This window comes from Leuciscus leuciscus (genome assembly GCF_965113295.1).
Source record: "Leuciscus leuciscus genome assembly, chromosome: 2".
In the NCBI taxonomy this organism is placed as follows: domain Eukaryota; kingdom Metazoa; phylum Chordata; class Actinopteri; order Cypriniformes; family Leuciscidae; genus Leuciscus; species Leuciscus leuciscus.
The window spans coordinates 16484301-16628479 of record NC_138726.1 but is presented as its reverse complement, the minus strand read 5'-3'; the positions used below and the strand labels follow the sequence as shown (position 1 = coordinate 16628479).

The 144179-nt window shown below is 40.7% G+C and overlaps 1 protein-coding gene and 4 long non-coding RNA genes across 7 annotated transcripts; 2 read left to right on the top strand and 3 right to left on the bottom strand.

Annotated features, from left to right (window-relative positions):
• Positions 1 to 3631: 3631 nt before the first annotated feature.
• Positions 3632 to 5367, bottom strand: LOC309486325. The gene is made up of 4 exons (XR_014201474.1): positions 5312 to 5367; positions 4992 to 5073; positions 4426 to 4536; positions 3632 to 3844 (listed from the first exon to the last, which is right to left on the bottom strand). It is a non-coding gene; the product is annotated as an uncharacterized lncRNA (long non-coding RNA).
• A 34824-nt stretch (positions 5368 to 40191) lies between these two features.
• LOC309486275 lies at positions 40192 to 68440 on the bottom strand. 2 transcript variants are annotated; one of them, XR_014201438.1, is made up of 4 exons: positions 68282 to 68440; positions 67564 to 67623; positions 40859 to 40975; positions 40192 to 40667 (listed from the first exon to the last, which is right to left on the bottom strand). It is a non-coding gene; the product is annotated as an uncharacterized lncRNA (long non-coding RNA). The 2 variants fall into 2 exon arrangements; XR_014201439.1 differs by lacking the exon at positions 40192 to 40667 and having other exon boundaries at positions 40695 to 40975.
• A 62-nt stretch (positions 68441 to 68502) lies between these two features.
• On the top strand, positions 68503 to 131648 carry LOC309486610. Its single transcript, XR_014201616.1, has 3 exons — positions 68503 to 68793; positions 69846 to 69928; positions 131495 to 131648. It is a non-coding gene; the product is annotated as an uncharacterized lncRNA (long non-coding RNA).
• Positions 103245 to 111043, bottom strand: LOC309485991 (uncharacterized protein). 2 transcript variants are annotated; one of them, XM_082153040.1, is made up of 5 exons: positions 110624 to 111043; positions 107866 to 108053; positions 107494 to 107605; positions 106498 to 106616; positions 103245 to 103537 (listed from the first exon to the last, which is right to left on the bottom strand). In XM_082153040.1, exons 2-5 carry the CDS (start codon positions 108050 to 108052, stop codon positions 103389 to 103391), a joined length of 567 nt encoding a protein of 188 aa, XP_082009166.1. In that variant the 5' UTR covers position 108053; positions 110624 to 111043; the 3' UTR covers positions 103245 to 103388. The 2 variants fall into 2 exon arrangements, with proteins under 2 accessions (XP_082009166.1, XP_082009165.1); XM_082153039.1 differs by lacking the exons at positions 106498 to 106616; positions 107494 to 107605; positions 107866 to 108053; positions 110624 to 111043 and adding exons at positions 104680 to 104839; positions 104984 to 105207; positions 105563 to 105727.
• On the top strand, positions 104723 to 110276 carry LOC309486582. The gene is made up of 3 exons (XR_014201606.1): positions 104723 to 104845; positions 107519 to 107597; positions 108470 to 110276. It is a non-coding gene; the product is annotated as an uncharacterized lncRNA (long non-coding RNA).
• Positions 131649 to 144179: the final 12531 nt, after the last annotated feature.

Genomic DNA, 144179 nt, shown 5'->3' with positions numbered 1-144179 from the left:
TGAAATCTGTATTAAAAGAGAGCGATTCCAGTCGAGCTCATCTCAGCTCATTACGTTTTAATCGGCCCCGCCCGCGCGTTATTCAAACGCAAATGACTGAGACGATCCCATACAAACTGTGAACGCCCCCATATCAGCTCGAGAAAACACATCAAGTTTATTCAGATAAGTGTACTTGTCTACACTGTCTCGCAGCGCTGTGAGGAATAATAATAATGGAAAACGTACCTCAGAAGTGCTGGTATTTCGAGGAGCAACGGATGGAATACTGTAGTAAGTTTTTTTTCATTCTCAAGTAAATCGCGTTTCTGTGTGAATGAATGAACGGCATGAGATGCGCTGTTTACCACAACTCGCAAAAAGACGGTTTAAATTTGAATTGTGTTTCTGTGTGTAAATGAATGATCTGCTTTTAGCAAACTATTTTGCTATACTGAGTAAAAATCGATTGAAATGTGTTGAAAATAAAATGTATTTGTATAAGCATCGTATTAAACTGCAAATTAACATTTATATTCCTTATAATAAAAACGAAAAACCTATGTTACAGACAAATGAAAGACAACATTTCGTTGATTAGTTTTGGATAGAGACAACATTTCGTTGATTAGTTTTGGATAGATTACACATTTTTACTGTAAAATATCTGCCACCTCAAATAAGCTTTTGTTTGCCAATTTTTGCTAATATGTTAAATATAGTATGTTTTTGTCATATTCGAAGTAATGAATCCTTAACTTTGAAATATGTATGATAAAATAGTTTTTACAAAGAAAGATTACACTTCAATTGTTGTTGTAATTGTAACCTTTTTAATAAAAATATATATTTACAAGGTAGATGTAAACAAATTTTTAAATAATTTTTATTGTGTTTTATTATTGACAAATTTGGGGAGAGGATACATATTCCAAAACTGAAAATACAGTATGAGAATTAACTGCACAATTACTAGACATGTTTTCCTTGGATATTATACAATTTGCAAGCAAAATTTGTGAAAAAATAAATAAATAAAAATTGACATGCTTCCAACTGTGAACCAATTTGGTAGAATATATATATATATATATATATATATATATATATATATATACACATATTGCTCTTGCATATTGCTCTTGCATTCTTTCTTGTGGCTATGACACACCTGAATGAATGGCTCATTAAGTATGCGGGCCCCATTGTCTCCTCAGGTGTGAATCACTACATATGCATGATGCTGTTGAATTGTTGACGCCCCTTGCGCATATTGTCTTTACAAACAAAAAGTGTTTTACAAGATTTAAATCAATGTATTGTGTTATGTGAATGATAAGGGCAGGATGATTTTCACATCATTTTGAAGAAAAAACTCTAGGCAACGACATCCATAAGTCAAAAGTCTTATTGTCACATATTTAGTATGTGTTTTGTGGCCTTATTTCAGAAACTTTAGTTTTTAGTTTTTTCAATAACCATGCATAAACATTATTCTCTCAAAAATACAAACATGTACATGCATGTTGCTCACATAGGGCTGGGTATCGTTCAAAAAAATTCGATACCAATACCGATACCGATACCTTGATTTCGATACCGGTTCCTGAACGATACTTTTTTCTATACCAATTTTATGAAATCCATATTAACAATATTACATAACACATTACCTCAGAAAAATTTTGGTTTTATTTTTTCAGTTTGACTCATGCTCCTTAGCCAGTGCACAAAGGAAGACATTTTTTTATAAAGAGCTAATGCTCATCAAAGCTGAATTTGTTTGATCAAAATTACAGTAGAACTTGTAACATTGTGAAATAGTATTACAATTTAAAATCTTATTTGAATATATTTCAGAATGTAATTTATTCCTGTGACGTCAAAGCTGAATTTTCAAAATCATTACTTCAGTGTCACATGATCCTTCAGAAATATGAAAACAGTTTGCTGCTTAATATTTTGGAAACGCGAATAAATGTTTTCATGATTCTTTGATGAATACAAATTTCAAAAGAACAGCATTTATTTGAAACATAAATCTTTTGTAACATTACACGTTTTAAGGTCATTTTTGATCACTTTAATGCATCCTTACTGCAAAAAAATTCTGACTAACCAACAAATTTTTTGAACGGTAGTGTACAGGTTATTATTGCAATATAAACACAGTCAGAGTGATCAACAAGGTATCTCTTCATTTACCAGTCGAAGACGCAGCAACTTTCTGCTATTATGTTTACTCCGTGCACTGTCAAGGGCTTCATCATATTTGTCATGGTACCGGTCTTTGCAGCAATTATTTTACCGCAAATACTGCATCGCGCGCTGTTGGCATCGAGCCTGGAGAAATGTAGCCACACTTTTGATCGACTTTTCCACATCTTTAGGGTATTGTGTGTGTGCTCGCGTCTCATATGAGTGTGCGCGGAGAGTTTGTGTGTGTGTGCTCGCGTCTCATTGAGTATGTGCGCGAGTTTGTGTGTGTGTGTGTGTGTGTGTGCTCGCGTCTCATATGAGTATCCCAGCTAACAATTTTACGTTCTGGGAACGTTAGTTTTTGGTTCCCAGAACGTTCCCGGAATGTTCCCAAGAACGTTCCCTATTGGTTAGCCAGGAAAGTTTTCTTTACGTTAATAGAACGTTCCCTATAGGTTAGGGGAACGTTCCCGGAACGTTGCCGAAAGGTTCCCGGAAGGTTCTCCTAACGTCTACACATCCTGATATGCCTGTACACAAATTATAGGTCTACAAACAACATATTCTACATTGTTTATTGTTCAAACACTTAAGAATCCTATTAATATATTATTATTACAATAAATTGAATTTACAGAAACTATCATTAATAAGTAAATCAATCAGTTTGTATTAAATAAATAAATCAGCACACAATCCATGTTTTTGTTGATTCATTGTTTAATTATCAACCTAAAATAAGTCATCAAAAACAGCGTTAGCAAAATGTATTCAGGAACAGTAAACATGAAAATATTTCAATAAATAAAACTGCACAAACATTTTAATTAAAACTATCTTTTTGCAAACTGTAGCCTATAACTTACAACAAAATTGAAAAAGTCTTCATTTATATACAATATACATGAATGTGCCAATCTTCACTCCGCTCAAAACATTTAAACTCCCAACACCATCTGCAAATGTAACAAGAAAATAAAAAGACAACGCGTTACATGTACACACAATCCCATGCCAAAATTCAAGCCCTGTAATGGCATTAATATTCATCCTGAGCAAATGAAAAGAGTGAGGTGGGATTGTGCGTCACAAGCTGTAGGAGATATGAGAGCACGAGCGCTGCTGGTATCGTGTAATTATTCAGATATTTCAGCATCAATGTGTATAGAAAAATGTATATATTTGAAAACACTACATTGCATTCATTTATATTGCACTATTTATTATTTCAGACTACAAATCAAAAAAGGAATGTTTTATATAGGGGTAAGGATACCCATTAAGCCTATGTACCCTTTAAGCCCACTTTCGACTCTGAAGTCAAATAAAAAACAGAGAAAATAATATTCAAGTCTAGTGAACTCTGACCTGCGAATTCGCTCTACATATAACGTATAAGTCTCACCTCCAATGAAGAATTTGAAAACCTGTAACTGCTGTGTTTATGAGAGAGAAAGAGCAAAAAAGTTTGAAACTACTATCAATTTTTTTTTTTTTATCTCTGTGACTTTACACCTACAAATTCCACTGTCACAGGTGCTCAGTTTTGCTATAATGATGCCCTCACAGAACATGGTAATAATCAGCCATCCATGCAAAAGCAAAGGTCGGTGTAGTTTACAGGTACATCTGTCCAGGCCAACATCTGATGCCTTGATGCCTTCCGCTGGGATCCCAGAAAACCCAAAAAAAAAAAAAAAAAAAAAAAAAATACAGTTTAAAATCTATCATACATACGTCTCATCTGGTATCACAAATTATCATTCCAAGTTCACTTTAAGATATGCTCAATATTAGGGCTGCACAATATTGAAAAATTTAGAGTTTATTTAGAGATATCAGCCGTATGGTTTAGTGCATGCGCGGCTCCAGGTTTGTATCTCGTAAATTACCCCACTAATAATGCCCAGAATGGTACCAAACTTCTACAGTAGTACAAATAGGTTCTGTACTCATTAAACGAGACATTGGAAAGTTTGTAAGTACATCAGGAGTTTATTTAAATAACATTTGCCTGATGGCGAATGCTACTGCTACTGAATGTTGATGTCACTTTATGAGTACAGAACCTATTTGTACTTCTGTACTACTCATTTTCCCCGACATAGAGCAGATCGGCACACAACAAAAACTGCTGTTCGGATGTTCCCTTTTCTGATATTTTAGCATTCGTGACATTTTAATTAAAACAGAAATAAGAATTTTAGTGTAATAAGCGAAAATTAACAGTAAACCGAGATCACCTACCGCTGCAGATGTGTACGGAAGTGAAAAGCGGAAATGCTTAGACCTCTTTCCGGTTTGACCGCTGGGCGCTCCGCATAACCCCTATTGGGGGGATTTTGTAGAGGAGTGAACCTGCATAGAAAATTACAATAGATAACAAGCATAGATAAATACAATAGAAGAAAAATACAGTTGAAATAAGCAGTGCATTATGTTTTTCAGTTAAATCTGAAAACATCAGGTACAGAAATTGAATTATCAAAATGTAAAATAAGTCTTCACTGTAAAAATAAAATAACTATAAATTAATTAAATGTATCTTTGCTAAAGCTACAAGTCATTTTCTCTTTTGCTGTTTGATCACCATTGGCGACACAAACAGCTGCGGGTACGTTAGGCTACTGTCCCTTTAAGACGAATGCGCAGACCTAATATAAATGACACGCATCCGTTTTCTTTCTGTTTAAAACACACAAGACTGTTTACGAGGAAACTCGCCAAGATGGGCATTTTGACTTCATTTTGCGTGCACGTGTCCGTTTAAGCTCAAAAGAAAGGGAAAGAGAACTGAATTCGGCTAAACTCACCTTCTTCATCTACTGACTATGGATGGCATCAAGGTCTTGTCCTGAAGAATCACAGGGCCAAACAATAGGGATTATATCTCATCTGGTAACAAGAGTAAAGACATAACTTTAAGAACTCTGATATATTTACCCCCTGATATTGCATTGGGGATATCAATTCAAACATTTTTAAAGGCTAAGAGTATGAGCCACAGCTGCCCAAGATATCTGTGAAAAATAACTGCCTGAAGTTGTCGACCCCCTGAACCACATTCAGCATTTAAAAGTACAAAGAATTTCAGTATTGATCAATAAAAAAAAACATACAAATACATAAATACCTTTGAGTTGGACAGTATGGTGTCAGTCTCATTGGCCAACATAATTCAAAACAGACCAAAAGAAATAAAATAAAATATACTAATGATCAGGATATCATGTTATCTTAATAGTTAAATGAATTATTATTATAACTATGACCATTATAATATTGTATTAGTCGCCTATTATTTAGCTGATTATTTAGCCTACAGGCTTCTCAAGGACAATCTCACTGAAAAAACCTGGGGTTAATGATTTTAAAATGTGAGACTTATTTCAAAAGCATAAATCTTACAGACCCCAAACCTTTGAACAGTAGTGCACTGTATGTTTGAGGTGGTTTTGCTTACTAGTCATATGGTTCATAGCCATGGAGATTGTCTTGGACAGGGGGTGCAGCAGGCCATCACAGCATGATGATCTAGGAACATAACATGCTATTTTTCACAGAGCCAACAATATTACATGGGATTGGTTTAATACAAGGAACCAAGCTAGAACAGAGGTGAAATGCAGAAAAGATAAATATATACAAATCTTAAGACAATATATTGTGAAATAAATGCATTATGGAATTATTATCATGATTAAACAATAACTCACCCCTTGTTGTAGAGGTTTTTTTTTTCTCTCGCTATTCTGAAATCACATTTTAGCAATATTGGTAAGTGACGTCACTGATTAAGTTAACAATACAGTGCATTCTTTTAGGTTGGGGGGGCGCGCAAGATGGCGACCGTGGAGGTTATAAATCTGTGAGGTCGGAAGGTTTCGTCTCCAAATTCCACGCCTTTGTGGTAATTATTTTAATTTGACCGAGTAGCAATTCAATAAACTTGTTTACTCCACATTTGAACTGTATTTGGTGCAAAATATATCTCATTAGTAAGTGTAAATAGCTGTTAACGTGCAAGCTGATTGACGTCACTGCAAACTATGGCTGGAAAACGCAAAGAGAGACAAAGTTCCAAGAAAGACACCCAAGAGTTGTGGATAGATGCTGAACAGGAAATTGTGGAGGTGCATAATTATGCACAAATCCAACAGCAACGTGAAGCTTTGCTTTCTAAAGGTTTGACCGAACTTGATTCGGCTCCGCATACCCCCGATTCAAAGAAATCAAAGAACGAGCCATCTCTCCTCGACCTGCAAAACAACATTGTCAGAATGCTGACAGAAAAAATAAATGAAAGAGCTGACGGTTTGGAGAAAATTATTAAAAAGAACTCTGATGGGATCGAAGCTCTCCAGAAATCCACTGAATTCTTGTCTCGTGAGATTAACGACATTAAAGCAGATCTGACTGGACTGAAAACATTGAGTAGTACTCAGGACATGAAAATACTGGATCTGGAAGCTAAAGTGAACGAAATGGAAAGATATAGAAGGCGCTGGAATCTTAGGCTTTATGGTCTTGACGAACGTGAAGGCGAAGATATTAAACAGAAGGTCGTGGACATCTGCGCTGTAGTGCTCCCAGATGAAAAGGGAAAGTTCGTTACTGAGATTGACGTGGTTCATCGCGTGGGAAGGAGGCTTGATGTGATCCAGAAACCAAGAGCTGTGATTCTCCTGTTCAGATCCAGGCATATTAGAGACTTACTGTGGAAAAGTGCAAAGAAAAGCAGCTTTTTGAAGGAAAAGAAGTTGAGGTTTGCTGAAGATCTAACGGCAGTTGATAAAGAAATCAGGAGTCAGCTGTGGCCGAGTGTTGAAGCTGCACGAAAAGAAGGCAAGAGGGCTTATTTTGTTGGGATCAGAGCGTTTGTGGACGGGAAGGAGGTATTTGTGAAGTAGGCAATGATTTTTTTTTTTTTTTTTTCTGACATTTGAATTCAAAAGCCTACAGTATGCTACCAGATAAGCATTAATGCTATGCAGGGGGGTTTGGAGATGTAAACTTTTGTTCTGAAGTTCTTCTGTGAGTATGGGTTCACTCGCTGTTTTTTCTCTTAATGTTAGAGGTATGAGAAACTTAGTTAAAAGAAAAGCAATCTTTTTGTTTTGTAGAAAATATTTTTGTGATTTTTATTTCATCCAAGAGACACATGCATCTGAATCAGACTTTCAGTTTTGGAAGAGCCAGTGGGGAAACGATATGTGGATGTCATATGGTAGCAATCATTCTGCAGGTGTTGCAATTTTGAAAGGTAAATTTAGAGGAAAAATTGTTAAAAGTTTTTCACATTCCTTGGGAAGATGGGTCATTTTGATTGTCGAATTCAACCAGCAATATTTTGTGTTAGGGAATATATATGCAACAAACAGTGTTGTAAAGAATAAAAGTTTACTACAAGACTTTGAAGAAAAAATTAGAAATATCTTGGATAGTTTTCCTGATGCTAAACTAATTCTTGGAGGGGATTATAATTCTATCTGGGATAATAACCTGGACTGTATTCCTCCTCGTGGAAATAGTTTAAATAATTTCAGTGAATTACATAATTTGTGTTTGGGATTAGATTTAATTGATATTTGGAGGATTCGAAACCCTACCAAACAAGAATTTACATGGTGTTCTGGTGACAGGAGTAAACAGTCTAGGATAGACTTTTGGCTCATATCCAGTATACTAGAAAATCAAGTAAGCCATGTTACTGTGGAAACGTCTGTCCTTACTGACCATAAAGTCATCTATCTAGTTATTGACTTATCTGGAAATGCTGATAATAATGTAAGAACACGAACACACTGGAAATTAAATAAGGCAATATTGGAAGATGACTTGTTTAAAAAGGAAGTGCAAAATATTATTTTGAGTTGCTGGAACAATGCAAAGAGTTCAAATAAATATGGTAGCAATTGGGAGTACATGAAGTATCTTATAAGAAAACAAGCCATTGTTAGAGGGAAAATAATAGCACAGGCTAAAAGGACTAGAGAGGAACAAGTAATAAAAGAGATAGTTAATTTGACAAGTAATAATGTAACGAATTAACAGGACAAACTCAGGTTATTTGAATTACAGTTACAGTTAGACGAGATGTATGAATATAAAGCCAAAGGGGCATTTGTAAGGTCTAGAGGGAAATGGCTTGAAGAAGGGGAGAAAAACTCCAGATATTTTTTTAACTTAGAAAAGAGAAACACTGAGCTGAATTCTCTATTAAAACTAAATATAAATGGGGAGGTGTCTGAAGATCCTGTTAAAATTTCTAATTATATATCAACCTTTTATCAGACGTTATATAGCAAAGAGGTTGATGGCAACACAAGACAATTTCTAGATAGCATTAAAGCAAATGCCAAATGTATAGATCAGGATTGTATGATGTTGTGCGACAAAGATATTTCTATAGATGAAGTTAGATCTGGGATCAGTAAACTGAAAGATAATAAATCTCCTGGTAACGACGGTTTGATTAGCGAATTTTACAAGGAATTTCAAGAACAGTTATCTAAATTTTTATTATGTGTGTTTAATGAAGCTATAGAACGTGGCGAGTTACCTCCATCATTACGCCAAGGACTGATTAGTTTGATACCAAAAGCTAATAAGGACACTACCCTTATCGAAAACTGGAGACCGATTACATTACTTAATAACGACATTAAGGTATTTGCTATTATTTTTGCAGAAAGATTGAAAAAATGCTTAGAACAAATTATAGATGATTGCCAATCAGGATTCATGAAGGGCAGACATATAAGTAATAACATTCGTTTGGTCCTAGATTTAATTGATTATAATGAGTATATTGATAGTGAAAGTTTTATATTTTTTGTAGATTTTTATAAAGCATTCGACACTGTTAACCACAATTTTATGTTTGAGACTTTAGATTTTTTTGGCTTTGGTAATTTCTTTAAAAGGGCCATTTGTACGTTATATAATGGGTGTAATAGCTCAGTAAAACTTGCAAATGGCACTACCCCCAGATTTCTTTTAGAAAGAGGCATAAGGCAGGGATGCCCAATATCACCTTTTTTGTTTTTACTTGTAACTCAGACAATGACTCTTTATATTAAAAATTTTAATTTTAATGGCATCAGGATTTTAGAAAGAGAAATAAAATGCTGTCAATTAGCAGATGATACAACAATATTTGTTCGAGATTCATTAGAAATTAAAAGTGTGATTGATTGTTTAAATAACTTTTCATTAGTCTCAGGGTTAAAATTAAACTTAAACAAATGTGAGTTGTTCCCTCTGAAAAATAGTGATGATCTTGATATTAATGGCATCCCAGTAAAGAATGTTATTACCTATTTAGGAATCAAAATATGTAAAGATGAAAAGGAAAGGGGTCAGCTTAATTTTCAATCTGTAGTTCAAAAAGTTAAAAATAGATTTAATTTATGGTTAATGCGAGACTTGTCAATTAATGGTAGAATTCTTTTATCAAAAACTGAATGTTTATCTCGTCTGCTCTATCCTGCTATTTCACTAGAAGTCCCGAATAACATCATTAAAGAAGTCGATAAAAATCTTTTCAATTTCATTTGGAGAAATAGATCTCATTACATTAAAAAAGGTACCTTAACTAATTCGGTTGGTAATGGAGGTTTAAATGTGCTTGACTTCAGCACTTCAAATTCAATTTTAAAAAACAGATGGCTCAAGCACTACTTTCAATACAAAAATAAAATTTGGTATTTAATTCCTAATCTACTTTTTGAAAAGATGGGTGGGGTTGCTTTTCTGTTGCAATGCAACTTTGAAATCAGTAAGATTCCTGTTAGACTAAGTAATTTTCACAGGCAGGTGCTTCTCTCATGGATGCTTATCTACAAACATAATTTTTCTCCAAACAAATGTATAATTTGGAATAACCGGTATATAACGTTTAAGCATAAAACTTTGTTTTTTCAAAAATGGGTTGATAATGGCATCATATTTGTTAAACAGTTATTTAATGAAAATGGGCACCTGTATACATATGTAGAATTTCTTCAAAAGTATAATATTCCAATAATACCAAAAGAATATTGTATAGTGTTCGATGCTATACCATCCGGTTTAAAATGTCTTGTTTAAAGGAAATGTGAATAAGGAGACTGTGAGTTTCAGATCTGATGTTGCAATTAAAGGAGTTAATATTGCTGATAAAAGATGGAATAATTACTTTATTAGGAAGTTACTTACTGAATATAGCCCAATACCTTCTAAAACATACTGGCTTTCTAAAGTTGAGTGCATTGACTGGAAATATGCATGGTTGCTGCCAAAAAAATATTGCATAACAAATAAGGTGAGAGAAGTACATTTTAAGATACTTCATATGGTGTACCCAGTTAAAACTCTTTTTCTTCGGTTTCGTGCTGATGTAGATGTTGAATGTGATTTCTGTGGCACTGAGGAGGAAAGTATTGTCCATTTATTTTTTAGTTGCATTTACAGCAAAATGTTTTGGGTAGATTTGGAATGTTTTCTTTGTAAATGTTTAGGGATGAAAATTAGTTTTTCTGAAAAATGTTTTTATTTTATTTTAATGGACAAAGACTGTCACCAGATGTGGCATTCATTATTAATCTCTGTTTGATAATGGGAAAATACCATATTCATAAGCAAAAATGGGCTAAAGAAAAACCCAATTTTTTGTTGTTTCGGATAGAAATGAAGAGTTATATTGAGTTACTACTTGGGTTGAAAAACAGTAAAGCAAAACGTACTAGGTCTTTATGTGAAGCTTTTATAATTAGTAATAATTAGTTACATTTATATAGCGCTTTTTCTGAGACCTCAAAGCGCTTTACATAGAAGGGGGGAATCTCCTCAACTATTAACCGTAATCAACCGTAACTTTTAGGTTATTTATTTGATGATCTCATACTCTTTTTCTTTTCCTTTTATATTATTTTCTTTTTCTTTTACTTGTGTAATTCATTTTAATTTTGCACTATTTTTTATTTTATTTTGTTGTAATGTTGAATTTTGAATATTGTCAGTTTTTTTTGTTAAAATCTATTATCTGTATGTGGCTGGCATTTAATAAAAAATAAAAAAATAAATAAAAAAAGCATTCTTTTAGGTTAAATAAATTTGCTTACTTTCAATCACCCATTGACAAATTACCAGCAAAACTATTTAAAAAAAACTGTTATCTACACTAATATGTGTTTAAAAACCCAAACTTTCATAAATAAGACCTTAACTTAACGTAACTTAGGCCTAACGTTCTCTTCTGAAAACGGTTAGCAGCTAAGTTAGCGTAGCGGACTTTTTCAAAGACACAAAACCATTTCTTTAAAGTAAATATTCAACAGAAGCGTGTCAATTACTCGTAAGAAATGTGTCAGGGACGTTTGTGTGTATTATTTGTGAGATTTTGTTGACTAAACTTACCTGAAAGCAGTGAAACCAACAGCGAGAGATGGGAGTTTTGTTGTTTGTCAGTTGTTGATGACGTTTCCGGTTTCCATCTGCTCTCGCGCAGCGCACGTGCGCGCTCCATAGGGCGTGCTCCAGTGTTTGATCACGCGCATGCGCATTAAAACACTTCAAAGTCATGCAGCATTTAAATAAACATATAGAATTAAAATATATAACATAATTTAAAATATCATTAATAAAAAGTTATTGCGAATAGATCTGAACGTTGTTGGTTATCTTATAACCTTAGGGGACCGTACTACTGACGACGTTGTCAGTTGGTAATCTGCCTGTTAATAGTAAGTGATATTAAAATAAGAACCTGCAGAGAACGTTCCCAGAATGTTCTCTTTAGGTTATAAAAATAAAACCTAAAAATAACCTGCAGGAAAAAGTTCTGGGAAGGTTCTCTTTAGATTATAAAAAAAACTAAAAATAACCTGCAGGGAACGTTCTGGGAAGGTTCTCTTTAGGTTATTAAATAACAACCTGCAGGGAACCTTCCCAGAACGTTCTCTTTAGGTTATAAAAATTAAACCTAAAAATAACCTGCAGGAAACGTTCTGGGAAGGTTCTCTTTAGGTTATTAAATAACAACCTGCAGGGAACCTTCCCAGAACGTTCTCTTTAGGTTATAAAAATTAAACCTAAAAATAACCTGCAGGGAACGTTCTGGGAAGGTTCTCTTTAGGTTATAAAAATAAAACCTAAAATAACCTGCAGGAAACGTTCTGGGAAGGTTCTCTTTAGGTTATAAAAATAAAACCTAAAAATAACCTGCAGGGAACGTTCTGTGAAGGTTCTCTTTAGGTTATTAAATAACAACCTGCAGGGAACGTTCCCAGAACGTTCTCTTTAGGTTATAAAAATTAAACCTAAAAATAACCTACAGAGAACGTTCCTAGAACGTTCTTATTTGGTTCCCAAAAAAATAACCAAATGGGAACCATATGGGAACGTTAGGGGAACGTTCTGTGTTTGCTGGGATGTGCGTGGACAGTTTGTGCGCGCACGCGTCTCATATGAGTATGTGCGCGGAGAGTTCCGCGCGTCTCGTGTGTGTAGAGTTTGCGTGTATGTGCGTGAGCGACTTGTGTCGTTGTGCATTTCATATGTATTTGTTTGAGCACTGACGTTGACGAAATAACCCCTTAGGTATCGAAATCTGGTACCGAAAAACAAGTCATTTTTCGATACTCGATAGTATCGAGGCAATTCGGTCGGTACCTAAAAAGTATCGAACTCGGTACCCAGCCCTACATATTATGATAGCCCTGTTTGTGCTAAATAGAGTGTAATTATACCTTTGCCATTAATATGTTTATAAGCAACTGAAAAAAGCACAAATGTCAGGGCATGTCAGAACATCTCAAGGACCCCAAAAACCACTCAGACCCCAGAGGGTTAACGTAGACGCCATTCTTCTTATGATGTAACGAGTACATCAGGATTTATGGGAAGTGTTCCCGGTTCCGGCTGACCTAAACTATGCAGCCTAATATTTGTTGCCTTTGGCTTGCTCAGTTGGGGATATTTTGGGGATATTTAATTTAATTTTATCAATCAATAAATTTCTCTTGAAACAAACTTTGTTGTATTATTTTAATTGAATACTGTGAAGCTGCTTTGATACAATCTGTATTGTGAAAAGCGCTATACAAATAAACTTGACTTGACTTGACTTAATATTGAATTATAGAAGTCTTTAATGTGTTATGTTTATGCTAGGTCAAAGAGATGTGTTTTTAGTCTAGCTTTGAACTGACAGAGTGTGTCTGTTTCCCGGACAATGTTAGGAAGACTGTTCCAAAGTTTTGGTGCTAAATAGGAAAAGGATCTACTGCCAGCAGTCGATTTTGATATTCTAGGTATTATCAACTGGCCGGAATTTTGAGATCGCAATAGATGTGAAGGACTATAATGCGTTAAGACCTCACTCAAGTACTGCGGAGCTAAACCATTTAGTGCTTTGTAAGTAATCAGCAATATTTAAAAATGTATTCGATGTTTAATAGGGAGCCAATGCAGTGTTGACAGAACCGGGCTAATATGGTCATACTTCCTGGTTCTGGTAAGAACTCGAGCTGCTGCGTTTTGGACCAGCTGTAATTTGTTTATTAAGCGTGCAGGGCAACCACCCATAATAGCATTACAATAATCTAGCCTTGATGTCATGAACGCATGAACTAATTGTTCCGCATTTGTCAATGAGAGCATATGACATATTTTAGATATATTTTTAAGATAGAAAAATGCGGTTTTACAGATACTATCCACTTGACTTTCAAATGAAAGATTGGTATCAAAGAGCACAGCCAGGTTCCTAACCGACGACGAGGACTTGACAGAGCAGCCATCAAGTGTTAGACAGTATTCTAGGTTATTACGTGAGGAAGTTTTTTGTCCAATAATTAGAATCTCTGTTTTTTCAGAATTAAGTAGTAGGAAATTACTAGTCATCTCGTTTTTTATATCAGCTATGCATTCCGGTAATTTTGTGAATTGGTAATTTTCATCAGGGCGTGAAGAAATATAGAGCTGAGTATCATCAGCATAACAGTGAAAACTAATACCATGCTTCCTAATGATATCTCCCAAGAGTAGCATGTACAGAGTGAAAAGCAACGGTCCTAGTACTGAGCCTTGTGGTACGCCATACTGAACTTGTGATCGATGAGACATCTCTTCATTTACTGCTACAAACTGATAATGGTCAGATAAGTATGATTTAAACCATGCTAATGCAGTTCCACTAATGCCAAAATAATTTTTGAGTCTATTTAAAATAATGTTGTGGTCAATAGTATCAAATTGTCACGGACACACACGGGAAACAGTAGATCCAATAGCAGTAAGTTTTATTTAAAGTGTAATCCAAAATCGTAGTCATCCAGGCAGGGGTCAAAGTTCATATAATCAATCCAAACACAAATAAACAGGAAACAAAACAAGAACAGACTAGCAACAGACCTCAGAAGTGTGGGTGACAATATACAACGACTCCGTGACAAACACTAACCAGACAGGGTATATATACACAGACACTAACAATATGATAGGGAACAGCTGAATGCAATGAACAGTGATGAGTCCAGACAGGGATTGTGGGAAATGCAGTTTCAGAATGAATGGTGACAGTAAGGGAGAGAGACCTTTAGTGGACACCCGGGGAAACACAAACCAGACACTGTGACATAACCCCCCCTCTACGGAGCGGCTACCAGACGCTCCACGACACGAAAGAAAACCCAACAAAAGTCCAGGAGGGAGGTGGAACGGTGGAGGATCAGGGGGAGGGATGGAGGGCCAGGACCATGGAGGGGAACAGAGACAGGGGGTGCTGGCTTAGCCGGCGGCCAGGGCGAAGTAGACAGTTCATCGGGTGGCCAGGGCGGAGACTTTCCCTCAGGCGGCCAGGACGGAGACGACAGTTTATCAAGCAGCCAGGGCGGAGCAGATAGTCCATCGGGCGTCCAGGGCGGAGACGACCCTTCAGGTGGCCAGGGCGGAGCAGACAGTCCATCTGGTGGCCAGGGCGGAGACTTTCCCTCAGGCGGCCAGGGCGGAGACGACAGTTTATCAAGCAGCCAGGGCGGAGCAGATAGTCCATCGGGCGGCCAGGGTGGAAACGACCCTTCAGGTGGCCAGGGCGGAGCAGGCAGTCCATCTGGCGGCCAGGGCAGAGACGACCCCTCGGGCGGCCAGGGCGGAGACGACCCCTCGGGCGGCCACGGCGGAGACGACCACGGAACGGACACCGGCTCAGGAACAGGAACGGACACCGGCTCAGGAACAGGAACGGACACCGGCTCAGGAACAGACACTGACTCAGGAACAGGAACGGACACCTGCCCGGGAACAGACACCGGCTCGGCAGACGTGACCTGAACGGTCTCTGGATCGGCAGACGTGACCTGAACGGTCTCTGGATCGGCAGACGTGACCTGAACGGTCTCTGGATCGGCAGACGTGACCTGAACGGTCCTTGGATCGGCAGACCTGCTGTGTCTCCTCCAAGCACGCAGTACAGCTACTGCATAAAAGAGGAAGACAGCCTTCCTTGCCGTGGCAGGACTGATGGTGGGTATCTCTGGGACGATCTCTGGGATGACAGCGGGCTGCACGGGGACGACCTCCGGGACGACAGCGTGCTGCACGAGGACGACCTCCGGGATGACAGCGGGCTGCACGGGGACGACCTCCGAGATGACAGCGGGCTGCACGAGGACGACCTCCGGGATGACAGCGGGCTGCACGAGGACGATCTCCGGGACGACAGCAGGCTGCACGGGGACGATATCCGGGATGTTAGGGAGACAGGAAGTCTTTCTTCTCCTCCTCCTCTTACGATGGCCGGATGGTGATATCAAACCCATCGTCTCAGGAGTCGTTATCACCTCCGGAACTGGCATGGCGACCATCTTGTCCCGAGACACCGGTGCAGGGTCAGCTATGAGACGCAGGTATGACTGATATGTCCCACTGGCTCCGAGTCTGAATGTATCGGGTAAATTCCCAAAAATCCAGGATCTCCAGCCCCTTTATCTCCCACTCAGGTAGTGGGTCATCTAGACAGCCATTGAAGAATTCTTTCAATGCCATGTCGTTGTACCCCAGCCCTCTAGAGAGGGTCCAAAACATTTGGGCCAGGCCACTCACCGAGTCGCCCTGCTGGCGTAAATTCAATATATTTTGGACCCGTCCCCTCCTCTCTTTCTCCGTCTTGGGTGGAAGGATACGGAACCCCAAACTGCTGGATCTATACATTGACGGAGTCGTTCTGTCACGGACACACACGGGAAACAGTAGATCCAATAGCAGTAAGTTTTATTTAAAGTGTAATCCAAAATCGTAGTCATCCAGGCAGGGGTCAAAGTTCATATAATCAATCCAAACACAAATAAACAAGAAACAAGAAACAAGAACAGACTAGCAACAGACCTCAGAAGTGTGGGTGACAATATACAACGACTCCGTGACAAACACTAACCAGACAGGGTATATATACACAGACACTAACAATGTGATAGGGAACAGCTGAGTGCAATGAACAGTGATGAGTCCAGACAGGGATTGTGGGAAATGCAGTTTCAGAATGAATGGTGACAGTAAGGGAGAGAGACCTTTAGTGGACACCCGGGGAAACACAAACCAGACACTGTGACACAAATGCAGCACTAAGATTGAGTAACACTAATAGCGAGATGCAACCACGATCGGATGATAATAGCAAATAATTTGTGACTCTGATGAGAGCTGTCTCAGTACTATGGTACAGTCTAAATCCTGACTGGAAATCCTCGCAGATATCATTTCTTTCTAAAAAGGAACATAGTTGTGAGGATACCGCCTTTTCTAGTATCTTTGACAGAAAAGGTAGATTCGAGATCGGCCTGTAATTGACTAATTCTGTACGATCAAGTTGCATTTTTTTAACAAGCGGTTTAATCATAGCAAGCTTAAAAGTTTTTGGTACATATCCTAATGACAAAGATTAATTAATGATATTAAGAAGAGGATCTATGACCTCTGGAAGCATCTCTTTCAGTAGCTTAGTCGGTATAGGGTTTAACATACATGTTGTCGATTTAGATGATTTAAGGAGTTTAGCGAATTCTTCCTCTTCTATAGCAATGAATGAATCTAATTTTTCCTTAGGGAGACTGTAATGCACTGCCTGATGCGATACTGTAGTAGACTGTTGCATGGTTATAATTTTCTCCCTGATATTATCAATCTTATAAGTGAAGAAGTTCATAAAGTCATTACTGCTGTGATGCTTGGAAACTTCTGGGCTTGAAACTTTATTTTTCGTTAGTTTAGCCACTGTTTCAAATAAATACCTAGGGTTTTGTTTATTTTCTTCTAATAGGGTTGAAAAATAAGCAGATCTAGCAGCTTTTAAGGCCCCTCTGTATGCAATCAAGCTCTCTTTCCATGAAATGCGAAATACCTCTAGTTTTGTTTTCTTCCAGTTGCGCTCCATTTTTCTGGCTGCTCTCTTAAGGGCCCGAGTGTGCTCATTGTACCACGGCGTTGGACTATTTTCTTTAATCTTCTTTAAGCGCAACGGAGCAACTGTGTCTAAAGTGCTGGAAAAGAGAGAGTTAAAAGTTTCTGTCACAATATCGAGTTCTTCTAAGCTATCTGGGATGCTGAGATGATGAAACTGATCAGGAAGATTATTAATAAAGCAATCTTTAGTGGCAGAAGTAGTAGGTCTAACATATTTGTAACACGGAGTCGGCTTTGCAGCCTTGATAATGATCTGAGATGTCTTCGCTCTGCTGCAGAATTTCAACAGCATCAACATTGATTCCGTGTAATAATATTAGATCTAGAGTATGATTACGATGTCAAGTAGGTCTTGACATGTGTTGTCTAACTCCAGTAGAATTAAGAATGTCTTTAAATGCCAATCCCAATGCATATTTTTCGTTATCCACATGTATATTAAAATCACCAACAATAAGGACTTTATCTGCAGCCAGTACTAACTCTGACAGCAAAGTGAGCAAATTCAACTCACAGGGAGTCCGGGAAGAGGGAGGGGCGAAGCCGCACTCTTCCACATATGGCAGCGTCGCTGAGACGCGAATTTCATACAGACAGGGCGGGGTACGGCCTGAACTGATGGGGGAATGTGGGTCTTACACAGTCTGCCCAGGCACATCTCGTGCTGCTACTTTTTACTGTCGAACATTGAGCTGTGCTCAGTAGACGCTGCATTCTGAGCTGATAGCATCAGGTCAGATAATACTGGTAAACTTAGACCGACAGCAGCCTGGCCTGCAGGGCGGGAACCTCTAGGTTATAAAACCTTATAAATGTAGACGGGGAGGCCCAGCCTGCCGCCATACAAATATCTTGCAAGGCAATCCCACTTGACCAGGCCCACGAAGAGGCCATGCCTCTCGTGGAGTGCGCTCTGACACCCAACGGGCACTGCATGCCCTTGGAGGCGTATGCCAGCGCTATAGCATCAACTATCCATCTGGATAGGCTCTGTTTCGACGCGGCTAGTCCCTTAGAACGCCCGCTAAATGAAACAAAGAGCTGCTCCGTCTGTCTGAAAACAGACGAGCGAGACACATAAGCTCGTAATGCCCTGACTGGGCAAAGGAGGCTCGCGTCTCTTTCCTCATCAGGGACCGGTAGGGCTGACAGGGAGATAACCTGCGCCCTAAACGGTGTGTTGAGGGATTTTGGAACATAACCGTGCTTAGGTTTGAGTATAACTTTTGAGTCATTAGGCCCAAACTCCATGCACGCCGCGCTCACAGAGAGCGCGTGTAGATCCCCTATGCGCTTCACTGAAGCGAGAGCCAGCAAAAACACCGTCTTGAAAGACAGGTGTTTCAAATCAATTGACTGTAAAGGCTCAAATGGCGCACCTTTCATGGCTTCCAGAACCGTAGAAAGGTCCCATACGGGGACTGAGGGAGGTCTGGGAGGATTCAGTCTCTTAGCCCCTCTAAGGAAGCGGATGACTAAATCGTTCCTTCCTATTGACTGACCAAGCGTTGTTCCTGAGAACGCTGCTATAGCCGCCACATAAACTTTGAGCGTGGAGGGGGCCCTGCCCTCATCCAACAGCTCTTGTAGGAAGGAAAACACCTCCGTCACACCACAGTCTGTGGGTGACACACCACGGGCTGTGCACCAGCCCGAAAACACTGACCATTTCGAGGAGTAGAGCCGTCTCGTAGACGGAGCTCTAGCCTGCGTGATCGTGTTTAATACTCCTTTAGGGAGTCCAAAATGTACCCGTTGATGGCCCAGACATGAAGGGACCATAGTTCCGGGTGAGGATGCCAGACCGAGCCGTGGGCCTGTGAGAGGAGGTCTCTCCTCACTGGTACTGGCCACGGGGCAGTACTTGCTAACTACATCACGACTGGGAACCAAGGTTGGTTTTTCCAGAACGGTGCCACCAGCAATACTGAGCATCCTTCTTCCCTGATCCGTTCTATCACCTGAGGCAGGAGAGAGACGGGGGGAAAAGCATAGAGCGGGCGGCGGGGCCACACATGGGCCAGCGCGTTCCTGCTCTTGGAGAAAAATTCCGGACAGTGAGCGTTTTCTTGAGACGCAAACAGGTCTACTTCCGCTCTGCCGAATTTCTTCCACAGCAGTTGGACTGTCTGTGGGTCATTTCGAGGCAGTTTATGTGCAGGAGCTTTTCCCGTTCCGACCACTGGCCGAAGAACGGTCTGCCCTCGAGCAGCGCTCCCCATCCCGAGGTGGACGCGTCCGTGGACACCACTTTCACCCTCGAGGAAGTCCCCAGGCTTACACCTGATTGGTACCAGTCGTTCGCTCTCCAAGGTTTCAGAGCTGTGACGCACTTCTGATTGACCCTGAGGCGAAGCGAACCGGATGCCCACGCTCTGCGTGGGACTCGCGCTTTCAGCCAAAACTGCAGCGGGCACATGCGGAGCAGGCCCAGCTGGAGCACTGAAGATGCTGAGGCCATGAGACCTAGCATCTTCTGAAATTTCTTGAGCGGGACAGACGCGCCGCAGCGAAACGAGTTCGCTGTGCGTTGAATGTCTACCGCGCGCTGTGGTGATAGTCGCGCTATCATGGACAGCGAGTCCAATTCTGTGCCCAGGAAAGATATCTTCTGACTGGGTGACAGAGAGCTCTTCGCCCATTTGACACTGAGACCCAAATCCTCGAGGTGATCGAGTAAAATGGTCGTGTGTTCTATGAGCACTGCGCGAGATTGCGCTAGAATCAGCCAATCGTCCAAATAGTTCAGTACTCGCATGCCTCTCATTCTGAGGGGTGCGAGCGCCGCATCCATGCACTTCGTAAATGTACGGGGTGCCAGGGACAAACCGAACGGCAGGACTGTGTACTGATATGCCTGGCCCTCGAAGGCGAATCTCAAATATCGCCTGTGACGTGACGCTATCTGTATTTGAAAAATACGCGTCTTTCAGATCTATTGACACAAACCAATCTCCTTGGCGAATCTGCACAAGGATTTGTCTGGTCGTGAGCATCCTGAACTGTCGCTTCACAAGCACTTTGTTCAGTTGCCTTAGATCTAGTATGGGTCTGAGACCCCCGTCTTTTTTCGGTACCAGGAAGTATCTGCTGTATAGCCCTCCTTCGCTCTGAACTTGAGAGAGAGGCTCTATGGCCCCTTTGCTCAATAGTTTCGCCACTTCGGCTCGAAGTAAATGTGCTACTTCTGTTTTTACCGTGGTCTCGACGCGCGCCACATAGCGGCGAGGGCGTCGGCGAAACTGTAGCGAATAGCCTCCTTTTATAATGTTCAGCACCCACTTCGAAACCCCGGGCAGCTTTGCCCATGAGTCCGCATGAATAGCTAGGGGTTGAATACGAAGCGCGCTCCGCTCGCTCAGCGATGGAGAGGCTTCGGAGTGCTGTAACACAAGCGTCGCGCTCGTGACATTTGAGGCATGGGGCGCGCTGATAACAGCGGGCAGATTGCCCGCGCTCGACTCCTCTGCGGTGGTCAACCGCGAGGGGGAGGGCTGGGCGGTTCCCCTAGGAACTGTCATGTCTATGTGTGGATGTGGGCGCGGGACAGCGGGCACATTTACCACACTGAAAGCATCGTTCGCTTGAGTGAAGCGAATGCACGTTGGTTTCGTTTTTACAGAAACCGTGAGACATGCATAACGTGGTGTTAGTGGGCACATTCACCATGTTTGAAGCGCAATCGATCTGAGTCGATTCATGTGCGCGAGCCCTGTGTGACGGGCTGTGCTTGTGTGTAGAGATGGGCACTGGGCAGTGGGCATTCTTTCTACACATAAAGCACCATCGGCCGTGGCCGGGACACCAGAAAAATTCACACTTATGGGATTTATCTGGGTAGCCGTAAAAACGGCGTTTGTGTGCAGGCAAGCGGGTGACAGAACCGACTTGTTTACTGCAGGATACACTGGAACAGTCACATTTACTGGAACTGAACGAGCGAGAAGTTGCCATAGAAACAGAGAGCGTCAACATGCTGGCGTTTATTGCAGGCCTGCGTGCATTACAACAGGCTTGTTCACTGCAATATTGACATTTCCAGTCGCCTGAATTCCAGAGGGGAATGGGAAATGTATAGGAAAAAGGAGGTTGGTCCGTCCGCAGCGGGACCAGAAAAAAACTCCCTTTTTTTTCCTTACGCCAGTGACGCACGGAACACCATAGAAACGGTGTTTGGGTGCAGGCGAGCGGGTTGTACAACGCGCTCGTTGGCTGCAAAATACACATCTGCAGTCGCCTTTTCAGGGAACTGACAGAGCGAGCATTGACGGCATAATTTTATCTGCCGGTAGACCCGGGGATCGAATGCGGGTCTCTCGCGTGCAAAAACATGAGAGTCTGCCACTGGGCCACAGGGGGAGACACATTGTAACTCAGTTAGCGCGAGTATTATAAGAGAGCGTCAACGTGCTGGCGTTTGTTTGCAGGCATGCGTGTATTACAACAGGCTTGCTCACTGCAATACTGACATTTCCAGTCGCCCGAACTTCAGAGGGGAATGAGAAATGTACGAGAAAGAGGAGGTCGGTCCGTCCGCGGGGGGACCAGAAACGCTCTTTTCTCCTTTCGCCAGTGACGCACGGAAACCATAGAAACGGTGTTTGGGTGCAGGCGAGCGGGTTGTGCAACGCGCTCGTTGGCTGCAAAATGCACATCTGCAGTCGCTTTTCAGGGAACTGACAGAGCGAAGCATTGGCGGCATAATTTTAACTGCCGCTAGACCGGGATTCGAACTCCGGTCTCTCGTGAGGAAAACCAATGATTCCGCCACTGAGCCACAGGGGGGAACACAAAGGTTTTCGGATGCACGAGCATATAAGAGCGTCACATGCTTTCTTCGGCGTATGCTTGCAGGCGCGCTTGTATTAAAACAGGCTCGCCTGCTGCAATATTGATATTTCCAGTCGCATGATCAGGGAACTGGGAAATGTATGAGAAATTGAAGGTCAGTCCATCCTCGGAGGGACTAAAAACACACCTTTCTCCTTTCGCCGGTGAGTGACGCATGAATGGGGCGCAGAAGGCAGGGTAGCTTTCTTATAACGTAAAGAAAAACTAACCCCGACCGTCCGCTTCCAGCCTCCCTTGTGAGCGGCGCAGTTTGCGCGGCTTGAACAGAGGGAGAGAGAAAGCTAGCCCCGTGACCGCCCGCTCCTGACATCCTCTGTGAGCGGCGCGGTGTGCGCGGCTCGAACAGAGGGAGAACAGGTATCGTCCCCCAAGCAGGCAAGGCAAGCAGGCGAACCGGCAAGCTTTGCGGGTTGGGGGGGGGGGGGGGGGGAGCAGTCTCGGAGAAGGATGCCAGGTGAGTCCTCAGAGTCACCATAGGCAGTAACTAACTCGCAGTGAGGGCAGTCGCCGTCAGCGAGTGCGAGAGCTGCGTGATCAGGAAAAGGGGCGTCTTGAAAAAGACGCCCAGCTCTTTTAGTGCAATGGGAGTGTGTGTCGCGGCGGCGAGCACACACACATACATAAACACAGTAGCAGAGAAAGGATATAACGCCGGATAGCGCAGCAGGAAGACAAGGAAGGCGGCGCGGCCAGCGACTTCAGTGACTCGTCCCGCTGAAGGTGCTCTCTTTCAGACGGCGCGGCTTCTTATCCAGCTCCAGCGATGCGTGTGCTTCGCTTGAAGGATGAAAAATCAGATAATAGCTGCCTGCGAGCGGTATTTATAGGCCTAGACCACGCCCATTTCGGCGGGACGTGACGCAGCGGGCGCGAAGTGCCCTGATTGGGTCTGGCGTCACGCCAGGCCTCGCTCGATAGGCTGCTGCAGTTGCCGCAGAGCAGCCAATAGGCGCGCGAGCTGCCTCGCCTATGTCTGCATGCTGCCGCAACGCGTTTTGCATTATTACAAAATTAAGGATAATTTTTGGCTTCAATATCTCGCGGAAAAAGGATTTTCCCCTAGCGTAAGATATCTTACGCAGTACGAGAGACCTCTCGTAAGAGAACACCAAGCTTCCTATTCCTGATGCATCTCATTGACGGAGTGAGCGAGACAAAGTGCCAGAGACAAAAAGAGAGATGGAGGGTAGTAAGTAGAATGTGTTGGTCATATGTTCCTGAAATTCAAAGTCAATATGAATAAATAAAATCCCAAAACAGTCTTACTGGAAACACACACACAGCCACTAATAACTCCTCTGGTGTGGCATGACTCACTGACTGATAAAGAGCCAAAATAGGACAACTGTTTGGTTTCTATGGAAACCCCTTGAAAATTTCACCATTGCAAAACTTCACCCGCACTCTCCCTGTAGTCACAGGATTTTGATCCCTTAAACAAAACCACACTGAACAGTGATGTGTTGACCACTTTAGTTAAGCTTCAAAATACTAAAATCATTGAAGTCAAATCGGTTAATATATTCCTTCCAACAGACCAATAAACCTGCAGTGATGGCCCCAACCTTGACCTGGGAACAGTTCAGGCAATTCTGTCACCAATTCAGTGATCATTTACTCACCTTGCTGTCGCTCCAAACCTGTTAGACTAAAGAAAACAAAAACAGATGTTTAGAAGAATGTTCACGCTGCTCTTTGCCACACAATAAAATTCAAAATGTATATGATTGTACTACAAATACACTATATGCCAAGTCTTTTGACATCAGTGTGAAGAACAGACTTTAAGTTGCACATATCAGACTTAGTGTATGCAACTGGTTACGTGACACATGAGCATCAAAGGCATTTAGTAATATACAGTAGTGGCCAAAAGTGATGTCTGGAGGGGATATTTGTTTTTAACGACCTACAAGTACCATCAAAATATGATATATATAACCATATTATTTTAAATATGAGGGAGGAACAAAACACTAAACTTGGTTAAGGTATTTATCTGACAAAATTATTTGGCAAAAAAAAAGCTATACAGGTTTTGTTTTACTATGGCAAAAAAATTAAATAAAAAATTAAATGCATAGAAAAACAAAAAGCTTTTCGTATGAACAAATGTGAATGAGATTTGTTTGCTATGGCAGAAGACAGAAAAAAGATTCTATGATGTTTCTTGTGATTGCTCTAATCTGCTTTCATTAGAAAAAAAAATCTGCATGAACTTTCTGCTAATCGAAGTTTGCGCATCATTTTGGAATGACATGAAGATGGGTAAATGTTGACTCTTTATTGTTTAGGATGAAGCATTTGTGTAATAAAAGATTGCCTGCTTTGCCTGATTCCATTGGATTGGATGGCACTGATCACAGCAGGCTTAAAACCTCTTCCACTTTTCCAAAAGGAGGTGCTGCGACTTTGGGGCGGTTGTGCTTCTCCTCTCCCCACCAGCCGCCAGACCAATAATGTTATTGTCATATGATTGTTGTATATGTCAAGCAGTGTTCTTTGTAGGGATGACATGCCCTTTTCTTTTGTGAGATAACATTCACTCTGTTATGATAGTGTAGTTAAATCCGTGTATCATTCGTTCAGTCGTTTTTTGAATTAATACTGAAAGTAGAAAAATTTGAAAACGGTTCCTTTTTCTTTTTTCCAAAAAACGAAAAACAAGAATTCAGCTGGATTTTTCGTTTTTCGTTCTCAGTTAGAAAAATTAATAAACAGCTTGAATATTTGATTTCTACACGTGGGCGGGAATTAAACGCCCATTTCCTCTGATTTGTCAGCCGAAGATCAAACTGTTCTGTCATCAGTATTGCACAGCAGAATAAGAGTCCTCCGTTGTGCGGATTCTTAACGTATTTGCAACTACATTTAATCTTTTTCTCATCAAACCACCAGACTAACGAATGTCTCGACACAACCTGTACCGGGGAATAGACTAGATAGGGCTTTATTCTGTGTAGACCAGGAGTTCTCAAGTGCCAGAGGGTCCGTGAAATAATTAGCTATAGGATTGTAAAGTCAAGTCACGGGGTTTTTTTTTTAACATGAAGCACGCTGTGATTAATCTTAATGTTGACCTTCAAAAATATATAGGCGCGGCAAGAAGGCTATTGGCTGTAGGCTATTTTGGTTAATTTTTGGTGTGCGCCAGAAAGAATATAATAATCATTTATAATTATTATTATTCTTATATAATAATTTCAAAGGCATGATATGTTGTAGTCATTTTAAAAGTACACAAATAGACATATAAATGTTACTGTTTCGAATGAGAGTATTAAACGACAGTAATCCCCTGTTGAGCAACACATCCAAGTGATGTCGGGACTGTCGCAGCCTGTTCGTTATTAAAATAAAACACAGTCATCCAAACATATAAAACGTTATATTCTGCTTAATTGGTCTGTTGACATTCCAAATTAATTTCCCTTGCTGTGAAGATGCTGATTTACGTGTATATTGGGACTCGAATGAAGTACGAAGCCTTCTTTACATTATTAATTAGCATCCAAATGTTACATTGCAAATATGATAGGCTACTGGACGAATGAGAGATGCCCGAAACCAACGTCTGCTCTGTACAGTTTCAGTTTCTCGTTAAAATACGCATATTATGTTATTAATAGTGTTTATAATGTTAATGTTGTATTTTATTTACCGGTCTTTTACACTATTTATGAATATGCTTTTTTTTACAACGATGTGACGCACGCGTTTCCCTCTCAACATGACCCGGCGCGCCACGCACAAGCGCGCATCCTAGAGATATAAATTATAATACATTTTAATAAAACACAAGGCCTACATCATAAAACTTCTCCAGTTGTTAGATAGGCTAGTCAGTCTGAATGACAGTTTATACGTTTACGTTAATATAGGCCAATTATATAGTCAATGCATTATTCTTTTCTTTTTGTATTAGTGTTAAAAATATTTAATTTACAACTAATTATATTGATTTATATCTTAATTTATATATATATATTTTTTTAATTACTGGGCGAGGGCGAAAATGATAGGCTAACAGCCGTCATTTACCCTGCCCATATAGCCAGCTGATGCTAAGCGTAGGTGAATTTATATTTACACAGAAGAATTCGCCCTATCTTGTCTATTCCCCGGTACGGGTTGTGTCGAGACATTCGTTAGTCTGGTGGTTTGATGAGACTAAGATTAAATGTAGTTGCAATAAATACGTTAAGAATCCGCACAACGGAGGACTCTTATTCTGCTGTGCAGAACTGATGACGGAGCAGTTTGATCTTCGGCTGACAAATCAGAGGAAAGGGGAGTTTAATTCCCGCCCACGTGTAGAAATCGAATATTCAAGCTGTTTATTAATTTTTCTAAATGAGAACGAAAAACGAGAAATCCAGCTGAATTCTTGTTTTCGTTTTTTTGGAAAAAATGAAAAAACGAAAAAGGAACCGTTTTCTCATTTTTCTATATTCAATATTAATTCAAAAAACGACTGAACGAATGATACACGGATTTAGTTAGGTCAATTAACTGTACTATTTAATTTATTTGATGTTTGAGGAAAGGGTTTTTTATTTTCTTTTTCTTTTTCTGTTTTGAAATTGTCTCCTTATGATGTTTTATTAACAAAGTTTGGGAGGAGCACGTTCAGATAATTAACACAAGTGGAGAGCACTCAGCAATCAACGATAAGAGATGTACAGTATATATATATATATATATATATATATATATATATATATATATATATATATATATATTCAACAGTCTCACCTCAATTCATTGACAGTTTAGCAGCATTTGGCCCTGCAGTAGGCTACCTTATGGCGCTTTTCCACTGCATGGTACGGTACGGCTCGGTTCGGCACTGCACGCTTTGGCGCTTTTCCACTGCACGGTACGGTTCGGTACGGCACGCTTTGGCGCTTTTCCACTGCATGGTACGGTACGGCTCGGTTCGGTACGGCTCACTTATGGCGCATTTCCACTGCATGGTACGGTACGGTACGGCTCGCTTCGGCTCGCTTTAAATGGTTCCACCTCTGTTGAGGTTCCAAGCGTACCGTACCGATACTAAAATGTGACGTGAAAACACTGCAGATCACTGACTGGTCAGACAGAATCATCAATACCAGCGTCATTGTATTTACGACACGAGACACTAAACCCGCTAGATTTAAATAGCCAGTAAACAACAGCCAACGCTGTAGCACCTGTTTTAAAAGTATTTGCTTAAAAAAAAAAAGAAAAAAAAAAAGAGTATAAACTTCAAAAAAAAAAGAAAAAGAAGCTGAATCGTGGTCAGTGGACGAGGTGCAGACGTTCTTCTCGTTGGTTGCCGAGGAGTGGATGGGGAAAAACGGAATGGAAAATTCGCATTTAATATGATGATGTAATGGCAGTAGAGACGGTAACTATAACGATCAGTCCCACCCACTTTGAAGCGGTAACGTTACTAACTGCAGTGGAAAAGCAACCGAGCTAAAGCGAACCGAACCGCGCCGTACCGAGCCGTGTCGGACCACGCAGTGGAAAAGCGAAGCGAGCCGAACCGTTCCGCGCCGAGTCGAACCGTACCGAGCCGAACCGATCCGTACCATGCAGTGGAAAAGCGCCATTACTAACATGTCCGAATCAATCTCTTCCCGTTCGACGAAGAATATTTCGTCCTTCAGAATCAGGAATCTTTGCCGCAATCCTCTGGTGTTATCTCGCGGGCGCCAGGCCAAACAAACGGGTCCTCGCCGCGGGGAAAATTTCCGCAGTCTCCTTTCGCATATTTCTCTAAACCGTACCATTCAATAATTGAGAAATTGACAATAAGGCAATGCCACCCTCTACAAAAATCGCTTAGAAACTTAAAGTTATAGCATAAATGTATTTTTATTTTTGAAGTAATTTAAACCCACAGCTTCATTATTGGTTTTTCTGATTAAGAACGTACAAAATCAGCAGAGAATGTGACCCATAGCCATAGAAATGATGAAAATAAACTGTAATGTTGAGGGTTCCTGCGCAGCTTAGAAAGTAATTTTGCTAGAGAAATTTCCAGGTTGGGATAAGTATAAAAAAATATACAAGCAGTGTGTTTCACGCCAACATTTTAGTGATCCTTTAAGTGATTGTCGAACACAATTAAATAAATTCAAGGTGGACAAATTTATGCACAAAGCTTTGTTTTTTACCATGAGTTGTCTCTTTTCAACTTCACTAAATGAATACGCGTGTGCGACTCAAACCAGCAACGGATAAATGAACAAACAATCATCTAAATCAGACTGTACTTTGCTTTTTGATGATCAAACCAATGTGTCAGAGGTGAATATACGCAGGTTCTAAAACGTTTTAGTCTTCTGATCATGTAAGAGCATGTTATCACTTCGAGAAACCAATAAAAAAACTGAGAAAATAAGAACATTTTCAAATGTTTAATAATCAATCTCTCAGCCCCGCACAGTTTCTGCTGAGCTGGGAATTCCAATTGCACAGGTTAAAACCATGGGTTTAGCCTCGTCCATTGAATTCTGGGCATTAACCAGGCCTCACTGCACAAGAAAAAAATCAATAGGATCTGATCTCTTCCACCTTCCCAGACAGTCGAAATTGTTCTAAACGCGAACTGTTATCTTTGCTCGGCCACTTAAACTTCAGATGTGCATAATCTTGCAAGGATTCATCTCTCACCTCCTCTTCCTCGCGTCTTTGATTAACGTGCAGTAAGACGAGCATCGGCCCGGCAGGCCCCACTCTCCTCCTCTCTTCGCTCAGCCACACACCGCAGGAGCTCAGTTTCTCCAGGTAAGTTTCTCCACTGCCGCAGCAGTGATGTCTCAACTCCCGCAGGAGCTAATTTTTTCTGGCTAATTTTTCTCCAGTGTCGCAACAGTGATGTCTCCTCCGCTCCCGCAGGAGCTCTGTTTTTCTGGCTAATTTTCTCCACTGCCGTAGCAGTGACGTCTCCTCCGCACCCGCAGGAGCTCTGTTTTTCTGGCTATTTTCTCCACTGCCGCAGCAGTGATGTCTCCTCTGCTCCCGCAGGAGCTCTGTTTCTCTGGCTAATCTTCTCCACTGCCACAGCAGTGATGTCTCCTCTGCTCCCGCAGGAGCTCTGTTTCTCTGGCTAATCTTCTCCACTGCCACAGCAGTGATGTCTCCTCTGCTCCCGCAGGAGCTCTGTTTCTCTGGCTAATCTTCTCCACTGCCACAGCAGTGATGTCTCCTCTGCTCCCGCAGGAGTTCTGTTTCTCTGGCTAATTTCCTCTACTGCCGCAGCAGTGATGTCTCCTCTGCTCCCGCAGGAGTTCTGTTTCTCTGGCTAATTTCCTCTACTGCCGCAGCAGTGATGTCTCCTCTGCTCCCGCAGGAGTTCTGTTTCTCTGGCTAATTTCCTCTACTGCCGCAGCAGTGATGTCTCCTCTCCAGTACCTCACTATTCAGAATTAATATTCCCGTAACTCACCCGTTAAAACCCCTACTCTTTAGTCCTGCGGCTGTCCTCTGCTCTTTAGCCTTTTGGGGGGAGTACTCTGGGTTCGGGCCGAACTCCGAGCTCGGAGCCCTCCTCAGGACAGCACGCCAAATACGCTTTACTCCCTCTAATTGTATGTAAGTGTGAACTCGTGAAATTATGTTTTATTAACAAAGTTCGGGAGGAGCACGTTCAGATAATTAACACGAGTGGAAAGCACTCAGCAATCAATGACAAGAGGTATATATAGATTCAGCAGTCTCACCTCAATTCATTGACAGTTTAGCAGAATCCCTCCACCACCCCTTCTCCACACTTCTATACGGGAGGGAGTACTCTGGGTTCGGGCCAAGCTCAGAGCCCTCCCCCAGACAGCACGCCAAATACGCATTAAACTTTACTCCCTCTAATTGTATGTAAGTGTGAACTCATGAATTGTTTGCTAATTTGGGCCCTGGGTCACCCTGAAATCTACACACCTACCAATTTTTTTTTTTTACTCTGAAGCTCTAAACTTTATATCTTTAATATCACAATATGTTTATCAAAGCTATTTTTGTTTAATGTGGATTTTTATTTCTTGGTCTGACAGCTGTGCTTTTTATTGTTGCAACTTAACCTAATCCTGACAGTCGCAATACCGTATTTCAGTGATATAATGCCGAGATATGTTCTTCAAAATCTGCCTTTCCCCCCAAAATGTACCGATTACCAACACAATAGTACAAGTGGCACAGCCTGTTGATAAGACGTGGTCAATACTTGTATATAGATGGTGCACAGGGTCATACATACAAAGACAAAACAGCATCAGGGTAACACACAAAATTATATGTAATCATGTGATTTGTAACAGAGTTATTTTATTGTTGTTGTTTTTTTTTACTGTAAATTATGTCATTTCATAGTTTTTACAATTTGACAGTATTTTACTCTAAATTAAATACAATATTTATATTTTACAGGTATTTTCCATACAATGACCGTTCATAATAAATGATGAGCTCCATAAGTAATCTATACAACTTGTTCTATATGTTTAATTTATTGTTTCTACTTATATTTGATTTATGGTTCTCAATTCATATGCTAATGTTGTTTGAGAAAACAGACCCAAATTTAAGTCATTATTCATTGATTCATTGATAACCATCTCCTCAATTCATACCAGCTCAAACCAAGAATGGCATTGGTTCTTGTATTTGTAACTGAATTTGACATATCATTTTTTTGCATTCTGGACACATAATTCATGACTATGAACTGTTTCTCTATAGAAAAGTGTTGCCTTAATATTCTTCAAAGATTTAGCTTTCTTTGGAATGACACAAAAGTGAGAAAATAATGACAGAATTTTCTGTTACTTTCAATGCGAATGCTGAGGAAAAAACTTTTTCCGTGTTCTATTGCGTTGAGGGGTAGAAATGCTGTCTAGGACATCATCCCGCTAGATTTTGATTACTGAGGATAATTCTGATCCAAACTAATAAAATAAGCTGAATAAAGAAAGTGTTCTGAGACCAGCAGCAGCTGATAAGACGATCAAACCCTCATCATCTCCAGTCTCATAAAAATCATCTTTGATTCCAAAGTCAGCAATAAAACATAGACAAAATAAGATCACAGCAGACAAAAAATTATCTTGCATTTCCTTCTCGTTCTCATTTCTCACATCAAAAAAGTAATCTCTGAAATTAAACGCCTTATCTCCGACACAAAAAGAGACATTCTCGTAAGAAGATAAAGACGCGAACGGGCTGACAACACAAGTGATGGTATCTGTCTGAGTTTGGAAGTGTGGAAAAATGTACTAATTAAACAAATTTTTATATTTCCATTCAAGTTGTCATGCTTTAGCTGGAACCCATTAAAAAACGCAAGAAATTTCTCATTTCTGTCAAACTCATCACCGAAAGAGAGAGACTTTCTGGGTCGAGTGGGATTTTCATGGCGCTCATGTGGTCTTCAACCGTGTACAGGAAACATGTGTTGGACGGCTGAAAACTGACATCATACACATATTTCAAGATTTAAAGCAGCCATTAATCTGACGCACAAACCCACACAGCATAATAGATCAACTTTATGAGCTCTTTCTTTTATCATTGTTTGATTTTCATGCCTACAAAGAAATTGACACAGTTTGCATGTTTAAATGCTTAACAGGCCTGTAAAGGGACTCAGTTTGTTTAATGAATGACGATTAAATTTGAAATGCGTTAATTGCAGTTTTAATGCCGTGAGGTCGTTGATTTGCTCTCTTTTCGACCACATTTCCAACATCTCGAATACAACTCGAATAAAACTACTCCTTCTAGGAATTTTTTATAGTTTGCCAAATAATTAAAATTCTTACTTTACTTAGGCTACTCAACGTCTTGTCTTTTCAAACTGTATCACTCTTTAAAAAAAAAAAGAAAAAAGTTTAATGGGGTTCTATATGGAACCCTATGGTTCTTGACTAAATCTTTAAAGCTATGCCAAAATGGTTCTATATAAAGAGATAAATGTTTTTCTAGTGATGAAGTAGGTTTACGAGCTGCTTAATTCATAAAAAATTATTCAAAACTAAATCTATAAAATGATCCTATGATGGAACCCCTAAAAAGTTCTTTGTAGAAAGCGCCGGAAGGAACCATTTATGCTTCTATATAGAACCTTTTATTGAACGAGTGTGTTATAATGAACACAAAATGAGATGCTTAGAAAAATGCTAACGTTGCCTTTCCAAGAATGCCACACACTCTTGTTTCTCACTTGTCGTAATTGAGCTTGTTGAATTGCACTAATTAAAAATAAAAAAAAGCAATTCCATTAACCGTGCTTGCATTTTAATGCATTGTATTTTTAGGGCTTGCATTTGTATGGGCTGAAGTTCAACATGGTTGAATATTTAAGCTATGAATATTTCAATTCAAAACATTTCACACATATTTTCATTATTAAAAATTCTATAATTCATATCTTTATCAATAAAATGTTCAATAATTAATGTCTTTATCAGCTTATCCATATATAGCTACTACTGGCTCTGATAAACATCACACATGCTGACCGCTTGCTCCATTTCGGTAAATCCGTTTACATGAATGAATGACTCTCTCACCTGTTGCTCTGGTCTTCGCCAACAGCCGCTTGCACCTCCTGCTGGTGAGATCAACTAACAGCTATGGAGATTATTAATCAGTAATCTACTGCTTTTCCTGCTGTTCCCAGATGTCAAATGTCGAATTTGCTGTCGAATTTGAACCACTGAAATAAATTGACTGAAAATTGCCTGTCGAATATTATAGGTTGTATTTTAAACAGAATGAACATTTTGGAAGTGAAATCTGAAAGGTGAATATGGATTTTAGAATTTTTTTTAATGAAAATGTGTGTCAAATGTTTTGAACTGAAATATTCACAACTTAAATATTCAACCATGTTGAATTTCAGCCCATAAAAATGCAAGCTCTAATGCATTAAAATGCAAGCACGGTTAATGCAATGCCTATTTTTTTCAATTGACCTTTCTCAGGAGTTTGATTGACAGGCAATCTGACCAATCATAATCCGCCATCCGCGTCCGACAAATCAGTCAGGAGAGTTAGTAGATTAACGTTGGACTTTCCATGGTTAAATCAACATTCCTTCTTATGTTCATACATATATTTTTTTTTTGATGCTATAAATTAACTAGAAGGAAGAGATGATCAGTTCACGAGAAGCTTTAACTGAGGCGCCACAGTGATCTGTCATGACGCATTAAAGAGCCACAAAAAATTATTTTAAAAAAAATTACCAAATTTGAAAGTTGAGACTTTGTTTCATATCAAAAGTAATCCAAAAGTAGTGTCAGTGTCCTCTTTGCTCCACAATGTATTTTTCACTGCGTGAGAACATGGTGTGGCGTGAGAGCGGCATTGTTTGTCGGACATAGCAACAATAACTAAAGGGGGCGGGTCTTTGCGAACGGTCAATTAGTGCAATTCAACATGTTTTTTTTGTTTCAAAAACATTTGTCATTATTTTACTTCCATACGCGCAATATTGTAAAATACACTAGCCTTCCAAGTAAAAGAGCCAATCGCTGATTGGTAAAGTCATTGCATCACTGCCGTTAGAAGACTCGTGCTCAGGACTGCACATGCTGGTCTAGCCTGAAAAATAAGCTTTTTTAAATACTATTTGAGCATAAGAAACAACATTTACTGGATAGTTCATATCAGATTTTGTTGCTGATTTTATTCCCCTATTCAAATAGATAGGACTTGGTCTTGGATGCCCGAAATAGCTGACCAGTGGCGTCGCAAATATGACCGCCGAGTGAACAGACTTTCCTTGAAAGGGGCTTCGTCTTCACTCTAAGAAAAAAAAAAAAAAAAAACTTTATTTTAAGACCTGTTCCATTAAAGGTTATTTGGGGAACCAAAAAATGGTTCTTCTATTGCATCACTGAAAAACCCCCACTTTTGCAACCTTTATGTTTCAGTAATAATTCATATAGAGAAAAGTGAACATTCAGAACAGTATGCGTGTTTCGCACTTTAAAGGATAATATTAGTGAATAAGAACTCAACACCATTGCTTTGCTGTTAATGAAGCACATTGCGATAACTCCGTCTACTCGAACGTGCAAACTGTGACGATACACACTTGTACACGTTCAAAATAAACTTAAGTCTCATTTAAGGCAACATGCAGAAACATATATCTACAAATAATAACATAAAATGGTTCTCAAAATTGATCAGTTAAAACAAACACAACCCTGGAGATCAAGAAAACTGTAATATAGGCCAAGTTATCCAGCATACAAAAAAAGCTTCATAGCCTACATTGGTTGGAGTTTGAATAAAAACGGTTGAATAAAAACTTTGATCTTTACTTTGATCATCTGTTTTTTGGCTGTATGCCCTCACCACTTTGTGTGTGTGTGATATAATGAATGATGTCAACACTGTAACATGAAGTGTACATTATAGGTCTTGACGATAAAAAGAATACTGAAGTACCTAATTGAATTCTCTTTCGAGTCTTCTTAAACTTGAATGGACAGTACACAGGAAATTCGTGGAACGTTCATCACACGGAACGAGATCACACGGATCCCGGAAACGAATAAAAACGCTATATTATGCATGCCAGAGAACTAATTTGGCGATGTCACTTTGCAAAGAAATACTATGTGCCCGCGCTCCTACGTATTCAAGCATGCATGCCTATAGACTAAACACGTAATACGCATGTGCATGCCGTCACTGTTTTCACAGATTCACGTTTTTGAAGTTTACACAGAGATGATAACAATATCGTTTTCAAAACTCATTTTCAAAAACTTGCACTTTGAAACCTATTTCAAAGTTTCATGGAATTCACCTGAGCTGCTCTGGTTGTTGCTGGGATCCTTTTCCACTCCTCCATAATGACATCACGGAGCTGCTGGATGTTAGACACATCTCATTTGGCCCTGTTTCTGAAGGGAGGGCATCATGTTCTGCTTCAGAATGCAGCAGTACATGTTGGAATCCATGTTTTCCTCAATGAAGCTCAGCTCCCCAGTACCAGCAGCACTCATGCAGCCCCAGGCCCCGTTTACACGAAGGGAGGACACAGATATTTCCCTGCGGTTTGGCCTCTCATTTACACGAAAACCCCGTTTTTATCACAGAAAACGATTATTTCTAAAAACTCCGGCCAAAGTGGAGATTTCTGATAACGGCGGTTATGTGTTGCCGTGTCAACTGGGAGAAACAGGGTTTTAGGTTCTCAAACGTCACATTATGCGGCAGAAAATGCTTAACGTCATGTGAGCGCCCTATGTTTACAGTTTGTTTGGCGCTCGGCGGCATATTTATGCGGGTTGATGTAAATGACAACTTTTTTGAAAACGATGTTGTGTGCACGATGTTTTTATTGAAAACGGAGGGGAGGAAATATTCATTTCTCTAAATACCCGGCTATGTGTAAATGTGGCCCCATAACATGATGCTACCATCACCACCATGCTTGACTGTAGGCAAGACACAATTTTCTTGGTACTCCTCACCAGGGCGTCACCACACATCCTGGACACCATCTGAGCCAAACAAGTTTATCTTAGTCTCATCAGACCACAGGACATGGTTCCAGTAATTCATGCTCTTGGACAGGTTGCTTTCAGCAAACGGTTTGCAGGCTTTCTTGTGAGCCAGCTACAGAAGAGGCTTCCTTCTGGGACAACGGCCATGCAAACCGACTTGTTGCAGTGTGCGGCGTATGGTCTGAGCGCTGACAAGCTGACCTTCCGCTTCTGCAACCTCTAAATCAATGCTGGCAGCACTCATGCGTCTGTTTTTTGAAGCCAGCTTCTGCACAACATGAGGACTCAACTTCTTTGATTGACCCTTGCAAGACCTGTTCAGTGTGGACCCTGTTTTGGAAAACCTCTGTATGACCCTGGCCTGTACTGTAATTCAGTTTCAGGGTGTTACCAATCTTCTTATAGCCAAGGCCATCTTTGTGGAGAGCAACAATTATAATTCTCGAATCCTTAGAGAGTTCTTTGCCATGAGGTGCCATGTTGAACATCCAGTGGTCAGCTTGAGAGAATTGTACTCAAAGCACACATTTTAACAGCTCTAATACAAGATACACAAATTTGTATGGTCCTGTCAAGCAGACAAAAACATGAACATGATGAATAGGACATGTGGCTTTGCATGGTTAAAAGATGTACAGCTATTATCACTTAGGGTGTACTCACTTTTGTTGCCAGCTATTTTGACAATAATGGCTGTATGTTGAGTTATTTTCAGAGGACAGTAAATATATACTGCTATACAAGCAGCACATTGACTACTCTAAAATATATTCAAGTTTTATTTCTATATTGTCCCTTGAGAAGATATACTAAAATGTTTGCTGAAATGTGAGGGGTGTACTCACTTCTAACTTTTGGTAGGTCTATGCAATTAAATGTTAATATTATAAAACAAAAGATACATTTTTAAACATTTTAAAACAAGCTGGGTTTGCTGCACCGTCCGCAGCCACGCACCAATACAAGGTCAGTAAAAAAGTTGACAGAACAAAACAGCCTGATCTCTGTCCTGCAAAACCTATTTATGAGCAAACATGAAACATTTCTTTGCACGTGTCTCGCTGATTTATTTGGCGAGATGGACCCTATGCGACAGAAACACAAAGCCCAGCATAACACATGATGGACTGCTTCACAGGCCCTTCATTAATTTCCCACCCTGCGTCTCTGGCCCTCATTTTGCTTTAGGCTTTGTTTTGTTCTTGGAGCCAATAGAAAAGGCGAAGAATAATTGATGCCCCGAGACTCCAGACAAGACAATAGGTCACAACAACAGCCACCGTTAGATCAAGCAGCCTAAGAAAAACTGGCCGAATATAATTCGGCCTTGTCGATCTCTGCGGACAAGAAGTGTTTCAGTAGCCCTTCTGAATGCAGCTCCCACCTGCTGCTGCTCAGAAAATATACACTTCACAGCCAGCAAAACACGTCCTGAGACGGCGGGCGTCGCGCTTTCATGTGAAACACGCCGTTTCCTTTTATGTGAAACTCAAGCTGTTTTATTCAAAATCTTTTGCATCGTGGCATTATTTCCATGACCATTAAAGGAACCGTATATAAGAAATGTATTTCAATTAATCATAAAATGGCCCTGATACGTCACTAGACATTAAGAAATCATGTTAATTTCAAATACTTATATCACTGACAACAGTAGTCCGGCCAGGATATTGTCATTTAAAAGTGAAGTTGCAGCCCTCAACTGATGTTGATGTTGTTATGTTGTGTTTTGGCCTGATGCTCCACCCTCCACCTATCTACTAATCACAAAGTCAGTAGTGTTTTGGCATCCGGGTTGCCAGCTCTGCTCTAGTTACCACAGCTGCAGCTACAAACGTGTCGGATAAAAAATGTCTAACGTTACGAAACCTAAAAGACCTCGTTATGAATCTGAAATACGTCGTGACAAAGTCCGAAAAAAAACGTACTGTGTAGGACTCGTCACTTGCCATTGGAAGCTCCTTGTAGCAGCCTACGTTCCTGCTGGATCCTGCAGCCTAACTGCAATCTCGAGTCAGGGGGGGGGGGGGGGGGGGAGGTGATACACTGCTCTACAGTAATTTGAAAGTGATTGCAGTACCAGTTTTGGTCACAATCTTACATACGGTTCCTTTAAGCACAATTCATCCCTCAGATGTTCATTACTGTAATGCATCTAGATATTTCACTAAGAAATTTCACTGTAAACCTGAATAAGTTGGCAAAACTCAAAATAATGTAGGTAATCAGTTCCATCACAATTTTTAAGTTAAGAATTCAAAGTTTAAGCGAACAGAACTTGCATATTTTTATTTTGTACTCATTTATTTTAATTGCTCTTAACTTGAAATATTGGTAACAGTTTATAATCACGTTCAGTTGTAAGTCATTTATAAGTGGTTAATTAATGATGAACTAATCATTTACAGAACATTCATAAATGATTAGCAAGTGATATACTAACATTTTATGTATGTTTTGTAAATTCCGTTACAAGTAATTTACAAGTGATTAGTTAATGATTAACTAATTATTTATGAAACATGACTATGCGTTCATAAATGATTAATAAGTGATATGTTAATTATTGTATGCATGTTTTGTAGATTCAGTTAAGTCATTTACAATTGATTATATAATGATTAACTAATCATTTACAAAACATGAATATGTGTTTCATAAATGTTTCATAAATAATGTTTTTTTTATGTATGTAGAAATTAGAGGGTGCAAAAGTGTTGTAAATGCCTTGAATACACGTACAGAACATTTGTAACAGGTAAGTATCATTTGTAACAGGTAAGTGTAACACATTAGGGGATGCAGAAAGTGTTGTAAATGATTTATAACACTTTCTGCATCCCCTAATCTAAAGTGTAAACTATTCATCACTTGTAAATGTGTTACATATACATTCATAGATAACATTTGTAGATCATATGCCTTTTTGATTCTTGAAGTGGTAATCTACAAATTAAGTGTAAGACATTTACAAGTGATGAATAGTTTACACTTTAGATTAGGGGATGCAGAAAGGGTTGTAAATGATTTATTAATGCGTTTACACATCTATAACAGGTGTTGAACACTGTAGTGTGTACTGCAGTGTAAGTGCTGACTGGTGAGGGTATAGACAGCTGTCTTCTCTGAAACACATGGAGTCTTTAACCACTGTGCACCTGATGTGAGCAAAACATACAAAAAAAAGTAACATCATTTATTAAACATTTATGAAACGCATAGTCATGTTTTGTAAATGAATAGTTAATCATTAACTAATCAATTGTAAATGACTTATAACTGAATCTACAAAACATACATAAAATAATGAACATATCACTTATTAATCATTTATGAATGCATAGTCATGTTTCATAAATGATTAGTAAATGACACAATTTACAAAATATACAGAAAATGTTAGCATATCACTTGCTAATCAACTAACCACTTATTAATGACTTACAACTGAACGTTATTGTAAAGTGTTACTGAAATATTTGAGTAAGCTAATTCATACATGTAATTTAAAATTATCATGTAATCTCAACCTAAATATTTTTTGTAGTGGAAAATTGGCAGCGGACGTGAGCTGAATTGTAGCGTTGCCAAGTCAAGACTAACCAATTCATGATTTAATTCATGCCAAATTCGGAAATGATCACTTTAGTACTTTGAGCAGGCAATAAGATATAATAATAATAATAATAATGAATATATATATATATATATATATATATATATATATATATATATATATATATATGTACGAAAGCCTGTCCTAGAAAGCAAAGTTGTTGGCCACACGGACTGATTATAGTGTGACACGCAGGAAGACGATTTGGTGAATGTTCATCTCTGCACGCTTGTCTATGCTCTGTATAATGCGTTTATGCCTTGATGTAAGTACATCTGGATATGTATGTTTATTGAATGTATGTTATTGATGTCCCGCAATCGTTCTGCGGTTACCATCGGCGAGTTTGAGCGCCGTAGCGGCCGTAATTTGCCGCGAGAGAAACACGCTAATCAGTATTAGAAATCGGCAGTATTCTAAACTGCGTCACCAATGTGTTGTGTTTACATTAATAATGTATCATTGCACAATTTATCATGACTATTTGCATTGATAAGGCTGTTATTTTAAGGATGCAGACTTGAGTGTTTAATCATTGTTTATTGCATTTGTTTGCACTATCATGCCAATGTGTAAATGATTCTCAGAATATGATTGTAATTATATTTCTTTATTGTTCCTTTAGACCATTAATACAGACATCATTGCCAAAGAATAACTGGTTCAGATGACAACCTAAAGACTATTCAATAAATCCATCTTTGTGAAGAATCTGTTCTCTGACCCCTGATTCTCTGACCGGAATCCCGTCCATATTTGGCCGCCTCAATCAGCGTATTATAAAGTTGTAGCACGCCTCCGCTACAATATATATATATATATATATATATATATGGGTATATTTATTTAGGGTCCATCATCTCGCCAAATAAATGAGCGAGACACGTGCAAAGAAATGTTTCATGTTTACTCATAAATAGGTTTGCAGGACAGAGATCAGACTGTTTTGTTCTTTTTTTTTAAAGGCAGCGGGCCAAATCAGTTGCCAGGCCACCGGGAATTATTCCGGTGCTTCCGTTGGCCAGTCCAGGCCTGTTCCTTATATTGTTGCTGTGGTCTGTTTTTATCTGTTAGTAAAAGTAAACACAAACACATTTAAAAGTAACCAAATTTAATTATTCAATTTCTCATTCATACATACATACATACATATGTACACACACTCTAATGGCTAATATTCATATTATGTTACAGGACAATGTGTTTAAAACATCCAGACAGATGAATGTGTATCTTGACATTTCAAGTGATTCCTCACAATTTTAGGTTATTAAATCCATTTCAATCTGTTTGCAGAAAAGCAGGTGAGTAAAATGGTAAATGTTTGTTTCAGTTCGGGAAGATACTGAGTCCAAAGGTCGCTACCGTTCCAGTCCTGACAGAAACAAAACAAATGAAAAAACATCAATACTAGCATTGTGGCAGCATCTATGATAGAAACATTAAATACAACATGAAACACACTCGACTTCCATGCATTACAGAGCAAAAACAGTAGAGACTTAAAGGTACTGTATGTAACTTTTTCACTCTACTAAAGTATAAAATACCATAATATGTTTGCAGATATTTAGGAAATATGCTGAGTTCACTTACTCGTTTCTCTGAAAAACACTTCTACAGCCAGTTATTTTACTTTGAAATGTGCATTCTGTCTTGGAATGTCTGATTTTGTTTTGGTCTGTGTGAGCTCGCCCTAGCCTGGAAATCCAGACCTAAATCTGAAAGATTAATGGTTTGGCATCGACTAATTAAAATCGTCCAGCTCGAGGGGCGGCACCAAGTATGCATTTGAAAATCTCACTGCACGCAATTGGATAACACTACGACCAATCACGACAATAAACCCCATGCGCTTAGCTACCAGTGGAGCTAACTGGTAGATTAGACTCTTGCCATATCCGGTCGGCAAAACAGCAAAAACGCCCTTCTTGCAAAGGAACGATTCGAGCGCTGTCTTCTGTTAGATAAAAAACCAAGTCTAACTCGTTCATTGTAGTGGCCAAAGCCATTTCAAACAACTGGTGTTCATCCATAGCCATCTTGCAATGTTTACAAATTACTTCGACGTCACAGCGCTGTCGTCATCTGTTTAGCTCGCCCCTGGCCCGCCTATATCAGATAACCCGATGTGATTGGTGCAGCTCGGATACAAGGGCATATTTAATGAGCATCATTACTTGACGCCAGAGTAAACTCGCTGAGCAAATTCAACTTGTGCTCTCGAGAGAACTCTGGATTTCCAGTGTAATCTCGCCCAGTGCCAGTTCACCCAATAGTATACCCCGGGATTCCAGTTCCAGAAACACAGCGTATTGCAGCCAGCAAACAAACTGGGTCAGAGATTGCAGATTCTACCCAACCAAAAAAAGCCTTGGTATCCATCTAAAAAAACCTATGAACGAGAGCATATTAAAACGGAGATAAATCAACTCATCAACTTAGCAAGTCTCCTCAGCTTTCATTGTCAATTGTGCTTGTTCCTGTTGTGTGTCCTAAAACTGGCGGGTAGGGGAAGCGACGATCTCCGATTTTTTGAATTTGGACTACAGTACCTATTTTGACCACTAGCTGTCATTCTTACAGACTGCACCTTAAATGTGTGAATGTAGACTACACTATGCATTGTCATTTAATTAATAATATTAGGGCTACACGATATTGGAAAACACACTGACATTGCAAAATTATTAGGGATATTAACATGCCTAAGACTTTTGCACAGTACTGTATATATATATATATATATATATATATATATATTGTGATACGAAAACAATTTCATCAGATGATTTGAATAGTTCTATTTGTAAAGAATTAATAATTCTAGAATGATTGATTGGGGTGGTTTTGTAGGAATTGCATCTGCATAGAAAATAATAATCAAATTACAAGCATAGATAAATACTGTCAGGATGTATACTCGGATACCAAGAAGGATTCAGTATAACATTTATTGAAGCTCTCGTTGGACAGCAGATAAATAGCTGCTGTCCCAGCCTTGACAGTTTTAAATCAAGACTTAAAACTCACTTTTATTCATTGGCCTTTAAACCAGCCTGAGAGTTTATTTCTGCATTTTATTCTTTTAGTTTGTCACTTGATTAACTGTGTTTTGTGCTAATGTTATGTGTTTATAATTTGTCTGAAATTATGTCAGTGTCCAGCACTTTGGCTAACTTCGGTTGTTTTAAATGTGCTTTACAAATAAAATTGTATTGTATTGTATTGTAAATGTAGATGCATAAACAGGTACTGTGAGAATAACATAAATGATCGTCTTTTCTCTTGCAGATAGCGGCAGGCTTGAGTATGACACAAAACACAATCCGAGGAACACACAGAGGAGAACGCGGGATCTCAAGACGAAGAAGCAGGTAAGTATCACTGTGGAAACAGACTGGAACTGTTCAAGAACATAAGTCTGGAATGCACAGAGAGCAGGTTAGTGGGTCTTTCCTAGTTCAAGGTTCGACAGGGACTGGAGGTGAGGTGTGTTCCTTTGTAGTGTTCAGTGATTGCTGGGATTGATGACAGGTGCAGGTGATTAGTATTCGGGTGAGTGTGATCTTTGTGTTGTGGATGTGAATGAGCCTGATTGATTCCTGACATTACCCCCCTCTCCAGGGTCCGCGCCAGTGGACCGAGGACCCCGACGTCGTGGTGGTCTGCCTCGAGGTCGTGGAGCTGGTCGATGTGGATGCTGTTGGTGGAATTCAGTGAGAAGAGCCGGGTCTAGGATATCATCTCGAGGAACCCAAGATCTTTCTTCTGGCCCATAACCTTCCCAATCGACAAGGTATTCTAAACGACCACCCCGACGTCGGGAGTCCAGGATTTCATGGACGGAGTAGATGGGATCTTCTTCGATGGTAGCTATGGGAGGTGTGTAGTCAGGATCAGGCTCTGTGGAGGGAGGAAGAACAGAAGGATAATGAGGTTTCAGGAGTGACACATGGAACACTGGGTGAATCTTGAATTGAGGAGGGAGGTGGAGCCTGTATGTGACTGGATTGACTTGATGGAGAATTTTGAAGGGTCCTATATATCGTGGACTTAATTTACGGCAGGGCTGGCGTAAACGGATGTCTCGTGTTGAGAGCCAGACAAGTTGACCAGGTTCAAACGTGGGCGTGTCATTTCGTCGTGCATCCGCAAATCTTTTGTGTCTGCGTATGGCCTGCTGGAGATGATGGTGGGCATCATTCCACACTCTTTCACTTTCTCGAAACCAGTAATTAACAGAAGGGACCTCGGAAGGCTCACCGGACCACGGAAACAGTGGTGGCTGGAAACCAAGGAAGCATTGGAAGGGAGTTAATCCTGTGGTGGTCTGATGCAAGGAGTTTTGGGCATATTCTGCCCAGGCGAGGAATTGATGCCATGTGTCTTGACGATTTTGACAGAACGTGCGGAGGAAACGATTTATCTCTTGAACCTTTCTTTCAGTCTGTCCATTGGCCTGAGGATGGTACCCCGATGTCAAGCTTATCGTTACTCCGAGAAGAGAAAAGAAAGCTTTCCATACCCGTGAGATAAATTGGGGTCCTCGGTCCGACACAATGTCCTCAGGAATGCCAAAGTGACGAAAAACCTGGTTGAAGAGGCTCTCGGCTGTCTCAAGAGCTGTAGGAAGACCCGGTAAGGGGATCAGTTTACAGGCTTTGGAGAATCTGTCGACTATAATAAGAATGCAGGTGTTGCCTCCTGATGGTGGTAAGTCAGTAATAAAATCGATGCCAAGATGTGACCATGGCCGTTGGGGAATGGGTAGAGGTAATAGTTTTCCTGAAGGTAAGTGACGGGGAGTCTTCGATACAGCGCAAACTTGACATCCCTGGACGAAATGCTGTACCTCCTCTCTCATGCCCGGCCACCAATATCGTTGTTGTAGAAGGGTGTAAGTTTGTGTTGCTCCGGGATGACCTGTACCAATTGACGAATGAGCAGATTCGATGAGAGGTAGGCGATATTCGTTTGGAACGTACTTGAGAGTGTCAGGGCATTCCGGTGGTATAGGTTCTTGTCTCGTAGCTTCTTGGATCTGATCATCAATGTCCCATATAATAGGGTTAACAAAAACTGTAGCGGGCAGGACTGGTTCAGGTTCGTCAACGGTGTCTGGAAAGGCATGGAGTCTGGACAAGGCATCTGCACGAATGTTCTTGGTTCCTGGCCGATAGGAAATGTGGAAATGGAACCGAGTGAAGTATAAGGCCCAACGGGCTTGACGTGGATTTAGTCTTTTGGCTTCTTTGAGATATTGTAGATTCTTATGATCAGTAAGTACCATGAATGGATGTTGTGCCCCTTCGAGCCAATGTCTCCACTCCTCCAAAGCCAGCTTAATGGCGAGGAGTTCCCGATTACCCACATCATAGTTCTGTTCAGCAGGTGACAACTTCTTTGAAAAGAAGGCACAGGGAAGAGGTTTATGGACATTCTCCTGGTGCTGAGATAGTATGGCACCTACTCCAGTCGTGGAGGCATCGACTTCAACAATAAAGGTGAGATCTGGGTTAGGGTGACGTAGAAGAGGAGCGGTGATGAATTTGTTTTTCAAAGTTTGGAAGGCGTGCTCTGCTTCAGGATTCCAGGTCAAGGACTTCGGTTTCCCTTTCAGAAGAGAAGTAAGTGAAGAAGTTATGGTACTGTAGTTGTTAATAAATCTGCGATAGAAATTTGCGAAGCCAAGGAATCGTTGGAGTTCTTTTACTGTTTGTGGAGTGGGCCATGAAGTGACTGCGGCAACCTTTCCATCGTCCATCTGTACACCTTGCTTCCTCACGATATACCCGAGGAAGGTAACTGATTCTTGATGAAAATTGCACTTCTCTGCTTTCAGGAAGAGAGAATGATCTCGTAATCGTTGGAGAACTCTGGAGACATGTCGTCGATGCGCAGATTCGTCTTGGGAGAATATTAGAATGTCATCTATATACACAATCACAAATTTGTTGAGGAAATCACGGAGTACCTCGTTCATGAAATCTTGAAACACAGAAGGGGCGTTTACCAGTCCATAAGGCATAACGAGGTACTCATAGTGACCTGAGGGGGTAATGAATGCCGTTTTCCACTCATCCCCCTCTCGTATCCGAATGAGATTATACGCACTCCTGAGGTCTAGTTTGGTGAAGATACTAGCACCTCGTAGTTGTTCGAGTGATGTGGGTATGAGAGGAAGTGGGTACCGAAACTTGGTGGTGATCTTGTTAAGAGCTCGGTAATCGATGCAAGGTCTTAGACCCCCGTCTTTCTTTGCCACGAAGAAGAAACTAGATGCTGCTGGAGAAGTTGATGGACGTATGTACCCCTGATTTAAGGCTTCTTGTATATATTCTTCCATGGCTCGTTGTTCTGGAATGGAGAGCGAATAGATGTGACCGCGGGGCACCGATTTTCCAGGTTCCAAGTCAATCGCGCAATCCCAAGGTCTGTGTGGAGGAAGATGAGAGGCTTTCTCAGGATTAAACACGTCTGCAAAGGAAGCATAACAGGAGGGAATTTCTGTGGACTGTTTTTCTCGAGGGCTCTCGATAGATGTCACTGCAATGGAGATGGTCTTTGGCGAAGGAGGGACAGGTCTTGGAAGTTTTGGGAAGCAAGTAGAGAAACAGGTAGAACCCCAGCGCAGAATATCTCCGTTATTCCATGAAACCTCAGGATTATGCTGGATGAGCCAGGGTCTGCCAAGAATGATCGCAGAAGTGGAATTTTCTAACACCAAAGGAGTGAATGATTCTTCGTGTAAACATCCTACTCTTAACGTGATTGGTTTGATTCTGTGTTTCACATACCCAGGATTCAAAACTTTTCCAGTCACTGTTTTGGCTGTGAACGGGGTTGGGGAGAGAGTCTTCGGGAGTTGAAGTTTCCGGCAGAGGTCGTCCGAAATGAAATTGCCAGCTGATCCTGAATCGATGAGGGCTGTAACGGAAATGATAACATCAGCAGAAATCAATGATACTGTGGTGGATAGTGGAGCAACACTGAGGGGACTGATTGCCATCGAACTCACCAAGAGACGAGGTGGACGAACAGGACAGACACCGATGTAATGGGTGTTGTCTCCACAATACAGACAGAGATTATTGGTCATGCGCCTGGGTCTTTCTGATGGAGAGAGACGGGTATGGTCAATTTGCATAGGCTCACCCACAGGCTCAAATCCACGGGGATCTGGGTTCTCAGTAGGTCTGGATGAGAAAGCATATGATGATTGGTGATGATCAGCAGAATAATTTTGAACTCGACGGGAGACTCGGATAGATTGTTGAATAAACTTTTCAAGGCCCATGACGTCATCATAAATTGCGAGTTGTAATCTGAGGGCTGGGTTCAAACCTTGACGGTAAGCAGTGATGAGTGCTCTCTCGTTCCACCCACTCGCAGCGGCAAGAGTTCTAAACTTAAACGCATATTCTGTAATAGACATTCGGCCTCGTTGGAGGTGATATAACTGTTCACAAATTGATGAATCACCTATTGGACACCCAAAAACTTCTTTGAAGTGCGCTATGAAATTCTGAAGAGAATCGGTAACCGGTCCTGGCTGATTCCACATGGTTTCTGCCCATTGAAGCGCTCGGCCAGATAGAAGTGAAATGATGAAGGAGATCTTTGAACGTTCAGTAGGGAAATGGTAAGGTTGTACCTCTAGAGCAAGTGAGGATTGAAGAAGAAATCCATTGCAATCTTCTTCCCGACCAGAGAAGGGCGCTGGTCTCACCATCGGACTGGAAATGCACAGCGGGGAAGAAGCGACAGATGCGGAAGTGGGGATCGCTGCCGCTCCGCGCTCGGCAGACTCGAGTGGAGGATTTTCAGCTGGATTGATCCCTGGATCGGGTTGTACTGAATCCATAGCGGTTGTGGTCGAACCTTCTGTCAGGATGTATACTCGGATACCAAGAAGGATTCAGTCTAACATTTATTGAAGCTCTCGTTGGACAGCAGATAAATGTAGATGCATAAACAGGTACTGTGAGAATAACATAAATGATCGTCTTTTCTCTTGCAGATAGCGGCAGGCTTGAGTATGACACAAAACACAATCCGAGGAACACACCGAGGAGAACGCGGGATCTCAAGACGAAGAAGCAGGTAAGTATCACTGTGGAAACAGACTGGAACTGTTCAAGAACATAAGTCTGGAATGCACAGAGAGCAGGTTAGTGGGTCTTTCCTAGTTCAAGGTTCGACAGGGACTGGAGGTGAGGTGTGTTCCTTTGTAGTGTTCAGTGATTGCTGGGATTGATGACAGGTGCAGGTGATTAGTATTCGGGTGAGTGTGATCTTTGTGTTGTGGATGTGAATGAGCCTGATTGATTCCTGACAAATACAACAGAACAAAGATATAAATAAAATAAGTAGTGCTTTATGTTTTTCAGGTAAATCTAACTGTATTCAGGTACAGAAAAAAAAAATCTAATGTAAAATGAACACTGCATAGTCTTCACTGTATAAATTAAATATAATATAATTAATTATTGATACAATTTATCTTTGTTAAAGTATTTAACTTTGTTTCTTTATCTGTTTATGCATGCACAACATACACCTGAGGAAAACCGTTGGTATGGATAATTCAACCGCAGATGCGAGGGAGAGCGAACGGAGCCGAATCAGTCGGTGCTGAAGACCGAAACAAACATCATTCCCAAGAGAAGAATCAACGTCACAAGTTTCAAGATGGTCATGAAGTGTATTGAGAACAGAAATTATACTTGCTACTACAATTTAAAACATTTAATTGGACCAACAATTATTCTGTGACAGGGATGTCTTAAAAAAAAATCCTTTTGCTAATGTTTGATTAGAGCCCTGGGTGGGATGGGTAGGTGTTAGTGGCCGGTGGCCTGGAGCCTTAAGTCAGCTTGACTGGAGTTGTAGCTGTAGTCAAGCTGAAAGTTTGACCAGGTGTATCTTGGGAGCCAAGCCGAGTTGGGGCTCCATACTGTGGGCTTAGGGGGGCCTCCTAGTGGGCCCCCCACACCGGGAGTCTGGAACCTTAAGCTGGCTTGGCTCCCGAGTTATGCCTGGTCAAAGGTGGAAGTTAAACCGGGTGTATCTCGGGAAGGAAGCAGAGTTGGGGCTCCAGACTTAGGGGTTTCGGGGGGTCTCCTAGTGGAGTTATGCCCGATCAAAGTTCCACAGGAAGTGACCATATCTTGGGAAGAAAGCTGAGTTAGGGCTGAAGAAAGCCGAGTTAGGGCTGAAGAAAGCAGCCGAGTTAGGGCTGAAGAAAGCAGCCGAGTTAGGGCTCAATAACCAGGCATAGGGGCAGGGAACTACACTGCGACCAAAATGGTCGCATATGCGACCTTTTGAAATGCCATTGCGACCCTAATTTTTAATGGGTCGCAAATGTATCACTGATTACTTTTGTACCTACCTTATGTTTTAGGCAATATGCTATGATTTACTATGAGCATTTATTAAAACAGAAATGTGTATTTTAAGAATACGTTTTATAACGTGCTCTGAGCATTCAACACATCAAGTTGGCTTCAGCCCCGCGACCCCCCCGTCCCCTCCCGGAATGGTGTAGGCGTAGCCTAACGTTGATTTAAAAAAAAAAAAACTCTCGTTAAGACACACGCAGCAATCGCATTTATATCTCAACATGGCCTATAATCTGCACGTGTTGAAATGAAGCGGACAATTGACTCCTTTTTTAAGAAGGGAAGTTCAAGTGTAACAGAACCATCACTTGATGTCGATTCGACATGTCAAACGGAGCCTGTGAGTGAGAATGATGAGTAGGGGTGTATACACGTATTCGTATTGAACCGTTCGGTACGAGGCTTTCGGTTAGGTTTTCGGTACGCATTTTCAAACTGAACCATTGGACCATTTTTCCTGCCGACCAAAATTTCGTTATTTCAAATCTAGGCGCGTTTGCGCTCATAATGTAAGAGACGCCGGCGCGACCACAACATTGCCCAACATCAAATGGCAAACGTAATGCAAGCGGAACGAAATTGCTCGTTATTGTGTGGTTGAAGGACCGTTTATCAGTTTGGACCAGTGCAGCGCGAGCCGATCGTGATCATGCGACACTGTTACTACACAGCGCTAATAAGAGATCCAGTAAAGAAAGCATTTGAATTCGCCACAGAAGTAATAACATCGCTGCGAGATCTAGTGAGAAACATTCACATTTCTCCGTTATTAAGGGATCAAACAGCGCGTGGAAACCAGGAAGAAACATTGTGCCATGAATGAACTATCCAGTGTCCACAGATCAGCAACATTCACCATGGATTTACTGTAGTAACACTAACTGCAACCATGGAAGTTTGGAAGGACTAGTAGGCTATAATGCCTTCAACATTACGTCGGTTTTATTTTGACATTATGAATACAATTGCTGCCCTCAAATGTTCATCTGAACTAAAATAAACCTTTGTTTATAACTACTACAATATTACATTTCATTTTTTCCAAGGAGCTGTTTTGTTTTATATGCTCCTAAGAAGAGTCAATTATAGCTCTAGAATTGCTCAAAGTAAAAAAAAAATATCATACTTTATGATGTTAGATTTAATAAAAAAAATTTAAAAAATTAAATCAAGGAAATTTCTCTGGCATTTATTTATTTTTGCTGTATCGAAAACGTATCGAACCGAATCGTGACACAAGTGTATCGTATCGAACCGAACCATGAATTTTGTGAACCGTTACACCCCTAATAATGAGGCACACGCAGGAAAAGCACACGCGGGAAAAAAGATACGGACATATGAATTTTGACGCGAGTGGCTCAAAGAATACCAGTGGTTAAGGTACCAAGATGGAGCAATGCACTGTGTGTACTGTAATTTCTGTGGGCCTTCAATTGCAGGACTGTCCAAATTTGTAACTGCGTCAAAACAATTCAAACACGAATCATTGAAGCTTCACAATGACAGTATGAAGCACGCAAAGTGTAGAGACAGGTACATATCCCGTGACGCAGCAGCACTTACTATAAATAATTTGTGCGACCAAATCATGTTTTGCGCCAGTAACTGAAAAAGTTAGTAGCGCAAGTGCCACCAGTGGAAAAGGTTAGTGTAGTTCCCTGCATAGGGGGCCCACTGGGTGACCCCTCCATGCCCGGAGTCCAGAGCCCCAACTCGACTTGGGTCCCAAGTTTTACCCGGACAAAGCTGGACAGGAAGTGGCGGTATCTCGGAGCCGGACGGTCCCAGGGGCTCAGGACTGTGGGGAATGTAGGGTCCCTCCGGGACCTCTCCATACCCAGAATCCCAAGCATTAACTCAGCTTGGCTGCCGAATTATGCCCGGTTATACATAAAGGACTTTAGGACAAAACGGGCTCTATTTGAATGAATGTATGTATGTAATTTGTGTGTAAGTAAGGTAAGGTTAAAAGGTTAGTAAGGTAAAAGCACACAAAGACATGTTATAATAAAAACGTTCAGAAAATGTATCAAAGTTTGCAATAGGGGTTATGCGGAACGCCCAACGTTCGAACCGGAAAACAGGTATAAGCATTTCCGGTTTGCACTACCGTACACATCTGCAGCAGTAGGTGATCTCTGAGGTAACTTATTTTTCGCTTTTTTAGAAAACAAATCTTATTTCTGTTTTAATTAAAATGTCACGAATGCTTAAGTATCAGAAAAAAATAAATTTATAAAAAAAATAAAATGCAGTCTTCATTTGATCGTTTTAATCGTCTGCAAGCAAATATAAAAGGTTAAACTACTATGATAGCATACAAGTCTAAACTAACTTACTGATAGTTAGCTAACTCTACATCGGGTGCCATTAGCAAAAGCTACATACTAACTTACATACCTTCATAATCATGAATAAATGAGAAGGCGTAAAACTTAAATCCTTTATCTAACGGAGTACTCGGGGCTCTGGAAGTCCGTTTAGCAATACAATGTACATCTGAAATGGATAGAATGGGTAGCTCCTGTAAACACCGGCTATAAAAGGTCGCCATTCCTACGCTGTGTTTACCTCAGTAGCTGACGACCGGAAGTAGTTATATCTGTTTGGTAGAACCCGGAAGTATGTTGCGCATAACCCCTATTAGAGGGATTCCTCATTAGAGTTCTCAACGGGTCGGGTTGGCTCGACAAACCCGACGGGACCCGCGGGTTCGGGTCGAAAATATAAGCAAATGACTCGGGTCGGGTCGGGCTTAATCTTTTCCGCTCAGTGAAAAAAACAAAACCAAAAAAATGTATTAATCATCGCTGCTGTTCACCGTAAAGAAAGTCTGGCTACTGCGTGCAACGTGCAACGTGCATCATGGAGAGGGGCGGGGGCAGACCTGACGCCGCTGCGTGCACGCCTTTAGCCTGGAGAAGAAGATGGAGTTGGTGAAAAGTAAATAAAAGTAAGCATACAATTATGTTTGTAGGCTAGGCCTATTTTGTTTAAAAACTCTTCAAAAATTGTGTGGTGTGAAAAGTAGCCCGCCCGCTGGCTGGGTACATGTTTGAGTTCTTTTTATTTATTATTGTGTAAAGGTTTTTATTTAAGGCATATTTATATAGCCTATTTATATATTTAAAGTTTATTGTTTCAGTTGTTTGTATTGTTTGTATTGTTAAAAGGCGTGAACATTAAAGGTTGATTTGAATTCCCGTCTGCTGGTCATGATAATACGTGTATGAGAAAAAAAAAAGCGTTGATCCGTTTATAACGGATATAACGCAGCGTCGGGCCGCGGGCCGGGTTCGGTCAGATAATTCATGTTGATGTGTCGGGTTACATCAGGTCCGGGCTTTAAAAGCCACGGGCCGGGTCAGGTCGGGTTGTAATTTTCAGGCCCGTTGAGAACTCTATTCCTCATTGAAACACATAAGGTGGGGCTTAAATGGTTCCACGGTGAGTAATGGTGAAAAAATTATGTTTTCCTTTAAAAATGTAAGATAAGTTTACAAATACATGCATGGAGCTTAAACATACTGTGGCAAGGCAAGTTAAGTTTATTTATATAGCACATTTCATACACAATGGCTATGCAAAGTGCTTTACATAGAAGAAATTCAAATAATAAAAAGAAATAAGAATAATTAAACAAATAAAATTAAATACAGTAAAGTACAAACAGTCGGACGAACAGCTGCACAGTACTCATTCAGTAAATGCATAGCTAAACAGATGTGTTTTGAGTCTGGATTTGAATGTGACTACTGTAGGAGCACATCTGATCTCTTCTGGAAGCTGGTTCCAGCTGCGGCTGGCATAATAGCTAAAAGCGGACTCACCATGCTTAGAGTGAACCCTTGGTATTTTTAGTTGATGTGATCCTAGTGATGTGAGTGATCTGTTGGGTTTATATTCAGTGAGCATATCTACAATGAATTGAGGTCCTAGGCCATTGAATAGTTTATATACCAGTAATAATACTTTAAAATCCATCCTAAATCTAACTGGGAGCCAGTGTAAAGACCTGAGGACTGGTGTGATATGTTCATATTTTCTGGTTCTGCTCAGAATCCTGGCAGCCGCGTTCTGTATGAGCTGCAACTGTCTTATGGTCTTTTTGGGAAGGCCAGTGAGGAGTCCATTACAATAATCCACCCTGCTGGTGATGAAAGCATGCACAAGTTTCTCTAAGTCTTGTCTGGAAACAAAGCATCTAATTCTTGCAATATTTTTCAGATGCTAGTATGCTGATTTAGTTATTGCTTTGACATGACTACTGAAACTAAGGTCTGACTCTAGTGACACACCAATATTCCTGACTTGATTTTTAGTTGTTTGACCCCTAGAGTGAAGGTAAGCGTTCACCTTGAGAACTTCATCTTTGTTTCCAAACGCAATGACTTCAGTTTTGCCTTTGTTTAACTGAAGAAAGTTTTGGCACATCCAACTGTTGACTTCATCAATGCATTGGCAGAGGGAGTCAATGGGGCTGTAATCGTAAGGCGATAGGGCTAAGTAGAGCTGTGTGTCGTCTGCATAGCTGTGGTAAGCAATTTGGTTATTTCTCATTATTTGGCTCATTGGGAGCATATACAGGTTGAACAGGAGTGGCGCAAGAATTGAGCCTTGAGGGACTCCTACTGTGAACTAAGTATCATAGTAATTTTCATTGTGCCCACATTGAGAAATGTTACGTTTTTTTCATTCAAGGTTAGCTTGTGTTGGCTATAGTTTGCATGTGTTTTGTGGTGCTGTACCATTTAAGCCCATCTTAAAAAAAAAAATTAATTTATGAAAATAATCTTCTCTACAAAACAATTTATGATGTATTTATTTGTAAATTAATGTAAAATGAATCACAAAACATTTATTGTTTGCAGTTCACAATGCTTAATTCTTTGACAGTCTAGCCTTTCTGTAAGGCTAAAGGTTGACATAGAGATTAGCTTTGAACGCAAGCTAATAAAACTCATCTTTCCATTTAAAGGAAAATTATATAAAATGATAAAGTACTATTTTTCACACACACAAAACAATACATTTATCTCTTATTTGACATAACATCAATGTAGTTACCATAGAAATGACTGAAAATGGCTGAAAATTGCAGAAAAGTGTTGATTTCTGAAGGGTCCCGAAACACCAAAGTTTTGAGGTGACTTTGTGTGAGGTCCCCTGAGACAGCATGCACATGGGTGGGGCTCAACATTGCCAAATGTGATTGGTATGCAATACAAAATGCCAGGGAAGTAACAAATCACTGGATTTGTTAAAATAATAAGCAGCATAAAATATTATTTTCTCTTTTTTAAATTTGACTTCAGAGTTGAAAGTGGGCTTAAAGGGTACATGGTACACTTTCCCCTTTTGATTAAAAACCTTGTAGCTCACAGTAAGGCTGTCTTTAAAGGTTTATGTTATTGTTAAAAATCATTTTCCCTACGGGGAAACTGCATGGAGTTTTTACTTCTGGAACCTGACTGATGCCCTCTAAACAACAGTCATCAAGGCCTTCATTTGACATTTACACTGTTTTTTATATTCACTCCAGATAGTAAAATAAGCCACTTTAACTCTTTATAAAGGCTCTGTCATACAAAGAAAAAAATACAGGACACTTGTGCTGATGGACTTAATATGAGTGAATATGAATAGTCAGCTAGTCTGAACTAGTGTTGCATGATATACTGGTACTAGAAAGGTATCACAATACCCTGCTTTTAAAAACAGTATAGCCGCGTTTCCACCGCAGGAACTTTCCCCAGGAACTAGGAACTTTGGGCTGGTACTCGATATGTTTACACCGCAGGAACCAGGGTCTAAATGAAGTTCCGGGTAAATATTTCCCCCTCCGATAGTCCCTGTTCATGAGGTAGTACTTTTTCAAAGTTCAGGAACTTTCAGGGGTGGGACTTGTGCGCTGTACAGGCTGATTGGTTGTGTTCACGCCGCATTTTGGTTGGATGACTCCAGGCAGCATTTATTTATTTTTAACCTCCCTTTTAAAAAAATCTATTGCGGTTCGTGTCGTGGGCTCGTGGCTTCATGCAGTAAGAGTTGTCTGTCTGCAAATATGGAATTTAATTAAAAAAACTGGTGGACTGGCGACGAGTTTCAGGCTTTACTAAGGGTATTTGTGGAAGAGGAAACTTTCTGCGCGTTCGTCCCAGCCATCTCACGGTCAATGTCCGCAATAGCTGATAACATACAAATTTTATATCTAACGTTAGCATTACGAGCTTACTGAACACGCTTTATCAGTGCTCATCTCTTTCTTGCCACAGCTTTTATTATTAAGTCATTATGTTTACACATTGTCATCTATTGCAAGGCACTCCAAACTAGGGATGCACCGAATATTCGGCCACCGAAAATCTTCGGCCGAAAATGGCCCAAAAGAGCATTTTCGGTTTTCGGCCGAAAGACTTTTATCACCGAAACAATACGGCCGAAATGTTGTGATGACGCAAACAGCAGATACCGCAACCTGCATGTGCTTGTCTGAAGCAACATATCTGCGGTGTGGACGTATTTCAATATATCTGAGAGTGACCCACGGACAGCGATTTTTAAAACACAGACGTCCCAAGTCTTCCGGAAGTTCCGGGAGTCTCCCGCGTATTGATAGCGGCTCCCTGATGCCCGCAAATTAGTTTAAATCTCCCGGAATCGCGAGCGAGCATAAGCGCGCATACGTAGCGCGCGCGCGGCAGAGAGAGGGAGCGAGAGACCTTGCGTGTGTGTGCAGAGCAGCCGTCATTTCACAGAGGTGTGTGTGTTTACCTTAGCTGTTTATGGTTTTTGCAACTCACGTCCATGAGCATATAGCTGCAGATATGATTATGGGCTATGGCAGTATTGACCTAAATGCACTTTGTTTTTATGAGAGAACATTTCATTTTATACTTTGCAATGTGCTAAATAAATATTTGCATAACATTTTAATTGATTTATTCTTTGAAACTTTAATATTAATTTATGCAATGCCTTGATTATAGTAAAGTTAGTACACAGTCATAGCATAAATGCAATGGTACTAATAATTGGCATCATTTATTTCGGTGTTTCGGTTTTCGGCCTTAGTTTCCTCTTTTTCGGTTTTCGGTTTCGGCCAAGAATTTTCATTTCGGTGCATCCCTACTCCAAACCATGTTACAAATTTACTATAACAGGATTGAAATAGCGCTTTAAGGTTAGTAACAAACAACTATTTACAAGACTATTCACTATTTATGAATATGAATTTAGGCTTTTTTTTAAGCGTATTCGCGAAAGAGGAAATTTTTGCGCGTTCGTCCCAGGCATCTCACAATAACTGATAACATACGTTGTCTAATTTTATACGCATATGAGCTTTCTGAACACGCTTTAGTATCAGTGCTCGTATTTTGTTTTGTTTATTACCTTGTTAGTAAACCAATACATAACTGCAGCACAGTTTGAATCTCCTCCATACTTATTATAAATGTGGCGCTCAAAACTGATTACTGTCCGTCGCAGACTGGGAGGAGCAGTTGCGCGCAGTTTACCTTCCCGGTACTTTAGACTGCGGTGTAAACGCAGAAAGCAACCGGTCTGGGGCAAAAAAAGTTCCTGGGACAAATTGTTCCGGGTAATATCGGTGGAAACGCAGCTTATGATTCCTCATTTTACTAGTACAGGTACTTTGTGAAAGACAGCGTTTAAATATAACAGCGTATATAAATACAACGTGTCACCAACGCCGCGTCAGATGCGTGCTTGTCAGTAGGGGTGGGCGGTGTGACCAAAATTCGGTTTCACGGTATGACTAATTTTATTTCACGGTAACGATATATTTCACGATATAGTTATTTATAGTTGTAGTTGTTCTCAAAAAATCGACAAAAAGGGCTTTATAATAAATAAACCCAAATACTTGACCCAAGTACTTCACTTTGTTTGAATTTTCTTTTTCTTTTATTTGGTAAATTATTTCTTTGGTAAACTATTTTTAATATCTAAATATAGTAAACAAAACACTCTCATCAACTTTTAGATGAACTGCCCCCAACTTATTGATATTAAATACAACTCATAGGTGCAATTCAACTTTAAATAAAGTGTTGCTGAATAATTTTTCAATCTCATGTTATTGCTTTACTTCATCAATAAGTTTATAATATCTGAATATTTTATATTGAACTATTCTATTCATAATAAATGAGTTACTTCCTTTTAATTTGGTTGGATATTAGTAAATACTAGTTATGTTTAAATGTTTTCCAAAATTTTTGCCATGTCTGCTGTTAAAGGGCTTGTTTTGTTCTTTTTGTGATATCTGGCAACCCGTCACCTAAAGCTTTAACCAGATGTTCAGAAGCGTCAAGTTCATAAGTGACTAGGAGAACAGCAGTATGAAAACCGAACAGCAGCTACTGTTAGTGTTGACTAAGTAGTGTAAATTATACACATACCTTGTAACTGCGTCATTATTTTACATAGCTCGGTGAACACCGACACACCGCGCTCCCTCTCAGTGTGTGTGCACGCGCGCGTCTTTTGCATCAGTAAAATGCGATCGGTTAATTTGAGTGACAAGTTGTAATCACGCATTGAATCGAAGCAAGATTTTATCAGCTGTTTCAGTGCCCAGTTGTTTGGAGTTAGAAATATATAACTCGCGCTGCATATTTAGTAATTTTGCCTCAGATACAGAATTAACATGTTATACATTTGCTTTAACAAGCAGGTTGTTCATTACCACGGCAACCGCTCTCGTGTCATAGGCTACTGAATGCGAGTTTCATGTTTAAAAAGTAACTATACATAAGAGACAGAAAGATGATAACTATACATTATTTAAGGTTATTTCTATTCGTTACGATATTGATATATGAACTGTTGTTGTCAAGTAGCTTCATGCTTTCCCCGTTGCGATCGTGCACTCCTCTAACTGTAGCCTACGGGTGCCGCCTATGGTGCCGCACTGCTCTAGACTGCTGCGCCTTTCCCCCCCAAAAATATCAAGTTAACAACCCTTTAGAAAACGTAATGACTTTGTGGATCCTCTTGATCTGCTTTCTCCATGTTTCTTTGACAAATCTCAGTGTCACAGTCTCACGCACGCTGCATGTAAACCACGCCCACTTATTTACATGTCGCGGTATCACGGAATGAAAAAATCTGTTACGGTTCACATTTTCTACCGCGGTAACGATATATACCGTCATACCACCCAGCCCTACTTGTCAGCATGTGTACTTCTGCTCTTCCTGGAACAACTCGCTGAAACACAGCAACTAGGGCTGGGACAATACACCTGTCTCCCGATTCGATACCATCACGATACTTGGGTGCCGATACAATACGTATGGCGATTAAGAATTGCGATTCTACAAGTATTGCGATTTGATATTACAATATATTGCAATTTTTTTAACACTGGACCATTGAAAAGTTAAATAATGCATTTATACAGACTGTACATGATGTATAAGATGAGTAATATTTACTAAATCAAATCAACATCTTTCTGACTTTTATTTCAGAAGCATCATACAATACTACATTCTCTTGAATAAATGATTCAATAACAAATGCATTTTTTAACAGTCACTAGTCCAGCATAGAAACAATGTAATCGATAAATGCATTATTTTAAGCACCAAGTTTCTATCAAAAGCTGATTTTAATCGCTATCGTAGACATCAGTGTTCATATTTGAACTTTTATCCAAGTACTTTTATGATTATTTTAACAATTGCATCACAGAAATAATGATATTATGAGGTTGAAAAGGCTGTTTCATGACAACTCTCTCCGGTTCAGCGGCAGCGCCAACACAGCTTTGAATGTTGCGATATGATTTTGTCAAAGTTTAATAGACAGACAAATTGAAAAAAGATTGCGTGGGTGTTTGAATCGAGATCAGTCTTTTAAAGATGAATCGTGTAGCTCTATTGTCTTATCTCTCTCTTAGCATACGAGTAGCGCAAGGGCTTTTCAGTGCTTTCAGTCTCACGTCTCTTCCACGCGCCCACTTGGGATTAGGGCTGGTCCGAATACCATTTTTTGAGCTTCGAAGCTTCGGTAGTAATGAACATCAAATATTCGAAGCTTCGGAGAGAGGGGGCTGAACATATTCTTCTCTCTAATAAAGGCAGGAATCTCTATGTGTCGGTATGTCCGTTTGCATTTTTATTATTTCGAGAACCGTTCATCCAATAGACTTCACAAGTGCAGTGTCGCATTTGGTGCAATATAGATGGACACGCAAGACGCAACACATTCAGAATTAATAAACTTTTAGTAAACTACAGAACAGCGCGAGCGGGAAGCGGCGCGCCTCACGCGGGCAGGGCTTATATGCTACGAGAACGGACACTGCACTAGTGATATAAAACGCATACACACAGGGGTGCGTTTCCCGAAAGCATCGTTAGCCAACTATGGTCGCAAGTTCCGTCGTTATCAGCATAGTTCAACGATTTGGTGTTTCCCAAAACCATCGTTCCAACGAATGTTCACAAACAGCATCGCAAACTTGTGTGGTTGGAACGACAGCTCTCGAGCTGTGGATAGAAGCATAGTTTCTAGTTTACATGAGATGTAGACTGAATAAATCCTTATCTTTAGCAAAATAAGCAAGCTGACATTCAGTACAAGCCGTGTTATTTATTTAGAATACATACAAATGTAATTTACGTCTTTTAGTTTGTCAAGAGATTTAAAGCACCGTTTTTGATGATATTCAAAACGCACACGCATGTGCGAACGTGCTCTACTATGTAAGAACGAGCCAAATATTGAGTCTGGTAGTAAAGCAAAATAACTGAGAACATTTTGAAATGGTCTTCAGATGCCATGTCTGTAACTTATATGACAAAATCTAGCGTTAATTCGATAAGTTATTTTTCCACCACGTGCGAGACGTCATAAACCAACGTGGTTGAACGATACTTTGCGACAAATGGTTTCGGGAAACAGTCGTGACTAGCTAGTTGATTTCTTCAACGATGCATCGTACTATGGTAGTTAAGCAGCGAGTTACGTCGTTGTTCGGGAAATGCACCCCAGGTCTGTTAAATTAAGCAATACTTTTAAGGTATTTTTCTGACTAACAAATTACTGACACAGTAAAGGTAGATTTAAATAAAGAAAAACGAAATTTAAATAAAGAAAAACGAAATTTTAATAAAGAAAAACTAAATTTAAATAAAGAAAAAACCGAAAATTAAATAAAGAAAAACAAAATTTAAATAAAGAAAAAAATGTAAATAAAGAAAAAACAAATTAAGTTAAATTAAAAACGAGATTAATTTAGGCTACGTTCACACTGCAGGGCTTAATGCTCAATTCCGATTTTTTGAAAAAATTCGATTTTTTTGCAAGGCCGTTCACATTTCCAATTAAATGCGACCTTTTGTGATCTCCTGTGTGAACGTGAAATGACCCAGAAGTGACCCGCATGCGCAGAAGAGTACTCAACGGTCAACGACGTCACTTGTTGTTTGCGGAAGTAGCTAAACTTTAACTGTGATTCTCTCTCACACACACACACACGAGCGCGCGCAGCGACCGTTACACAAGAGCCAGACAGCAGCCGCTGACCTATCTAATATCAGATTCAGCACAAATAAGTTAACATAACGTATATATAATGGCCGTGGGCTTCTTTTTTTTTTTTTTTTTTTTATTAACGGGCTCGTCGAGGTCGACCCGTTCGGCAGATTTACCTCAGCTCGACGAATATGCAGTCCGTTTTCAAACCGACGACTACTTCAACGCAGGATTATGACGTTTTTCGCGTATCAATGACGTGCGGGTCGGATAAATGCGACCTGGCCGTTCAGACTGAAGTCGCATTTGAAAAGATCGGATATGTATCGGATTTGGGACCACATACCCAAGTGGCCTGGGTCGCATTTGAAAAGATCGGATCTGTGTCGTTCAGACTGTCATGAAAAGATCAGATACAGGTCGCATAGGGGCAAAAAAATCGGAATTGGGTCGTTTCAGCCTGCAGTGTGAACGTAGCCTTGGATTGATAGTAACGGGTAAAAAGGCTAATACATTTTGTTTCTATTCTATTTTTTCACAATGTCAAAGCAACGCAGCTTAACCCAAAACACAAGCTCAGGCATGCACTTCAGTCCATACAAACTCCGCTGTTCTGCGCTAGCCAGAGAACACTCCCATTGCAGGAACACTTTTAGGCGTCGCCGTCGGTTCTATTTCTAGCATGCATGCGTTTTCCGCGTGGCTCGAGCCGCGCCTTGAGACGCGTGTCTCACGCAGGCAGTGTGCAAACTTCAACCTGTTAACATGGGAGCAGAAATAAAAACGGACACACCACGCAGCTGAGACGCTCACGCCACGCAGCCAGTGTGTCACCGGCCTTATTCAAGCGCGAATGAGAACCGTTTCGCGGGGGGATCCCAGGTGTGCAAAAAAAAAAAAAAGAAAAAGAAAAAAGAATATTCGAATGTCAAATTTTCAAATCGAATACCAACCCACCGAATGAATATTCGAATATTCGGGTCCAGCCTTACTTGGGATATTACGTCACTCAACACTCATAGATAACAATAGGGGTGGTGGCGCAATGGATAAGACACATGCCTTTGGTGTGAGAGACCCGGGTTCGAATCCACTGTGAGACACCAATGTGTCCCTGAGCAAGACACTTAACCCCTAGTTGCTCCAGAGGCGTGCGACCTCTGACATATATAGCAATTGTAAGTCGCTTTGGATAGAAGCGTCAGCTAAATGAATAAATGTAAATGTAAATGTAGATAACGACACATTTCAACCTCTGTTGGAACGAAAATGGCTAACTTCGGTCAACCTCATCTACAAGCAAGGACAAAAATAAAGCAATTGAATTTGAATTAATATAAATTCTGGAATAAAAAAATTGTTTTTTGAATCGTAAAAAAAAAAGTAAAAAAAATTGCGATAGCTAGGTGAATCGATTTTTTTTCTCCCAGCCCTAACGGCAACTAAACCCAATGAATTCATAACGATTTAATAAAATAGTGTTCTCATGTTATGTAATATCCCAATCATAGTAATTATTTGTTGTGCATTGCTGTTTGAGCTGCGCGCTGAATGAACACCGGTAAACTGGAGCACTTTGCTAGCGCGTTATTTAACTCGAAGAAACGCATCCTATATGAGATTAATCAGATATTAAATAAACATAATATTACAAATTATATCTGCACAAAATGACGCGAATGCACAAGTGAACTTGAACTAAGTTACGTGCCATTCAGAATTATTCATGCTGTGGAGCCACGCGATGAAACACGGCAATTAAACCCAAATAATTCACTATGTTTTATTACAATATTGTTCTCTTTATAATGTAATATGACAGTCCCAATCATAATCATTATTAGTCGTGCATTGCCGTTTGAGCTGCTCGCGCTGAAGATGATCACCGCACGCTTTACTTTAGCGTTAATTCTTAACCAAATGCATCCTCAATGAGATAAATCAGATACAGTGGGGAGAACAAGTATTTGATACACTGCCGATTTTACAGGTTTTCCCACTTACAAAGCATCTAGAAGTCTGTAATTTTTATCACTCACATCTTCAACTGTGAGTGACGGAATCAAAAACAAAAATCCAGAAAATCACATTGTATGACTTTTAAGTAATTAATTAGCATTTTATTGCATGACATAAGTATTTGATACATCAGAAAAGCAGAACTTAATATTTGGTACAGAAACCTTTGTTTGCAATTACAGAGATCATACGTTTTCTGTAGTTCTTGACCAGGTTTGCACACACTGCAGCAGGGATTTTGGCCCACTCCTCCATACAGACCTTCTCCAGATCCTTCATGTTTCGGGGCTGTTGCTGGGCAATATGGACTTTCAGCTCCCTCCAAAGATTTTCTATTGGGTTCAGGTCTGGAGACTGGCTAGGCCACTCCAGGACCTTGAGATGCTTCTTATGGAGCCACTCCTTAGTTGCCCTGGCTGTGTGTTTGGGGTCGTTGTCATGCTGGAAGACCCAGGGCCCGTCCACACGGAGACGCGTTTCACTGTATACGTATACATTTTTTATCGTATTGGCGTTTCGCCCACACGAATCCGGCGTTTTTCGGAGACTGAAACCGCAATTTTTTTAAACCAGGTCCCAAGGTGGATAAATCTGAAAACGCCGCCCTTGCGTTTTCGTGTGTACGGCCAATCCGTACATTTTGTGAAACGATGATGTAATCACACCAAGTGTCAACTAGTCAGACACCGTTAAGTCACAGCAACTACATTTATGGTTTTTCATATTGTTCAACAAAGTTCTTGATTAAAAAAGAAAAAAGAAAAAAGAAAAGAAAAAAAGAAGCTACTGTGCCTAATATTATTGTTGTATACAGCGCGCAAGGTTTATGCGCATGCTTTAAGTCTTCTTCTCCGTTTTTAGTGTATGTCTGTGGCAGAATTACAGCGCCACATACTGGTCTGGCATGTATACTACATCGTTTTGAGTCGGTTTCAGTGGTTTCGTGTGTACGCAGATATTTCTTGAGACGACGCCGTGTTTACGGATTTTTTTTTTTTGAACGGGAAAAAAAAAATATCGGATAGGGAAAGCTCTGGCTTCGTGTGGATGTGGCTCCAGCCATGACCCATCTTCAATGCTCTTACTGAGGGAAGGAGGTTGTTGGTCAAGATCTCACGATACATGGCCCCATCCATCCTCCCCTCAATACGGTGCAGTCGTCTTGTCCCCTTTGCAGAAAAGCATCCCCAAAGAATGATGTTTCCACCTCCATGCTTCACCGTTGGGATGATGTTCTTGGGGTTGTACTCATCCTTCTTCTTCCTCCAAACACGGTGAGGGGAGTTTAGACCAAAAAGCTCTATTTTTGTCTCATCAGACCACATGACCTTCTCCCATTCCTCCTCTGGATCATCCAGATGGTCATTGGCAAACTTCAGACGGGCCTGGACATGCGCTGGCTTGAGCAGGGGGACCTTGCGTGCGCTGCAGGATTTTAATCCATGACGGCGTAGTGTGTTACTAATGGTTTTCTTTGAGACTGTGGTCCCAGCTCTCTTCAGGTCATTGACCAGGTCCTGCCATGTAGTTCTGGGCTGATCCCTCACCTTCCTCATGATCATTGATGCCCCACGAGGTGAGATCTTGCATGGTGCCCCAGACCGAGGGAGATTGACCGTCATCTTGAACTTCTTCCATTTTCTAATTGCCTTCTCACCAAGTTGCTTGCCTATTGTCCTGTAGCCCATCCCAGCCTTGTGCAAGTCTACAATTTTATCCCTGATGTCCTTACACAGCTCTCTGGTCTTGGCCATTGTGGAGAGGTTGGAGTCTGTTTGATTGAGTGTGTGGACAGGTGTCTTTTATACAGGTAATGAGTTCAAACAGGTGCAGTTAATACAGGTAATGAGTGGAGAACAGGAGGGCTTCTTAAAGAAAAACTAACAGGTCTGTGAGAGCCAGAATTCTTATTGGTTGGTAGGTGATCAAATATTTATGTTACGCAATAAAATGCAAATTATTTATTTAAAAATCATACAATGTGATTTTCTGGATTTTAGTATTAGATTCCGTCTCTTACAGTTGAAGTGTACCTATGATAAAAAATTACAGACCTCTACATGCTTTGTAAGTAGGAAAACCTGCAAAATCGGCAGTGTATCAAATACTTGTTCTCCCCACTGTATACAGTAGATAGGCCTACACAAAATAAACACAATATAACAACTTACATTTGCAGAAAACAAAAAGGCTGCGAATGCACATGCAAACTTATAGTCATGATGAAGGTGTAAAAGGGTCCCAAACATAACTCCGGCGTGCTCGCTTTAAATGTTTTGCGGTTGAGCAGCACGCACACGCATGAACCTGCTTTTCGATTAATCATTAACATCCCTACTCATGACAGTAAAATAGCAGGGCATTCTAAGTCAATCTACTGCAGTATTTCCCGTCTCAATCTACTGCAGTATTTCCTGTCTCAATCAGTAGAAAATGTGGTTAACACCCAGTCATGCTTGAATTTTTTTTTTTTAAATACCGTCACCGGAATAATTTAGAAAAATACCGTGATATGGATTTTTGGTCATACCGCTCAGCACTAGTATTTTCCTTACACAAACGCATGGCTTCGCTTCAGAAGGCCTTTATTAACCCCTCGGAGACGTGTGGAGCACTTTTATGATGGACAGACGCACTTTTATGGACTTTAAAATAGAAACGGCCATTCACTGCCTTTATAAAGCTTGGAAGAGCCAAGACATTTTTTAATATAACTCCGATTGTATCCGTCTGAAAGAAGAATGTTATACACCTAGGGTGGCTTCGGGGTGAGTAAATCATGGTCTAATTTTCATTTTGGGGTGAGCTATTCCTTTAAGTGAATGTAAACAGTTGGGAGAAAATCTGTGATCTGTGTCAATAGGACCTGTGCATTAAAGGTGAACTAAGTAACTTTTTTACCTTAACCGAACAGCTTTGGAGTCATTGTAATGGTTATATTACTGATTTCGGGTTGAATGGTGGTCGTCTCGCACCCCCCTGGTGCCTGTGAGCCGCAAAACCACCCTTGCAACATGAACATGTAAAAAAGAAGCAGAAAGCTAGGAAATCTTTGTCAGAGGACCAAAGAAAGAGGAAACGGGAGACTGACCGAGCGTGAAGTCAGACTAGAGTTAATATTGGACCGGCTTTTTCAGAATGGAGAGAACTGAAAGAAACCGAAGCCTGCAAAACCGATGCTGACCTGGCCTTCTTGCTGTTGCACTTGTATCTTTAGAATAAACTGTGTTTAATGTTTGTATTTCTTGTAATTGTGACCTCAGGATGTTTGTTATTGTCTGTTTAGGTTTTTATTATGGTCGCTGTCTGTTACGGGCTTACTAGTACGCTACTGTAACTTAGATGTTAGCATTTTCAGTAGTAAACAAACGTGTTTGTTTTCTGTAGTGTTTTGTCCGTTCCTCTATCAGGTTTTATTTGTGTTACTGAGATCGCCTATAAATCGATATGAAATTCTTCAAATTATGCTTTAGTTTAGCTTGCCGCCTGCCTCAGAATTAGTAACGTTATATGTTGCATGTTCACAGATCTAGCATGTTAGGATGCTAGCTAGCAATACAACTTATTATGAAATTTCAAACCAAACGGTATGAACGAATAAATTATAGCCTTATACCATACACGTATTCTTGCAAAATAAATAAACAAACTAGGCTACGTGTTTGACTTCGTTTGGTCAATCGTTATGATGGACAACTCGGATCACCGTCAAAATTATAAAAGAATGTAACGTAACATTTATTTTGATAATGTATAATCTAAGTGTCTATAGCTATAGTTCAAACTTAAATAGAAATAAATAGCGGAATATTTCTTATAGTATTGTTTTTCGCCATAATGTTACTGATTACGTTTGGCAACACTATACAAATATACACTATCTCAACATTTATATGATATTCTTCTGAGAATCATACATACTTCAGTTGACATGGCTCCGTTTGTTCGCCGGCTTCTCTGAAAACAAATGCACATGGCCTGAGCGAGATGGGAGGGGTGAGTGTTGACAACGAGTTTACGACAGTTTTCTCATAATATATATATACTCCGAAACTGTAGGGGGAGCTCGAGAGAGAAACCTGCGAGAAAACAGCCAGTCTTACTGAGCGCTGCTTTAAAGTGACAGTAACCTAATAAACTGTTCCCGCTACTGTCTGTATCTATAATGTTAATCAAACAACACAAGAAAAAGAGAAAAATCACTTGCTTTTCTTTTGATTTAATAATTTTAGCTGATGCTTTGAATGTCACTGTTAAATAGACCTATGGTACCTGAAAAACTTAAAGCACTGTTGATTTCATTTTCGTCTTTGCTAATTGTATTTGTCATGTGCATCTTTGATCTTATTATTAATAACAAAGATAAAATAAAATAACAAAATAACTATATCATGACATTTATGATCCTGAAATGAAATTGCTCACATTGTGAAAAAATATTTTTGTTGTATTTCCCAGCCTTAGCTCATGCCCTCAAATATAAGTCAAATGAGAAAATGTGAAATATTTTGTGATAAGTGAACTTTTTGACAGGGCAATTGGGGTCAATAATAACTGTTTAATTTGGCTTTATCCTTTTGCTTTTAGCTAAGTTGCCAATGTAGCAAAGATCTATAGGCATAACGGTAGGCTCGGCTGTAACATAGACTAGTAGTTGCTCAACATTGGCCTGTGTGGTCGCACTGGCATGAGATTTTTTCTTCTTTTTTTTGGAAGAAATGCTCAAGTGGAGGAAATGCTCAAAAACAGTGCAGGCACATGCTGAGTAAGTGAGAAATATCTGTTATTTATTTATTTTTATTAGTAATGTGGGTCATAATTATTATTCAATTACTTTTCCTGTTTTAGTTTTTTGTTGTGGTATCAGTTCAGTAGTATTGAGATATTTTATTTAGGTATCATATTGAAGTCATAATTGGTATCATGACAACACTAGTCTGAACTAACTTTAGTATAAAATGACTCACTGCAGTATAAGATTACCACTCACACAAAAGGGATGTTTGAAATCAACCGTACTGACCATTTTAGCTGTGTTTCAGGCTCTCCTGGTGAACTGGACCAGAGGTGAACAGGTTTACAGCTGTATAACAGAGAAATACAGTATAAAACCACATCTACAAATCACATAACCGTATATAATCTCAACCATAATACTTGTCACACACAGCTTAATGTATTTAAGCTTTAAACTAGATTTCAAAAGCAACATTGTAAAAATATTGAGGATGAAGAAAACGAAATAAATGATATAGCCTACTCATTTCATAGTTTAAAGCTTGAAATGTAATTGTCATGAAAACAATGCATTTTGATTTGGGCATGATTATGGGCTGGACATTATTGACATTAACTTTTAAATGGATTTAAACTTAATACATCAGTAAAATATATTATAAAGCTTTAGCCTACATTATTTCAGCTTTGTTTACGTCATAAACAGTGTGTAAATATAGCAATTATGCTTTCAATGATGCGGTTCATATGACATTGTGTACAAAAGTTTATATAGGCCTACATCAGCAAAGGTTTTTGTGCATTTATTGTATGATATAGATAAAGCTGTAAATATATATATATATATATATATATATATATATATATATATATATATATATATATATATATATATATATATATATAACACCATTCTGCTGGTGAGTCTTGTTATGATCACGTGACTGTTAACTTTAGGTTTGTAGAAAAAAAAAAAAAAATGCGATATGACTCTCATCACTCACCACTTAGGGAATGACGAAGTACATGATTAAGAAAAACATTACATCAAACACCAGAAACATCCAGAAATCAAACCAATAGGAATGTTTCGGCAGAGACGGCAGAACGCCACTTGTGTCCTCCATTATCATACACACTTCTCTTCTTTTCCGGCTTCATTCATCGTGTCACACACATTTCCTTCTGGCGCTTTTCAAAATAAAAGTCCTCGAAAACCCTCACAATTGCAAGGGAGAGATAGGTGCTGCTGCTTTTATTACAAATTATAAAGCAGAATATTTATTCAGAATTTAATTACGATTAAACATTATTTTTGAATGGAATTCGTGTAAGAGACATAATGTTCATTTAAGTGCTATGAACATTCACATAAATGCCAACTCTCACGCATTCACCGTGAGACTGTGAGACTCACGCAATTGACACTTTTCACACGATCTCACGCCACACATCTATTTTCTCACGCACAGAAAAATCGCGAAGGATACGGAGACCGACAGACTAGACAGAGCAGGTTACTTATGATATATAAAAAAATCTCAGCTCTCAGATTCTGTCAATTTTATTACGAAATTCAAACAATACCGTTTTGGCGCTTGTAAATGTGATGTGACAGATCCCTAGCGGCACGTGAACCGATCATCTCTAGCTAGTAAATAAACACGAATGAACAATGTTGAAAGAGACAGTACAACTTACCGAAATGAATATTCCTCATACATAAAATCGATCAATCAGTGTTTTTCAACCGCGGAAAGGGATCAATAAAACAGCTGGAGAACAATTATGTGACAACATTTACCTCAGGAAAGCCATTTAATGACCATAATATAGGCTATAGCAGGTAAGTTGGCTAGAAAAAAAGAGCTATAGAGAGTATTTTGCTAAATTTGTGTACTATATTACATATTTATATTTTTACATATCATTAAATAAAGTTGTTATTATAAAAAAAAAAACATTATATTTAATTTGAGTTATTTTTAACCTTTAATAATAATACCAGCTGATAGGGCTCTCTGTGTTTACAGCATTAGGTGAGATTTTTTTTTCTTATCTTGCCTATCTTGTGTACCTAATATTTATCCAAATGAGTCAATATTAAATCAAATCACAAGAATTGAAATGAATTGAAATCGTTAAATTTGTGTCAAGCAATAAAAAGAACATAGCTTACCAGAAATTGTACCATGTAAACATTTGTAACATGTTGTCACTAAACCTAATACAATTCAGTTTAGTTACTACAATGTTTTGACAATCACAATACACTTATTGTGATGCAAGATTTATTTTATTTATTTTTTCACATCATTAACTATTAAATACATCAGTAGCAGTTTATAGTTCTTGCATGAAGGTTAATAGTGCCTAAATGCACTATGAAATTGAAAGTTACTGGTGCTATGAATGCTTTGGCCCTTAGTGTTAAATGAGTGTTAACAGCACTTAACCCATTTGTGGCCAAATTTTTCTGAATGGTTTCATGCAGTCATGTTAATAGTGTCCTATGTTGTTACGATCAATCATGTTTGTGTATTCATCATGATCTGTATTTTTCATCAGATTCTGATTGGCTTCAGATCCTGTCAGTCATCTGGGATTCGTTTGCGTCTCCATGACGCTCCGCCGGAAGTTGGCTATAAAAGGTGATGTCAGCTGTCTTCGAAGAGGGGGCTTTGGTTGGGCTTTGTTTGCATGTGTGCGCGCGCGCCTCTTACTGTGCGTTCACACCGGACGCGAATAGCGCGTCAAATTCGCGCCTGCCGCGTCTAGTTATACGCTTGACCACTTTGTGTCCATTCGCGCGTCAAGAGCGAAATTGACGCGCGTAAATTTCGCTTCAAACTTTTGTTTTTACGCGCGTCAATTTCGCTCTTGACGCGCGAATGGACACAAAGTGGTCAAGCGTATAACTAGACGCGGCAGGCGCGAATTTGACGCGCTATTCGTCTTGCGCGTCAGAGGCAAAAGTTTCGAAACCCGTTGGCGGCCATCTTTTTACAAGATGTCTGATGTTGATCGATCATTTATCGAGAGAGTCACCGCTCTGTATTTGCTCTGGAGAGCAGAACAGCGGCGTAGGAATCATCGTCACCGTATTTGGGTCCACCAGACCCTTCGGAGGCGAACCCAGTTTGGCGAGTTTCACCATTTGCTCCAGGAGCTGCGCCTGGATGACGGCCGCTATCAGCGGTGCTTCCGCCTGTCCCGCGCCCAGTTTGATGACCTGTTGTCCCGCATCAGAGCGAGGATCACCCTCGCCCACATAATCTGTAATTTATTTTTGTATTGATGATAAATGGAGCCATCTTTCTTTCTCACACAACACTGTCCAGACACGAACTATGTTCTTATACACTAAAATTGGTTGTCTTTACATTAGAATAATAATGTTTCATATAATCTGGATTTAGATATGGAATAAATAGCATTCAATACAAAATGAATATGTCTCATATATTGAAATCAAGTTTTTATGTGATAAAAGATTTACTTTGTTTTTACTTCACCACGTGACAGCAGCAAGCAGGCTCCTGATTGGTTAACGTGGCGCGAATTGACGTAGAAGTTCAGATTTTTCAACTCGGGCGGCAGACGCGAATTTGCGTCAAACGCGTGAATGCACAAAAAGCACTACATACGCTCAATTCGCGCCATTCTCGCGAACAAAGCGTATTCGCGCGAACAAAGCGTATTCGCGTCTACCGCGCCGCGCTCTACACCTCATTCGCGCCACAGGAATCTTTTACGCGCGTGACGCGTCTTTGCATTGACTTAACATTGAAATCACTCGTGCCTGACGCGCTATTCGCGTCCAGTGTGAACGCACAGTTAGAGTTCTATTATGTAGCCCAATTTATTATTTTTGTTACCCTCATTTGCTGTTAATTTGTTTTTGTTTTGTTTGTTGATTTTTGTTTTGAACGTAGCATCTTCCCGTGCCCTTGTGCTCTTATTTCGGGGTTGGAGAGCACTCTCTTACTATTTATCACTGTTTACATTGTACTTCCTGACGATATATTTAGTGACAAAGTAAATGTTATGTTCCCTTAATATCCTTAGACAAATTAAATACATATTTAATGTAACATATAGTAACATATGTGAACATGTTCTGCATTTATTTTCCCCAGGTTTTTTCTTTCTTTCTTGGAAATTGTATTTGAATGTGCGGAAACTAGTTGCCGGGATGGCAAATATGTTGTATGCACCCCCTTAATCAAATATGAATAGGAGGAGAACATTTGGCATCAATCTCAAAATATCTGCTTTCAACAGATCAATCTTTATCCATAAACAAATGTATTATGTATAAAAGTCATAGAACAGTTGATGCGAACCCAAAAAAACTGCATCTAGCTTATAATCTCTTGAATATGAAAACACAACAAATCCATTTGTCTTAACCATTGTGCGCTGTTCAGGGTCTTTTTGACCCACATTTCTAACTTTCATTCATGGGGATAACATGGATAATTTGACATGGTTTAGTGTAAGATTTTTGCCCATCTTTTGGAAAATGCAGTTTTAAAAGTAACCAATTATCACTTTAACTAGTAGATGGCTGCAGAGCTCCACTATTTGCTATTTGCCTTTTGACTGAAAGACATCTTTTCACAAGTTTTTCCAGTTGTATTCATATCTACATATTATGAAATCACAATTATAACAATAAAAGTTACTTTTTGTCAAAATTTAGGCACTTTTTGTACTGAAAAAAATTAAATAAAAAATCTGTTTTTCAATAATGTTATTGTCACGAATCTGGTCACTGCACTTCCGGTTGGTCACCACCAGAGGTCGCCCACTCACAGCATGGACTCTTGAATTTCACTGCAATCCCCATCATTCATTGCATTGACGACACAAACAGCTGATTCCACTAATCATGCTCACACCTGAGAACTATCACACACTATCTCACACTCTTTATAAGCCTTGGACTTTCTCTCCCTGTGGGTGAGTATTGTATTGTGTTTAGCACTCCCTGAGTGTTAGCTACTCTACAGAGCTGTCAAGTGATCTTAGTTTTGCGGTTTCCTGTGTTCTGATTCTTGCCTGTGTTTCTTGGATTAGCCTTTAGCCTAGCCCTTTGGACTCTGTTTGCACCTCGTTTGGATCATTGCTGTTTACCTGGATTGCCTCTCCTTGCCTTGCCCCTGTTGGATATTGTTTGCTGATCGTCTATCCACGCTTGCCCTAAGGTTCATTCTGTGTCATACCTCTGTCATACCTGTTTGCTGATTATTGACCCTGCCTGTATGATGACCATGTTTTGGAATAAAGCCTGTGGATATTGGCCAGGTATGGACACCGCACGAATGTTATTAAACCTCAAGCAGGGCTCGCGATCGCTTGAAGATTATATACAAGAGTACTTAGATCTCGCCTATTTTTGCTTTGTTGACTGTTGGTTCAGCGTTCACTGTGGGTGTCGCAGAGGAATACGACTCTGCACTCACTCATGTAATGGTGGCCGCACCAGAGCACGCTCACAAAATGGCGGACACAACAACATCCAGTTCATAACTACCAATTCTGAATCAAGCCAAGTCACAGTTGATCATCATGAGTCAAGCTGAGACACAGTTGATTGTCATGAGTCAAGCCCAGTCACAGTTAATCTTCACATTTCAGCAGACCTTCCAGAGCCTCGCCGCGTCTCCGCAGACCTTCCAGAGCCTCGCCGCGTCTCAGCAGACCTTCCAGAGCCTCGCCGCGTCTCAGCAGACCTTCCAGAGCCTCGCCGCGTCTCAGCAGACCTTCCAGAGCCTCGCCGCATCTCAGCAGACCTTCCAGAGCCTCGCCGCGTCTCAGCAGACCTTCCAGAGCCTCGCCGTGGTTATCATACCGCAACCCTCCTCTGATCTGTCAGGGGAAACCATCATCAAACGTCCGAGGTTGACATCCAGCATGGAGGATCCACCACTGATGTCAGTACGCACAGCTGGGATCCCCAAACCTACTCCCTTTAATCCTCCTGTACCTGCACTAATTACCCTGTCTGAAGTGCTTCCCATGATGGGGGTCGCTTTATGTTGCGTTTTGGCTGCGTACACCACCTCAGAACTGCCCCAGGCGATGGCACTCGCTGCAGTTTCTCCAGAGGTGGCGGCACGTGCTGGCGGTGCTCGCCTCAGCCCCTTGTATTGTGGAAGCGCCCAGCAATATCCTCTCAGCCTGTCATGTTATGGTCAAAGGAACCGAAGATGAGCACTGTACCTGTCCTGTTAATGAACTCTACCTGTTTCTTGATGCTACCACTGTAGAACCTCCAGAGGTGGCGGCATCTGCTGCAGAACCTTCAGAGGTGTCAGTGGTAACTGTTTATGAATCCTCGTCCTGCCCTGTAACGGCTATGGAGGCCGTCTGTAAATCCTCGTTTTGCCCTCTAACGGCTATGGAGGCCGTCTGTAAATCCCCGTCCTGCCCTGTAACGGCTATGGAGGCCGTGTGTAAATCCTCGTCCCTGCCCTGTAATGGCTATGGAGGCCGTCTGTAAATCCTCGTCCTGCCCTGTAACGGCTATGTCACGAATCTGGTCACTGCACTTCCGGTTGGCCACCCACTCACAGCATGGACTCTTGCACTTCACTGCAATCCCCATCATTCATTGCATTGACGACACACAGCTGATTCCACTAATCACGCTCACACCTGAGAACTATCACACACTATCTCACACTCTTTATAAGCCTTGGACTTTCTTTCCCTGTGGACGAGTATTGTATTGTTTAGCACTCCCCTAGTGTAAAAGCCTTGCATTTGGATCCGCACGTCTCACGTCTTGTTCGCCCCGTTACAGTTATATTATGATTAGAATCAAATGAATTTTGTCATTGGACAAAATTCATCCTCTAAATCAGAAACAACACAGAACACACAGACAGAAATGAAGTGGCACACTTTAAATTTGTAGAATTATATGAAAAACAGATGTTTGAAATGAATGATAAACTTTTCTCTTTGTAACATCCTGATCAGGTTTGATTCTAATCATAATGTAACATTATTGAAAAACAGATTTTTTTTCAGTACAAAAACTGCTAAACTTAGACAAAAAGTAACTTTTATTGTTATAATTGTGATTTCATAATATGTAGATATGAATCTAACTGGAAAAACTTTTAGTTTTAAACTGTTAATACTTTTAGAGCTCTGCAGCCATCTACTGGTTAAAGGTTTTTTTTTTTTTTTTTTTTTTTTACTTTTAAAACCGCATTTTCCAAAATATGGGCAAAAATCTTAAACTAAACCATGTCAAATTATCTGTTATCCCCATGAATGAAATGTGGGTATTTTATAAGGTGAATTTTACCCCCCAAAAAACATGTTTTTTAAAAATAAAAACCTATTTAAAAATGTATTTATAAACATTTTGTGGAGTAAACAAATAACAAAATGGCAAATAACAAAAATAAAAAGTACATACAGACAATTTATGATCAGTGGAGATGTAATTTAAAGGGTTAAATTGTGTTTATGCACTAAACAAGACCGATAACCTTGATTTATTAACACAGTATACCCCATTTTCCCATGATATATGTACTTATAAGGCATTTGCCCACCAGCAACTATAGTTGCCCCTTTTGACTAAGTATACAAAAAACTATAGATCTCTTGTAAGATTTGTTTTGTTTGGATGATTCTAGAGACCTTCATGATTATGTATCTCTCTCTCTCTCTCTCTCTCTCTCTCTCTCTCTCTCTCTCTCTCTCTCTCTCTTTCCTGGAAGTAGGGGTAGGAAGTTAATACCTTTTTTTTTTTTCGTGAAATCCTTTATTTGACTGTTTGGTTGCATGTCATTGAGAAATAAAACATGGACAACATCTAGAAAAACACTTACAAAAGGAAAATGACAACTACACTGCGGCAAGCCGGCAACTAATGGCGCTTTTCCACTACACAGTACCAGCTCGCCTCGACTCAACTCGGCTCTGTTTGGTTTTCCACTATGTAAAAGTTGTGTACCACCTCCGGCGAGGTTCTAAGCAAGCTGAGGCGAGTCGAGGCGATACTAAAATGTGACGTGAAAACAAGGCAGACTGCTGATTGGTCAGAGAGAATCGTCACTATTCACTGCGTCATCATTGCACGCGCCAGACGGAGTATCCTGAATAAAAAACAGCAAAAACAAAAACATCCAAAAACAGCATACACTCGATTTCCTCCATTGTCCTGTGTGTGTGGGTAGCGGGTGTATCTCGCGCGTCTCGCGTAAAAGATTAAGTCACGGCAGTTTCCTGCGGCGTCGCTATGATGACCAGGTACTATTGTGGAGGTACTATCTGCAATGGAAAACGGAGCGAAAAGCGAGCCGAGCCGAGTCGAGTCGAGTCGAGTTGAGCTGGTACTGGTAATGGAAAAGCGCCATAAGTGAACATTAGCAAGTGCAACTTTGTAAATATCTACATGTATAGCTTTAAAATTTATTTCAGTGGAGCTTATGTACATGTTTATTGCACTTAAATGAATAATATTTAAATGCAGTGTAGCTTTATGAAATATTAATAATCAATAATAACTTGTTATAATTTATTATGAATATTTGGATCAGTTAATATAATTAACTTAATGTTGTAAATTAATATTACAATCAATTAACCTGTTTGTCCCATGAACACTCAGTGTTAATTGTTTATTAATTTTTTAAAAAATTACATTTCTGGGGCATGGGAAATGTCTTTCTTACTTTACAGTACTACTAAGAGCCAGTAGTCAAGATCTATGATTAGAGATCCAGATATGAGCTTGAGACACGGACAACTTTACGTGTGACATGAACAAGACTTTATTAACTAGACTAAACACGTAAACTACTCTAACATACACATACATACAGTTTACCAAGGGAAAGAGAGCTGAAGCAGAATACAGGAAAGCAAGAAGTTATAGCATTGTTTGAAATGCAGCAGATCAACAGCCTTGAGCAAACCATCAGTTTAGTTCTAACATGCCCTTCTTTAGAAGGGGTAAGGATACTTAATGTATCAAATAATGAGGCTAAGTTTGATACGTGCATGTCTCGCCCATTTGAATTAAACTGTCCTGATGCAATTTGTTGAGGCTCCAGTTGATCTTTGCTAATGCGTCACAAAGTTAGCAAAATGTAATGTAAATGAACAAATGGGGGACGAAGATTGGAGTTTATAGAGACCAAACATGCCACACGTATGATTTTGGTAAACCATAGTATGCAAAGTCTGAAACATTTACCCCAATAGAGTTTACAAGAATACATAGGCCAAACCACATATAAGGAAAATCATGAGATGGGAAAATTAGATACAGTACATGTTTATACATTTCTCAAGTGGTTATATATAGAATATATAGGATTAACAGGGTTTATTTCTCCTGTGCGAGTCACAGTGAGAGTCACAGCTCTCTGGAAATTCCTTTTGGGGTCGTAACAGGACACCGGGTTCTGCCAGTGTGTCAGCTTCATTTGTGATGTTAGTTTTGGGAGAAGTTTCAAAGACCTTTGTTGGGAGAGTGGGTTTGCTGGATTATTCATCAAATATAATTAATAATTTGTGTGTGTCTTATTGGTCCAGATGCTACAGCAGTATAGCGGGCGGTGCATTTCACACCTAGGCCTTCAGTGGTGTCCTATCTGAATTAATCCACCTCTTAATCATTATGACGCCACGGCTACAGAAACCATCAATATTATACTTTTTTTTACCATCAATATTATACAGAAACACAGTATAACAGGGCGTTGCATCACAGACAGGTATCTCATTCAGCGAGAATGAATGCCATTAGCCTACTAAAACAAGAAACACAATTAACACAATTCAACAAGTCTCCTTTCACTGCAGCCACATCTGCGCCACACACATGATTACTTGCAGAAGCATCAATATTAACCTAAAAATACAAAAATACAGTCCACCCTGCGTTTTCCATGCATTTTTGTAGTAGGCTACCCTTTGAGTTCTCCGACCAAGGAAACTCAGAGGAATACGAATACCAGGGATTTGAAATTAAGCCAAATTGTGTGTTTTTGTGCACATTCTGCAGAGAAGAAAACGCAAAAGCATAAATGGTTCTTAAAAAAGCTTACCAACTGTTTTGAACAATCAAAATTATGACATAAATTTATTTCAGTCTTTGGTTCAAAGATAATACAAAGTATTTTTGATTAAAAATTATTTAAACCGTACTCGGTTACTAACGTAACCTCGGTTCTCTCTAGAAGAGGGAACGAGTACTTGCGTAAGATATCTTACGCTAGGGGAAAACCTCTTTTCCTCGAGATATTGAAGCTAAAAATTATCCTTAATTTTGCAATAATGTAAAATGCATTGCAGCAGCATGCAGACATGGGCGAGACAGCTCGCGCGCCCATAGGCTGCTCTGCGGCAACTGCACCAGCCTATCGATAGAGGCCCCTCATGACGTCAGAACCAATGAGGGTGCTTTGCGCCCAATACGTCATGTCCCGCCGAAAGCGGGTGGGGCTAGGGCTATAAATACGGCCCCGAGAGGCTGGTTTGGTCAGTTTTTTCATCGCTGAAGCGAATCAGAACGTGACGCATGCACGGCAAGATACGCAAGTACTCGTTCCCTCTTCTAGAAAGAACCGAGGTTACGTTAGTAACCGAGTACGTTCTCTTACGAGAGGTTCTCTCGTACTTGCGTAAGATATCTTACGCTAGGGGAACACAGTGTAAAACGCCGTGCGTGCTTGAGACATAACACTAAAGTCCCAAGGGCAGGTGCCCGGGGCTCATATAGTGCCTAATCACAAGGGACTCACAGAGAATCCGGGAAGAGGGGCTAGAATAGCATCATTCCTGTAATATAGAGCTCTGATAAGAGCATATTATATCCAGTGTTCCACACAGCCAGGGCGAACACGGCCTGGACTGATAAATATGGGGGACTTACGCACTGCCCACAGAAGTATACATACGATCAGTGATCGACGCTCTAGCGGTTTCAGCATCCTGAGCCGATAGGATCGGGCGGGCAATACTGAAAATTTTAACCGAGAGCAACCTAGCTTGTAAAGCGGGAACCTCAAGGTTATAAAACCTTATAAATGTAGACGGGGAGGCCCAGCCTGCCGCCATACAGATATCTTGCAAGGCAATCCCACTGGACCAAGCCCACGACGAGGCCATGCCTCTTGTGGAGTGCGCTTTGACACCTATCGGGCATTGCAGGCCCTTGGATGTGTAAGCTAGCGCTATAGCATCAACTATCCATCTGGATAGACTCTGTTTTGACGCAGCTAGTCCCTTAGAACGTCCGCTGAACAAAACAAAGAGCTGCTCCGTCTGTCTGAAAACAGATGAGCGAGACACATAGGCTCTTAACGCCCTGACCGGGCAAAGGAAGCCTGCGTCCCCTTCCTCTTCAGATACCGGCAGGGCCGACAGGGAGATAACCTGTGCCCTAAACGGTGTTGATGGATTTAGGAACATATCCGTGCTTTGGTTTGAGTATGACTCTCGAGTCATTCAGCCCAAACTTCATACACGTCGCGCTCACTGAGAGCGCTTGCAAATCCCCTATGCGCTTCACTGAAGCGAGAGCCAGAAGAAACACTGTTTTGAAAGACAAGAGTTTCAGGTCTATTGACTGTATTGGCTCGAATGGGGCAACCTTTCATGGCTTCCAGAACCGTGGAAAGGTCCCAAACGGGAACTGAGGGTGGTCTGGGAGGGTTCAGCCTCTTAGCTCCTCTAAGGAAGCGAATGACCAGATCGTTCCTTCCTAATGACTGGCCAAGCGGTGGTTCAGCGAACGCTGCTATGGCCGCCACATAATCTTTGAGCGTGGATGGGGTTCTGCCCTTATCCAGAAGCTCTTGTAAAAAGGAGAGAACCTCCGGCACCCCACAGCGTGAGGGTGAAGTGCCACTCGCTGTACACCAGCTAGTGAACACAGACCATTTTGAGGAATAGAGCCGCCTCGTAGATGGAGCTCTAGCCTGCGTGATCATGTTTAACACTCCCGCTGGGAGGTTAACGGGTACCCGTTGATGGCCCACACATGTAGGGACCAAAGCTCCGGGCGAGGATGCCAGATCGAGCCGTTCGCCTGCGAGAGGAGATCCCTCCTCACCGGTATCGGCCACGGGGCGGTACTCGTCAGCTGCATCAGGACTGGAAACCAGACTTGGTTTGTCCAAAATGGGGCGACGAGTAGCACCGGGCATCCGCTCTCCCTGATTCGCTCTAACACCTGGGGTAGGAGCGTGACAGGGGGAAACGCATAGAGCGGGCAGCGGGGCCAGACGTGAGCCAGCGCATCCCTGCTCTTGGAGAAGAATTCCTGACAATGAGCGTTCTCTTGAGACGCAAATAGGTCTATTTCCGCTCTGCCAAATGTCCTCCATAGCATTTTGACTGTCTGTGGATGTAAAGACCATTCTCCTGTCGGCAGATTGTTTCTGGAGCGAGCGCAGATTGTGCTGAGCCCAGACCAGGAGGCGTTCCGTCAGCCTGTGAAGGATTCTGGATCTGATACCTCCTTGGTGATTTATATAAGCCACCACTGACATGTTGTCCGAACGGACCAAGACGTGGTGTCTTTTTATCTGGGGACAAAAGCGCCTCAGCGTGTTGTCGACTGCCATCATTTCCAGGCAGTTTATATGCAGAAGCTTTTCCCGTTCCGACCACTGGCCGAATAACGGTCTGCCCTCGAGCAGCGCTCCCCATCCCGAGGTTGAGGCGTCCGTAGACACCACCTTCACACTCGAGGAAGTCCCCAGGCTTACACCTGACCGGTACCAGTCGGTCACTGTCCAAGGTTTCAGAGCTGCGACGCATTTCTGATCGACCTTGAGGCGCGCGAGACCGGAGGTCCAAGCTCTGCGCGGCGCGCGCTTTCAACCAATACTGCAGCGGGCGCATGCGAAGCAGACCCAGCTGAAGCACTGAGGATGCTGAAGCCATGAGACCCAGCATCCTTTGAAGCTTTTTGAGCGGGACTAAATAAGCGCAGTGGCGAAAAATCTCTTTAATGCGCTGAATACTTAGTCTGCGCTGCGGCGACAGCTGTGCTGTCATAGACAGCGAGTCCAGATCTGTGCCCAGAAAAGATATTTTCTGACTGGGAGACAGTGAACTCTTTGCCCAATTGACTGTGAGACCTAAATTCTCGAGGTGATCGAGTAATATGGTCCTGTGTTCTATGAGCTCCGACTGTGATCGAGCTAGAACCAGCCAATCGTCCAAATAATTCAGCACTCGTATGCCTCGGAGCCTGAGGGGTGCGAGCGCTGCATCCATGCACATCGTGAATACGCGAGGTGCCAGGGATAGGCCAAATGGCAGGACTGTGTACTGATATGCCTGGCCCTCAAAGGCGAATCTCAAAAATCGCCTGTGACGTGACGCTATTTGTATTTGAAAATAAGCGTCTTTCAGATCTATCGACATGAACCAGTCCCCTTGGCAAATTTGCGAGAGGATTTTCTTGGTCGTGAGCATTCTGAACCGTCGTTTCAGAAGTGCTTTGTTTAGTCGTCTTAGATCTAAAATGGGTCTGAGACCCCCGTCTTTTTTGGGTACCAGAAAATATCTGCTGTACATGCCCCCTTCACTCTGAGCTTGTGATAGGGGTTCTATAGCCCCTTTGCTCAGTAACTTCGCTATTTCGGCCCGAAGTAGGTGTGCTACTTTCTTTTTCACCGTAGTATCGATTCGCGCCGCTTTGCGTTGCGGGCGTCGACCGAACTGTAGCGAATAGCCTCTTTCTATAATGTCTAGCACCCACTTCGAAACCCCGGGTAGCCTTGCCCATGCGTTTGCACGAATGGCTAGGGGTTGAATGCGAAGCGCGCTCTGGTCGCTCAGCGATAGAGGGGCTTCAGTGTGCTGCAACATAAGCGTCGCGCTTATGACATTTGAGGCAGGGGGCGCGCTGATAACAGCGGGCAGATTGCCCGCGTTCGACTCCTCTGCGGTGGTCAACCGAGAGGGGGAGGGCTGGGCGAGTCCCGTAAGACCTGTCATGTCTATGTGTGAATGTGGGCGTGGGATAGCGGGCACATTTACAACACTGAGATCATTGTCTGCCTGAGCAGAGCGAATGCATGTTGGTTTCGTTTTGCAGAAACCTTGAGACATGCAGAACGTAGTGTTTGTGGGCACTGGGCAGTGGGCACATTTACCACATTTAATGTGCAATCGATCTGGGTCGATTTCATGTGCGCGAGCCCTGTGCGACGGGCTGTGTTTCTGTGTAGGAATGAGCACTGGGCAGTGGGCATTTTGTCTACACTCATAACACCATCGGCCGTGGCCGGAACACCAGAAAATACACTCTATGGGATTTATCTGGGTAGCCGTAAAGCGGCGTTTGTGTGCAGGCAAGCGGGCTGTGTCGCCGACTTGTTTACTGCAGAATACACTGGAACAGTCGCATTTACTGGAACTGAACGAGCGAGAAGTTGCCATAGAAACAGAGAGCGTCAACATGCTGGCGTTTGTCTGCAGGCGTGCGTGCATTACAACAGGCTCGCTCACTGCAGTATGACATTTCCAGTCGCCTGAACTTCAGAGGGGAATGAGAAATGTGTGAGAAATAGAATTCGGCCCGGCCGCAGCGGGACGTTAACGCTCTTTTCTGCTTTCGCCAGTGACGCACGGGAACCATAGAAACGGTGTTTGGGTGCAGGCGAGCGGGTTGTACAACGCGCTCGTTGGCTGCAAAATGCACATCTGCAGTCGCCTTTCAGGGAACTGACAGAGCGAAGCATTGGAGGCATAATTAATCTGCCGTTAGACCGAAATTCGAACACCGGTCTCTCGTGTGAAAAACCAAAGATTCCGCCACTGAGCCACAGGGGGGAACACAAAGGCTTTCAGATGCACGAGCATATAAGAGCGTCAACATGTTTTCTTCGGCGTTTGCTTGCCGGCACTGCAGTATTTATATTTCCAGTCGCCTGATCAGGGAACTGAGAAATGTGTGAGAAAATTCAGGTCAGTCCAGCCTCGGCGGGACTAAAACAGTATTTTCTCCTTTCGCTGGTGATTGACGCGTGAATGGGGCGCAGAGGCAGGGTAGCTTTCTTGTACGTAAAGAAAAACTAACCCCGACCGTCCGCTTCCAGCCTCCCCTGTGAACGGCGCATTTTCCGCGGCTCGAACAGAGGGAGAGAGAAAGCTAGCCCCGTAACCGTCCTCTCCTGACATCCCCTGTGAACGGCGCGGTTTGCGCGGCTCGAACAGAGGGAGAGCAGGTATCATCCTCCAAGCAGGCAAGGCAAGCGGGCGCACCGGCGAGCTTTGCGGGTTGGGGGGGAAAGGGGCGTCTTGAAAAAGACCGGCTCTTTTAGTGCAATGAGAGTGTGTGTCGCGGCGGCGAACACACACACATACACAAAACACAGTAGCAGAGAAAAGGATATGTACGCCGGAAAGCGTCAGCAGGAATGGCGACTGAAGGCGGCGAGTTGTCGACCGGCAGCTTCAGATGCAGATAAATCCCGCTGGGTGCTTGAGTCAGACAGCGCGGCTTCCTCTCAGGATCCAGCGATGCGTAGCTCGCTGAAGAGATAAAAAACTGACCAAACCAGCCTCTCGGGGCCGTATTTATAGCCCTAGCCCCACCCGCTTTCGGCGGGACATGACGTAATGGGCGCGAAGCACCCTCATTGGTTCTGACGTCATGAGGGGCCTCTATCGATAGGCTGGTGCAGTTGCCGCAGAGCAGCCTATGGGCGTGCGAGCTGTCTCGCCCATGTCTGCATGCTGCTGCAATGCGTTTTACATTATTGCAAAATTAAGGATAATTTTTGGCTTCAATATCTCGAGGAAAAGAGGTTTTCCCCTAGCGTAAGATATCTTACGCAAGTACGAGAGAACCTCTCGTAAGAGAACCAAATTATTATTTGTTTTAAATCGCGCTTTTTAATAGTATGAATGTTTGAAAAAAAATTCTAAAAAGAAAATCATATTCAGCAAGGAAAAAACGGACAATAAAAGCATTTTCTCACCAAAACTACTGATTATTTTTATACAAAATCCATCCTAATTTTTCTTTCCTCAAGAAGACTTACATTACTCTGTTGTAAAGGTTATCTGTGTGTTTCAGTTCAAACAATCCTTTTCATTGCCATGAAGGCTAATGCTGAAAGTCGAGTCTGTCCAGTCATATTTCTGGCATAGGCCTAAGTTTTAATTCGCTTTAGGGCTGAGAATGTCCGCTCAACAGAAGCAGTGGACACTGGAACAGTCAGTTCTGTTTTTACCCGGGACAGAACGAATAGAGTTCCGTGACTCTGCGTTAAGCTGGATAAAGTTGATTGTGGGATTTTTTTCCAGTAGTTTTGAACTGCTGGGGGATGAGGAGGTGGAGAAACATTAAATTGTGGTTTGAATAACTATTATATCTACATGAATATATTTTAGTTTATGCAGTTCGCTACATATGCGTTTTACTAGCTCTGACTAGTAATAGTACGTGCTCTGACCATCCAATCAAAGGACATGAAAATGCAGACGTTATTGTATACCTGCTAGATGGCCCAGGTGTAGTCAAATCGAAATCTGATTGGCTGATTAAATCTGACAGATTATCTGATTGGTTAAAGCAACAGTTTCATTGCCATTTATTTTTATTTTTAAGAGACAGGCGCCCACACTATTGATTCTGAAGCCCTCAAGGCAGATTTCTTTGACCCTGGCAATACATGATGACTGAAATATGATTGGATAAAAGCTCTTACATTAACATACACACTGGAAGCAGCGCAACCAATAAAAAAAGCGATGAAATTAAGAGAATGGACTATTGGGAATAATTTAATACTCCTTCATGGAAACAATATATATTAAGGCGCAAGTCAGTGATTCTGATCCAAGAGAAGGCCTTACTGGCCCTGACGGCCCACCACTGTTTAAATTAATGTATGTTGTCTTTAATGAACAAAATTGCCACTTGCATGCTTTTAGAGTTTAAATAAACCTAAATAGCACTTGAGTGAACTTTATTAACTAAATTTATCCTCGCACTATTATCATTCATTTTAGGGTTATTAAAGTTAATGCACTCGGCCATAAGCATTACAGCTGCCATATACTTTGCTCACAACATAGTAAGCATAAACACACACACACACTCGGTTTCACAATCTTTGTAGGGATTCTCCATAGGCATAATTATTTTTATACTGTACAAACTGTATATTCCATCCCCTTACACTAACCCTACCCCTAAACCTACCCATCACAGAAAACTTTCTGCATTTTCAAAAAAACATAATTTAGTATGTTTATGAATCCATTTCCCTCGTGGTGACTTCTGGCTGGTTCCCACAATGTAGGTGATCTCTGGTTTTACTATCCGGGGGGATTTGGTCCCCACAACGTAATATAAACTTGTACACACACACACACACACACACACACACACACACACACACACACACACACACACACACACACACACACACAAACACAAACACACACACACACACACACAGTGCATGAAAATACCACAGAAACCATGTGAGAGCAGCTAATATGTCTACAGATGGCTAAGCACCTATTAAATTGTGAATGGTTGGAACTCAGATGTATTTTAAAGGCCGTTTGTTTTAAACAGCAACCCGTTGCAATGGCAGTGCGTAAATTCACAGATCCACGTTGGCTTCGGCCCTGAGGGATGGATCCAAACGCCTCAGTAAACAAATGTTTCCTCACGGCGGGAACACCACAAACAGCCAGTACAAAAACAAGCTATGAATTCTTTAACGCCGAAGTGACAGATTGCACTAATATGTGTGATACCCTTTGATGTTTGAAAGCATAAACAGAGAGCTTTATTCTGTTTATGCCATTATTTCTCAAAAATAGAAACAAAATAAAGAGATTTTATGGATGCCACCGTCCCACTATGCCTTTCATTTTAGCTTCTGAATTGCGTTTTTAATAGTTTTTATTCCCTGATCATAATCTCATTACTCGTGTGACTGAAATATAACACAACCTCATCAAAACAAAATCCTGAAATTAACTGCTGTTGTTGTGCTTGAGGACTTTCGAAGGGATAATGTAAAATCATCCGAGGTTTAGCCAACAGCATGATCCCGATCCCAGGACGATCGGCTGATTACCAAATAAACAATAAACAAATGGACATGGGATGTTGATTTAAGAGTAAATGATTTCATTTCACGTGAGACAGAGGAGAGTGTGGAGAAAAACAAGCACAGCTATATGGGAAATGACTTGCGTGTGTGAAAAAATTATGATGAAAGGGCACACAATTTTATAACAGTTAATAAAAAAGCACAAAATAAAAAAACAGATATAATACAGATGAACAAATGGTAAAGCTTGGGTTGCTGAATATTCGATCCCTTACTTCAAAAACTCTTATTGTTAATGATATGATTACAGATTATAACCTAGATGTGCTGTGCTTTGACAGAAACCTGGCTAAAACCAGATTACATTACTTTAAATGAGTCTACCCCCCAAGATTATTGTTATAAACATGAGCCTCATCTGAAAGGCAAAGGGGGAGATGCTGCTGCAATTTATAGTAATATATTCAGTCTGGTTTCAAATATAATTCTTTATACTCAAAGTGTTCGTGCTTGATGTAACACTATTGTAAATTATAAATCCTGTTTGACATTTGTGCTGTCTACTGTATACAGGCAACCAGGGCACCATACAGACTTTATCAAAGAATTTGCTGATTTTCTATTGTTGGTGATTTTAATATCCATGTAGATAATGAAAGAGACATATTGGGATTGGCATTTAGAGACATTCTAAATGATGTTTTATTAACAAAGTTCGGGAGGAGCAGGTTCAGATAATTAACCAAATTATGCACAGCTGGAGATTAATCAGTAATCAACTCAATGACAGAGTATAAATTCACAGCAGACCTATCTCTGTTCATTGAAAGTTTGTCAGCATCCCTCCTCCACCCCATCTCCTCACTTCCAGTTCCATCTAAACTTACCAACTGGGGGGAGTACTCTGGGTTCGGGCCTAACTCCGAGCTCGGAGCCCTCCCCCCGGACAGCACGCCAAATATGCATAAACTTATTGTACTAATTATATGTAGATGTGAACTCGTGAAACTCTATTGGAGTTAAACAACATGTATCAGGACCCACTCATTGTCGTAACTATATTTTAGATCTAATATTGTCACATGGAATCAATGTTGATGCCGTTGAAATTCTGCAGCAGAGCGATGACATATCAGATCATTATCTAGTCTTGTGTATCATTTAACCAAGGCTGCAAAGCCGACTCCCTGTTACAAATATGGTAGAACTATTACTTCTACCACTAAAGATTGCTTTATAAATAATCTTCCTGATCAGTTTCATCTCCTCAGTATCCCAGGTAGCTTAGAAGAACATGATGTTGGAACCGAAACTACTGACAATCTCTTTCCCAGCACTTTAGACACGGTTGCTCCATTGCGCTTAAAAAAGATGAAAGAAAATAGTCCAACGCAGTGGTACAAGGAGCACACTCAAGAGAGCTGGAAGAAAACACAAGTTTGTGGAAAGACAGCACTATTGCGTAAAGAAAGGCCTTAAAAACGGCTAGATCTGCTTATTTCTCGACCCTCTTAGTAGAAAGCAAACACAACCCTAGGTATTTATTTGATACAGTGGTTAAATTAATGAGAAATAAAGCTTCAACCCCAGATGTTTCCAAACAGCACAGCAGTAATGACTTCATGAACTTCTTTGCTTGCAAGATTGATAATATTAGAGAGAAAATGTAACCACCTACTACAGCATTGCATCAGATAGTGCATTGTAGTGTCCCTGAGGTAAATTTTAATTCATTCATTGCTATAGGAGAGGATGAATTGTCTAAACCCAAAAGCAGACTGAATGCTCACACACACAATTTATTGTAGACAAAACAGAGAAAACAAAACCCACGAGGGGGCAAAACAAGACAAGAGGCAATTAGCATTGACTAAGACTCGACTTGACGATGACTAGACAGTAACTAACAGCACAACAATTATCACTATACGTTAAACAGGATTCCAGACAAAGTACTCACAGCGGTATATCATAAAGATAGACAAGCAACTATTGACAGTGTTTGACAATGAACCGATAAAGGACAGAGAAACACAAGGGGGTTATAAAGGGAGGCTAAAAATGAACTCAACAGGTGAAACTTGTATGGTAATTACAAAACGAGGATAACAAGGGGGCGGGGTTAGAAACGAGACAACGCAAGCACATGGCCCAAACAAATGGCCCTGTGCTGCACATAAAAACATGGGTCTGTCATGATTCTGCCTCAAGACGAGAAAATCAAGAACAAGATGGCAGAATCATGACAGAACCCCTCCCTTAAGGAGCGGCTTCCAGACGCTCCCAAAGGGGAACTTTGGGGGGAGACATAACAGACTGTGACAAGGACACGAACCAACAAAACATGACAAATAACAACAATGGCAAACATGAACAAACAATTACCGGGTTGGGGTGCAAAATCAAAAACAATAAACAAGGCAGAGGAGGTGGGGGAAACACAAAGTCCTTAGGGGGCAGTCCAGGGTGGATGGGAGGACTGGGGGTCTTGGGCCTTCGGGACGAGGGCTGAGGACGGGGAATCCGGGGGAACTTGGCTGGAGACACATGAGGAGATGTCTTGGGGAAAACAGTCCGAGGCTAGGAAATGACAGGGGTGCTAGGGGAAACACTAGGCAGCCTGAGAGGGGTGGAAACCGCCACAGGAACAGAACCAGCAAGCGGTGGGACAGGAATCTTGACGGGGGACACAGGAGGCGACACAACAGGAAACACAACAGGAAACAAGACAGGGGATGCTGCGGGTGACAGGGGATGCTGCGGGTAACTGTGGAGCAGAAGCAAGAACTGAGCTCCCCGAAGACGGCTCAGTACCAACGCTCCACATCTCTGAATCGAGGAGATCGTCATCTGCAGCTGACTGGGGTACGGCGCTCACGGCAGCTGGCTTCAGAATAGCGCCCTCTGACGCAGTGGACTCGGGACAAGACAACATGCCAGTTCTGGTTGGAACTTCCAGGATCTTGGCTAAACTCGACAGATACTCAGACAAGGTTCTTGCAGCAACGACGATAGGCAACTCCCGACCAGCTGACACTGACCGCAAAACGGCTTCAGCAGCCGAATCAGCCGCGGCCCTCTCTGCGGTGCTCACGACAGCAGGCTCGGGAACCGCGCCTTCAGCAGCTGGTTCAGTAACAGTACCCTGAGTCGAAACGGGCTCTTGGACAGCGCTCTCAGTAGCGGGCTCTGGGACAGCGCTCTCAGTTGCGGGCTCTGGGACAGCGCTCTCAGTTGCGGGCTCTGGGACAGCGCTCTCAGTTGCGGGCTCTGGGACAGCGCTCTCAGTTGCGGGCTCTGGGACAGCGCTCTCAGTTGCGGGCTCTGGGACAGCGCTCTCAGTTGCGGGCTCTGGGACAGCGCTCTCAGTTGCGGGCTCTGGGACAGCGCTCTCAGTTGCGGGCTCTGGGACAGCGCTCTCAGTTGCGGGCTCTGGGACAGCGCTCTCAGTTGCGGGCTCTGGGACAGCGCTCTCAGTTGCGGGCTCTGGGACAGCGCTCTCAGTTGCGGGCTCTGGGACAGCGCTCTCAGTAGCGGGCTCTGGGACAGCGCTCTCAGTAGCGGGCTCTGGGACAGCGCTCTCAGTAGCGGGCTCTGGGACAGGCAGAGATGAAGGACGAGAGGCTCCCCTCCTCTTCTTTCTCCTAGGTCGCGGTGTGGAAGTCATAGCCGGACTAGTGACCGGTTGGAGAAGCTCAGCGGGATCTGTGACTTGAGTTGGAAGGGCAGTCTCAGGCAGCGCTGACTCGGTCGAGGATGACTCCGACGGAGAATCCCACGGAGAATCCCACAAAGTCCGTCTCCCTCGTTTGCCACGAAGATCAACGGGTGTGGATGAGACCTCGGGAGAAGTGGAGTGGGCCTGCTCCCCTTGAGAAACGACAGCCAGGACCCGACCCTCCAGGATCACGGGCAGCTTGGCTGGTGGCGACAACACGGTGGGACCCTGCGGCTCCTTTCGACACAGACAGTCCACCCTGTCCCGGAACGGGCGGTGGACCAGCCTCTCCCGTTCAGCCAGAGGTAGGGGAACCTTGAGGCCAGCGAAGAAGTAGCGATTTAGGAGGATGTCAGGTAAGAAAAACCTCCTTTCTTCTGCGACTTGAGCGTACTTTCAACAGCAGCTCACCCTGAGGGGGAATTGGGAGCTTGCCCCCCCCTCGAGTCGGAAATGGTCTTGAGCCACCAATCTTCAAGAAGATCCAATTGCTGATCGCCAGGGGAAGGCAAACTGTCTGCTGGGTTCTGCTTTGGTCGGTTCATTCTGTCATGAGGATGAAGGTAGACGAACCCAAAAGAAGACTGAATGCTCACACACAATTTATTGTAGACAAAACAGAGAAAACAAAACCCACGAGGGGGCAAAACAAGACAAGAGGCAATTAGCCTTGACTAAGACTCGACGATGACTAGACAGTAACTAACAGCAAAACAATTCTCACTATACGTTATACAGGATTCCAGACAAAGTACTCACAGAGGTATATCATAAAGATAGACAAGCAAAGATAGACAGTGTTTGACAATCAACCAACAAAGGACAGAGAAACACAAGGGGGTTATAAAGGGAGGCTAAAAATGAACACAACAGGTGACACTAATATGGTAATAATTACAAAACGAGGATAACAAGGGGGCGGGGTTAGAAACGAGACAACGCAAGCACATGGCCCAAACAAATGGCCCTGTGCTGCACATAAAAACATGGGTCTGTCATGATTCTGCTTCAAGACGAGAGAAAATCAAGAACAAGATGGCAGAATCATGACAAAATCAACAACATGTTGATTTATTCATCTAAGCTATTGAAAGAGATGCTTCCAGAGGACATATATCCTCTCCTTAATATCATGAATTCCTATTTGTGTTTGGGATACGTACCGAAAACTTTTAAGCTGGCCATTATTAAACCGCTTATTAAAAAACACAACTTGATCAAACAGAATTAATCAATTACAGGCCAATCTCGAATCTACTTCTTTCTGTTGAATATAGTAGAAAAGGCAGTATCCTCACAACCAGGGCATGAAATTAACACCCGACCATGCACCGAATGCGGGTGAATTTTGCAATTGGAAGGTAACACTGTCAATCTACCTGCCACATTGGCAGGTAGCCAATGAGAATTGAGTGATTCAGAAGTTGTTGTTTGTTTGCAACTGTTGTTCTTTTACATTTCAACGAAGTCCGCCATTTCGTTGGATTTTAGCTAAAAATGTGGCGGCACATTACTGGGGTAAAGAGGCTAGCTGAAACGAACAACCAACAAAAAGATGAGGATGAGTCAAAGAAAAGTCAAGTCAAGTCACCTTTATTTATATAGCGCTTTTTACAATACAGATTGTATCAAAACAGCTTCAGTGATAACATGAAAATAATACAACAAAGTTTGTTTCTAAAAGAAAATTGTGTCATCGACCACCTTAAGTAAGGCAGATCAATAATATTGTTGAATATTAAATGTCCCCAACTAAGCAAGCTAAAAGCCTAGGCAACATTGACAAGGAACCAAAACTCCATCAGATGACAGAATGGAGAAAAAAACCTTGGGAGAACCCAGGCTCAGTCGGGGGCTTATTCTCCTCTGGCCAATGAGCGAACAGTGAATGATTATGATCCAGGCAGCATTACAGGTCAGAAGTTAGATTGGATCAGAAAATTCAGAATATTTATCCAGTTCCATCTGGTTGGAAGTTGGAGTCATCACACCGGTATGGAGATGAGTTTGTTGAGGATCAGTGCCGATGGCTGTCGTGTCGAAGAGGCCTTCACAGGGCTGATGAGGCTGGCACTTCAGGATGCGTCATATATGGGTCCAGGTGCAGGTCCACCATCTGATCTGGATACGGCCGGGATCCGTCTGACTTCAGTAAACAGGGAAGGGACTGGTTGACACTTCAGGATTGCGTTATCATCGTGTCCAGGCGCAGGTCCTTCATCAGATCTGGATACGGCCTGGATCCGGCGGACTGCGGTAAACCTTGGATAAACAGAGAGACTAATATTAGCGTAGACACCATCCTTCTTATGATGTAACAAGTACATCAGGATTTATGGGGAGTGTTCCCGGTTCCGGCTGACCTAAACTATGCAGCCTAACATTGAATTATAGAAGTCTATAATGTGTTATGTGTATGCTAGGCCAAAGAGATGTGTTTTTAGTCTAGATTTGAACTGGCAGAGTTTGTCTGCTTCCTGGACAATGTTAGGAAGATTGTTCCAAAGTTTTGGTGCTATATAGGAAAAGTAGTTGCCAGCAGTCAATTTTGATATTCTAGGTATTATCAACTGGCCGGAATTTTGAGATCGCAATAGACATGAAGGACTATAATGCGTTAACACTAGAAGTGCCAGAATTCCATAACTACTAGAACTGGCGCAAGCGGTCATTTTGACCGCTAGATTCCAAACTCTATATCTTTAATGATAAATACCCAATTGAGAGATTAATGCATTTATTGTATAAGGATATCTTTTAAAAACAAAACAACACCAAACTGTACATTTAAACAAGTTTAATTATGCATTTATAAATAATAATATTATTAGTAGCCTACCGTAATTATCGCATATTCACAACAGATAGGCTATATTTCCATATCCATTCAACATAACTCAGAACAAGATAATAACAACTAAAAGTATCTTATTTAATTATAAAACATTTTATTTTAATATAATAACAGAGAAAATATGCTAATAGAAAAAGCTGGAAACGCTATTTACATTAATATATTGCTTGGCTATTTAAGCTTCACAGTCAAGGCAAGTGACCTCTCTTCTCCTCGCACAATTTCCACACACGGGTTTGCGGTATTTGCAGCAGGTGTCATGGGTTTTGTTTTGACTGCAGCTTCTCCGAACCTGGCACTGCCTCCGCTTTGGTGTCTGCTGTGGTGGTTGCTTCTGCTGCTGACTGGAACCTTGTGCCAACTGCCATACTGCTCTTTTCTCCGCTACGCTTATGTGCACGGAGCTCAAAATACACACATTCTTCTGCGGCTTTCCCTGGTAGATGGTGAGCGTTGCGTCAGCGCATTTCGCAACAGCTCCGCTTGTTCATTCGCGGAATGGGGCAACTCACGTTTCGTTTTCCCCACGGTGCCAACCAGGCTGGTCTTCTTTGCCTGTAAGGTGGTGGCCAGTTTGAGAGACGTGAAGAAGTTATCCGTGGTGATATTTCTTCCCTTCCCAAGGAATGGCTCCGCCAGCCTCAGCACCACACTCTGTCCCACAAGCTGACCTCCGCTCGCGTCTCCTCCTTTCCCAGATATGGAGCCCCGTTCAGCATATATTTGGTTTGGACATCTGCAGCCAGCCAAAATTTTATGCCGAATTTATCAGGCTTTTTCCCCATATACTGAATAAATTTGCACCGGGCCTTGGTGGGGAACAGCTGCTCCTCAATTGTGATGTCGGCACCGAGCTTGTAGCAGGCTATGCTGTTCTGACCGAACTTGTTCCAAGTGGCCGACACGAGGGCAAACTTGTCATCCTGCAGGCGCACACGTCGGGTCTCCTTTTCATCGAACCGCAGGAATCTCATTATCTCCCTGAAGCGATTTCTGGCCATGGTTTCCTTGAAAAATGGAAAAACCCATTTTTCTGACCACAGGCTGTCTAACTCCATGTTTTTTGCACCCTGTGCGCCACGGATATACTGTATAGCAGGGCTATGAAGGCTTTTAGTTCATCCACTGTGAGGTCCCATGAGCTGTCACCAAGATGCCGATGTGCCTCAGCCACAGTGCAGTCCCTGATATGCTTCAGCATGCCATCATCAAACACACACAAGAAGGCAGTGAGCGCATCTTCGATGTTGCGCTTGGCGTGCGCTGTGGGGCCAGCAGCTTGAGTCAGGACATTTTGGCGCTGCCTTCTCCCTGGACGTTCAGTTGACTGAAGGACCGTCCACACCGTCCCATCCTTCCCCTTTTCCACAGCCGTCTCTGGCTGAGATGGCTCTAAGGGCGGGCTGAGCACAGACTACTGGTCCGGGAGGGCCTATAACAATAATAATAGCATAATAAAATAGCATAATTTAAAACTACATTTTGCGTATATAAAATGTAGAAGTGCCGGTACTGCGTACCGGTGAGTACCGCCCCACATCGAGCACTGAGCAAAACACACAGCGCAGGACAGGGCAGCGAAGCTCACCAAGATCATCCGACATGAACGGAACATCTGGATCCGCCGTGTCTGATGATAGCAGCCGCCTCTTTTTCCTTGATGTGGACTCTGACTCTGAATCACTCTCTGATGAGGAGAAAATGTTTACGTGCACCCAGGAAATCGTCGCTGTCACGTTCCACCTCCGATTGTTCCCCTGCATCCGAATCATCACTCTTCAAGTTCTGAAGCATCTCCAGGGCCATGGTTCCAGTCATGTTCCTCTTCATTCGCTCATTCATTTTAGACATTTAGCCTAGCAATATACACTCACCTAAAGGATTATTAGGAAGACCATACTAATACTGTGTTTGACCCCCTTTCGCCTTCAGAACTGCCTTAATTCTACGTGGCATTGATTCAACAAGGTGCTGAAAGCATTCTTTAGAAATGTTGGCCCATATTGATAGGATAGCATCTTGCAGTTGATGGAGATTTGTGGGATGCACATCCAGGGCACGAAGCTCCCGTTCCACCACATCCCAAAGATGCTCTATTGGGTTGAGATCTGGTGACTGTGGGGGCCATTTTAGTACAGTGAACTCATTGTCATGTTCAAGAAACCAATTTGAAATGATTCGAGCTTTGTGACATGGTGCATTATCCTGCTGGAAGTAGCCATCAGAGGATGGGTACATGGTGGTCATAAAGGGATGGACATGGTCAGAAACAATGCTCAGGTAGGCCGTGGCATTTAAACGATGCCCAATTGGCACTAAGGGGCTAACATCCCCCACACCATTACACCACCACCACCAGCCTGCACAGTGGTAACAAGGCATGATGGATCCATGTTCTCATTCTGTTTACGCCAAATTCTGACTCTACCATCTGAAGGTCTCAACAGAAATCGAGACTCATCAGACCAGGCAACATTTTTCCAGTCTTCAACTGTCCAATTTTGGTGAGCTCGTGCAAATTGTAGCCTCTTTTTCCTATTTGTAGTGGAGATGAGAGGTACCCGGTGGGGTCTTCTGCTGTTGTAGCCCATCCGCCTCAAGGTTGTGCGTGTTGTGGCTTCACAAATGCTTTGCTGCATACCTCGATTGTAACGAGTGGTTATTTCAGTCAAAGTTGCTCTTCTATCAGCTTGAATCAGTCGGCCCATTCTCCTCTGACCTCTAGCATCAACAAGGCATTTTCGCCCACAGGACTGCCGCATACTGAATGCTTTTCCCTTTTCACACCATTCTTTGTAAACCCTAGAAATGGTTGTGCGTGAAAATCCCAGTAACTGAGCAGATTGTGAAATACTCAGACCGGCCCGTCTGGCACCAACAACCATGCCACGCTCAAAATTGCCTTGTCTTGACCAGGACCACACCCCTAAATGCATTGAAGCAACTGCCATGTGATTGGTTGATTAGATAATTGCATTAATGAGAAATTGAACAGGTGTTCCTAATAATCCTTTAGGTGAGTGTATATTGCCTATAGATAACGTAGTCAGGTACTATTAGCCTATTTCTGATCAACAAATTTAATCTAATATACTTTTTGTTTGTAGAAATTAGCATATATGCAAACACTCAGGACCGCTACTGACCTTTCTGTTGACAGTGAGAGAGACAAAGGTCAACCGCGGGAAATGTAACAAAAGAATACCGCGAAATTCAGTGCGGTCAATATGACCGTCTATGGCCGAAATAGGTAAATATGTTTATTTGTTTTTTTGCCTTATGTGTAATTTATATGAAAAACATTTTAAATGAAAATACAGACACTTTTAGGAAAAGTCAGGTACCAGCAGGATTTTATTTCTTTTTTCAACAAAGTTATTGCAGATATAAAATTCAAAACGGTCAAAATGACCGTCATGGCACTTCTAGTGTTAAGAGCTCGCTCAAGTACTGGGGAGATAAACCATTTAGTGCTTTGAAAGTGATCAGCAATATTTTAAAATGTATACAATGTTTAATAGGGTGCCAATGCAGTGTTGACAGAACCGGGCTAATATGGTCATACTTCCTGGTTCTGGTAAGAACTCGAGCTGCTGCATTTTGGACCTGATGTAGTTTGTTTATTAAGCGTGTAGTGCAACCACCCATAATATCTGTAACGTGTTAGCTCAAAGGGGAAATATTAATAATAACTCATAACTTGTTATAATTAATTATTAATATTTGGGTCAGTTAATTGGATTAACCTGTAGCTAAATTAATATTACAATCAATTAATCAGTTCATCCAACGAACTCTTTTCATTATTCATTTATTCTAAGAAGAGCGTATATTTCATGGCCACCGAAAAATAATTATTTCTTCGCCTGTACAGCGCTTAGAGCATGTAACAAGATCAAGATCGTAAAATAGACTTTGTTGCAAGCAGAGAATCAGAACCAAATACATATTGTGCACAAGTTTTATTAACTAAATCACAAACATAACTAAACTAAACAAATGTACATACATACATGCATAGGTGTAACAAATCTAGCTCAAATGATATAGGGAATCAATAATGATGAATCGGGGTTATGATTCATTTACTTCGCATACAGAGTTAATAAAATTATTGAAGCTGAAAAATAGATCAATTGTATATATCAATAGCCCATCACAATGAATTATAATTTAATCATTAATATATAAACGGTCCATTCTTCAGATCAATTATCAGAATAACTTTTAATGGAAATTAATGTTATTATCAAACAGTCGATTGTCCAGCAAACGGCCGTAAGATTAACCCATCAATTTCTCAACAAAAAATATCTCTTTCTTATAATTCGAAGAAGGCTATTTTCTGGCCACGAAAATCACCTTCCTGTTCTTATAAAATTTAGGTTACTGAAATAGTAACAAATTATTGTTTTAATAAATGAAACTACGAATACAGAATACTACGATTCACATGAGTATGCAATACACAGAATACGAACACATAAATAAAACAAGAAAACGAATAACGAATGAGAGTGAGAGAGAGAGAGAGAGAGAGAGAGAGAGAGAGTGAGAGAGGATGAGCGAGAGAAAGTGAAAGCAAAATGTCAGGATGGCAATTTTCACAGTTAACTCTGAGAGACACCAAGATTAGAATCCCAAAAGGGAAATAAACACAGCCTTAGATTTCAAATGAAGGTGATACTTGCATTAAAGTTTTGGTGTGACTGCGAAAGCAGCGTGCGTGTGTCCTTTTTGGAGCTGGGCGTTCTTCTCGTGCTTCCGGAGCAAACGGAGTTCGCGGGAAGTTTAAAGGGTCTACTTAATGTTAAAGTTGCCGGCTATGTTCTCTTCACTGAACGTAGGAAAAGTCAGAAGACGAAAATAAAGACAAAGCTTCTTTCTTTCTTCTTTCTTTACTTTTATTTAAATAGCACAAGTAAACACAACTGATGTTGACCACTGTGCTTTACAATAACAAGGAAAGCATGAAAAAAAACCACATCAGAAATACACAATATAATCATACCCACTTAAAACATTAAAATTAAGGAAATGCCCGTTCCAAGAGATATAACTTTAGTTTAAGTTTAAACTCATATAAAGAGGTCAACGATCCCAGCGAAGAGGGGATGCTATTCCACAGCCTCGCACCGATAACAGCAAAAGCACAATCCCCTCTCGACTTTAATCGAGAATGTGGCTGGGACAAATTAAAATTACTAGAGGACCGTAGACATCTACCAGGCACGTTCACAGTCAGAAGTTCGGATAAATAAGAAGGTGCAAGCCCATTTAAAGATTTAAAAACAAGCAACAATAATTTCAAGTCAACCCTATAGCGCACCGGCAGCCAGTTAAGCGACAATAAAATTGGAGTTATATGTTCATGTCTGCGGACCCCAGTTAGGAATCTGGCAGCAGCGTTTTGGACCATTTGAAGCCTTGTAATAGAAAACTTGGGTAATCCTGCATATAAGGAATTACAATAATCCAGGTGGGACAGAACAAATGCATGTATAGTTCTTTCAAGCTCTAATGGTGATAAGAAAGACTTTACTCTGGATAGCAGCTTCAAGTGATAAAAACATGATTTAACCACAGTGTTTATGTGTTTATCAAGCTTGAGAGAGGAATCCAACGTAACTCCCAGACTCCTAACGGTAGGTTTAATGTCACAAAATTGATTAAAGGTGGTTTTTCCATTTCCTATGGAGGGCCCAAACACAATAGCCTCAGTTTTGCTCGCATTTAGATGTAAAAAATGTGCGGACATCCAGAATTGTATTTCATTTAAACATGCAAAAAGGGTTTCCAGGCCCTTTGAATCAGTACGTTTAAAAGGCAGATAGATTTGCGTATCGTCTGCATATAAATGAAAAGACACTCCGTATTTCCTAAGGATTGTTCCCAGCGGTAACATATATAATGAGAATAAAGTAGGAGCCAAAATGGAACCTTGTGGAACGCCACAGGCAAGAGGAGTTACAGACGAAACAGAACCTCCAATGCTAACTGAAAAGGTTCTATTTGTAAGATAAGACTTGAACCAATTGAGAGCATTTCCTCGGATGCCCACAAACTTTTCAAGACGTGATAATAAAAGACTATGGTCAACAGTATCAAATGCTGCACTCAGATCTAAAAGAATTAGAATGACAGAATCCCCAGAATCAAGAGATAAAAAAATATAATTCAAAAGCCGATTCAGTACTGTGGTTGATCCTAAAACCAGACTGGAATTTTTCAAGAATACTATTCTCATGAAGAAAGCTCTGTAACTGTAGTGAGACAGTTTTCTCAAGAATCTTAAAAATAAATAATACATTTGAAATGGGTCTGAAATTTGATAGATCTGTAATGTCCGTGTTTGGCTTTTTCAATACAGGTTTCACCATGGCATGTTTACAGAGGGCAGGAACAAAACCTGAGTGAAGGCACTTGTTTATAATGGACAAAATCCAAGACCCAATGTTATGAAATATTAATTTGAAAAACCATGTAGGCACAATATCAAGAGATGAGATAGTAGGCTTGAGCATAGCAACTATATCTGTTAGACTGGTTAAAGTAATTGGCTCAAAGGAATTTAAAAACCTGGTAGCCGTGGGAGTATCCGAAAAGTCAACAGTGGAAGGTACTATAGGAGGTCTAATTGTAACTAATTTCTCCACAAAAAAATTTAAGAAATTTTCACATGTATAAACAGATTCAGTCAGATAATTATTAGCCACAGGATTAAAAACCGAATTTAAAACCTTGAATAACATCCTAGAATTGTTTGAGTTTCTCGCTATCAACTCAGAGAAATAATTAGACTTTGCTGTTTTAACAGCTCTTTGGTATGACCATAAAGCTTCTCGTAATATCTCATAGGACACCTGTAGCTTATCCTTTTTCCATCTCCGCTCCGCTCTTCGGCAGAGTTGTATTAAGTGACGAGTGTTACTATTTAGCCAAGCTTCAGTTCTATTTTTCTGACATTTAAGTCTCCAAGGTGCAACAATGTCAAGAGTGTTGGTACACAGCGAATTAAATAAGCTCAGTAGCTCATCGATATCTACTGCATTTTCTAGATGTTCAATAGGGAACACCTGCTCTGCATCAGAAAAGGCTGCGGAAAATGCTTCGACAGATGATGGACAGAATAAGCCTACACGTGACCATTTACTAAGTCTAACAGATGGCATGGTGTGGCATGGAAGATCAACATTAAAAACAACTGGCCTGTGGTCTGACAAACTTAAGTCACCAATTTGGACATCTGAGATAGCAAGACCATGGGATAAAACTAGATCCAGTGTGTGGCCATGTAGATGGGTTGGCTGATTTACCCATTGAACAAAATCGCATGCTTCAATAAGACTCAAAAAGTCTCTGGCTAGTGCTGAAGAGACAGAGCATACATGAACATTAAAATCACCAACAATTAAAAGTCTACTATATTTAGTAGTAATACCCCCTAAAAAATCTGAAAACTCATTGAAAAAATCTGTGTTTGTTTTCGGAGGCCTGTACACTACAGCAATTACCAGTCAGTTTGACTGGTCTAATGAGAGGAGTTGTACTTCAAAAGTCAAATATAAGTCTGTTTCCAATAGCCTACAACAGAAACAGTTTTTGAAGACGGTTGCCAGTGCTCCACCCCGACCAGAACGACGAGGGGTATTAAAAAAGTTATAGTTAATGGGAGTAAGCTCAGAAAAAGAACTGACATCACCAACAGGGAGCCAGGTCTCCGTCACAAATAGAAAATCAATGCTGCCGGCAGTTATAAGGTCATTTAGAATAAAAGTCTTATTTCCCAACGATCTGGAGTTTACCAGCGTCATCTTAATTGATACAGAATCACTGACCGTCAGAGTTTCCAGGAAAGGAGGCGGCGGGAAGCCGAAGTACTCGGCCGGTATGACTTTGTTAGAGCAGGACTCCATTGTTGCTCTAATGTTAAGTAACGTCTGGTGGTCGTACAAGAATGATGTAATAACATGGTAGGCAGCACTTTGATTAATTAAGGGAAGAAGATATACGATAGCAGACAGATAAAAAGAAATCCAGAGGACCAGACGGCAAGCCAGAGACATCGGCGCCATCTTGAAATCCCAAGTTCCCAAGTTCTTTTAAGTAAAGCTTAAAGAAAAGAAAAGAAAAATGGAGAAACTCCCTAAGGAGTTGTGGAACAGGTAACCTCTCACTGACGAAGTGCCAAGAGGGACTTTCTGGGTCGGTCTCTTATGGAGAGTCTTAGGGCGCTTTCACACTGGCAGTTTAGTGCGGACCGGGGCACGGTTCGCATGAAAAATCGCTAATGTGAACGCTGTCATCGGACCCGGGTGCGCACTAGAGTACCGAACCCGAGACTACCTGGAGGAGGTGGTCTGAGCTCGGTTGCTCCCGAACCGTGGCGCGGTTCGCGTTAATGTGCAAGCAACACGGACTCGGGTGCGCGCTTGTTCAGGAAGTATAGTATCCCGCGCATGCGTATCACTGTTGATATCATTGTTTCCTCACACACGACAACCATGAGTGGCAGGGGAACGTTGTGAAACACGGCGTCCCCTGGATATGTGCTGAATTACACCATGTAATGAACATAAACGTAGTTGTCTCTCACTATGTTGCGCATAATAGCACCAAAAAAACAGACAAATTACAGCTATGCTCAGTCGAGTTGTATTCTCCATGCGTTTTCCGTGTGCGTTTGCGATGACGTAAGATCACTGCAAACGCACCTGGGTTCGATACAACTAATTGAGTGTGAAACCAGACCAACGCTGCGGCGGGCGCCGGGAACTAGCGCACTCGGGTTCGGACCGCAGCAAACGAACCCAGTGGAAAAACGCCCTTAGTTTACACCTACTTCGCTGACGTGGACCAATCACCTTCAGAGATTTTCGAGCGGGAAGATTTCCTTTGTCCTGTCGGGACGTTTTATCTGCATGAGTTATGACGGTGTCAGAATTCGTCATTTCTACTCCAGAAAGATGGTTCATATAGTAGACTTGTAGTCAAGACCGCCTAAACCGAGACCAAGACACTACCAAGACCAGAGGGTATCGAGACCAAGACAAGACCAAGACCAAGACCAAGACAGACCAAGTCAAGACCAAGACCAAGTCGAGACCAAGAACGAGACCAAGTCGAGACCGGAGGGGAAAAAAAACAGACTAGTGTTGAAGCTAAGCAACTTGTATGAATTCAAGAACAGCAGCATACTAGGGTTCAGCCGCAGTTTACATTCAATACATATTAGACGGTATTACTTCAACTACACAGGCAGAACAATACAGAGACATACCATGTCATGTGTGTGACTGTGAGCTCACTGTAAATGTTTTTGCAGACTGGGTGAGATCAACTATGTGTAGCAATTGCATGACGGCTGTTACTGCTCTATTAGAGGATTGAGACTCCCTTAACTTTTGTGTACTGTTGAGACTGACATGACTGATGGTTCATCTGACAAAACATCAAACACCTCCAACACCATCTTGCTCCTCCAACAACTGTCTAAAGAATGAGAAATATGTAACCAATTGAAATTATACTTAATGTGTAGATGAAATCGTAACATCAAATTAAAGATACACAATTGTAAACTTGGATTAGGCCTAATGTTTAGTCAACACAACGGAGATATGCATATGATATTTAAAAGACCATTTATTTAGTCTAACACCATCTTAAATACAATACTGTAATCAAACAACACACACACACACAGATATCAAAGTCACAAATTCATCTAAGCAAATGCCTGCCTATCTCTGCCGATTTCGGAGTCTCCAAATCAATGCATGCTGATGAATGATGTATAATAATAATAATTAATCTGCATACCCTAGTTTTGCACTGATGTAACAAGACTGACAGTGACACAATAAGACCTCATGTTAGCATATTTTTACTCTTAAAAAAAATATATTAAAAAACATGTATGTTCTTTAAAGGGGTGGTTCGGGATTTTTGACATCGGACCTCATTTTTAAGTCAGCCTGGTTGTTATTCATCAGTGGAGACATTTTTTTTTTTAAATTATCCAGTCCTTATATTTGGATAGTTAGCCGATGCTAGGCTAGCGCGAGTCAATGGTATATGTGTTAGCCAGCCATTAAAAACCGTTTTACCCACTCCACAGTGCACCAAACGCAAATCAATTATAACACTAGACTATCGATGTATATGTCCGTTGAGAGAATAATGTTAGAAATCAAACTTACCTTTCATCTCAATGATCCCAAAGGAACTAGTTTCTCAGCAGCTGCTGAATTTTACTTTGCTCCGGTTAGTAATGCGGCAAAAAGTAAACACAGAACAGAAGCGCACTGTAATCAGTGTACCAGCGGCAGGTAAATACACTTGCGTCATGTGTGTACCGGCTCACTCGGTTGCCTAGGTAATCAATATCACTCCGCTGCTGCTGTAGACAAGGCTTATGATTACAGGGAACAAATTATAACTAATGCAATGTGATGAAAGGTAAGTTTGATTTCTAACATTATTCTCTCAACGGACATATACATCGATAGTCTAGTGTTATAATTGATTTGCGTTTGGTGCACTGTGGAGTGGGTAAAACGGTTTTTAATGGCTGGCTAACACATATACCATTGACTCGCGCTAGCCTAGCATCGGCTTACTATCCAAATATAAGGACTGGATAATAAAAATAAAAAAATGTCTCCACTGATGAATAACAACCAGGCTGACTTAAAAATGAGGTCCGATGTCAAAAATCCCGAACCACCCCTTTAATGTTTGATTATAATTTTACTGTCTTCACATAGGGATGGGATTTGATAAGATTTTATCAATAATAATGCCACTGACGATTCTGATTATCGATCCAATTCTTTAACGATTCTCTTATCGATTCTTGATAGCACTGTGTGGAAAAATGTTTAAAATGCTTTTAAAAAAAAGTGGTTTTATTTATTTTAAAGTTTAAGCTTGAGTTAGCAAACTGTACTTTTTATATAATGTATGTAATAAATAGAACCTTATTGTAAAGTGTTACTGATTAGTTATACACCGATTCAGACGTCTCCTGAGTTCACTCCCAGACAGCAAACTGACTAAGAAAAGCATCCGCCGCGGAGGTACAGTGAACTCCGGAACGGATCCAGAAAGCGGATCCGAAACTGCGTCCACTTGCACACCGCGGATCCGGTCTGACACCGCTGCGGTCCCTTTGCGTATCCGTACATAAATGGGTACATCCGCCCCGGCTTCGCTTTGGATTCGCGAATGAGCCGCATATCCGCTCCGGGTCCGTTTTGGACACGGTCATATGAGATGTTCTCTGATTATAAATGGGCTACAGGCCAATGGAATTTGTAAAGGGCATGGTCTCTGAATTGGAAAACAATGTGTAGCCTGCGACAGACTATTTAAATTAAAACAAACAATTTGAAAGAAATAAAACATTTTATTTAACAAAAGAACACATAAACATAACAAAAGAACACATACAAATAAGTAGCCTAATCTTCGGCCTCAGCCTGGTTAGACCGGTTGGTCAGGCTCCTCCTCGCCGCACCACGGTCTGCAGCCAAATTGAACCATCTTATGGCATACCGTTGAATGTCTGTGTCTGTGGCTGTGCGACACAACCCATTTGCACGTACAGCACCTGTAAGCACAAAATGAGGTTTTAAATTCAGCATGCATTTGGTAGGCTACTTATGACTTAAGCCCGGGCTGCCCAGTTATTGGCTGGAATTAATCAGTGTTGCCAGATTGGCATCTTTTGACTTCGTTGGTTGGGGAAAATAAGAGCCTGTTATTTTAACACCGGCTTAGGTGGTCAGAATAAGATAAAGTTAAATTAAAAGTTAAGATAAAGTTAAATTGTAGGGCAGATTTGAGTTCAATTGTTTATCTGTGACAGAATCATTGTTGGGCGGATTTTTTGCTGAAGGGGGCAGGTTTTCGATCATGATTGGGTGGAAATCACTCAACCCAATCTGGCAACACCGTTTGTTTACAGTCGACCCCAGGCGTGCACAATCTCAGCACGACGGACACGTGGAGCCTCAGCGGATTTTCTACAACATCACATAAAGGTATGCTCCCCTATTATTTTGTTTAGATAACCGCGCTAAGTTTTGCTGATTTACATTACAAGCAAAAGTTTTTGTCGTTAACATGGTACAAAGATGGTTGCAGTGGGTCATCAGTATTCAATGATCTGTGGTAACGCTATGCTAACAGGTGTAGTGAGCTTGTATTTGTCTGAAATGTAACATATTGCATACAATTGAAGCTAACGTTACTACTTACCAATACAACAGCTCATTTTAATACTGGGCTAGCTGCTAATGTTACAAAATAGAGCCCTCTTGCTATTTAGTGGTAAGTTAAGTTGCTTTGGCTACATATTCTCTATGCCGTAATGGTACAGTAGCCAAGCTAACTGTGTGTGTGTGTGTGTGTGTGTGTGTGTGTGTGTGTGTGTGTGTGTGTGTGTTTTAACCCCAGATACTTTTTAGCCTACACTGGGGAAGACGGTAAAAGTGACATGACCACAGGACGTAAGTACCCCAACATACACATGTTCAAATTACTGTGTGATATGCTTTAAGAACTATAATGCAACTTTAACATTAGCGCTCAATAGTTGAGATATCCAGCAGCTAACATCATGCGCGGAAGTTGACATTGGAAGGGGGTGGGGACGACACGAGCCCCGGTAGGACACGAGCACGCAGCTGTGTGTGGGAGCCGTTACACTTCCCTTCCCTTCCCTGCTGCTGAATACTTAAAGTGACTTACGGTACAGCAGTGTCTTTGACGACATGTGACCGAATGCCCTCTTGCCGTTTGCCCCCTTCCAGCTTATGGTCTTGGCCACTTCTTCAGTGAACATCCGAGAGAGGATGTTCCACGCCACTCTCTTCACATCTTGGCCACCGATCGTGGCCAAAGAAGAAATCTAAAAGTAAGTCACAAAACACCTTAAAATACAGACAAGGTATAAAGCCCTGATGTAATAACTTGTACGACAATCTTTGCCCCATCTCCACCCCACACCCTCCACTTTACCAATTAGAGTTGAGAGTGACAGGCAGGAGCATACCATTCTTTGTTTGGCTGCTGCATTGACAGCATCTTTCAGGAATGCTTCAAGCTCATCCACCGCTTCCAGTGATTCGATGGGCAGCTGAATGCATTCAGGACACTCTGGCTCTTGAGCTGTTGAGGTGTTGAGCACCCTGCTGCTCAGGTGATTGACCTTGGCCACCAGCTGGTCCTGCTGCTGCTTAATGTGCTCCAGCAGGCTTAAAATGTGGACCTGAGCAGCTGTTGAATACATAGTATTATAGAATAATTACATTTACATTTTACATTTAGTCATTTAGCAGACGCTTTTATCCAAAGCGACTTACAAATTAGGACTAAATTAAGCGAGTCATCATGAAGAGGCAAAAGCAACAACAACGCAAGAAGTGCTCAAAATACGAAGTTCAGGTATTATTCAGAGTAGCATAAGCCTGATAAGTGATGTTTCAAAGGGAAAGGAATTTTTTTTTTTTTTTTATAAGGTTAAGTGCTCACGCAATAATTATTCCCCCTCCATTCCATGCACTTAAGTCCCCCCATGTTCCCATGTGTTAAAGTCAAGGTATTATAGTTTGTAGTTACAGTTATTTCTTACCAGAGCAGGGAATGGTTTCTGGGCCATGTCTCCCACCTCTCCAGGTAGGTCTGTAGACCTGGCTTGGCTCCTCTGGCCCCGTTGTTGCTGGTTGCATTGTGCAGTTTGAGAGAGGAGTGTCTGTGGTGGTAGTGGTTGGGGAGGGGCAGTTCTGCCAAACACTGGGTTGGGGTTGGGGGGGTTATTGGTGTCAAGCTTATACAACATACACAACACAATCACACAGACTTAAGAAACATTCACAGAGGACAACTGTAGGATGACTACATATTCAGTATGCATAGAGCAGATAAAGCTAAAAGCTGGATGGCCCGGGGAAGAAAGGACTTCTTCAGCCTGTCTGTTGAACATGCTAGTGACAAGAGTCTGCCACTAAACTTGCTCTTCCGTGTAGTGAGTGGAGGTCATTTTGTGGTTTGTGTATGTGTTTTTTTGTGGTGGAGAAATAGAAACACATATTTCCGTTTTTTTTTTAAAATGATTAGGACATGAATTCTGTTGTAAACTCAGAATCGAAGACCAGGAGACTTGGTTGTTTCTTCAGCAGGATTCTTTATTGAGATCAGCTGCAGTCACAAAGTCTGACTAAGTGAATGTTCTCTTACAGTTTATATACATTTAGGGGCAGGGACCAAAACTTGGTGATGAGACAGGTTTAGGAACCGGTTCTAGACTGAGAGTGCTCCCCACCCTAATCCACTCAGCATCTCTATTCAAATGCTGAGACCCGAGTACAGGACTGGCAGGACTCTCTTGCTAAAACACAAACTCCAAGAGCCATTAAGAGTTTCAGTAAAACAGGACTGACCGGAGTCTTTTGCTAGAAAACTCTGATAATAATAATTTATACCTAACCTTAACATGCTAAATTCAACGTAAACCTAAATTAAACATTTTAATAAATTTGTAATCCCACAATACTCTCTGCCTCTTACTTTCAGAGAGCTCTGGACTATTTGCAGGGAGTTGGTAACTTGTCCCAGCAGATGACCCGGATTTGGACCTCTTTGGGGGTCGGTAGTCCTCCTCTACATCAGTGTCACCAAAGAAATGTCTGTTTAAATAAAAAAATATATATTTATCTACATGCAAATCAACATTTAAAGGAGGCAGAGAATGGTTGAACAGGGCATTGATCTCTGTTCTGTGTTATGTGACTGAGAAAATGGCCCAGGCTCAATGTCGGCCCTTACAGACTCATAGACCTAAATGCACGTTCACGCTAAGTTCATGAGAGTTTAGGGTGTTTTGCTGTCTCGGTTGCCCACTTCACCCTGTCCCAATCATGCAAACAGCAGGGTGAGCACTCACAGCCTGGCAAAACTCATTCACTTTACAGCGTGAGTCAGTTAAAGGATTAGTTCACCTCAAAGTTGAAAATTGTGTCATCATTCACTCACCCTCAAGTTGTTTTAAACCTGTATGAATTTCTTTCTTCTGCTGAACACAAAGAAAGATATTTTGAAGAATGTCGGTAAACAGACAGACTTGGGTCCCATTGACTTCCATAGTAGGAAAAAAAAATGCTATGGAAGTCAATGGGACCCAAGTTACAGACATTCTTCAAAATATCTTTCTTTGTGTTCAGCAGAAGAAAGAAATTCATACAGGTTTGAAACAACTTGAGGGTGAGTATATGATGACACAATTTTCAACTTTGAGGTGAACTAATCCTTTAAGTCCATGAGGGCTCAGGGCTTAAGTCTCAGGGAGGACATTGAAACTCCGCCAGTAAGATGTAATTTTGGTGGAGATTTCTAAAGCAGAAATTTACATGAAACAGTGGTTCAGAATGTCCAGCATTTGTATGTTCTTGTATGCAGAGAAACTAACAAATATAAGGTTAAACTGTTTTTTGATTTTGTCTTTTTTTAAAATAAAAGTATATGGTGTTAGTGTTTGTATGTGTAACATGAAGGAAAAACACTGACTTCGCTGTTGTTCTCCTTCTCCCAGGCCGTTCCTGTTCATCCTCAGTTTGGAGGTCCGAGGTGCTACATGTCAGAGCCTTCTTCAGGATTTGATGTGCCTCCATGTAAGTATCTGAAAGGTAAACATGGAGCTTGACATGAGTCTTAAGGAACATGCCACCATTTTATGAAATTAATTATTAACGGTCTCCCCTACAGTTAGATAAGTGCGCAAAAACATTTTTGACACTTATCTTACTCAAGGGGAGACCGTGAATAACCCAATTTCATAAAACGGTGGCATATTCTTTTAAATAGTGGTGGTAGTGGATTTGTAAGTGTAGGATTTGTAAAAACCACTTTGCCAAGAAACAACTTTGAGATTTGGCATACCAGATGATTTGATGATTCTGACATCATGTGTCTGCCAGTCATCCTGTGGCTCCTCTCCATGTTTTACAGCCCTATTTATTCTTTCATCGCTGTTATAAGTTGGCCACGATGCACAACCATCCTCGTACCAGCTTTGGGGCACCACTGCTACGGTTTTACTGGTAACAAATTCAACTACATGGAACATCCTTAATGGAGAAGACAAGAAAAGAAACGTGTGAATGCACAGTTATTGTGAGTCAGAGTAAGAAGATCTAGTGGAAAAAGCTTTGACATTTTGTTTTTATTGATTTTGATAATATAGGGGCTCATGTGAATTGTCAACTTGCACAACACTGATACTGACAGTTGACACCTGAAAGATGATTAACTTCAGCAAAGTACTTACAGCAACTTATCAGCCCGTTTTCTGATGCAGCAGAACCACTGCCAGCAAGTCAAACTTTGGTCAGTCCTCAGACCCTGATCTAAACTAGTCATGCTATGATTATGATTGGTACTAAAGAAATGAACAAAAACTATCAATGAATGTAATGAAGTAACTAACTAATTAATGTCTGAACTAATAAACTGATTGAAATGCATTTTTTGCATGTTAATGCAGGAGAGGAAAGGCCACAAAACCTTCCCTGTGGGGCAGGGCGACACATTTCCCATCAAGCTCTGAAACATTGGCAGCCTTGATGATCTCAGATTTTTCTGAAATGATGTAAATATTCAGTGTATCCGAGCTGAATGGGTAGCTAAAGAACAATGACTTCCTTCTATATTCCTTATATATTGCATAAATGCCCCCTCCAATGCATTCCACAATATTTTGGATGCAGACAATGTCATTTCCAAGCCTGAAGATGTTATCACCAGTCGATGTTCTGAGAGTCCACTTCTCAGTGGACATCTCGCCATACTGTGCCTTGATGGCCATCCCCCCAACAATAGGGCCCACAAAATGCTGCCGTCTTAAAGTGCTGCCAGGTAATGTGACCTCCCGAATTTTTACTTCTGACAGACGACGAATGATCTGTGCCAAAGGATATTCCGGTTTTCTAACCAGTTTTTTTATCTTCTGCAGATAATTTTCATATGGGAAGGCAGAGAAGGAGTCAAGGCGACCATGCTGCTGAACTTCACCTGCCAGATGGGTTATGCAGTGTACATTATACACAACGTGGTGTCTCCCATAAAGTGTAGCAAAGTGTTGCACAAACGACTTAAGTAAAGTGTCAGCATAATCAGTGAGGTAGGAAAATTTTGGGCTTGCTAAGATGGAGATGCCAGAGAAGAGAAGCATAAAATTCTGATACAGGTCTTTGTCCAGAAAACTGGCCAGCATTACAGGTCCAGTGTACAAAAGAAATTGTCTTAGCTCAGTAGCCTTCCAGCGATCCAATTCTCTAAGAGATCGCGGCTTTCTGGCAAACTCCACCGGAATATAAGGCCTCATGGATACCAATTTAGCAGACATTTGTTCAACTATAGTTGCAGGGACACGGACAGTCAGAGGACTACGAAGCCACATATTGAGCAAGCGCCTAACGATACCCAAGCACACGAGGTGCATGTAATCTAGGGGAAACTGTGACACCATGCCAACCCCAGTACCCTCAAATGCATGTGGCCCCTCATGGTGATGTATCTCATCTAACCTGTCATTGAAAGACTCATCCGTCCTTAGTGCATAATCTTTACATGGAAAACTCATTCGGCTCTGTTCGTGTCTACCAGGGTTTGTGCATTTATCACAGCCGTGGTAGGCATTATGACTTTTGGTGTGTTTCACAAATGCTCTTGCCGGTGTGTCACAAATTACTGTATCAAGTTTAAGCATCAAAGTCTTTCCCTCGAAACAGAAACCCTTTTCCAGATAAACTAATTCTTTGGTGAAGTCTTCGAGGAATTCTTTTGCTGATGAAGGTTTTTTTTCTCCAGAGTATAATGCGATCACTACAGGCTCTTTCATAGGGACACTGAGCAGGAGACCCAGGATGGGCCACAGCTGAACACTTGAGCTTTTAAATAATGGTAGCCCATCTATGTTTATTTGTAGCCTCAAAGTTAACCCATCAGTTAGCGTGTGTGCATACCCGCTGAGTGTAGAACTAAGTGAATGGATGATGCCAAAATAGTAGTATTTTCCCCCTGCCTTCTCTTGAATGGAATATTTAGTCATTGTCCTAAGGAGGGTCCTGCCATCTTTTGGAAGCTCAGAATGGGAGAGGCGAAGGATGCCTAGTAGGGCAGTAAGAGCAACCAATGAAATTCCAAAGTGTCTGGCCCAGTCCGCAATCTTGTCAGATAAGGACATCTCATAGATCTCATCTTCAGGTTCGGAACTATCACTGCCACTAGCTAAGAGACCCTCAGTATAGTCTGACTCAAACTCCATGCCACCTTCCTCTTCATGAAAGACTGCTCCTGCTGCAATACCCGAGGTATCCTCTGCACAACCGAGACAATCTTCTAACAATCCTACACTGTCATTCTCATGCCTGTCATTTAGCCCTGTCTCTGTGTCCATGTCAGTCAGATTGAGATAGTCATCCTCATCCCTAATTTGTAACAACGTAAACCGAATTTTGCGAACTAGCAGCTAACGCTAACAGATGGAGGCATAAGAAAACATATTTGTCATGATGTAAACCAAAATGAACTCAACCTAACCAAACCAGTGTACAGTGTTAAATGCTGTAGTGGGGACCAGTGTCAGTATTTGACTAAATATCTGGCTAAATCAAGTTGAAAAAGTATTAAATCTTACTTTACTCAGATATTCGGATAGATGAAACCGTTGATCAGACTGGTAGCACTTGAACGAACTGTAAGCTGAAACAGAACACACACACACACACACACACACACACACACACAGTACAGTCTCTTAATATGATATTAAATAATTATCTGAAACAACATTACATGGGCAGGTGGTTGAAAATATATTTGTCATGATGTAAACCAAAATGAACTCAACCTAACCAAACCAGTGTACAGTGTTAAATGCTGTAGTGGGGACCAGTGTCAGTATTTGACTAAATATCTGGCTAAATCAAGTTGAAAAAGTATTAAATCTTACTTTACTCAGATATTGGGGAGGTGGTTGCTAAATATATTTAGGCGGTCTCTGACGTGCCAGGGCGGGAAGTGCCCTGATTGGCTCAAGCGTCTGAGCCGCCTCGCCATAGGTTCGTGCAGCATTTGCTGCAGCACAGCCAATGACCGCTCTAGACCGCAACTTTACTGCGTCACAAAAAAATTGGCTTCAATATTCTCGAGAAAAGGAGTTTTCCCGTAATACGCATAAATGTAATTAATATAAAAGTCATTAGGTGTCCTTCCGCTGTTTATGAAAATCATAAAGTCGTAATTACACGACTCTGCACTGCAGAGCTGTCTGCTCTAACTGAACTCAAGCGAAATGTCATCCGCTCCCTCGAGCAACTAAGAGTGACAAGACGTCGTCACTCTCGAAGTTATGGCAACCAAATAACAACAATATATTGTATATAATATATTATAATATATATAATATATTTGCCTATTCACCTTATTCCGCCCCGCCCACTTTTAATACTTCGCGCTTCCGCATTTTGTCATCCGACTTCCGCTAAACTGACACGGCACATCCGGTAGCTATTTCAGTAGTTAGAAGATTGTTTATAGTTAGCCAAAACTTTATAAAAATGACAAATAACGTTAATACCGTAAATGTTTTAAATTGGGAGCACGGAGAAAACTTCGTACGACGATCAGTTGGTCTCACATTGTCTCATCCATCGTCATTGTTAACGTGGCCAGAGGTAACGTTAAACTATGGGAATATTTAACTACGTCCTGTCAGGAGTTGATGGAGCAGCAATGAAAAATGATTTGTAAATAAGAAGGAATGAGAATATTTAGGGTTAAGGATAGGAGATTAGGTAATTGGTTAAATATGAATGATTAAATAAATTGTATAAAATCAGTTGTAATAAGTGTTTGATGTTTTCAGGAAGCTAGAGACACCTTCCACTGACCTTCATGTAGATACATTTCACCATTTAAATTTCATAAGTAATAAACCAAGATGGTATTCATTTGCAAACTTGACGTGACTTATTCCTTCTAACTAGAAGACTTAATTCATTTAAGTTTTAAGGGGAATCTACAGAGCTCACATTATATTGTTTTATAATAAATGACTGACAGGTAAAATCTGGGCACATTGTAAAGGTTTATAAAAATAACTATTCACAACAGGTAAAATCTGGTCACATTGTAAAGGTTTATAAAAATAACTATTCACAACAGGTAACATCTGGTCACATTGTAAAGGTTTATAAAAATAACTATTCACAACAGGTAAAATCTGGTCACATTGTAAAGGTTTATAAAAATAACTATTCATAACAGGTAAAATCTGGTCACATTGTAAAGGTTTATAAAAAGAACTATTCACAACAGGTAAAATCTGTTTTACAAGATTCACAAGAAGGACAAGTTTCACCTTCCTTTCATAGAGGAGATCGGTAATGGTGAAGCCTCTGTCTGCCATTACTTCATTGCCTGGAAGAAGTTATTAAGTGCACGATATTGAAGAAAAATGCGATAACTCATTAAACAATGCGATACGATAATGCTTAAAGTATATAAAATTAACTTAAATTAGATTTAAAATTATATAACCTACATATGTGTTTCACATTCTTTTTGTAACAAGAAAACATCCCTTCAACTTGTGAAAGTGAACATCAGTGTTTTACTGTATATAAGAAGTGTTATTTTAACATCAGTGTAAACCACAGGGTTCAGGTTATCCTACATTAGGTCTATTTAACAACAGAAACTGAATAATCAAATGTAAAAGTAAAACACTGCTTAGTTTTTCACTGTATGAATTATAGAAACTGATTAAAGCAAAAAAAAAATGTATGCATATTGCGATATATACATTTGCGATATTTTGATATATTGTGCTCTACATGTTGTGTTTGGAAACTGCTCTCTGAAACACTTCTCCATGATGTCAAGCCAACGCGAAATCGCCTTGCTTACAGTGGACTGAGAAACACTAAACCTTTCAGCAAGATCACCCTGCAATAAATTAAAGGGTTAGTTCACCCAAAAACGAAAATTCTGTCAGTAATTACTCACCCTCATGTTGTTCCAACCCCATAAGAACGAAGGTTCCAACCCCTTCGTTCATCTTCGGAACACAAATTGAGAAAAAAAAAAATATCTTAATTTGTGTTCCGAAGATGAACAAAGGTCTTACGGGGTTGGAACAACATGAGGGTGAGTAATTACTTACAGAATTTTCATTTTTGGGTGAACTAACCCTTTAAGACGCCGCTTCATCAGAGTCATCAGGAGCTGATCCCAAGTGTGTAGCTGAAAGCTGTTGGTGTATGAACTGGTAAGGTGCTCGGCAACTGAATGGAACGCATCCAATGTCGACCCTGTGTAGAACTGACAAAGGTGGTCTTTCTCATCAGAGTTATGTACTATGGCACTGGCTCAACACATTGTGTTCCCATTTCAGATGTAGGTGGCTTCAGGTTGAGTTGAGATTTTGGAGCGTAGTTGTGGTCAGAGACAGATGGATCCTCCGATTGTGTTTCTGCATCACAGGTCTGGGGCATGTGGCTGTGATCATCCTCACAGTTGTCCACTGCAACACTGACGCTCATCGATGTTCTATGGAAGTAACCATAAACATTTTGACATTAGTACTTAAAATAGATCATGAGAATTAATTTATGATGGCACTCATAAACTTAGAACAGTGTGAAAAGGAGAGATGCATTAAAAACGAGACACACAATCTCCTAACTCTACGTAGGTCAATATCAATATCTGAGTGAGAGATGTAGCTATCTGGCCTCCTTACAGGAATAATGTGAGCTATTGTAAGACTGTAATGTACCATAATATATTGTAATAGGTCCATATCACAAAGTAAACGAAATATAAGAAATATGACATAGGTGATATATGTCATATTTTGGTGTAGCCAAACATGACACCTATATGTCACCTATATGTCATATTTCTTATATTTCGTTTACTTTGTGATATGGACCTAAGGGTCTGAAATAAAGAATGAATGAATATTCACGATAGTACAATATATTATGGTAACGTTACATTACAGTCTTACAATAGCTCACATTATTCCTGTAAGGAGGCCAGCTAGCTACATCTCTCACTCAGATATTGATATTGACCTACGTAGAGTTAGGAGATTGTGTGTCTCGTTTTTAATGCATCTCTCCTTTTCACCAATGGTAATCATGCAAGATTGGTTGTATTTTGTGAACGGCTCGTTACTAATCTTAAATGTATTCATAGAACGGACTTCATCTAACGTTAGGCTAACAAGCACATAGATAGGTAAGTTAGAAAACAACAGTTAGGTAAGTTAGCTTACCTGAATCTGACAACCTGTTCAGCACCCGTCGGGACTTCTTTACCAGAACATCGTAGCCGAGCCTTTACTCTGGGTAAGGGTGTTCGTTCGTCAGTCTGCTCCCCGTCCATAAAATGGTACTAACACACATAAGAGCGCTTGGGTGAGCACTTCAAGTTTAGCGCCTTCCGCCACTGCCTCAGGTGCTCCTCCTCCTCCTCGTCGTCTTGAGGTGGTGGTGGGTGTAAATCATAAAGTACACCACAACATTCCGATCGCTTTACATTGTGTTAGTAACACCGTTGGTTAAATTGTTCTATCCTCTTAATCCAATTGTTATGGCAGCCCCTAACTGAGCATATAATACTTAACATATTTTACCGTTACAACTATAGAATTAAGCTAGAAACTAGCGTAGGTCCTTTCAGCCGGAAGTTGAAGTCCCGCTCAGCCGGAAGTAAGATGACAAAATGAGCGTAATGGCGTCGCCCTTGTTGTCATGGAAAATAAGGTGAATAGGGAAAGTGACAAACAGCGACGAAAGCCGTGACATGAAATCCGCACTCACGGGCCCCGTGAAATATGTCAGCTAACGTACAGCTTATTGGAAAATACATAGCATTGTGGACACTGAATTTGATTAATTTAACTTAACGTTACTGTATTAGACCCCAGACGACACAAGAAATGTTTATGTTCACAAGGTATGGTTACAAAAGCCCGCACTTTTGAGTTTGACGTTCAAATAGGCGGCATAGTTGTCTGAACCGACTCAAACAGTGATTAAAATGCCGTAACTTAATTTTCATTATATAAGAGGATGGCAGACACACACATGAGACCAAAATTGGCTAAATGCAAACTTAATAATGCACAGCTAGCTATAAGCTAGCGCTAAACCATGAAGTGAACATTCTAAAGTTGTCCTAATATCAAACAACAAATCATTAGTATAACGTTACAGTGATTTAAAAACCAATGTTTACTGAGAATGTCACAATATATCAATAAATCAATATACTTACTCAAAAGAGGGTTCAACACAACCGTGATACAGCAAAAAATATTCTCGACTGATATATCGGCTCTTGGTGACGTGCTGTAGTCCAACCGTTGCAGTGAAAAAGGCGCGTCCGAAGTGCGGATCCGTATGTGAGCCGTTCTGGGTCCGCCGATTAAAAGCGCAGGCGGGGCCGATCCTGGATGCGGGGCTGATCTTGTTAGCGCAGCGAAAACGAATCTGACAGTCAGGCGGATCTGGCGGGTTGAGGGCGGGTCCGCCACGGACTCCTTTGCTGTGTGGGCTGTTGGAAAGATCAGTTGTTTTAACGATTCATTAAAATGAATCGGTTCAAAGGAGTCATTATAGTTCGCGAATTGGACGTGTCGTGCGCGTTGTGTGATTATCCCAGCAGTTAGGACATGGACATCCAAGATTTGTGTCAAGTTGTCAACATAGAAAACATTTCATCACTGTATAGTTTTATTTCGTTTAATTAAAGTGTTGTTTTATGTCAGCTGAATGTCCAGAACGCTTTTCAGAGAAGATAAGGAAACTTATTTAGCACAATTCACACCCAGCAGTATAATTCAGGGAAAAAAATCTCCGAATGCTCCACACGAAACTTTGGTCTTCCGACCTTTAACCAATGTGTCGATTTATTTTGATTAATATGTGCGAGGGAGAGAGAGCAACACAGCGCCTAGTCGTTTACACAGAGAGTGCGCGCGCGCGACCGGCTCTCTCTCTCTCTCTCTCTGGTCGTTCTTTTAGTTAACATGCGCCCTGTCACAAACGCAGCCGTTCATCTACATTACTCACCGATCAAATAAGACTTTGGCGGGACAAAAATTAACTTTGCCGGGCGCTAAAACAAGTTCAATGCAGGAAAATTCATGCGTGAGTTTCCATTATGGCGCGTTTCCACCGAGTGGTACGGTACGGTACGGGTCGGGTCGGTACCCTTTTATTTGCGTTTCCACTGCCAAAAGTTGAGAATGGTACCAAAAAGCCGAACCGTACCGTACCACTTTTTGGGTACCCTTCCGTTGGGGTACCTAGCACAGTGGAACGGTACTAAAGGGTGGAGCTAGACTCACTGCAGAACGTTGATTGGTTGACAGAGAATCGTCATTTGCGCGTGCCGCAAGGGGAAAGACACAACACACGAGGCGCCATTTTTAAATTACAACACCGTCGCAACAATGTCGCCGCGCAGCATAACTTTACCGTGGTCGACCCAGGAGGTGCAGACCTTCTTGGGTATCATCGGTGAAGAAAGGGTGCAAAGGGAACTCGATGGCATATGGTGAGAAACGAAAAGGTTATTCAGCATGTTTCTGAGAGGATGGCTGTCGAGGGTTACCAGCGGACGTCCGAGCAGTGCCGCATTAAATGCAAGAAACTGCGGAGTGACTATCGTAAGGTGAAAGACCACAACAGCCGGAGTGGTGTTCACAGAAAAAATTGGAAGTGGCTAGAAATGATGGACGCCATCTACGGGCACAGACCGGCGAGTTTGGGACGAGAAGGAGGCATCGATACGGCTACCTCGTTGCTGGAGTCGATGATGGAGCCTCCCGGTAAGTTTGTAATTGTGAAATATAACGTTAGTATACATCGATCACGGGAAAGCTTACGTTCAATGCACAACTTTTGTGCAAGTCTGTTGTTTGTCTGTCAGCCAGCCAGTGTGGTATCAACCGATCATTTGCAAGCTAGCAAAACGCTAACGTTAGTTTATTAGCCTGTGGTGGACGGAGTACATGTCCAGTAACGTTACTTCTAGCCTACAGATACCCTAATAAAATACAACTGTTTTATTACTAAACATATTCTACTAAATATATATTAAAGAGAGATGGGTCTAATGATATAGCTTAAGGAAAGAGTAAGAACTCCGTCTGAAAATTATTATGAAATATCAGAGCAAGGTGAAAATGTCCACATTCAATAGGCTTAAACAGTACAGTAATGTTGTGGGGTAAAAAGTACAATATTATGCTTTGGAATGTAGTGCAATAAAAGTTACTCTTATAAAATTATAGATATTTGAAAAAAAATACTTATGTACATTATACAAAGTAAAAATGCTTTGTTTGGCTACCCACTCAGTCCTACTACGTTGTATGTTCTGTATTTATCTCAACCGCATTGTTGCCGTTTGTGTTATTAACGTGACTTTTGTAAATTTTCAGTTGAGCATCCTAGCTGTCAGGAGGAAATGGAGGCACTTGATGAGATTTCCACCCTTGAAAGCTCAAGTTCGCCTGCCAGGACATCAACCCCGACACCACCACCAGAATCTGCTCCATCAACTTCGAGTGAACCTCGGCGTATTACAATCGGTTGGTCTGCGGCGCTGATTTTGCACCAGATTGAGTATCTAGAAAACAAACAAACAAAAAAGTTAAGATTAATACAATGTCGCAGTGATGGTGGGTCATTTAATTAAAAGTGCAACTATCATACGCCGGATGAAAAAATACATAAAGTATTATATAAAGTATTATAAACATTGTAAGAGTTACCCTTGGACACGATAGAATATATAAATTTGTTAAAATATCTAATATACTGCACCAGAGAGGGAACTTTGGTGTCATTAAAGCACAAAGAAAAAATAGCTTACAGATATAACTATTTTCTCAAAATTATACTTCTAATCTATCATTAACCACAACTAGTATTGCACTTGTAATAATATAGGCATCAACAGATTCATGTAAAAGTTTAATGATCTTAAAAAGTAACCTTCATAGTGCTTAATGAATAGACTGTAGTTTACAGTTGGCACAGTTAAAATCTGGTTTCACAGGCAGGGCTTATTGTACTTATTTATTCAGTGTAGGGTTATTTAATCTATAACAATATTGCTTAGTTAGCACATAAGACAAAATACATTAATACATGACATAAAAAAGTTAGCTTAGCTCAAGCTTACCCGCCTGCGCCGTCGTGTTTGTCTTGCCTTGTCTTTACTCGCGCGGTTGTCTGTCTCGTCCCAGCTCCTTAAAATTTCCCGAATTCCCCTGTATTTTTCCGCTGTGTTTTTCCTTGCAGCATGTAGCCTTTGCTCAAACAAATATTGTCTCTTCCTTGAGATAAACTGCCACACACCGAGAAGCAAGAATAGGATCTGCTGTATGTCCTCCATTGTTGTTTGCGGTGAACTTTCCTCTTCCCGCGCGATCGAATGACGTCAAGCTACTCTCCGTCATACACCACGCCTATCAAGTGACGTTATCACTACTTTCTGGAATACACCACGCCTATCAAGTAAGGGTACTGTTGGCGGTGGAAACGCTAGCCAAATCATGGTTAACAGACCCGACCCGTACCGTACCGTACCGTACCACTCGGTGGAAACGCGCCATTAGACTCGCACGGTAGCCAGGCAAATGGCGAGCTCAGCTGTTGTTGACGCTGTGTGTGTCATGGTGTGTGTGCTTCAAGATTATGACGCAAGTGCTAAGATTCCGATTGGCCAAGAGAAAAAGTGCTAAGATTCCGATTGGCCCAGAGAAATGTAAATTATAAGAATTATCCAATAATGTTTCGCAATTCTAGCCTGCATGGCAAGTTTACTGTGAGAAACAATGCGAGTCACACCAAGAAACACGAGACATCCGGTCAATTGTCAAAATAAAAGCAATTTTCAAATTAAAATACCGCGAGTGACAAATGCGATCATATTTGTGTATCTAAACAGACTAGAAAGATGAAAACAAACAAAGAAAAAAACTATCTACCATATTCTCTCTCTGGCTGTGTGTGTGTCTCGACAACGGATTAATAAAAGAAGTGTACAAACTTCTTGGTTACAGAAACATGGTGTATTCATTTTATGAGGTTATTTACTTACCCATGATGTAAAAAATAGCTCTGAATAAACAACAACTGAGCAGAAGCGCTTGTCGACAGCCGCGGAGAATACGCGTCTGGTGTGAACAGGCAGGCGCCGGACCGCGCGTGATTTTCCATTCCGCGCCGCTTCGGCGTCCGGTGTGAACCAGGCGTAAGCCTATGACCGTTCCCCGGGTCCCTAACGTTAATGACTGTTAAGGACTGAACAATTCTTACCTGATATCGCCAGTATTTTTACAGACCACGTACGACCCCTTCCTCTGTTCACATTCCAGCTTTTGTTCTTCATTGACATATCAACTCAAATTCGCTCAAAATTTAAGAATTCAACAGGCAGATATAAAATAATCCATGTCTGACCGAGTAATCAACGCAAGCAGCAGCTGCTCACCGACGTATTTTCAAACTTAAAATGAAGCGCAGAGTCCAACCGCGCACACTCTCATTGGACAGTTTCCTGGAAGACAGACAGATTAACCAATCATGCTCAAAGTAAAACGGCGAAACAACCAATAACAATAGTTTGCGCGAGTTAACATTTGCCGTCTGTATTAATATTTAATTAATTGGTCAAATGACATGACAGTGTGAATACTAATGTAATAATGCAATGTAAACTGCAAGCAGACAAAGTTGTAAATTCACACAAAATCACATAAGGCAAAAGGTTTTGCTGCACTGCTCTCTTGAGGGTGAAAATATTATTGTTAATAATGATAATAATTGTATTTTAACATATACACTGAAGAGCTGTTATGATAAAAAATCATTAAATGCTAATTAATTATCATAATAATACGTTAAAAGGCAGATATTTTTGTAGTATGTTGTCGAAAACATTACGTTGTTTCAACGTACAGATCTTGTAAAAATGTCAACGTTGATTTAGAAGTGTTTTTGTTAACCTTTTTCAACCATTTAGCATTAAACGTTATTTCAACGTTGTTTCAACGTTGAAACAACAACTGACATTATTTCAACCATATTTCAACGTTGAAGGTTCTCTCATTCTCCAAGTTCGAAATCTCCACTTCAGTAGCATCTATATACACCAAACTTTCCAGTCTTGTACCTAATTATATTATGAAGAAATTAACATCATACTTATAGTTTACAATTTATATATTATTTTTGCTCTTTTAGTGTTGTTACGACCCTGCGCTTCCTTTTCTCGCCTGCTTGTACACCCCTGCTGAATAATCTCATCTGATTGTGGAGAGGATAAAAGATGGGACTGATTTAATCCATTTCACTTTTCCTCTGGGGATTGGCAGTCCCCAGGAGAAGTAATTTGCTTGAATCTTTGCTTTTGCTGTATCAACATTTGGATTATTATTTTTCCCCTTTATTTAAACCCTAGACATTGTTATATTATTTTGTATTGTTTTATTTTGACACTTGAATAAAGAAACTTGCAAGTCAATCAATCTGAACAAGTGCTCCTATTTTATGTTACGGTCGAGAGCGAGCTGGCCGTGACAGTGTACTCTCAGTAAACTACTAGTTTAGTAGTTTTATACTGCAAGTATACTTGCTAGTTTTCTTTTAGTGTACTCTTAGTAAACTACTAGTTTAGTAGTTTTATACTACAAGTTTTCGGTAACACTTTATTTTGATGGTCCCTTTTGAACTTGCTGTTGACTGTAAGTAACTTTGCAACTATGTCAACTAACTTTCATTGGAGTATAAGTAGACTCTCTGCTTAATATCAGCAAACACTTTATTGTGATGGTCCTCCAACAGACACTCTACTGACTATAAGTAATTTTGCAACTACATCTACAACTTAATCTAACCCTAACCCTACCAGTCTATTAATACTTAACTAACACTCTAATGAGAGTTAGTAGACATGTAGGTGCAGCGTTACTTATAGTCAACAGAACGTGTTAAAGGGACCATCAAAATAAAGTGAAACCAAGTTTTCTTTAAGTGAACTTAACATTATACTTAAAATGTACTATTTATATATAATTTTTGCACTTGCAGTAGGCCTGTACTACTATGTTCAAATGTTATTTTTTATACTTGAAAAATAGCTTTAACTGTACTTTAATTTTAAAAACATTATATTAGCTTCATGCATCCTTTTTTATCAACACTTGAATGTCGGTAAGTTTCATAAATAAAGGCAACATTTTAAATAAAAAAGATGAGAAAATCTCATTTTTGTCAAAGACTACGTCTTGATCGGATTCAGAAACGTGATCAAAACACAGATGGAGTAGATCGAGTCCAACACCCCCAAAGCTTCACAGTCGTTTTCTCTTCATGGGTTACACTTCATTACATTTAGAAACATTAAGTAGTTTTGATTTACAAGCTGTTTAATGTTTGATGATCACATTATTTTACATTTGAGCGAGCAATCTTCTATCACTTGTTTCAACTTCTTCTCAAGTGTTTTGATCCGGAGATTCTGTACTAGAAGATGTGTCATAGTGCCCCCTACTGTATAACAGTGAAAACATGGATAGCTGGAAAATTCAGTCAATGGTGGGGAAAGAGTAAAGTAGAATTAAAGGGGTGGTTGATTATGATTTCACTTTTCTAACTTTAGTTAGTGTGTAATGTTGCTGTTTGAGCATAAATAACATCTGCAAAGTTACAACCCTCAAAGTTCAAAGCAAAGGAAGATATTTGCTTTTAAAAAAATCGTTTTTTAAGGACTACAACAAACGGCTGGTAGGGACTACACAACATTCCTCCAGGGTTAGTGACATCACTAACCCTATAATTTAGCCCCCAGGAACGAGATTTATAGATTATCATGACAGAATATGCTAATCAATGACAAGAAGATAACTACACATAAGCTACCTAAATTCATCAACTAACCATTCAGAAATGTTCTGTTGCAGTCTACATGTTGTCACTTCTTCTTGAGTCTCGTCTCCATCATTAAACATAAACATTGACATTTCTAGTGCATGTCAGTGTGTGTGCTTCAAAAGGACACAAGCTATACACAGGTTTTTGAGCCGTTTCCGCTTTACATCCTAAACTCCTCCCATCGATGCAATGCACTTCCGTTCTGGCGGGCTTGGTTTGTTTTGCTAGCTAGCTCCGTTGTGCCGACAAAGCACTGATATCGCAGTGACAAAGAGGATATAACAATTACAACATGAAGAAAAGTGGTTCGGGAACGACGTGTGCGGTAGTTGGTTGCAAACACTCGAGAAAGCACCTGAACGAGTGGTTAGATAGAGAGTGCTACGACCACAAACCAGCTACGAAGATGTCCATGCGCTCCATTGTTTAAATTTTTTTACGATTCTCTTATAGATTCCTGATAGCACTGTGTGGAAAAAGTATTCATATGCTTTTTCGGCAAAAAACTGTACTTTTTATGTAATTTATGTAATAAATGGAACCTTATTGTAAAGTTGTCACAGTGTCTGGGTTGTGTTCCCTGGGTCACCACTAGATGTCCTCCTTCCCCACGGTGTCTGGCACTTTCTGAACTACATTTCCCACGATTCTTCTCATCATTGCACTCAGCTGTCCCTTATCACTGATCATTGCACTCAGCCAATTCCCCATTATCATTGTCGTTTCCCTGTGTATATAACCCTGTCTGTTTTAGTGTGTGTCACGGAGTCCTTGTTGTATGTATCACGCCACTTCAGAGTTCTGTTCTTGTCTGTTTGTATTTTTCTTGTTGGATTGCTACTTTGGTTTTGACCCCTGCCTGGACTGTTTATGAGATTGGATTACCCTAATAAATAATACTTACTGCATTTGGATCCTATCCTTGTTTTTGTGTGTGGAACGTGACAAAAGTGTTACCGATTAGTTATACATCGATTCAGACGTCTCGTGAGTTCAGTGTTGGAAAGATCAGTTGTTTTAACCATAGACAGCATTAATAATTAATAACAAGAATGCTGAGAAACTGGCTTCTTTTATAAACAATCTTATTGAATAATTGCCGTTTTAATTCATTTTCTTTTGAATATGTAAATGACATTATAACATGCTCCATGTTCTTCTGTTCTTTTTTATTTTTTTATTTTCTAGGGTGTGCACTGTTAGTTCGTAGTAAGACTTTTACATTGTACCTGATTTGTTTGTATTTGCTTCGTAAAAAAAACAAAACATAGACAGGTTTTAACTATTCATTAAAATGAATCGGTTCAAAGGAGTCATTAGTTCGTGAATTGTGTGATTATCCCAGCAGTTAGGACATGGATATCCCACAAGGTTTGTGTCAACACAGAAAACTATATCACTGGATAGGTTTTTACGTTTATTAAGAGTGCGATTTTTATGGCAGCTGAATGTGCGGAACGCATTTCAGAGAAGATAAGGCAACGTATTTTAGCACAATTCACACCCAGCGGTAATTCAGGGAAAAAAAATGCTCCACATGAAACTTTGGTCTTCCGACCTTTTACCATCATGTCGTTTTATTTTGATTAATATGCGCGCGGGAGAGAGAGCAAGACAGCCCTTAGTTTGGAGACGGTGAGTCTTGTTTACACTTTCGCCTGGCTCCGAAGAGAGAGAGAGTGCGCGCGCGCGATCGGGTCTCTCTCTCTCTGCTCGTTCTTTCAGTTAAACATGCAAATTCAATTCCCACCCCCCATACGGAAATGTAATATATGACATATATGTCCCTATATCGCAAGTGATGCCGTCATATATGTGACCCTGGACCACAAAATCAGTCTTATGTGTAATTTTTTATTTTATTTAGATTTATACATCATCTGAAAGCTGAATACATAATCTCTCCATTGATATTAGGTTTGTTAGGATATGACAATATTTGGCCTAGATACAACTATTTGAAAATCTGGAAAAATCGAAATATTGAGAAAATCGCCTTTAAAGTTGTCCATTTCTATAGGCGATTGTGCTGCATCCACTCACAAAAATATTTTTTTTATATATTTAAGGTGGGAAATTTACAAAATATCTTCATGGATCATGATCTTTACTTAATATCCTGATGATTTTTGGCATAAAAGAAAAATCGATAATTTTGACCCATACAATGTTTTGTTGGCTATTGCCACAAGCCATGGCTTTGGCCAGCAGCCATGTCACCCTGTAGCCCAAGACTGGTTGCCCACTGAAGCTAAGCAGGGCTGAGCCTGGTTAGTACCTGGATGGGAGACCTCCTGAGAAAAACCAGGTTGCTGCTGGAAGAGGTGTTAGTGAGGCCAGCAGGGGGTGCCCACCCTGTGGTCTGTGTGGGTCCTAACACCCCAGTGTAGTGATGGGGACACTATACTGCCAAAAGAGCACCGTCCTTCGGATGAGACGTTAAACCGAGGTCCTGACTCTCTGTGGTCATTAAAAATCCCAGGATGTCTTTCGAAAGAGTAGGGGTGTAACCCCGGCATCCTGGCCAAATTTGCCCCTTGGCCTCTGTCCATCATGGCCTCCTAATCATCCCCATATACTGATTGGCTTCATCACTGTCTCCTCTCCACCAGTAAGCTGGTGTGTGGTGGGCGTTCTGGCGCAATATGGCTGCCGTCGCATCATCCAAGTGGATGCTGCACATTGGTGGTGGTTGAGGAGATTCCCCCCTTCCATGTAAAGCGCTTTGAGTGCCGAGAAAAGCGCTATATAAATGTAATGAATTATTATTATTATTATATACCCGTGCGACTTAAGACTGGTTTTGTGATCCAGGGTCACATATGCTAAATATAAGACAATATATTGCTATCACATATATACATATCTCTAGATATATGTTGATATAAGTTTATAACATATATACATTTTCCATATTAAATGAGTATATTGTCATATATTAATATGATGTATATGATTATTATTTATATAATATTGTATGTTATGACCATATGTCACCGATATGTTTAATTTATATATGCCAATTTATTTAAACAACATACATTTTACATGCCTGCCCTACACTGTTAAAAATTGCTGAAAAAATACAGACAATTTCCAACAGTAAAATACTGTTATTTCAATTAACAGCTAAATTGTGTCAATTTACAGCTAATGGTTGTTAAATTAAGCACTTGCAGTAAATTTTCAGCATTTAACAGTAAACCAGTTTGTTTCTGTGAAAAACGGTCGCGCTGTAAAAAAGCAGCACATGGGGGCGGGGCTACTTCAACACCACACGAGCTGCACACGAGGCACGAGCTCTCTCTCTCGTCTCGTCTTCAGAAAGCGGTCAACGGCATCTCTTCAAAACTCTTACCGATTTGCGTCTACTAAAGACGGCAATTGTTCAAGGTAAGTTTTTTTCTTTGTTGTTATTTTAATATTTTGCACTCAACTTCGCCTTTTTTTTTTTTTTTTTTTTTTTTTGACTGTACCAACGTTAAGTTACTTGGCGGCGAATCGCGTGTTTGCAGCCAGATTCTTGGGTGAGGCATTTCACTAGTCAGTGTTCTCCATCAGATTATAACTCTAGGTTTGGGAATAATTGATGAAGGGCTGCTGAATTATTTGAAAAAATAATGCACATCCGAGGTTGTGATGCAGGCAGCCACGACTCGAAGTGCAATTCAACGGCTCGTCGTCAGTTATTCCTCCTCGGTGACCACACCTCAAGGTATTTCTTATTATCAGATACCAAGCCTCAGTTCAAAATGTTATTAGAGCTAACAGAGAAGTGATTCAAGAAAAGCAACATTACTATGTAACTAAGAAATGGTACGATTTTTAATTTTAAAACTATTTTATTAATAAATTTACCGTTTACGGTCTATGTGCGACAGTGCGAGTGTGTGCTTGCACTATATCTTTGTGCGTTTGTATGGGATAAAGAGTGGGATAAAGAGAGTATGTGTTCCATAGATGATAAAACTGATGTAATTTTTTATCCTGTTGTTAGTTATATTTATTTGCTTGATACATTTTTTGTGGGTTTTGGGTATTTTGCTGTTCTAGGCCCTAAGGACCTTTGAGAAAACTGAAATCGTTTGGCGGCGTGATATGGAACTGTAATGCGGTCAAAGATGCCTGGAACTACTTGGACCTGCCTGGAACAGCTGGAACAATATTATAAAGAGGTAATATTGCAAGTGGTTTGGTTTTCTTTTATAGGATGTATTTCCGATTTTGTATGATCAGAGTCCTGTACAAAATTTGTGCACACATGCAGTACCATTTATGCATTTGTGAGGCACATGCAAATTCACATGCATGTTTCCAGTAGCATACAGAATACACCCATAGTTCTAAACACACTCAATCATCTAATTATTCAATCCTCTCTGGCTAACTGGAAAATCAATTCCTTTTACACACAGCTAAACTGTCATGTCTTGGCCCCCGTTTCTGTTAGGATGATATTTTGTTGTTTTCTCTACGGTAACAAACCTACTCCCTCATTTATTTACTTAAAGGGATAGTTAACTAAAAAATTCTAATTCTGTCATTAATTACTCAACCTCATGTCATTCCAAACCAGTACGACCTTCGTTCATCTTCGGAACACAAATTAAGATATTTTTGATGAAATCCGATAACTCAGGGCGGGGGCTCCATTGACAGCTATTTAATTAACACTTTGAAGGCCCAGAAATGTAGGAAAGACATCATTAAAATAGTCCATGTGACTACAAGGTCATGCATGTGGCGTGTGTGCTCTCGTGAACGTGGGTCGGAGACTGATACAAAAGAGAAGAAATTGTTGAATAAAGTCGTTATTTTGTTTTTGTTTGCGCACAAAAAGTATTCTCGTCACTTCATAAAATTAAGGTTGAACCACTGTAGTCACATGGACTATTTTAACGATGTCTTACCATTCTGGGCCTTCAAAGTGTTTTTTAAATAGCTGTTAATTTCATTTAATCAAAAATATTTTAATTTGTGTTACGAAGATGAACAAAGGTCTTAAGGGTTTGGACCGACATGAGGGTGAGTAATTAATGACATAATTTTCATTTTTGGGTGAACTATCCCTTTAAGTTTCTAATTGCGTTCATCTACTTACTAAACAGTTAATTTTATGTTTAATTTAAAAGTGTGTGCAATGTTATTTATAAGTATCGTTTGCCATGTGCTATATATAATCACTAACTTTAATTCTTTTCTTTTCAGACCTGGGTGTGTTGACCAGTTTCGACAGACGTCTTGTCAGATCTATCCAAAGTGGGTGTAACATGTTTTTTTGGTCTCTTTTTTTAATTCACTCACTAGATCCTCTCATTGGGCTGGGCAATTTACACTTTTCTCTTAGACATTGTTTTATCCTCTTAAAACTGTTATCATAATGTTTAAAAATATAATACAGCATCATTTCAAAAATAAAGATTCTCATTATTTATTTACCCAGATGCCTTCCAAGGTGTATATGACTTTCTTCATCAGAACAGAAATGCATATATTTAATCTGGAGGAAATTCAAGCTCTGTAGGATGCATACAATGCAAGAAAATGGGTTCCAGCATTGTGATTAATGTAAGAAACAAATCAATAAGTAAAACATTCTCTACTTTAAACTAGTGCTTCTGATACCGTTTGAAATATCAGAATTTTCATATGAAGTTCATTCTTCTGTTTGCAATCAAAGCATCGTTTTACTCACATGAGCATGCCTGCATACTTGCGTTGCACAGCTACGCAATGAATTTAGTGCAGACAGGAAGAGCTTTTTTGTTAAATCTTTATTTGTTTTGTTTACACCCATTGTTTTGCTACATAAGATATTAATTGATCAGGTTCATGCATTACTTTTGGACTTTCCAAATTATAGTCTTTCATTTTCATGGTATGCATCTAAAGATTTTGAATTTCTTTCTAAAAATGTTTGTGTTCTGCTGAATAAAGGCAGTTGTGCACATCTGGGATTATATCAAGGTAATAGAATCATGAGAATTACATTTTTGGACAAATTCTTTAACCCTCTGGGAGTCACACTTGTTATCTTCGCGGTCAAAAGTGAACGAAGAACACCAGAGCGTTAAAGGATTTGTGTTTGTTAAAGCAAAGTGCTATTTTCCTTTTTAATTTACTGTTTGTATTTATGCTGAGATTCAGTTTGGGTCAGTTTCAGCCAATTTGTAAATGCATATTTTTTTGCTTGTGTTTTAATAAATAGAAAATGATGTACCATAATCTAGTTCTTCTGTATTTATTTTCTCTCCATCTTGTGAAAAATTGTTTTGTCGGTACTACATATACTAGAAATGTTAATTATGTATTATGTATAATTTTTTTATGTATTGTAGAATTATTGCTGTAACCATTGCTGCAAGTACAATTTAAAACTCTATTGAAATGGTAGAATTATGGTAAATGGCTGGAACCACAGCTGCCAGTACTTTACTGTGAAATTGCAGCATTGTTGATACCGTAAAATTGCGGTAAAGGGCTGGAACCACAGCTGCCAGAATTTTACTTACAGTGTATGGTTTCCTTAATTCATTCCGTGTTTTCCGTATTTGAACAGCTTGAACTTTTAACAAGTCTACACAATCCACATTTCATTTCAATTTCTATCCCATTTTAGAATTAGCACCATTTTTTATAAATAAAATGTATTTATTTTATTATTTTTTACCTCATCTTAACTGGCTCATAAAAACAAAACAAATACTACACAAATTCTACTTGCAAACATATTTTATTGTATGTGTTTTATTATTTATTTACATATATATGCCACATGTATGTAAGCAATATATGCATATATGTGTAGTTTGTATATTGAACATATATACAATGAAATATATGTCATGTATATTGATAATTATATATGTGACATATATATAAAAAACCTGTATTATACATACATAAAATATATGGGCTAGTTTTATATGTTAATATATGAAATTGTTCCATTTTCTAATAGGTTTTATATATGGCAGATATATATGTACATATATGTTTACATTTTATATGTGGATATATTTAATATATGTAAATTTCATATGTGTACATATATTACATTTCCGTATGGGCCCTACCTATGATGTAGTCCGGATACCAACAATAAAAAAAACATAGGCCTAGGCTACAATGGTCAAATAATCGCTGTGTTTACACCGGCAGACGCTGCGCAAACCACTTCCAGCGGAAATTAAGTGCATTTGTGTACAGTTATGGCGCCGCCCGTGATTTGGCGCGTTAACTTGTGTATTGAAGCTTCGTTCCCTGTGCTGAGAGCAGCAGCTCATTTGCATTTAAAGGGACACACACAATTAAACTTTTAAGTATATCTCGATCAAAAGATTGAGTACAAGTATAGGCCAAATATACTTGGACTTTTCTCTCACGTACACTTAAGTGTAATTAAGTATATTTCTGAGAAGTACATAACGTATATTTTTGAGAAGTATATCAAATGTAGACTGAAAGTATGCTTTCTTCTTTTTAGTTGAAAAGAAATATACTAATAGAACACTTGAATAAACTTATTTTTAACCTAGCCTTTATTTCTAGCCTTGATGTCATGAACACATGAACTAATTGTTCTGCATTTTTTATTGAGAACATATGACATAATTTAGATATATTTTTAAGATGAAAAAATTAGGTTTTACAGATGCTAGACACGTGACTTTCAAATGAAAGATTGGTATCAAAGAGCACACCCAAGTTCCTAACCGATGACAAAGACTTGACAGAGCAGCCATCAAGTGTTAGACAGTATTCTAGGTTATTGCGTTGTAAGCCCGCGCTCAATCGGCCCAATGGAGGCATCCGGTCAGCAGGGAAGGTCTCTGCGTGTTACTGTCTTTTCTCGTGACAAAGTATTTTTTATTAAATTAAATACATTTTCTCATATGTATTTTCTCGTTATTTCATCTGACTCCATAAATGAAAAGGTTTTAATGATATCTGTGCATCATTAAATGTGAGCGAATGTTTGACTATTCTTTTTAACTCTTTACTGAAAATAATGCCAGAGTCCATTAGAATAAAATCAATGGTTACAATTTATTATGTCAGGTAAATATATCATGCTAATTTCGTAATCAGTTCAAAGATAATCAATACAAAACATCAAATGCTCTTGAATAAAGAGAAGAGATGCGAACCCAACAGGAAATACATGATGCTGAGAGTCCCGGCGACTCTCTGCATCACGGGCTGATCTGAGGTACAGAATTGCGCTGATCCTCTAGTTGCATTTCATTATATAGACAGAAACTTCTTTCACATGGAAACATCTGCTAACAATGGGAATTTACATTCAGAATTGACACCTTTTGGGAGTAGGAAACCATTTGTCTAGAGACCCACCCTCCACTGTGTACCAGTTATCTATAAACTCTTAAAAACCTTATTACCTTTTATTTTACTTCTTTGGGAATGAGACCTTTGTACCAGTTGCACTGAGATAATTCAAACAATAGCACACGTGCAATACTGTATGATAATTATTCACATTATAGATTCTTGGGTGAATTTTGGTGATCTCAGCATGAGGGATTGGGGAATGGGGGAAGAAATGTAGATTAGGATTGCTTAGGTGAGACTTGCGTCTCGAATGATGGTGCTAGTTTCACAAGAGAGAGTTCAAATGTTAATTTCCAGAAAGGTCCTTTGTCCTCTCAGGGAGTGGTCGTTCCTCAAGTAGACTTCCTGGCATTTATCTAATTTCTCAAGTCTTACAACGTGAGGAAGTTTTTTGTCCAATAATTAGAATCTCTGTTTTTTCAGAATAAAGTAGTAGGAAGTTGCTAGTCATCCATTTTTTTTTTATCAGCTATGCATTCCGTTAATTTTGTGAATTGGTAAGTTGGTAAAAATTGGTAAAAGTAAAAGAAGACGTTTTAATACAAAGTGGACAATTGGCGACAACGGCAATCGTGAGTGGCTGATTTATGACAGCAGTACAGAACAAATGTACTGCAGTGACTGTCATGTTTATGGCTCAGAGAAAGCGAAGTCAAATCCTTTTGTAATTGGGACTAAAAACTTAAAATTAGAAGCAATTAAGGACCACGAGTCCTCAAAAAAACACCTATACACTGCTTAACGGTTCCTGAACGCTGTAACTAACAGCTGCCAGGACCTGTCTACGTGACTAAATCAGCCATCAACACAGCCGTGTGTGATTTGTGTACATATGAGCTGTGGTAGGTCTATATCTGTTGAGTTAGCACTGTGTGTGTGTGTACGTGCGTGCATTCACTGGCATGTATGTGTTATCAAGCTAACTGTGAATTGTCATTGTGTCTGTGGGGTGGATGAACAGAAAGGGTTAGCTATAGGGAAGACGTACAGAAATGCAAACCAGACCCAAGTCTTCATGCACTACATAGCAGAGGTTGAAAGGAGGAAGGTAAAGGAGGAGATATCTGCCACCAAGTTAATCTCCATAATGTCAGATGGATCCACAGACAGCAGTGTAATGGAAGAGTTGGTCTACACTAGAATGAGCAGGTGGGGCAGGTGCAGCACATATAACAGATGCAATATGCTCCCAGATGTCTGTAGTCAGTGGCGGTGAGGAGGAATGGAAGGAGAAGCTAGTTGCATGTGGGACGGATGGAGCGGCCGTTATGACAGGATCCAAGACGGGAGTTGTCAGCAGGCTTCGTGGGGAAAGGACGTACATTTTAGGGGTCAACATTTTGATTTAACATGCTCTTTTGTTCTTGTGTTCTAAAGGACAGATTAGGACTGAAAAGTCTTGATGTCGAAATCCTTTTGAAAAAAGGATTCATTTTTGACTACATACCTGGACCGATGCTGAGGAAGGTGTTGGATTCCAACACCTACCAGGGTGTTAACCTGAGACACATGATGGCTAACAAAGACAAACTTCTGGACAAGCTTTCCGACAGCATGGACAACAGATTTGGGGATGCAGGGTCTGGAATCCTGAGCAATACAAAGATAGTGAGCTTCCAACAATGGCCTGATCCAGAAAACAGTGCAGGTTAGCATCTCAAAGCAACTTGCAATAACTTAATGTCCATTTTTTTTTCTAATGCCAGAGAGCAGTGTGATTTTCTATTATTAAAGAACACAACTTAATAATATAAAGTAATCTTTTTATATAATTTCAGACTTTAATTTCTGACTCAGAAGTGGACAGGCTCAAAAGTCACCTCAATTGATCTCTTCTGGAGTTGATGTCGATCTGATTGCAGACCAGTGGACCATCATCAAGTCCTGCCTCTACAAGGAGCCACAGACACTGGAGAAAATCACCTGGACTGAAGTTAACACGATGCTGAGGGAGACATGCCCTGACTTCCTGGACCTTGTGGATCAACAGCAGACTGTGAGCGTGGGTTTGATGTAATGAAAATGGTGAAGTCTGATTGGCGGTCCAGTCTCAAGTGTGAGACACTGTCTGACCTGCTCTTTGTCCATCTGTCCTCCCCCTCAATCAAAAGCTTTGACCCTAGCTCAGCAGTTGAGATGTGGCATGCTAGCAGCATACGGTCAAGGAGACCAGACCTCATGAAAGATGTGAGGTGGAGGAAGAGGAGTGCATCTGCTCCTTTTTTGTGGACTCAGATTAGACACGGGAAATCAATGAATATTTTTTTATTTTTTTTTATTATATTGTAAGAGTTATTATTACTTATATTGATTTTGTTAATAACTTGACAGCACTTACATTTGTATTCTTACAAGTTAACCCTCTGGGGTCTGAGGGGTTTTTGGGGTCCTTGAGATGTTCTGACATGCCCTGACATTTGTGCTTTTTTCAGTTGCTTATAAACATATTAATGGCAAAGGTATAATTACACTCTATTTAGCACAAACAGGGCTACCATAATATGTGAGCAACATGCATGTACATGTTTGTATTTTTGAGAGAATAATGTTTTATGCATGGTTATTGAAAAAACTAAAAACTAAAGTTTCTGAAATAAGGCCACAAAACACATTCTAAATATGTGTCAATAAGACTTTTGACTAATGGATGTCGTTGCCTAGAGTTTTTTCTTCAAAATGATGTGAAAATCATCCTACCTAATCATTCACATAACACAATACATTGATTTAAATCTTGTAAAACACTTTTTGTTTGTAAAGGCAATATGCGCAAGGGGCGTCAACGATTCAACACCATCATGCATATTTAGTGATTCACACCTGAGGAGACAAAAGGGCCCGCATACTTAATGAGCCATTCATTCAGGTGTGTCACCTATAGCCACAAGAAAGAATGCAAGAGCAATATATATATATTCTACCAAATTGGGTCACAGTTGGAAGCATGTCCATTTTTTTTTTCTTTTTTTTTCTTTCACAAATTGTGCTTGCAAATTGTATAATATCCAAGGACAACATGTCTAGTAATTGTGCAGTTAATTCTCATACTGTATTTTCAGTTTTGGAATATGTATCCTCTCCCCAAATTTGTCAATAATAAAACACAAAAAATATTTAAAGAAAAGGCTTATATTTACCTTTTAAAATTTGTTTACATCTACCTTGTAAATATTTTTTTTTTTATTAAAAAGGTTACAATTACAACAACAATTGAAGTGTAATCTTTCTTTGTAAAAACTAAAGTATGCATTTTATCATACATATTTCAAAGTTAAGGATTCATTACTTCGAATATAGCCTACATTGACAAAACATACTATATTTAACATATTAGCAAAAATTGGCAAACAAAAGCTTATTTGAGGTGGCAGATATTTTACAGTAAAAATGTGTAATCTATCCAAAACTAATCAACGAAATGTTGTCTTTCATTTGTCTGTAACATAGGTCTTTCGTTTTTATTATAAGGAATATAAATGTTAATTTGCAGTTTAATACGTTGCTTATACAAATACATTTTATTTCAACATATTTCAGTCGATTTTTACTCAGTATAGCAAAATAGTTTGCTAAAAGCAGATCATTCATTCACACACAGAAACACAATTCAAATTTAAACCGTCTTTTTGCGAGTTGTGGTAAACAGCGCATCTCTGCCGTTCATTCATTCACACACAGAAACGCGATTTACTTGAGAATGAAAAAAAACTTACTACAGTATTCCATCCGTTGCTCCTCGAAATACCAGCACTTCTGAGGTACATTTTCCATTATTATTATTCCTCACAGCGCTGCGAGACAGTGTAAACAAGTACAATGATCTGAATAAACTTGATGTGTTTTCTCGAGCTGATATGGGGGCGTTCACAGTTTGTATGGGATCGCCTCAGTCATTTGCGTTTGATAGCCGACCTCAGGGGGTTAAAGACCAATGTTTGTGCAATTCCTGTTTTTCACCTCTATGAGGCAAAAAAAAATATATAAAAAAAAATTGGCTTGTAAAAAGTCACTGTGGCAGGTGGTCAAAAAAGTTAACTTCAGTTAACTACTAACCTCACAACTATGTTCCTCTTTAGAAAGAAAAGTAGCTGCGAGGATTTCCAGTCAGGATTTAGACTGTATCATAGTATTGAGACTTCTCTCATTAGAGTTACAAATTATTTTCTTTTATCATCCGTTCATGGTTGTATCTCTCTTTTCACGAGTTCACACTTACGTACAATTAGAGGGGGTAAAGTTTAAAGCGTATTTGGCGTGCTGTCTGGGGGGAGGGCTCCGAGCTCGGAGGAGGGCCCGAACCCAGAGTACTCCCCCTGTATGTAAGTGGTTATGACTAGAAGTGTGGAGGAGGGGTGGTGGAGGGATGCTGCTAAACTGTCAAGGGATTGAGGTGAGATTGCTGAATCTATATATACCTCTTGTCATTGATTGCTGAGTGCTCTCCACTGTTAATTATCTGAAAGTGCTCCTCCCGAACTTTGTTAATAAAACATAATTTAGTGTTACTAGATCTTAAAAATAAAATCATTGCCTGTCCTTTTTCAGAATCTCCCCCCCTTGCGCAATGGTCAAAACCATGTGCATCTGGAATTCGAATATTAAGCAAAGGGGTTGGGGCTATCATATGGCCTTCATGGGATCTCCAGATATTGTTAGCGTCTCTTGTTGCCCCTCGTTGCTGCCATAGGTGTATTTCAGCTGGAGAGGCTCTGGATTGCATTTGGGCAATGCTATCTACAGTGGGGAGGGGCTGGATGAGGACTGACAGGGCCATGACTGCCAATTGACACCCTGCTGTCTTTTTAGCCAGGATGTCAGCTGCATTATTGCCTTTAATCACAAAGTCATTACCTTTTTATGAGCCTGACATTTGATGAAGGCTAACTTAGTAGGAAACATCATAGCCGTGATCAATTTAGAAATATGGTCCCCATGTTGGATTGGGGTTCCATCACTCTTTTTAAATCCTCTTTGTTTCCATACTGCACCAAAGAGGTGACATACACCATGGGCATAGGCAGAGTTGGTATACATGTTGGCGAATCTGTTTTTGGCCAGTATACAAGCTTCAGTAAGTGCCTTTAGTTCGGCCAGTTGTGCTGAGCAAGGTTGTTCACCATGCTACGTCACAACAGGATTGAAATTTTCCCCATCCCTTTGCACAAATGCAAAGCAAGCATGATTGCCTAAGTCACATGTGTCAAACTCAAGGCCCGCGGGCCAAATCCGGCCCGCCACATTATTTTATGTGGCCCGCGAGAGCATATGGGTGTCTTAAAATTAGGAATGCAATAAAATTTAGGCTGCCGAAAATTTTCGGCCGAAATATACTATAAAGCCGCCGCGCCCCTCCGTGTTCGGCGATGGTTTGACTCTGGCTCAGCGTGTTTTATGACTTTGCGTGCGAGTCCACTTCCGAAGATGCATAACTTCGTTCCGTTCCCCTCGGTTCCGCTGTGTGTGTGCGCTGTGCTCTCCGCTCCGTGTCCACAGCGCGTTCTGCTCAATGTTCCGCAAGCAACCTCCGTGTGTGTGTGTGAGTGTTGCGAGTTCTGCTCACGCTCATTGGAAAGGCAAAGTCCGCTTAAAAAACGTGCCGACATGAAATTTATCTGGACTTGTTTCTTTTTGCAATAGTAGGCCTACTACTCTGCTGTAACATGGTGTATAGCCGTGCTGGGCAACACTGGTAAAATTACACGAATCACGATCCTCTCGTTCACTGGTCCTCTCCCTGATCTGCTCCTGCTCTGACAAAAATAGCTTTGTAGTACTATAGGCCTACTTTATTTCGACAATTGGTAAAAAAAAAAATTCTGTTAAATCTGATTCTGCTGCATAGAACTGATTAAAGAATAATATATTGATATTTTATATTATTTTAAAATAGGTACCAGTATTAGCCTTTTCACCATTTGTATCACCCCTCTTGTCTGTGTTTGCACCACTTGCATCATTAAGCCAGTAGGTGGCGACAAGTGACTGTCTTTAGGAGTGAACAATTGAACTTTAAACTGATTAGTTTTAAAAAGATTGCACTGGTTTTTGATTGAAATGTAACATCTATGCAAAATAATCCTTGAAAGATTTCTCATTTAAGGCCATTCCCGTTTGGAATATGTGTATTGTCAACAATAAGCAGAAACATTCTGCATTTCCATTTTGTAGTGTGGATCATTCATTGCAACATTTATCCTCATTCTCATTTTTAAGAATCTGTTATCTTGACAAATAATTTATGCTACTGCCCACTGACATGCTTTTAAAGCTATTGTTATCCCAAAAAAATGTGGCCTTTAAACACCTTAAAATGCACATATGTAGGTCAGAGAAATCCAAATTTTATCAGGGGAGCATGCCCCCGAAACCCCCTAACTACCTCACATTTGAATACGCATGACTGTGTGGTAATGTGTGCTGGTGTGGCTAGTACAGTGCCAGGGCTGAATTTTGAGCCAGTTTGCCCCTGCATATATACAATAATACAATATTATCTGTATCAAATCATTATTACCCAGCTCCTGATGTTTCGGGCTCATCCCCTGATGTTTTTAAAACCTAGAAACACCCCTGCAAATGCATATACAATATTTGTAACTTAAATAAGTAATAATCAAATAAAGAGACAATATATTAACATTTTAAAAGTCTTACAGTTACAACCGGCCCTTTGAGGGCAGCCATAATGCTGAAGTGGCCCTCAGTGAAAATGAGTTTGACACCCCTGGCCTAAGTGGTCTCTGAGACAGGGGCCATCTACAAAGTAGACTACGTCTGCATCAACATTTGCTGTTGATTCCAAATCTGGTCTCAGACGAGTAAAAGCCAGAGAGGCAGAAACACATTCATGAGGTGTTCCTTCTCCCTCTAACAGGACACAATTTGCTGGGTTTGTGTGGTGCATCTTTTGAATGTGATGTCAGGATAAGTTAGTAAGGTGGAGTATGCTAAGCATCTAGCTTGAGTTACAAATCGTCCTTGCTCAAGTAATTCAGCAATCTTATGACGGGTGTAAATTATGACTGGATAGCCCATTGTTATAGCAGAAGCTTTATCATAAGCAAAATATACAGCAGCTAAGCCTTGTTGATAACATGGTGGGTAGCCTTGAGCAACATTATCCAATTTGTTACTATAGTATGCGATAGATTGTTTTTTTCCTACCACTACATGTTTCCTGCATAAGTACAGCAGAAGCAAACCCATCTTTTCTATTTGCCACGTATAGATGAAAATCCATATCATAATTAGGGGTTGCTAATGCTGGGGCAGATTGCAATTCCTTTTTTAAAGCTGCCGTCGGCAACATTTTTTTGATCATATTCAGTGTAATCGACACTATAATCCGACAGAACAACATAAATAAGATGGTTTTAGAAAAAAACCCGAGCTTCTAACTCCACCTGGAGCGTGTTATTTGTTTTGCAAAAATCCACCGCTCCCGCTTCATCAGGTCCAATCAGCGCAGGGGGGTGTGAGATCTGACTGTCAATCACAGGTCGTGCACACGCCACAGATCCCCCTCACTCGCGCACGTTAATATCACATGCACACGCCACGCCTGAAGTTCGCCTGGAGATTGCATGAAGCGTGATGGCGGAGAGAAAATCTACTAACAAGCTTCCAATTCCTCGGTTATTGCTAACTATGGATAGATTAGCCAGGGCAGCCTACCTCCGAGTCCATGGTGTTGATAGATGCTGAAAAGACGGACGCGTTCACAGAAAATCAGGTACACACGCACAGTGACGCACTGACGAGCACGACCTCGATGGGAGGGTGCTCGCTGGTAGTGGGGAGGGGCATGAGAGTTGTAAACATTCAAAATTTTGGCTAATCGACCCAATCTGCCAGACTTGCCGACTGCAGCTTTAAAGAATCAAACGGCAACAGTGCCTCAGAATCCCATGTCAAGTGCACTCTAAGATTCTGCTGTCCTGCTTGTTTCATTAAGGCTCGCAGTGGGGCTGTTTTAACATTATAGTCCTCTATCCAATCAGCATCTGTCCCACAGTTTGCAGTTGTGGTGCTTTGCTGATTTCCTCCAATTGGTTGGGTGATATTGCCCTTGTTTGATGTGCAATAATTCGACCCAAGTAGTCTACTTGAGACAGGCAATATTGTAAGTGAATGAAAAAAAGTTTCTGCTTTCTTCCGCTAGAGGGACTGAGAAAAAAACAGAGGTAAGATCAATCACAGTAAAATAGTTAACAAAAGGTGGAATATTTGTCAACAGCGTATGTGGATTTGGGACTTCTGCAGGCCAATCTTCAACTACTACATTAACTGCTCTTAGGTCATGCACTAACCTCCACTTTGGCTTGTTGGCTTTTTCAACTGGCAAGATGGGAGTGTTACAATAACAAGTAATTTCAATCAATACTCCAGCCTTTACTAATCCTTAAATTGTTTTTCTTATTCCCTCTACTGCTTCACGTTTCAATGGATACTGTTGTTTTCTTGGCAACTGCATTCCTGATTTTACTCAAATTCTCGTTCAAAGTTTTTTTTTTATTGAATGACAACTTTGCAAAAACAATTACTTTACAATGGAATACATATTGTTTCCCTTTTTTTTCATTTGGAATACACATATGAACATACCCCACCCTCCCACCCAACTACAAACAGACCCGCATTAAGAAATCCTACAAGAGATCATTTAAAACACAGTCTAAATTATAATACATAAAGGTGAAAGGGTTAAAAATGGAAGAAACTAAATACACACAAGAAAAAAGAAAAAAAGAAGAAAAAAAACAAGGAGTAAAATAAAATAAAAGAGGGGAAAGGGGTAGCTACTCTGATATTGTTGTAGTTGGTTTCTCAAAGAATGTCAAGAAGGGGCGCCAAATTTTGTAAAATGTATTCTCAGATCCCTGGGTGGTGTAACATATTTTCTCAAAATTCATACAGGACATAATGTCCCTAATCCAATGCGAGTGGGAAGGAGGAGCAGGATCTTTCCACTTGAGTAAGATAGCCCTACGAGCCAATAAGGAGGTAAAGGCCAATACTTTCAGATTCACTTTAGGCAAGCCCCAATTCAGAGCAATGCCAAAAATGCCAGTAAAAGGGTTTGGTTCAATTTGATGGTGAAGAACTTCAGAAATCGTTTGAAAAACTGATGTCCAGAACTCGTTCAAGGTGGGACACGTCCAGTACATGTGAAAGAGTGACGCAGGTGCGCTCTTACAGCTATCACAGGTCGGATCCACATCAGGGAACATGAGCTAGTTTGGTTTAAGATATGTGGATACGATGTACTACTTTGAACTGCACAAGAGCATGTCGGGCACACATGGAGGTAGAGTGTATCTGATCCATGACTGAATCCCACATGTGATCTGTGAAGGCAGAACCTAGATCCTGCTCCCACATGGTTCTTATAGCTGCTAATCAGGGGCTATGCAACTTCGAAATAAGGTTGTAAAAGACAGATATTGTGCCTTTTAATCTGGGGTTAACAGAAAGAAACATATTGACAGGATTGGCTGGGGGTTTATTAGGGAATTGGGGAATTAACTTCTGTATATAATGCCTGATTTGTAGAAATCTGAAAAAATGAGTCTTTACGAAACCAACGTTTTTGTCAATTGAGAAAAACTAGCAAATAGGTCATTAATAATGATTCATAATCGCCGATGCATTTTAAGCCTTTTTTATGCCAGATCTTAAATGCACCATCCACGATCGAGGGAACAAACAAATGATTAGCTGCAATTGGGCTGAGAAGTGAAAAAGTCTGCAGTCCAAAATTCTTCCTAAATTGGGTCCAGATTCGAAAGGAGTGCTTAATCACTTAATCACAGGATTACCGTTGGGAATAGCAGAAGAGAGTGGGAGCGCGGCGCATAAGAGGGCAGATAGAGACAATGGGCTAATAGCGCTGGACTCCATTGTTACCCAGACTGGGGCTGAGTTGTCAAGGTGAAAATGAACCCAGTACGCTAAAGAACGAATATTAGCAGCCCAGTAATAGTATTGGAAATTAGGGAGGGCCATTCCCCCTGTTTGTTTGGGTCTTTGAAGAAAAGCTTTCCGTAACCGAGGGGCATCCCTCCCTAACCCCACCCCATATATTGCTCTAAACAGCAAAACCCCTTAGGACCCTTACTGGTCTCACAACAAACATGCCAGGCTTGACTTCCTGATCTGTGCTAGCTCCCACATAGATCTTGTACAATTCACCCTATCCGATTGTTAAGTCTGACGTCACTCGTGACGTTTTGGGTCCAAGCGCACCTCTTGTCCAGAAATAACAACGGTGGAACCTGTAAATTTATTTACGATCACGTCCTTCTTAGTGAGGCACCCTTGGCGGTCAAAAAGGGTTTAAATTCCTTTAACACCAACAGAGTGGTTAGTGTAGCTCATCACTCAGGTGGCATAATTAAGGGTAGAGTCCAGGCATCAATGAAAAAGAAGATTTACGAGGTTGAAGTGAGTTAGCTCCCGACACGGGACAGAGCACTGCGGCATTGTAAAAACACTCAATAATAACCAAAACACTAGCGAAAGCGGTAGGTAGGTAGAGAGGACCTGGACTTTGGACCCGGAAAGAGTATTATCGGAGAGTGGTTACGTCACGACTTAACAACCGAATAGCAACCTAGTAACATACTGAACAATCATATATACCCAGCAAACAGTCAAAATGACAGCAAACCAAACAGAAATGCCATGCTCGTCCAGCATATTCAAATATCAACAAAAGAAGCCGTGAATTAGTCAAGCTGTCAAAATGCCACACACAAAAATAAATAAATAAATAAATAAATATTGTCACGCTCATCCAGCCGATTTAACATATGAATAACCAATAAAAGCGTGAGTTAGGCAGGCAGTCAAAATGCCACAAAAAAATAAATACATACATATATAAATGAAATTGTCAGGGCATGAAGTAACATCAGTCTGAGAGATTGGCTGGGGATATGAATAGAACATTTGTCCACAGTTGTATACTCACAGGCAATCAAATTTACTATGGACTCACACCCAAAGTAGAGACGAAGTTGGATGCTTCAGAAACTGACCGCAACCATAACCTCTCGCCGCTCTGGAGGGTGATGCGCAGCTTCGCAGGGAAGAGGAGGGAGGGTCGAAGACCGTGCTGATAGAGCTCAGCCATAACCCCCCTGTATTCAGCCTACTGCTTCAGAACTTCCGCGCTGTAATCCTCATAAAATCGGAGCTTGTGGTCATGGTATTCCAGCTCGCCTTGTTTACGTGCCTCTCTCATGATCAAGTCTTTAATCTGGTATCAGTGAAAGCGGATGATGACGGGACGCGGTCTCTCGCGCAGGCCAGGTTTGGGTACCAAAGCTTATCGGATGTAGCCGATAAGCTACCATTAGCGTCACTGCTAACACTGTCAGAGGACGTCTCTGACTCTGCTAAGTCATTTTTTGCATTTTTCATGGATCTGGGCATAGTTCCGAATGTAGTGCTGGTGTTATCGGCAATATATGCACATCTAATCGATGAAAGTAGGGTTTAAAGTCAGAGAAAGTTAGTGGGAGCTAGAAAACGAACGCCCCTACTCCATGCTGGATAACATGGAAGTCCCTTTTACTCTAATTCTAATACATTTACATTTACATTTATTCATTTAGCTGACGCTTTTATACAAAGCGACTTACAATTGCTATATATATGTCAGAGGTCGCACGCCTCTGGAGCAACTAGGGGTTAAGTGTCTTGTTCAGGGACACATTGGTGTCTCACAGTGGATTCGAACCCGGGTCTCTCACACCAAAGGCATGTGTCTTATCCATTGCGCCACACCACCCCCAATAATAGGATTTGCTGGTTTTCAGTGGCTTTACCGTTGTTTTCCTTTGACTCTTAGCATCATTGGTCCTAAGTCTTTTGCTTGATATCCTTCATTTAGGTACAGAGTCTTCTATTCTAAACCATGTTTTGGTGAAATCGCACTCTTCAATCTGCAATGCTGCTCCTGCTGATCCTACAATTAAATAATCTGAGGTCAATTGTATGGTTTGTCCCTGTGTTTTTTCTTACCAGTCTTTTTCCAGTTCTGGGCTTTTAAGGGGATCATATCTCATAGTACAATGAAACTCAGTTTCTGGTAGGCGTGGTTTTCTAAGCTGTTCTTTGATGTACTTTCCCCACTTCTCAAGTATTTCCCCACTCCACCATCTAGATTCCCTATCCAAAATATACTGGCTTGTGGTTCCTGTAGGGAGCTATTTCCTATTACCACCATTTGTTTTATGCCTGTGTAATCTATGTATATTCCATCTGGGGAGCACCATATTTGTAAGTTCAGCTTGCATATGGGCGTCGCTGCCCAAAAGATGAACCCTCTGGGGTCGGCACGTTTTGCTCGATTTTTTTTCACATAGCAGCAAAATACACTTAAAATACATAAATATCATTTATGGTCATACAGACTTAAAGTCCACATGAAATCAAAATTGACCATATTTACTATGTTTGCGCAAATTAATCGTTTTGTGGTGAACAATTCATCCATGCAAGTCAATCCACACCAAAAAAAAATTTGGCTTCGTAATCTTTAATAAAAATCTGAAAATGATTCTGCAATGGCGGCCCTTCTCTGATGATTTAGGTTTGATGGCTTGGGTGTCTGCTTAACATCCGTAACCACGCCCCTCCAACTGACAGTAGACAGTCTGCTGCCTGCGTCTGCGAGCATTGACAGGACAGCGCGTGAAAGACTCATAACAAACAGATGGCGAGGAGATGCATTTTAGGTTGTGGCACTCACCAAACAATTTTCCCATTCCCTAAAATTCCCTCGTTGCAGTCCCGATTGGCTCGATGTTTTGCATTTTTGTCACCTATGAGCCTGATTTTACTCAAGAGAGCATTTAAAAGTAAGTCTATATGTGGTTATCACTAAAACTTCATACATGTTCAAAAATGTCATGGTATCTAGGTCAGGTTTGAGATGATCAATCAAGATGCCTTGTTAGAAAGTATGATTTGATTTGCTGAGCTATGATTGTCCAGGGTTTGCCAACCACTATTCAAAGCCAGGAAATACATGGTGTATGAAGACAATTTGCTACAGCTATTTCGGAAGTGTCAAGCATGCTGCCATACCTGCACAGTTAACAAATTTGTAAATGGAACATTTGTATCCATCACGCAGGTGATCATAAATGTAGCACTAACAAATTGTTACAAACATTTATTTTTATTTTTTATTATTGCCATATTGGATATTGTTCATATGCATTTTATTGTTTCAAAATCGCATAGATCTGTTCACACTGCCTCCACAAAACACAGTGGAACAGCCAGCCACACATCCAGAGTACACCAGCTGGGAATTTGCATTTGTCGGCAGCAGAAGCCCTCAGTGGGGCGTCATACATACAGATCCACAAGGTTTGTCTTTTGTGTAAATAAAATAAATTGTATAAATTGGTCATTGTTTAATATTTTTTCTACTTATGTAATGTGATATCTTTCAGGTACTGTCAGCTCTCTGTCTGGAATGTATATGTCCCAGGACATGTTTTAATCACCAAAAGACCTTTCTCCAGCCAACAATCTTATGGCACTGGAGGACTGAACAAAACACAGTGTTGGAGATGGCAAGGCATTCTGCAAAGGCCGTTGTCTTGGGTGGTGACGTGAGGGCTAATTCCCCAGGTTTGTTAATTTTGAGTGAAAAATAACGACATTCAGTTTCATCTGGTCATTATAACCACAGTATAAGCATTAGGAAATGTCTGAAGCATTGAAGAATGTTGTATTTTGGAATACACTGTAGCGACATTGGATTAAAATGTTGTTTCACGAGTTCACACTTACAAATAAGTCAGATGGAATAAAAGCGTATTTGGCGTGCTGGCGTGCCCGAACCCAGAGTACTCCCCC

Coding starts and splice junctions, on each gene's coding strand:
- LOC309485991 (XM_082153039.1), bottom strand. CDS start 105,659: ATGCAACCAGCAACAACGGGGCCAGAGGAGCCAAGCCAGGTCTACAGA. Junction 104,840..104,983: donor CAGCAGCCAAACAAAGAATG/GTATGCTCCTGC, acceptor ACTTACTTTTAG/ATTTCTTCTTTGGCCACGAT. Junction 103,538..104,679: donor GTCAAAGACACTGCTGTACC/GTAAGTCACTTT, acceptor TTGTGCTTACAG/GTGCTGTACGTGCAAATGGG.